The 144,179-nt window shown below is 37.9% G+C and overlaps 1 protein-coding gene across 1 annotated transcript; it reads left to right on the top strand.

The window, feature by feature from the left end:
- The first annotated feature begins 51,559 nt into the window (after positions 1–51,559).
- On the top strand, positions 51,560–123,503 carry LOC108710252 (solute carrier family 23 member 1). The gene is made up of 12 exons (XM_018251395.2): positions 51,560–51,668; positions 65,317–65,475; positions 69,315–69,472; positions 72,177–72,339; positions 75,796–75,977; positions 81,398–81,515; positions 82,872–83,028; positions 90,275–90,528; positions 91,630–91,794; positions 96,860–96,968; positions 120,489–120,584; positions 122,118–123,503. The coding sequence occupies exons 1-12, from the start codon at positions 51,597–51,599 to the stop codon at positions 122,288–122,290; spliced, it is 1,806 nt and encodes a 601-aa protein (XP_018106884.1). The 5' UTR covers positions 51,560–51,596; the 3' UTR covers positions 122,291–123,503.
- Positions 123,504–144,179: the final 20,676 nt, after the last annotated feature.

The raw sequence follows: 144,179 nt of genomic DNA, 5'->3' as shown, positions 1-144,179 counted from the left end.
CAACTATTTGAAAAAAAAGTTGAAAACAGTTGCTTAAATATCAGAAATTGTAAAATATAGTCTAGGCTTATATTATAATATCATTACATTGATTATCAGTGATCAACTGACAAAACATTCTTATGCATAATACAGCTATTCCAAAACTGTAAAGTTGACAGACCCCACCATGGGGTGCCAGAAGCAATGGATGGAGCCTAATTATAGAAATCAACCGAATTTACAGAACAAAATATATGCAGGACACTATAGCATATATTTTATGTATTGTTATGACATGACGGGCTATGCAACGATAATTGGGCATTGAAGGAAAAATGTCTGAAAACCTCTAAGGCATTTTATTATAAAATTCAAATATTATTTTTTCTTCAGGAGTATGATTCAATTATAGAATTCTTTATTACTTTTAGTCTACCAGAAAGTGTGTATGAGATCAATTTCATTGCTGTGATAATTAATAGTCAAATTGCTGTGAAACAATCTCTTAAGAGTATTTAAAGGCTGGCTAGAGTGAAATTACTAAGATATATTGTAAGCAGGAGAATTTATATCTTGTACCTGTTGTTATGCTGTATCTTGAGATCTTGATAATGGGTGAATCATTTTTCTTGTCTGAAACTGCAAACAACCTATTTATATAATTCCAATATATTTCAATACTCTAATTGGAAAGTGTTTTTATTTTATTATTCTGTGGTACATTGTTTAGTTTATAGTTAGTGCTGTATTCCTCCCTAGGCAATGGACCTCAGCCTACACCTTCAGCCCTAATTTGGCTCAAAAAGATCCCTGCTATCTGTCTACAATGTCCTCTAATGTACTTTCTAATATACTTTCATCACTTTTACCAGTTGAGTTGCACTCTATCCAACTTAAATGCTACTTAAAGACTGAGTCCCAAAACTGCACTACATACTGTTGAGGCCTTAGCAGGGATCTATAAGCAGGTCTGGACTGGAATTCAAAATAGGCCCTGTCATTCCAAGTACACAGAGGCCCAACCAGCCGCCACCAGCCCACTTAATAATCACTTTCCATGACATCTTACAGGAGCCCTTTTGGCATTTGCCAGAAACCACAGATTGTCAGTCTGGGCCTGTCTATAAAGATGCAAAGCTATGTTTTCATTACTTGAGGTAATGCCTTTTTTAAAGCAAGAGACTTTATTTGCTTTAGTAGCCACTGACTGCATAATTTACCACCACTCTTTGTAATCTATTCTTCAACCAGATCTATATTCAAGAACAAATTTTATGTTGCAGGCCAATATTTCTTAATCAGTATTCTTTTGTGTGGTGCTTTACTAAAATCTAAGTAGATCACATCCACTGCCACCCCAGTGTATTAGTTTCTGCTAAGCTATTACATTGTTCTTGTAATACCTAGGGGCCGATTCATCAAGGGTCGAATATCGAGGGTTAATTAACCCTCGATATTCAACTAGGAATTGAAATCCTTCGACTTCGAATATCGAAGTCGAAGGATTTAGCGCAAATTCTGCGATCGTACGATCGAAGGATTTAAATCCAACGATCGAAGGAATATCCTTCGATCAAAAAAACTTAGGAAAGCCTATGGGGACCTTCCCCATAGGCTAACATTGACTTCGGTAGCTTTTAGCTGCCGAACTAGGGGGTCGAATTTTTTTTTAAAGAGACAGTACTTCGACTATCGAATGGTCGAATAGTCGAACAATTTTTACTTCGAATCCTTCCATAGTCGTAGTCGAAGGTCGAAGTAGCCCATTCGATGGTCGAAGTAGCCCAAAAAAACTTCGAAATTCGAAGCTTTTTACCTTCGAATCCTTCACTCGAAGTTAATGAATCGGCCCCTTAGTGTGTGTAAAACCATACTGGCACAATCTCATAGTATTGTAATTTGTAATGTGTTCAAGTATCTTATTCCTTAATACCCCTTACGAAAGTTTTAGTACCATTAATGTCAAACTAACATATAGTTTTCAGGCAGAAAGCAGAATACTTTTTCGCGTAGGGGCATCACAATTAAGTGGTTTGGCAATTACAGAGCTAAGCTTTTTTAGTACCCTGGGGTGAATGCCATCTGGTCCTGGACCTTTATTTACCTTTACTTTTTTGTCAAACCATAATGATTTTGCTTTGCTATGTCTTTACGTGCCTATATGCAGTGGGAATATAAACCATAAAGAGTATTAGCAACACTGATAAAAATATCGGCATAGTTTAATTCACTGTATGCGTTGCTATAGGGAAAAAGTGAATTATACAAATGTGAACCTCTTAATCAGGATGTTAGTCAAGGCTGGTTTAAATCTGAGACCAACATATTCTAGATGTAAGCCCTCTTGGGTTTTAGACCTAATCCTTAAATCACTTCAAGCACACTACTTTAAGCCCCAAGAACAGGGGTCCCCAAACTTTTGTACCCATGAGCCACATTCTTATGTAAAAAAAGTTGGAGAGCAAAACAATCATGAAAATAGTTGGGTTAGTAGGGATGCGAAATAAGGGCTGTGATTGGCTTATTCTTGGCCTCTTTGTGGGCTGGCAGACAACAGGGGGTTCTGTTTGGCAGCACCTCTGTTTTTTGCAATCAAAACTTGCCTCCAAGCCAGGAATACAAAACTAGGCACCTGTTTTGATGCCACTAGATGCAACATCCAAGGGGTTGGTGAGCAACATATTGGGGATAACTGTCCTAGAAGTTGCTTCTTCATCCCAACAAGTGAAATGGACTTTTTAATTGCATAATGTAGTGGTGGAAATACCAGGAGTGTGGGTATGTGATTAACATTGGAGCCTGCAAGTCCTCCACCCAGAACCCGGCAATAATAATTCTGATATTGACAATATGTTCAACCTCTTTCATCTAAAGAACTACACTATCATGGTGAACCCCGTGTAATTGAAATAATAATTGATCTATCACTATTACCCAAAGGTTCATCTGACTTTAACTGTAGTTCTGAGGTAAAACCTACTGCCTTCTGAATCCTAGAAATTAAGATTGGAATAAATTTAAATTTCTGTCTGTTAAAATACCAACCAACAATCTACTGATTTCATTTGCTGGTGGTAGGAAAGGAAAGCTGCTTTAAACATGTCAGACCAAGCAACATCACCTATGAAAAGGCAGAGAAAGAAATCTCAATGGCCTTAAAGTCAAATGAAACATGAAACGGTCTCCTGGGCAGAAAAGCTGAGGTTCTATTGGATCAGATTTGCAGAACAGTTTCAAGGTCAGTGGTCAACCTTTAAGACAGTTGCAAAGCACTACAGACTCAATGCATATACAGTATATACCTGTGGAGGTATCTTTTGCCAGAGCTGAACTACGTTAAGCCCTCCCTTAATATCTTGCTTCATATAATCTCTGTGTGCTGCCCGTAGGAATGTGACGGAAAGCTTAAATGTATACTCAGGGTAAATTTATTTTCCCTCCATCCAAACTGCAGCACAACTGTTTCCCTCGCTTGCTCTTTATTAATACGTGTGTGAAAGCATGATTGTTCTTTTATTGCTTGTCAAGACACTAATGAGCAAGAGAGAAGCAAGGCAGATAATAGAGAGGGACTTCTTTTAATTAGCAAGGGTTATCTAACCTACTGGCAAGAAGAGCCACTCTCTACAGTCTGCTTTGGAGGCTAAGTAAAAAGGAATTATTATTATTATTATGATGATTATAAAAGAGCTTACAATCTGAATTATGTATAAGTATACATTCAGTCTTTTCACCAATCTTCTCTTCACACATTTTGTTTCGGGGTACAAACCCTATATTCTTTATGTCCCTTTTCAAGAGATGAGCGAAACTGTCAAGTTTCACTTTACCAAAAAATTTGGCAAAATTTCACTGAAATACATTGAAGTTCATATAAAGACAAAATTACATTTAAGGTTCTTTTAGCTGTGCAGTAGCATATACAGTACATAGCTCTACTTTTCCTATGCTACAACTGTTCTTAGAAAAAGTATTCAGTGTTGCCAATTTCTTCCAAACATGGTGCCTGGACTTGACAGGGCAATAGTGATGTGTGAATCTATCCCCCCAACTGGCGAAAATCTGCAAAACACATTGAAGTCAATGGGCGTCAAAATAATTTTGACGCGCAACAATTTTTGACGTGATCGGTTATTTTTTCCAAGTGCATTAAAGTCAATGGGCGTACGAATAATTTTGACGTGCAACAATTTATATGCGTGCGGAAATTTTGACGTGCGACAAATTTTTTTGTCACAGTCGTTTTTTTCACAGGCAAATTTTCGATGCAGTTTCGTGAAAACATTCCCAGGCGGAATCCATGCCTGGCAATTTATTCACCCATCACTACAGAGCTTCGATCCTAATGGCTATTGGGGGATGCATGGGGCAAATAATAATGACGTATGCATTTTTTTGGTGTTTTTTTTCCACCACAAAAGACTCCATTTTTTTTAACTTAGAACTCATGATGAAATTTTTGCGGAGGTTTGCAAAAATGTCTCCCACTGGCAAAATTGCAAATTTTACAGCAAAACTGTACCAGGTGAAAAAGTTTGCTCATCCCTATCATTAATAATAAGGCTTCCATCCATTCTGATGTAATAAAAGTACCTGGCAGGCGGCAGGGATACTCTCTCCACTGGCTGCTGTATTTTGCTGCTTCTGGGTTGCACAGCGTTCGGGTCGACTCTGCTTTACCCAGAGCGCCACGTGACGTCATCACGATAGGGCACGAAATTCTAAATATTTAAAGGGGCCTTGGGCTAGTATTCACTGCCCAACCTTAACTTAGCGGTGCTACATGTTTTGGTTTTGAGAAAATTATTTGTGTTGCAGTACGAAAAGAGCTGTTTATCAGATGTATAAAAAAGCATGTGAAAGCAAACGATCAGATTGTATAAAGCCCTACCAAGGACGTTCTGGAGAGGACAGCATCAACATGCCCACACCTGACTTTCTAACCTGCCCGAGAGATACTTTTTTATACTGGAGTTTGTAACGTTTTATGCAGAGGGCTTGCTATTTTTCAATTTATGTTGTGCTCATTGCTATTTTATCTTTTATATGAGGTCACTCATGGTGCCATTTTATATTCAGCAAATTTGAAAGTTAAGGCCAGGGACCAAGTACTGCAAACACAGCGGATTGCACCCATATATGGCATTTTGTACCCTGTCTTGCATTAAAAAAAAAACTAGTATATCTTTTTCATAGTTGGTTATTTTTAAATATTAATCAATGGTGACTACTACATAACATTAATATTTATGATGTTTTAATGGGTAGACTTACCAGCAACTTTTACTATGAAATCTGAAATATTAAGCATTTTTTGACAGTCTTTAACCTACTATTGTTTGTGTTTTGATCCTGAATGTATAAAACATGTATACTTGCATTCAAAAGATTGCATAGTCTTCAACATACACAATATAGACAGACAGAATACAACATAGTATAGAATATAGTTTTCAAAAACTTTTCCACTGTTATAACAATCATTTAAAAACAATGAAAGCATATACTGTAGGTTCATTATTGTCAATGTTATCGCCATTCTTTGTTTTGAGAAAATAAGTTGCATTATACAAGAAAAAAAAAGAAACCAGAAAAAAGGGAAAATTAAATAAAAAAACAAATAATAAAAATAAAGGTTACCTCCTCCAATAACTAAAGTGTTTGTGCCTGTGATTTTTTCCTTATAGTATTCAGTAGTATTCATTCATTCATAGTATTCATTACTAGGTATTAAATGGTAAGATTAGATATTAGTAAGATATTAGATATTAGTCTTAAATGTAACCAGAGGTTAAGGCAACTTTCAAATTTATCAAGGAGTAAGAATAGGTTAGGGAGACTCGTCAGGGGTTTAGGAAGAGTTAGATTCAGAAACATTGAAAGGCAACATAAGCAATATTTAAAGGAATTAAACCTGTTGTGTCAAACTTGGTTGAATAGGGCTAATCCTGAGGTTACTGTGGTAATACTGTGGTTTTCTGTGGCATGCAAGGTGCTATAATCATAGGCAGAATTTGACAGTTTCCAATTCCTATCTTCTACATAAAGTACATTCCTCAAAAACAACACTGAGTTTTTTTTGTGAGATACCTTCAAAACAAAACAAAAAAAGATTCAAAGCATCATTTCCACAAATTTTTTAAATTTTGCTGAAAAAAAAAAATCACGCATGCTATAAAAATCTGGAGCACCCTTCGCATGCCTCTGCGCTAAAAAGGACTAGATTCCAGTTCTGAAACACCTTTTCTTGTTGCCTAGTAACATCACGAAAGCTTGCAGATATATTCTACATCCTTAACTCTTCATGAGCAACACAATCAGTTACCTTGTTTACCGGTTTATTATTTAAATTAAGATAATGTACTGTAGCAGCATCTCTGTATATTAAAGGCACCGGTGAGTAACTCCATATTAATGTCTATATGTATAGACAATGTAGAGGGGTGCCCCCATGTGTGTACTTATTTGTTAAAGGAAAACTATACCTAGATTTGCAGATATTGCCCTTATACATCTTTTACCTTGAGAGCAAGACACCATTTTGTGATGTTCTGTGTGCCCCCTTTGCTTATCACCTTGAAATGATGGTCAGAAATGCAGCAACCAATGTTCTTGTAGTATAATAATTGCCTAGCTACTGAGTACACCCATGGGTGCAGGCGATTGCCACGAAAATGAACCAATGTTATTTCTCAACCTTTTTGTCATGCACAAAGTTGGGAGTCGTTTGGGAGACAAAAACTCGGATTTTGTGCCAGTTGCTGCTGGAGTGTGTTAGAGAGTGTACCAATAGCTGGCAAACTAATGGAGCCTTTTAAAACAAAATGGCAGGAATTATATGGTTAAGTGATTAAATGTACATGCAACTGATGTAAGATAATTTTAACGTTTTAAAGTAAAAAAAAAATAAACAAATACATGTCCTAAAAGAGACATATTTAAACAAGCACTAGATAATCCAGTTGGGTCTTGACTGCTGCCACATACTACCTTTCCATTGCTGAGGCAGCTGTTGGCCAGGATTTATGCAACAGAGCATATGGACATGTATTTATATAATATTATTATATTTATTCTTCAACCAGTCCCACAACCTGAACACATTTCTGCTTAAACACCAAAGCTATTTTAAGGCATATTCCATCACAGCATTCAGCTGGGGAAATAAAAGAAGCAATCTCATGATTTCTACTTTGATCTCAGGAAACAAGAACCAGATTTCCCATCTGTACAATCAGTCACTAGTTTTGACCTAGCAGTTCATCTTTATCATAATATGTGGCCTATGGATTTGATTATTTAGCACATAAGTGGTATCTGTGTACTGATTTCAAAAAACTGATGGAAACCTCAGTGACTACAAAAAATTCTTCAGCCAAGGTTTTCAAACCTGTCCAGTCCTGTGTGAATTTTGGTTTGGTTTACACCCTATCCCCACTTATGTCATTGGGACAATTCCTAACATTCTATAGGTATCGTTTATCCTAAGGAAAGTAGCTTCCACAACATAATTTGTGTACCATAGCATTTAAAAATGTTTCCAAATGTCATCATATTTTAATGCTTCCGTCAAAATAGTAACTGTTACAGTTTCTACATTTTCTCCATATAGAAATATATACAGGTATTGGATGCAGTATCCAGAAAGCTCAGATTAACGGAAAGACCATCTCCCATAGACTCCTATTTATCCAAATAATCCATATTTTTAAAATGTATTCCCTTTTCTCTGTAATAATAAAACAGTATCATGTACTTGATCCAAACTAAGATATAAGTAATCCTTATTGGAAGCAAAACCAAACTATTGGATTTATTAAATTTTTACATGATTTTCTAGTAGATTTAGAGTATGAAAATCCAAATTATGAAAAGATCCATTACCTGGAAAACCCCAGGTCCTGAGCATTCTGGATAACATGTCCCATATCTGTATATATATTAAAATATAGTGTATTCACCATAGCATGAATGTATATTATTTTACAAGAAAAAAAGCCAAAGGTAAAAGTCTTGTTTTCCAATTGACATTGGCTATGCAGTACTTATAATAATAGTCAGTTTGAATCCTCTACTTATATTGTTAAATAACTAAAGAACATTTCTTTTTTTTTCCAGGCTACATGTTCTAAAAATATTCCTGTGCAGGGCCATTATCTTTTGAATAAAACTACACCCACGTATTCCAAGGCAGCTATCTCATTTTGACTGGATGTAGGAAGGTATGAATCAGCCAGAGCAGAATAAAGCTAACATAATTTCCTGAGACTGTCTGTGCTTCTCAGTATTATGAGTCATTAGTGCCAACCTCTTGAAATCCTTTTTTTCCTGTTCACCTCCCTGCAATTCCATTATGCAGGAGACATTCAAGATATGCCAACAGCTATATGAAAACTAAAATCCTTGCTGTAATAGGAAATTGTTAATTCGCCATTCAGGGAATGCTTACATTCCTTTGCCTTTTTTACATCTGTTAAACTTTTTAGGATTCTCACTCCAAAACAGCTTATGATAAGATGTATAGCTTTTTTATTCAAAATCCAGGCGGACAGTTCAGTTTTTTTCAATGAATTTTAAAGTAACATATGTGCTCAAACAAATTTGCTTTTGGTTAAAACAACTACATTGTACAGATTTTACTGTAATGATCAAAAATCTAATAATAAAGGCTAAAAAGATGTGTGTTACCTTGTTTAAGCGACACATGGGACACACAGCAGTATTGGACATTTTACATGATGCATTTTTTCACTGCTAAAATCTACTTACATCTAGTAAAAGGGAAAGTTGTGCCCATACTGTAACATTTCTGCAGTTAAAAAAATCTCAGAGGGCAAAACCCACAAACCACTAGGTGCACCCAGGGCCTAAGAGACCTATTGCAACCAAAAATGTCAGAGGAATACATCATCATCCCTTAACAAAGAAATACAGCCTCCTTACTGTATGTTAGGTAAACACTGGCTTGTGTAGCGGCAATGTTTTCCTTGCTCCAGGAGACTACACAAACCAACCAACAGCTGTGTCTTATAGACTAATATGGTGTTAGAATAATGAAGTTTGTCTGCACAAACCAAAAATCTGGTCTCATCCCTAATGTCACTTGTATTGGGAATTAGTCGATCCAGAAATTAAACGGTCTGCACTCTTCTCCTCTAGATAAACGTTGGTTTTAGTCTAACCTTGCTATTTCAGGCACACTATCATCTTAAAAGACAAGCAAACCTCAATTCACTAGGACTTACAATATGTAAGGTATCCCCAGTAAATTGCTATGTTTTTCATGGGGCAAGGTGCTCCTGTTAGGGGCACAAAGTTTTTGGCACGTCCTACATTTATTTGAATGCCTACTGCTGGTATGAACTGCCTCCCTATGAACTGCCTCCCTGGACCCCGAAGTAGGGGTCTTTTTCATATTTTTTTTCTGCTAAAGAGGGATGCCTGGAAAAGCTATGTAAAATAGCAGCATGGCACTGCATATGTTTTATTCCCCAGGCTGGTATATTTTTCATTAGAAGGAACACTGATGCATATACAATACCTTTTTTTCGGGATACACTGGTACTTGCTGCCAAACCTGTAAATCAATATGAAATGTGTGCTAGCAGAAAAATCTGCAAATGAAGATGGTTAAAAGGTCAGTATCTATTATTATTATGCTTTTACAGGCATGCAGTACAGAAATAGAAACTCAGGGCCATGAGGGCAGTGAGGCTACATAAGATGGTTCCTATTGACTACACTTATCTGTAATGTGTTTAATGATCTTTAATACATGTATTCCTCTTAATCAGACAGTACTTGCAAATGAGGGTGTTTAAAGCTGTTCAGTATAGAATTCAATCTCATATCAAACTGAAAAAAACCTACTGAGAAATTAGAGAGCTGGAAAGGATAATTCCAGTTACTTTAGTTAAAATTCTTAGATACATTTGATTTATGCAGCCTTTTCAGGGAGAACTGCAGCAACCAAAATGCTATATTAACTACCAGCAGCCACTTCCTATTCATGTTAATGAAACAATGCTGCCTGCTATCATCCTGCTTTTGCATTAATTGCGTATTATACCAGAAAGCATAAGTTAATATTCCTTAACGATACTCACCTAATGAAAATGATATGTGTCAGCTGAATGTGTTGCCCAAAAACAGCGTAGCATCCATCTACATGTAAGGGATCCATTATCCAGAAATCCATTATGCAGAAAGCTCTAAATTATTGCTAAACCATCTCCCATAGATTAAAAATAACACATTTTTTTTAAAAATGATTTCCTTTTTCTCTGTAATATTAAAACAGTACCTTGTGCTTGATCCCAACTAAAATACAAGTAATCCTTATAGGAGGCAAAACTATCCTATTGGGTTTATTTAATATTTAAATGATAATTCAATTAAATGATTAAGTAAGAATGGAGATCCAAAATATAGAAATCAATATAAATCAATATTTATTCATACTTAGTGACAACTTTTTTGATATTCACTTGAAGTGCAATTTAGCTATCTGGGCACAAATGATGGGTTTAAAAATGACCAGTACGTGTCTTGTATTCATACACCCAGAAATTAAATCACCTCAATAATGAACTTTTATTCATTTCAAGCAAAGGACCTAAAGCTATCTTCAGCCACTCAGTTTGGAACCTGACAGTACTAATAGCTACAAATAATGTGATCTTAAAGCAATTTAAGGTGGATAAATATTAGGAGCCCTTTCCATTATTTAGTTGCAATTGTACAGTGGCTAGAAAAGGAATAGGCTACTTTTATTGCTTGAAAGGCAAATAGAAACAGTATACAATATATGTAGAAGGGTTTTCAGCCAAGTGGTTTAGAAAAAAACATTATTACACTTTAGTATATTTTTTTTTAGCTATGGAGGGTTGCCAAAACCTTTCATTTTTGCATTTTGTATTGTAGCAGATTTATTCTGTTCAGAAATTTAGCAGCTATGCTGCAGGCCAGGCTTCCATGTGGTTGTAGCACCCCCACACTGGTCCCTTTAAATCAGTGATCCCCAACCAGTAGCTCATGAGCAACATGTTGCTCTCCAACCCCTTGGATGTTGCTCCCAGTGGCCTCAAAGCAGGAGATTATTTTGGAATTCCTGGCTTGAAGGCAAGTTTTTGTTGAATAAAACCAGGTGTACTGCCAAACAGAGCCTCCTGTAGGCTGCCAGTCTACATAGGGGCTATAAAATAGCCAATCACAGCACTTATTTGGCACCACCAGGGACTGGTTTTCATGCTTGTGTTGCTCCCCAACTCTTTTTACATTTGAATTTGGCTCATAGGTAAAAAAAGGTTGGGGACCCCTGCTTTAAATGGTGACCCCATGCCTTTGGAAATGGGTGTTGGTCTGGACAGTCTCTCTCTCTTAAAAGATGGAAGCGGCGGAGGATTAATCTCATGGAACCAATGCTGTGGTCTAGATTATCTCTCTCCTTTGTAAACTAATGATGGGGGAGAACTAAGCACTATGTTTGAAACCAATGCCCAGGTTGTGAGACATTTATTTCAAGTAATGCTTTTATGCTGGGAGGCTTTAGCTTTTGAGTATTATGACCCTAGGTAAATAGTTAAGGCCTAGTGATGTGTGGGCCGGCCCGATACCCGTGTTGTCTTGCGGGTTCAGGGCCGACCTCGCACCTCCGGTTGCGGGTGGTCTGGGTTGAGCTCTTCTTCCTGCTCTCCCCACCCACCACCTTGCACTGCCGATCTGCCAGCTTCCGACTTCCTTTTTTATAGATGTGCGCCTTAATGCCCCTCCCCTTTTTGTGAAATCCTCGGTGGGCTGGCACGGGTCTTTAAAAAGAACCTGGAAGTCGCGGACAGGCGTGGGCTCATGGAGGCTGGGGTCGGGTAAAACCCAACCCACACATCACTATTAGGGACCGCCATATGGGTTTTACCTTGACGTGGTATGGTGGCTTATTAATCTTATGATCATAACTTTGTAACTAAAAAACCCTGGTCTTTGTAAATACATGTATCTTCATAGATTAATTATTGTGACAGGAGACTAGGGAATGTGCATTGATCAATCTCTCTATGTCTATAGTTAATTTGGCCAGCACTTCCATTGTACTTTTGTATATTTGTATTTAGCTATGGAGTGCTCCAACAACCTTTCCTCTTTGCATTGTTACACAATATACAGGACTTGACTGTATCAACTTAAACAGACAAAATGGTCATTTACAGGCTATATAAATGGTTTAAGAAATAGACAGATATTGAAGGAGAATACAAAACAATACATTTTTTAAAAAAAATAGGATACTAGGTTAGGTTGTACAAACAAACTAATAATAAACCATTTCAAATAAACTACAACAAATAACCTGTCAGCTGTTTAAGAATACCACTGGGCATGAAATTGTTATAACTTTGTAATGGAAAATGGAGAACTTACCCCATGGGACATCCAAGATGGCGACCTCCTGCTCCACCATGCGGTTCTTCCTGGTCGTAATATGACTGCGTCTGAAACGTGTCGCCCCAGGATTGGTCGCCGGCGACGGAATGGACGCCGGCGTCAGAATGTGCATCGGCGTCAGGACACCAACGTGAGGACGCCGGCGTCGGCGTCATGACGTCACCGCGTCAAGTTTTGGCTCCAACTTTGGACTATTTATTCCTAATTGCCCTTTTCATCCTTGCCCAATTATAGGTCTATCTTGTATAGTTCCTGGGTGTGATTTACTGCTTTTCTGATTATCCGTGTACCAACTTCTTGCCTGTTTTACGACTCTGATCCTTGCTGCCTGTATTTGACCATTTGCCTGTTTACGACTATTCTCTTGATAAATCCTTTTGTACCGCGAACTTGGTGTTACTGCCTCCTCCTTGGTCCACACTACAACAGAGCCTTCGGGCCCTGACAGTATAATTGGGTCATGGACCCCTCTGAGGAGCCTCAAGTTCCAACTGATGTCGGCAGAGCCGTTCGTGGATTGGCTTCCCGCATGCACTCCTATGAAGCCCAGCAAACCCACTTCGGCCAGGCACTTGAAGCAATCCTGGAGAAACTGTCTGCTTTATCTCCTGTGGCTCCAGTTCCTATGCCAGTTCCTGCAACTCCGCTCCAGGTTTCCGAGCCTCGCATCCCTGCACCTCCTCTTTACAGCGGTGATCCGGAATCATGCCGTGGTTTCATCAACCAGTATGAGATCCAATTCACCCTGCTTCCAGGTCAGTTTGTCTCGGAGCGAGCAAAAGTGGGCTATATTATCACCCGCCTGCAAGGGAAAGCTCTGGAGTGGGCTTCTCCTCTTTGGGAGAAGGAGGATCCGGTAATCGACGATGCCAGGGCCTTCATCCGGGACCTTCGCACAGTGTTCGATGCTCCTGGTCGGGCTACTTCTGCCTCGGCTAGTTTATTCCAGCTGCAGCAAGGGACTCGTTCAGTTCCCGAATATGCCATCGAGTTCCGAACTCTCGTGGCAGAAACTTCGTGGAATAATGATGGATACCATGCTGCCTTTTACAACGGTCTGGCGATGCGCATCAAGAACGATCTTGTATCTCGGGAGATTCCTCCTCGATGGGAGGACCTTGTTGCGTTGGCTGTGAAGGTTGACACCCGACAGAGGGAGTTCCAAGTCGAACTTGACAGGGAACGTGCTAGGAAGTTTTCCAGGTTCCAACCCACCCTGGCTCCACGCTTCCAAAGACCCCTACTCCCCAGTCCGGCTTCCAATCTTCTTCCTCCTCCTCCTGTGGCACCTGCTACTTCTTCTTTGCAATCTGAAGAACCAATGCAGATCGGACGGGCACGCCTTTCCGAACAGGAGAAGCTCCGGAGAAGGGCTGCTGGGTTATGCCTCTACTGTGGGGGAAAAGCCCACTTCGCCCAGGAATGCCCAGTGAAGCCGGGAAACTCCAAAACCTAGGTAAGCTTGGGGAGACTTACCTGGGTGGAATTTGTTCTCCTCCCCATTCTTCTGCTCAACGTTTTCTTCTTCCTGTTCAAATCCAGTTCGGCTCCAAGAAGATCTCTTCTCAGGCCTTCCTCGATTCTGGTGCTGCAGGCAACTTCATGGATCGTGCCTTTGCTGATAACCATGTCATTCCGCTTCAACCCTTGGCAACCCCTCTTCGAGTCCTGGCGATTGATGATCGTCCTCTTTCTTCTGCCATCATCTCGCAGTCTACTCAGGAACTTTCCTTCAAGGTGGGCACTATGCATTTGGAAAGACTGTCTTTTCTTCTTATTGATTGCCCTTCAACTCCTGTGGTCCTGGGACTGCCTTGGCTGTGTGTTCATAATCCGGTCATTGACTGGTCCTTCTCACAAATTTCCCGTTGGAGTCCATTTTGTGTACACAACTGTTTACCTGCTGTTCCTGTTGTCAAAGTTTCTTCAGTGTCTTCAAGTTCTTCTCTCCCTCCTGTGTACCAAGCCTTTTCCGATGTCTTTGATAAGAAGTCCGCTGAGACTCTCCCACCTCATCGTCCCTATGATTGTCCTATCGAACTTTTACCCGGCTCAATGCCTCCCCGAGGCCGCACTTATCCGCTTTCTCCCTCCGAAACTTCTGCTATGAAGTCCTATATCCAGGAGAATCTTCAAAGAGGTTTTATTCGTCCTTCTACCTCCCCTGCTGGAGCAGGGTTCTTCTTTGTTGAAAAGAAAGACGGCAGTTTGCGGCCCTGCATTGACTACAGGGGGTTAAATAAAATCACCGTAAAGAACAGATATCCTCTTCCTCTCATCTCTGAACTTTTCGATCAGCTCAAGGGGGCTAGTTTCTTTACTAAGTTGGATCTACGTAGGGCCTACAATCTCATTCGGATCCGTGAGGGAGATGAATGGAAGACCGCTTTCAATACTCGTGATGGCCATTACGAGTATCTCGTCATGCCATTCGGTCTTTGCAATGCTCCTGCGGTCTTCCAAGAATTAGTCAATGACATTTTTCGTGATCTCTTGGGACAGTGTGTGGTCGTGTATTTAGACGACATTCTTATTTTTTCCAAAAACCTTTTTGATCATCGTTGTCAAGTACGTGAAGTTCTTTCCAGGTTGAGGAAAAACAATCTCTTCGCCAAATTGGAAAAATGCACCTTCGAAGTTTCTTCCATTCCTTTTCTTTTACATCATTTCTCCTCAAGGTTTTAAGATGGATCCCGCCAAAGTTTCTGCAATTTTGGATTGGCCTCTTCCTACCAGCGTTAAGGCAGTCCAGAGGTTTATTGGCTTCGCCAACTATTATAGACAATTTATCAAAAACTTTTCTTCCAAGATCCATCCAATTCTTGCCCTGATCCGTAAAGGGAGTAAACCTCAACACTGGCCCCCTCTAGCTCTCGAAGCCTTCAAGACCCTCAAGGAAGCCTTTTCTTCTGCTCCTATTCTTCGACACCCTGAACCCCTACAACCCTTCTTCATTGAAGTCGATGCCTCCGATGTAGGAGCTGGAGCAGTTCTGTCTCAAAGATCTTCTTCTGACGGAAAACTCCACCCTTGTGCTTTTTTTTTTTCCAAAAAATTTTCTTCCCCTGAGCAGAACTACGATGTGGGCAATCGGGAGCTACTTGCCGTGAAGTTGGCCTTGGAAGAGTGGAGACATTTGCTTGAAGGTTCTTCTATTCCGGTGACAATCTTTACCGACCACAAGAACCTTGAGTTTATTCAATCCCTCAAGCGCCTCAATCCCCGGCAAGCCAGGTGGGCACTTTTCTTTTCTCGTTTTAATTTTATTATCACCTTTCGTCCTGGCTCCAGAAACAGGAAGGCTGACGCTCTGTCCAGAACCTTTGCTCCTGAAGATTCCTGTCCCGAAGATCCTGTACCCATTGTGCCCTCTACCAAGATTATTGCCGCCTTGTTTCCCTCCTGTGCCTCTCAGTTACTTTCTGCTCAGTCTTCGGCTCCTGTAGAGACCCCTCTTGGTGTTGCCTTTGTCCCTCCGGAATTTCGTCATGACATTTTATCCCAAGCTCACAGTTCCAAACAAGCTGGTCATCCAGGGATTAAGAAGACAACCGAGCTCTTGTCTCGTTTGGTCTGGTGGCCGACCCTAAGGAAAGATGTTAAAGACTTTGTTTTGTCCTGTTCCACTTGTGCTGTTTCCAAGTCCGGACATTCCCCCCCCAAGGGTTTACTCTTGCCACTTCCCATTCCATCTCGACCTTGGACTCACTTGGCGATGGATTTCATTGTCGATCTCCCTGTTTCGTCTGGTCACACTGTCATCTGGGTGGTGATCGACAGATTCAGCAAAATGGCTCACTTCACGCCTCTTCGGAAATTGCCTTCTGCTCCTGAACTCTCTGAACTTTTCATCAAACATATATTTCGTCTCCATGGTTTTCCTACCGAGATTGTGTCTGATCAGGACGCCAACGTGAGGACGCCGGTGTCGGCGTCATGACGTCACCGCATCAAGTTTTGGCGCCAACTTTGGACTATTTATTCCTAATTGCCCTTTTCATCCTTGCCCAATTATAGGTCTATCTTGTATAGTTCCTGGGTGTGATTTACTGCTTTTCTGATTATCCGTGTACCGACTTCTTGCCTGTTTTACGACTCTGATCCTTGCTGCCTGTATTTGACCATTTGCCTGTTTACGACTATTCTCTTGATAAATCCTTTTGTACCGCGAACTTGGTGTTACTGCCTCCTCCTTGGTCCACACTACAACAGAGCCTTCGGGCCCTGACAAACTTAAGCTATCAAATTCATTGATTATTCCAATAAAGTGCCTCTAAACATATAAGGACTCATTTATGACCTGAGCAAGAGTGTTGTGTCTATTCCCTGTATCAAAAGACTGCTTTCATTAAAGAACTAGAGGCAAGATGGGCTGCATGGCACCAAGCGCAATTATGCAGAAGTTCAACAAACTATACAAAGAAAGCTTTATGGCGTCTGAGGTCCCTTCTTTAGACTCTTGTGTTTGTGGGTCTCATTTTTGTTTTTCCATTCAGTGTCAGTACTTCCACCCCTTGACAAAATGTGTCAGTATGTTGCTACTTAAAAATTTAATTTTCTCACCGGCTAATAGACTCAGTGGCACATTTATTAAAGGTCAAATTTGGAATTCATGTGAGTTTTTTTAAACTATTGAATATACTCGAAATTCAAATGGGGGGTTATTTAATCTAATATCTTAAACTCACACAAATTTTACCGACTCGAAAACTCAAACCGAATCGAATTCGACTAAACTCGATTTGAGGTTTCTCTCTGAAAAAAATTCAGATGTCATGAAGGCTACTAACATGTCCAAATTGGTCCCTGGAACTCTCGCATTGATTTATACATGAACTCAGTAGATTTTAGGTGGCGAATAGCTAAATTCGAGTTTTTAAAGGGCCAGAGTGTGATAAATCTCGAAATTCGAATCGGAACTCAAATCTAGTTTGGATAATTCACAATTCGAAATTTGAGAGTTTTGACCATGAAAAAAATTCTAAAATTCAAATTTTCAATTTTACCCTTAATAAATCTGCCCCTCAGTGTTAAGGTACAACTCAACATAGTGTTATGTTTAGAAATACATTTCCCACTGAAGTGGCATTATGGATAGGTAAACAATATAATAAACATGTTACTATGCAGCAGAACCTGTGGAATCTGTGATTATACAATATCTGATGTAATAGTGTCTGGCACTTGATCTAAGATAACTTGAAAGATGACCTAAATTGCTGTTCACTACTGCATTATGAAGGCCTACAAAGTTTCAAGGCTTGAAATGAGGGTGACTCATGCCCTGGACAGAGAGCATTTAATGTGCCAAATCTGCATTATCATTATATAAGAAATTATACATGGCAATATGTTTAAAATTTAAGAAAATGTATGATTGTTTATCACTAAATGTTAATTTGATAACATTTAGTCAGCACTTTACAAAAGCTTAAAATCTCCCACAAATCCCTACGCATTAAGGGGATTATTTATCAAATGTCAAGTGTGTGAGGTTTTCTCTACCTCCAATAAATTCACTACTAGAATGGTTGCCTATTTATGAAAAAACCCAATTGTATAAAACTTGATTGAATGAAAAATGTAATTGCTATTGGGCTTATTTAATACTTAAGTAATCCCAAGCATTCTGGACAGTAGATCCCATACCTGTAGTATGCTCTTTGAGAATGCCATTGCAACTTTTATTTAGTACTGACGTTTATACATGTAAATCTGTAAATGGAACTATGTATTGTTTAGTTATAGAACATTTCAGAACTCTTAATATTAGGTAATATAAAAGTGATAATAAACCCTGATTGATGTGCTTATTTTGCATTCAAATAGGCATGGTAAATGAAGAGGAAAATACGATAGATTCCATAACTAATAAAGTCCTTGAAGCGAAAAAAAAACAGTGCTATGCATATGTTTCCATTTTGAATTGGGAGTGATGGCTACCATATGTTTCACTTTTGCCTTGCATTCACATGGTTTATTTAAAATGGCAGTTTCACTTAATTACTAACAGGTTAAATTTGACTTTGTCTTTCTAAATCGCATCCTTCTGTTATCCAGGGCATTCTGGTGGTAATTGATTATTTAGAGCAGTTGTTATTTTGGCACTAGCAGCTGCTTGAGCAGTCAATACCCATTTTAGTGGCAGATACAAACAACATGTTGACTGTATGAGCACCAGACAAGCACACACACCCAAAATTGTTTCACATCCCTTCAGCATCCGAGTTACTTTACATAGTTCCATCTACTGACACTGTCAGGAACTCCATAATCTAGAACCAGAGCTCTGCTGTGTTCTGGTCTGGGTGGCCCCAATTTCTTTCCTCTTAAGTCACTGGAAGCCTCATGCTTTTGGTGTTGTGGTCCAAATTTGTGATTTTTCCCTGTCCATATTTCCCAGCCAACACCACCTACAATGCAGCTGCAGACAATAACTCACTTAAGTCTGTCTTCTTCATGTAAAGGTGGCCATACACAGGTAGATTTAAGATGCTGATAGATGCCTTTAGACCAGTGGTCCCCAACCAGTAGCTCGTGAGCAACATGTTGCTCTCCAACCCCTTGGATGTTGCTCCCAGTGGCCTTAAAGCAGGTGCTTTTTTTTGAATTCCAGGCTTGGTGACCTGGAGGAGAAGTTTTGGCTGCATAAATACCAGGTGCACTGCCAAACAGAGCCTCAATGTAGGTTGATAATCCACATAGGGGCTACCAAATGGCCAATCACAGCCCTTATTTGGCACCCCAAGAACATTTTTCATGCTAGTGTTGCTCCCCAACTCCTTTTACTTCTGAATGTTGCTCACGGGTTCAAAAGGTTGGGGATCCCTGCTTTAGACCGATTCGGCAGCTTATCTGCCCATGTATGGGGCTTCAGATGGGTCTCCCCGATTGATATCTGGCCAAAAATTGGCCAGCAGGTTTGGATTTTCCTGCTATTGAGGACCACATCGGCTAGTTAATGCGGTCCTACAACTAGTGATGGGCGAATTTGCGCCGTTTTTCGTGCGAAATTCGCGAAACGGCGAAAAATTCGCGAAACGGCGCCAGCGTCTCGTTTTTGACGCCGGCGCCCGTTTTAGACGCCGGCGCCCGTTTTTTCGACGCCGGCGCCCGTTTTTTGGCGCCGGCGTCCGTTTTTTCGGAAATTTTTTTTTTGACGCCGGCGAATTTTTGCCGCGAATTTTCGCGGGCGTTTAGCGAATTTATTCGCTGGCGGCGAAACGCGCAAATTCGCCGCAAATTCGCGCCTGGCGAATAAATTTGCCCATCACTACCTACAACCCATCTGCACCCATTGCCATCACTATAATCAAAATTGTTTGGCCCTAATCAGAAATAACCCAGTATCACCATGTCGTTGGTGGGGATATCAGGGAAAGATCCACTAGTTTGGCGACCTCGCCAAACGAGCAGATCTTGTAGTGTATGGCCACCTAAAGACACTTTGCATGGTGTGATCCAAAGTAATCGCAGAAAAATGCAGAAGAAGACATTGCTAGATTGCTGCATAATGTAACTTAATGTGTGTTTACAAGCAGTGATACCAGTGTTAGTTAAGGGAAAGTTGTTTATAGGAGATTGGTCGCCCATGAGTAGCAGACATTTCCTGTGGGTCTCATGTGCCATTGTCCTTAGATTTGTCCAAAATAATTTATTTTCCAGATTGTGTGAATCCCTCGATCTGTTGTTTAACATTTCCAGCAGTGGATGCTGGATTATATTATGAGTGGTACCCTGCATAGTGCCCTCCCCCAAGTGTTGTACCCTAGGCCTACCCCTAGTTTCGGCCCTTCAAGAAAAGGCTGATTCAAGATGTGGCAGTGCATGGTCCCAAATGGAGCTTAACTGGACCAAGACAAAAAGGCACAATCAATAGATAATGGTGGATTTTGTTAGTATTGTTTGCTTAAAGAAGCTACACAAAGCTCACCCACTATCTTCCAAATGAGTGAAACACTTATTGTAGTTTCCTTTTATTTTTTACTTTTCCACAGTTTAGGGTTTATCCAGTGCCTCTTAGATGTAGGTGTTTAAGGCTAGGGGACCTACAGTATGATCCAAGAATTAATGTAGAATGTCATTTTAGTTTCTGTGACAGGTACTCTATATTTATCTCCTTGTCGCTTCTAGGGGGCAATTTTTGTTTCAATGATATTTGTCACTATACAGTTGGTTTAATTTGTTTAATACAGTACAACCTAACAATGTGAATATATTTAAATTCAAGAGGGCACATTTCTTTTGCTGAAGGCTATTTCTACAAAATTATATCTTAATACCTATTACAAAAATGACATTCTTCATTTTACTGGAGCCAATTAAAAACCTAATCGGTTAGCTTTAGCTGCCCATGAAACACTAGAAAGGGTGGCTTGTGATGATATCGTAACATAACTCAGTCATCCTTTTTATTGCGGAAACATTTGAATAAAGCTGACAGGAAAAGAACCAGAGACAACATTAGCAATGAAAGATAACTTCCTTAGCATTAAACTCAACCTTCATTTTAGCAGAACAAGGCCGGCAGTAACACTGTAAATTAATCTTATTTTCAGATTTGCTTCCTCTCCAGAATTTGCCAATGTATTTCTTCAGACAATAGTGCACCAAAAAGGAAGAAGAAGAAAAAAGCAATAATCAGATTGACTAAACTATGCATGCCGCATAGAATGTATAAATATACGCACATTTCTGAATGTTCTCCCAATATGCAGCACTGTCTGCCTTCATCAGCACTGTATCCAGAGTAAATGATTGATAGGGCATAATAGTAACCTCTTGAAAGCCCCCTTGCTTGTCAATTTTGGTCCCTTGTTCAGCACTTGCACCCAAGGATGAAGCCCCTTGACATGCTGAGGCCATAGTCCCATCGGTATCAACTGGACGTTTTATACATGTAGGGTTCACTTGCTCTGAGGTGGTAAAAATCCATTTTAAACTATGGAACATTATAGCACACCTTCCAGCATTCTGTTAAAATATTGCAAGTCCTCAAAATCTCGACCATAGGTTTTTCACATGATAAATCATAAAATAAAGTTTTCTCATCACTTTGAATCAGGTCCATAATATCCAATTTTCTATGAAAAGTGCAATAAAATGGCTTACAGTTTAACAAAAGTTCATTAGAATAACCTGGGTGTAATATAATACTGTTTAGAATATGACACAGTTCTCTCAAAAGGTAAATACTCAAACCACTTAAAAGAATCACTTTAAAATCCAAAGTACCCCCAGTTCCATAGAAAGCACCTGATAGCAAGCACTATAGGTATATCAGGTAGTTTTATTTTTCATGAGACGTGCCTTTAATAATTCGGGATGCACCAAATCTGGTTACTATGAGCTGGAGAGAGTGCAGAGACGTGCAACTAAATTGGTTAAGGGGATAGCTGTCTTAAATTATGAGGGTATATTGTCAAGGTAGGGGTTGTTTTCTCTGGAAAAAGACGCTTGTGTAAATATACACACATTTCTGAATGTTCTCCCAAAATGATTACTCTTTACAAGTACAATAGAGGACATTACAGAAAGATGGTGAGGGACCTTTTTTTCCCATAAAGAGAATCACCACACCCAAGGCCACCTTTTTTGTCTAGAGCAGTGATGTTCAACTTCTGTGGTACGGAGGACCGTAACTTTTCTGACCTACATGGTGGAGGGCCGATATTGGAAGCCAGTGTTGACCACCCCCTGTTTTTAAACCACACCCACTTTAAACCACACCGGTGTTACCACAAGACCATGTCCACATCAAAAAACCAAATGGTGCTCACTGCAGGGATATAACTCAACACTCATATGTGAAAAAAAGTTGTCATAATAAGACATAGTCTTAAATCCATATGCCCCATTCTCCCCTGTGGATAACGCAGCAACCCCCAGCACATGATTAAACACCTTAGGGCCCCCTAACAATAATTTTCAAATGCTAACAAACCCCCAAAGCAAATACCAGGCTTATGTTCCACAGGCAGAACAGGGCACACACAGGCAGATTATGACACACACAGGGAGCATAGGGCAGACAGAGTATGGCACACATGGAGTATAGGGCAGATAGAGTATGGCACACCTAAGGAGAATAGGGTAGGCAAAGTATGGCACACCCAGGGAGCATAGGGCAGGCAGAGTATGGCACACAGGGAGTATAGGGCAGACAGAGTTTGGCACACCTAAGGAGAATAGGGCAGGCATAATATGGCACACAGGGATTTTGTTCTTTTTTCAACCCAACTATGTAACTTAACCATGTAACTATGAATCCTGGATTTGGCCAAGATTCTGCCTTTTTCCGCAGAATGTGGATTTTGCCCAAGTGCCTGGCAGAACAATATCTGAATCCAAAAAAGCACAAATTCAAAAATTTCCTAACCACGAGCTGCACATGTGCGGTTCTTTTCCCCTTCCCCCTAATTTTTTTCAGCCGAATGCTAAAATAGTGGATTCAGTGCATTCCCATATTTTTAAACATTTTTTTCATTCAGGGAAGACAATCCTAGTAACCTGCTGACTGTATACATCCTCTAAGTATATCAGTTGAAGCATAGCTTCTATGAAGTATATTTAATGCCTAATCATTGTTTGTGGTTCACACTGTCAAATATTATACTGCACCCAGTACGTGTATGAAATCTCATATCCAAAAATGCCCCAACCCCAGATGAAAAATAGAGATAATACTAAAAGTATTAGCACCTATATTTTACTGAAACAGCTTATGGTTTGTGTGTAGAGAAGAGAGGAAACAGCCTGACATTGAACTATGAAGCCAACTCCTCCAGTCAAACAATAAAACTGAGCTTGGGCTTAGTACACACAAAAGGTGGGTGTTATGTACGTAAGGCTGGAAACTTAGGAGAGCTTACAAAGGTTTAAAATGTATTACAGGGATGTTCAAGTCTTATTTTCATTCTGAATCTTACATTGAGTTGGGATTAGTTCTCAAAACTGGACAGATGCTGAGATTTGAAGATTACTAAATCCAAACGATACTTTGTGATATGAATAAAATGGATAGCAGGTGTTCAATTCCATTCAAGCAATATACACAGGCCCATCACTGCTCTATGAGTCAGTGAATGATCATCTGTCTTCAGTTTGTAAAGGCAGGTAGATTAGTGCAGACAAGGCTCAGTCGATATGGTACAGGATTTAAAGTGCTTATTTACTTAAGGTAAGAAATTGCTATCTTAAATAGGTGCAAGTGGATGCCCTAAAGTTATTGTTTAACTACAACTCCCAGCATCACCTGCCAGCTTAATTGGAATGTATGTAATCAAATTGCTTGGCCTTTGTGCCAGATAACTTGATTGCTGCTGCTCAGAAAATGATAGTTGTAATGTTGTTCATCTATTCATGTGATGTTAAATGTTAATTTTAATATGCATTAGCAGCTTCGCACTGGGTGGCGTAATAAGAAAGGTTATGGGCACAGGAAGGGCAAGTAAAGAGGGAAGAGCGAACAGTGTGGAGACCACTAGCAACTGCACTTTTTAATAGACCTTTGTGTATCAAACTGCCAAATCTCCCTCTAACTTCAGTCTGTACACACATTACACATACTGATGATGCTGCGAAGGAGAGGATGGAAAGATATGCTGATCAGGGTGGCCGTCATGGAAAAATTATAACAATGAAGATTGGTGACTGGGAGAGGGAGACCTGGCAACGAGTTATCCTCACAATATCATCCTGAACCCTATCAAGTTATCCAAGTCAAGGCTCAACGCAATGGCCAAGTAACTAGAAATATATCCCACTTCAAGGCCACACTGGTGGAACAGACCAAGAGGCTTATGATGAAGAAATGAACCCCAGTTCAACTCCAAACACACCTGGGGATATGCTTTCCTACCTACAACAACTCAAGCACCAACTGTACAAGAGGATTCACAGCCTGGTATAGCTCAGCGCTATCCACTGAGAACAAATTGAAGACTGCCAGATCAACTCAAAGTGGCAAATTTACTAAAGGGCAAAGTGGCTAACGCTAGCGAAAATTCGCCAGCGTGACGTCATTTTGCCACCTACTTATGCCAGGCTAAGTTGTGCTCTGGCGAAGGGACCTAACTACACTAATTCACTAAGTTGCGGATTTTCCTGAACGTTACCTCTTGCGCCAGACTTTACTTCACCACCTCAGACCAGGCGAAGTGCAATAGAGTAGATAGGACTTGCTTCAAAAAAAAGTTGAATTTTTTTCTAAGTCCCAAAAAACGCTGGTGTCTTTTACTTTTTTAAGGTTGATAGATTGAAAAGATACATTTTTTTGGGGGTACCCGCCTCCCCCCCTACATTTCCTAACATATGGCACCTAAACTATACAGTGGCCACATGTATAGGGCAAAATAACAACTCTATTTTATTTTATGAAGCTTTCCCAGGCTTGTGTAGTGTAATGTATTTGCTGCTACATATACGTCCATTGTACTTTAACTTGGCGCCGTATGCAAATTAGTCATTGCTAGCGTAACTTCGAACCGGTGATCGTAACAACGCTAGCGCAACTTCGCAAACAATCGGTAACTTGTGCGCAACTTCGGATCGTCGTGAATTTTTGCATCCATGGCGAATCTACGCTTGGCGAAGTGCGGCGAAGTGTGGTGAAGTGCGGCAAAGCCAATGCTGGCGAAACTTCGGAGGTAAGTAAATTTGCCCCAAAGACTTTGTTTTTCAGTAAAGCTCTTGATACTGACTTTTCCAAAAACTGTCTGCCTCTGAGCACTTGTATCTAGTTTGTTGCAGTTCATTTAGCTGTTTTGTAAAGTGGGAGGGATGTAATATTGTTCCATTTATTCCTGAGATGTTAAATGTTCATTTTAATGTGCATTAGTAGCTTAGCACTGGGTGAAATAATAAGAAAGGTTATGGATACAGGAAGGGGAAGTGAAGGGGGAGGAGCAGAGTGTATGTAGAGAGTAGCCATGAATAAAGCTGACTTCTACTTTGCAGTCTGACATCTCTGTGTGCATAATTCCAGTTCCACAACACCCTGCACTGGGTTATAGCAATAGTCGTAAATATCCGAGAAATAAAGATTGTGTCTTCAAATAGGAAAGATGGGCAGGTAGGGGTGGAACTTTAGATGTCAGTCAAGAATGGTTGGACCACTCCCACTCATCTCTGCTCAGAACACAAGCTGCCTGTCAGTACTTGGCCAAGTTAAGCAGATTCCCATTCATGGTAGTTCCCCTTTCAGAAATGGTATAGAATTTTTAATTAATTTGTAGTGCTATAATAAATTGACACTGCTATATTCAATTTTAGCTACTTTACATGTGGTGTGGAACCACAAATGAGACCCTTTTTCACTCAGGTGTAGGTAAGCCCTCGCTGCGAGGTGGAGGCAGGGTGTAGTGTAACTGTAACCAGGTGCAATGCACAATAGATTGGGCGCCAGTGGTCTTATTTTGCTTAACCATAAACTGAGTTTATTGACTAAAACCAGAATTCACATGGAAATATGGAACATGGGATAAAACATAGATTAACCAATAGAACAATGTATACTTACAATACCACGTATAGACAGAATCCCTGAAGGCCAGGGAATACACAGCAGAGGGTTATGCAGCTTGTGAGGAAGTATTGCCCAGTTTTCAGGATCACCCTAAGCGGAACCCAAAAGACTACATACCTCCCTGGGTCTAACACTTAGTCCCTACTGTGGGGACAGTAATACCCGGGATCTTAATCCCTCTAATATCTTCGGAGCTTTGAGATACCTACATACCCCTATTTATCATGCCTAGAGTGACAAAAGGGTATAACTATCACTTTACTATACTCAGACTGGGTTCCACCACCCCTAACCTCCTAACCTGCTTACTGGTTCCACCACCACCACCCCTAACCTGCTTAACAGACGAAAGGTTCAGCAGCAATGGAACCTGACCACATGGTTTTCAAGCCCTTTATACTATGCTACAGTGCCATCTAGCGTCCACTGTGAGAACTACAAGGATTACATAAGCATAAGGTCCCCATCCGGACCCATTTAGGCATCTATATTACTAGGGATGTGCCTGCCAATAATGTGTGAGGGTGTCTAAATTTTCATATCCCTACATTTTGTATTTAGAAAGTTTATTATTTCAGTATGATGAAGCTTATATTAAATTTTCATTTTCACGATAGTTCCCCTTTATTAACGATAGCACAACATAACACAATGATGTGCTAGTGGTGCCTGTATTCTGGGGCTTCTGCATATAGCAATACATTTTCTAAGCAGAAATTAGTATTAAGAAATGTACTTAAAACACTCAAATGTATTAAAAAAAAAACCACTCAATACCACAGTATTGTGTTGATTATTAAAGGTGGCAAACTATATTGGATCTTTTACTTTTATGTGCAAATCTCTAATTTTATTTTACAAAAAAACACTAAAAACTTAAACTCTTATAAAACAAATGGTTTTTGAATTTCTGGAAATTGAAGAAAATACATTTTCAGAAATCCATTATTTCAGTAAAATGTCATTGAAAATGTAACCTTTTTATTCGCATAAAATACAATTACATTGCATTGATAGATTCTAAACAAAAGTTGTTTTCTGAAAACCCAGCAGGAACACACTCTCATTAACAGCTCCTTCAACATTTTATTGACTGCTCCCAACACTGGAAAGAGCACGTAATTAGAGGAATAATCGGTTTGATGAATCAGTATAGAAGCATTTGTTTTGCCTTTTTCAGGATTCACAAAAGGCTTATATGTTTTGGTGGGGTTATTTTTTAATTTATTTGACTAAGCACCAAAAAATCAAGGAAATATGGGTAGAGGATGCTAGCAAAATTCATATATTTGGAATTTTATAGTACAAGTTCATATTCTTTCTTTTAGCTCTACTATACAATCATGTTATAATATTATTATAGACTGATTATTGGGTGCTCTGTATATGCTAACCCTAGCCTAAAGATGACAGTCTATGGCATTGGTCCCCAACAAGTAGTAGTAGCAACATGTTGCTCACCAACCCCTTGAATGTTGCTCCCAGTGGCCTCAAAGCAGGTGCTTATTTGTGAATTCCTGGCATGGAGGCAAGTTTTGTTTGTTAAAAAACCATGTGTTCTGCCAAACAGAGCCTCCTGTTGGGTGCCAGTCCACATAGGGGCTACCAAATAGCCAATCACAGCCATTATACAACATCCCAATGGACTTTTTCGTGCTTTTATTGCTCTCCAAGTCTTTTTACATTTAAATGTGGCTCACGAGTAAAAAAGGTGGGGGACCCCTGGTCTATGGCTACACAGGAAAAAAAAGGCATTCCTCATTGCTGCAATGGAAAAGTAAACGTGAAAGAAGCAATCGAAGAAACTTTGGAACACAGGACCCGTAGACCTGCACAGATTAAACAGTAAACATTTTCCTTTAGGTTCTAAATTAGAGAAGCACATTACTGTCCTTGAATTTAAAGGGTAAGTAATGTTTTATCAAATCCCAGTGTCCAATTAGTTAACATCCTTATGGATTGTTTAATTCCCATCGTTTATGGAATTAATAGGAATGAAGTACAAGCCATCTATCTTATTTGACCAGTTTTAAAAAGGTTCACTGTGGATATTATTCCTGTAAAGGGAATGTAAGCACTATTTCTTCAATCATTCTTTATCCAAATTTTGCTGGACTACTACTACAGCATACACCAACATTTGTTCAATGATTTAAGCATGCCAGTCTAGCAACATCAGGATTATATACTTAAAACATTCAATGATGGTGTTAATTGGGTGCGGCGTAAGAAAAAAATGCACAATTTTGTGAATACTATGACTAGTTCTTTGCAATGGATGTTTTCAGGGATAGCGATATATACTATAAAATCACACATAAGGAGAAATACAAAGCTTTATAAATACGCTATTTAGTTTACACCTTTTTGTTGATAAAGGCATGGAGGCTTGTGGGCTCTGTACTACTCTATCCCACACACAACTAGCAGGTAGGGGCAGGGAGACCAGCTGTAGTTCACAGCTGAAAGGTACTGTATACTGCACTGGCTACATAATCAGCACCCAGCCTGACCCTAGGTAGATGCCTAGCCTTTAGCCCCAGGGTCGCTGTTTCTATGAAGCGAGTTGAGAAACTCACCTCAAACGGAAACTTTGGGCAACTTGGGAAAAGTTGCAGTAGGTCTCTACATTACTAAACAGAACAATGGAAGAAAAGCATCATCCCTCTGATATTTAGATCAGTTTACAGACTGTAATGTGTTTTGGGACATCAAAAAGAAATAGCACTGATGATGGCATTTTAAGAATCAAAGAGGAAACTTTCAACAAGTCAACAAGCAACGTAATTGAACATATAGCAATTTGAATAAAAAGTGTGTCTGCCCAAGATACGAGCAGGCTTTGACATTCTGTAAAACTTGCTCTACATGGGGAAAGAATAATTTTGAAAAAGTGTTACTGTCACAGACAAAAATTCAGCAGGATGATTTCACTGGCATATTCATCTGAATTCACGCTAATGACAGAGAAACTTGCATAACATTGCCTAAAGCAGCAAGAAAGGATCTCATCCTTCCAGCCTCATTGAATTTCTGTCTGTCACCTAAATATCATTGCCAGAAGAGAGTGACAAACTGCAGGGAGACTGCGCCAACATCTGCTTTACATTGTGGCATCATAATTACTTTGTCATTGTTCCTGTTTATATAATATATGGAAACCTAAGCATGTTTTTGTATTCAGTAGCAGCGTTTCCTAGCAACAGTCACTGCATGCTATATACATATATAGACATCAACTGACTTAGATCCACAGATTTTATCTCACGCTGTTAATGATAAGCAGACTGGCTTGATTTCAACTGTCATTCTGTCAAGCCTCTCATGTTTATCTTTTTCAACTTTTAAATAAGTATCTATAAACTAGGGCAGTGGTTTGCCTTTCGTTGACTCCATTCGTTGAATATATTTGTGTTCTAACACACCATTTGCACTTCCATAAAGTTTCCTAAGTGATTGTGTCTGCCCTGTCCCTTCTGCATGAATAGGGCCTTGAAACTGGTGGTAATTCCAGGGTGCTGGAAATGGTGTAATCTGTTCTCTGCAAGTGCACCCAATTTTCAAACACAAATGCATCAGACATAATTGCAGCAAGTGCAACTTTACAGGTCCCCCTGTGGGGGAACAAGGGATGAGGATCATGGGCCCTTAAAAGGAGTAGGCTGACAAAATAAATATGTGTTTAGTACCCATGCACCCTAAGCATATGCCTCTTCTAGCAACCCCAAGTTCCGACCCTGCAGGATGGTGTATTAAAACCTGCCAAATGTATTATTATAGTAATATAATACACAAAAGCCATGAATAAATTTATATATACCAACTCTGTAAACTGTTCCAAATGATACATTTAGTTGACACATTTCTAATCTTTGGCCCTGCTGAATCCCTGAGGATCATTAAAGGCAGCTGTTAGAATTGATACAATAGTTGCTAATATTCTACAGATGTTGCTGAGAAATACATGAACTCGTGTAGCAAATTGTAACAGCTCTGAATCTGCAAATGGATTACGGAGTTGCTAGACTGAAACACGAAACAGGAACAAAACTTCATTTTTGGAATAATGGTAAAAAATATAAAGTAACTGAAAAAAAAGTATTTATTTCTGGTGAACAATATGAAAACGATAGAACTGAAAACGTGTTTGAAAAGTGAACAACCCTTTAGCCAGATGCCTTGCAAAAATGTCCTCTCTGTAACCTCTCTAACAACCCCCTTGTAACTGGGACAGGTCTACTCGTCATTAATTAAATCATTAATAGCAGCACTTTAGTCAGTGATTTACCCATACTCAGTAAATATTTTTTGTCTGATATTTGCTAAATCAGCCCCACAAATGGGAAGTGTCAATTGTTCAAAAAACAACCCATAGGGCCCTCTGAACTTTATAAAGAGACTGGGTTTAACAGTTCAGGGAGAAGTTTAATGTAAATAGTATAATTTAATTTGAATTAATTGCTTCAAATGGAGTCTATTGGAGAGCACCTCCTTGTAATTTGGGGCTTTCTGAATAACAGGTTTACAGATAATGGATCACATAGCTGTAAATGTATACTATAATTGTTTGGTGAAAGGACCTTATACCATAGCATACTTCACATTTGTTTCTCATCTGATATACTAGGTCTGGCTACAGAGATTTTAAAACTTTTCTAAGACTTATTACTTATTTATTCAAATTTATTCAAATTTATGAAATTGTATTACTAATTAGCGATTTAATTAATTAGGAAACGATAATCTTTTATAAATGATGAACCTGTTTTACTTTCATAATTTACTTTTAAATGTTTGAATGTGCTTTGTGGAAACCATATCCATTTACCTAGAACAATTATATTAATTTATCTGCAACAAAGTATGATTTACAAATGATTCAGTCCTGACACACCTGTGTTCTCTTTCAGATGTGGAAAATAAAACCAAGAGCCCTACAAAAAAAATATGATATGCTGTTGTTGGTATAAGCTTTGTTGTTTTGTGAACACTTGTTGAAAATGTTATTTTTAAAATTATTTGAAAGGGGTTGAGTTACATTAGGCCTAGGTAAATGGATTATTTGCAACGGGTTGTAATATTCCTTCATAAAATATATAATATAACAATATAGAGGCTTATTTCTAATTGCTAATGCAATGATGGAAGTGCAAAACTGGGTGCCAATAACCATGTTTTTCACCAGAAATCAAGGGCACATGTACATTCACAAATGCAGTAAAGTAAAGAGCAATTGGCATGTTTTTTTGCCACAGCTTCATTGCGGTTACAAGGTAGCAATGCGCTTGGCTCAATTGTGATGAGAATATTGCAACTGCCTCGGATGCACCAACGTTATTTTACAAAGCAACTGAATTGCTCTTGCGGACGTGAATGAGCCCAAATATAGCAGGAATTTTCCAGCCATGAACCAAGTACACTGCTTCTACTTGTATAATAACAGTAATACATGTTGCTGATTGGTTGCTCTGCCTTTTCGTTGCTTGCACCTATAATCTGTCAGGTCCAGCTGCAGGCAATGCCCCACTAAAGAGGCCATTTCAGCCTTCCTCCTCTGCAACCTTGTGCTGAATCATTAAGATAAAAACTGCACACACACACTACATTTCCTGCATTTTATGTCCTAAAAACTGCTACCAGCAAGTTATCACTATTATTATATTTGAATAGATAGATAAAGCATTATAAATTTAAATGCCAGGAGTCTTCTGAATAGTTTGATATCCAATATACACAGGATTACCGAATAATGTGCCATGTAGAAAGCCCAAATAGAAACTGTGTATACAAATTTTGCAGGCAATAACAAATGACCAAACAATAGCACAAACAATGCTTTTTTATAAGAGCATATCTTTCCTATTAGTTTACATCTGTTGTAGCGATTTTATAAGTAATATTAGGCCATATTCACTGCTCAGTCAATGGGCACAGACTGATCTAATAGGAGGCATGACCCCCTAAGTTCTTCTTTAAGATTTTGCTTCAAGTGGCCGACAACTGGCTGGGGATGGGACTGAAATGAATGGGAAAACATTTCTTTTTTTTGTTTATGTACCCATGGGCTGCCTTCCCCATGAAGCTGCTGCCATAAAGTGGGTATCTATATAGAAAATACGACGTTCATGGTCACATAGTCTTATCTCTTTTGGGCAATGTCAGACAGAGCATTTTGCTATTTGTGCAAAGTTTTTTTCCTGAGTGGGCAACAAAAGACCAATTAAAAGTTATGTGATTAAAATGACTTGGAATGTAATTGCAAGGGTTTTTTTTTTTTTTAATTCAGAGGTATTAAAAAAAAACCCTAGCAGTTAAATTCCAAGTCATTTGAATAACAAAGCATTTATCTGTCTAGTTTTCATACCCTGGGGTGAAAGTACTTGAGCAGTGATCCCCAACCAGTGGCTTACAAGCAACTACCTCTCACCAACCCATTGGATGTTGCTCTCAGTGGCCTCAAAGCAGGCTCTTATTTTTAAATTCCTGGATTGGAGGAAAGTTTTTGGTTTGGTTTTGGTTAACCAGGTGTACTGATAAACAGAACCTCCAATTTGCTGCCAGTCTATACAGGGGCTGACAAACAGCCAATCATAGCACTTACTTGGCACTCTCAGAAACTTTTTCATCCTTGTGTTGCTCCCCAAATATTTTTACATAGAATGTGGTTCACAGGTTAAAACGGGTGAGGACCCTGTACTAGTGCATGCCTCTTAATGCTCACTTGCTCTTATGCCTGGGGAATGCAGTTTTTTGCACCAAGCTCCAGACCAAAAATCAGAGGCTCGGTACAGAAAGGAGTTTGAAGAGGCCATTGCATCCTTTTTTTTTTTTTTTTTTGCACTTCGCACACTGAGCTCAGCTTTGGAATTAACCCTTTTAGTTGCTTTAAAGATTCAGTGACTGCTGAACTATAGCTTCCAACATGCTGGAGCTGGAATAGAGCAACATAGTGCAACAACGCTGCATAGGCCTTTCCCCGAACCTCAAAGTGTTGCTTGGATATGAGAGTGTTTAGTATTAACTTTAAAGTTGAAGCATTCTTAGAAAAACTGAAGTGACCTTACCTTGTTCTTGAGTGAATTGTACAGTATGTCATGTATGTCTCATTCCCACATTCACCAACCTCTTTATATGAATCTGTTCTGCCAGTGAGACTCATTCAGTGATTTAGTCTGTGCACTGTGAATTTCATTTTTCCCCTATGAATTCACTGAGTGCGTGGGCAGAGAGCAGAGAGGTACCACACAGTGGGGGAGTCACAGGCGAGAATAAGAAAGAAACAGAGCAATCATACTGAACTTTTGTAACAGAAGAATGCCGATTGATTTGGATTCCGTTTTGATTCAATGTTTAATTAAACCTACTGCACACATTGCAGACAAATGGAAAAGAAGAAGAAAACACGTTGCTAGCTGCTGTTTGTGAAACAATGGGCATTTAAATAGAAATGCATTACAGGTACACATAAGAATGACTTCTAGCAGAACCTGTTTTAAAAAAATAATGAATAGATCCTCCTTTTTTCAACAAAGGTCTGCCTAATTTTTTCTGAACAAAATTTTCTTTAATGTTAAATGAAAGACTACAAGCCACAGGGCCAAACAAACCTATAGATTTTTACTATCATAAAGAGACCCTTTATATGAAAAAAAAATGCTGTAGTACTGTACTAAATCGAATATGGGCTCTTTGTTTAAATGTATTCCATTACAACCATCAATAACTTTCTCAGCACTGTGGACCTACTGTACTTAAATCAGAGTTATGGCAGTGATCTGTTACAGCATAAAGTAGCTTTATACACCCCTTTCTTTAACATGAGTTCAATGAACAATATGTGCTTAACATAATTAGAGACTGAGAAATTTATGTTTTTTGTTAAAGTTATTTCCCAGGACAAATAGTGGAACTGAAGCTGCTTTAGGTGTCCAGCTACAGGTACGGGATTTGTTATTCAAAAAGCTCCAAATTGCAGAAAGACCATCTCCCATAGACTCTATTATAAGCAAATAATTCTACAAAAAAATCCTATTGGATTTATTTAGGGACCCATTTATTAAACCTCAAATTTTTCTGGTCAAGTTTTTAGAGGGGAAAAATAACATTTTTAGAGGACAAAGTCGAGTTTTCCAAGCATCAGTCATACGATTCAGTGGCATAACTAGATTTTACTGGGCCCCACAGCAAATCATTCTTGGGGCCCCCAAAACGTTTAGAGGTTGACCTGTTTTGCCAATATTTATTGAAATTGTACATTAATGAGGGCCTCATTGAGCCCCCATACCTCCTGGGCCCCCCCTGCAACCACAGGGTCTGCTTCCGCTGTAGCTACTCCCCTGGTATGATTGCATTAACGCGCCAATTTGTTGCAACTTTTTTTCGCTTTGAGTTTTTCAAAAATAATTATTGATAAATGAGTTCAATTCATGAATGGGAGTTAGGTTGACTTTGTTTCAATAAATACTAAAAGCTCGAGTTTTAGTAAACAGCCCCCTTAATGTATGGAGATCCAAATTACAGAGAGTTCTCTTATGCGTAAAACACTAGGACCCGAGCATTCTGGATAACAGATACCTGTACATGGTTCTTGTGAGCTGTTGTGTGAAGAAGAAAAAGTAGTTAATTAATGTGAGAGGTCTAACCAAGGTCCAACTATGGGGATTTCCACCTACTGTTCATGATATGGAATTGCATATAAATGATAAAATCACAACTTATTATCCAATATATATCACTTCTAGTCAATAAACATATAACCCCTGAAACTCTCTGTTACATTAGATGATGACAACAGGGCAGAATTACAGCATAACTGCGAATATCTTTTAGATATTATTTGAATATAGAAGGGCACATACTAGTTGATTACAAGCCTGATTACATGCCTATGACGTATCTTGTATACAAAATGCGCCAGGATTTTGGATGTTTTTAAACTGTTAAAATAAAACTCATCTTTTATCCATCGAGTGGCTTCTGGAAGTGCTTCTCAAACTTTTGGATTCTGATTTCACCCTCAGCTACGGGTTCGGGACGATGCACCGGGCCACTCATTAAATTTGGTGAGTGTGCTTTTTACCCATTTGGGACACATGCTCGGTCGAAGTGTTTAGGAACCCTATAACGTGGTGCCTGGGGTATATCCACCCAGGCCAATCAAGAAAGAGGGTGAGCCATTTGCACTATATTTGGAAATCTAGGAGCTACTATATTGTTTATATTTAGATCACAGACTGATTTAGATAGCTCTCTAGAATATTTAAACACGAATGGTACTGTACACAAACTTATTTATATAACTAGCTGATAACAAGACAAACTCATCTCTTTAGTGATTCATAATACATGCTGTCAATGTCTTTTTGCGAAACTGAATCACAATCAGCCTGCACACCACCCACATATATTGGTATTCATGTAATCTGTTCTTTACATATACAGAAGTGTTTCTTTATCCTTATATAAATCACCTGATATACAGAATAGGGAAGTATAGTAATCACAGAGTAGCATGAAATGGCTGGGCACACATGGGCACATAACCTCTGTATGTGGAAAACTGTCGTTAGCCAAATGGACTTCATGTTTAATAATCTGGCCATACATGTTGAGATCTCCTTGTTTAGCAAGGTTGCCAAGCAAGAAGATCTCTGCTGATGCCTGCCTGATAGATGAGATATCAGTCAGACATGCCCTTCCATGGGTGCCATACCTGGCCGATAACCTGCCAACTCTGTTTGGAGGGACCATATATGTAGCTTTTTACTGCTCGTGTATGACCACCTTGAGTTTTAGTAGACAACACATGACAGCTTTAGTTATCTCACCACTATTTTTATTAGGCACAGATTTATTTAACTGAAATGAAAGACAAGGACTGTAGTACACTTGCTCACCATTAACCTGCCCTTGTTAAAATCCTTACTGTCCTTACGCAAGAAAAGGAAAGGTAATGTCCTTCCTCTGTCCTATTCTTGCAAAGGGGTGATATTTATTTTAATTACCTTCCATGTTATATTTATAATCCATTGATTGAAAGCTTAGAGTTGCATGTTAGGTAGCACCAGCAGACACAGGCTACAAGGGGGCCTGTACTTATCACCTGTTAGAATGCAGGTGGTAAGTACTAAGCAGCCTTGCACCCAGGACACCATGACCCCAGACAAAATGGCTTCAAGCTGCATTCCTTAATTCTTTTGCACTTCAGGGATCAGAGTAAACTGACCTCTCTAATGTTTTGTCAAAATGTAATTATAAAATAAAAAATGTGCACCTTTATAAACAGACCCCTTTAAAAACACAAACTCAGCAAAGGAAATTGTATTCCTTTTTAATGATTTTTTACACCACCATTATTAGTATGACCCAGTGTCAAGTTTTTTTTTTTTATTTGCAGATTCTGATATGCCATCTTGTGGACTTTTTGTAAACTGCAATTTATTCAAGCAGCTTTTTAAATTTCCCAGTCTGATGAAAGACTTGGGGGCAAATTCACTAACCTCCAGCCATGGCTTCGCCAGGCGTAGATTCGCTAGGACAACGCTAATACACTTAAATCTGAAGTTGCGTCCAGGGTGCAGAACCCTGGCGAAGTTGCGCTAGCGTTACTGCGCCAAGCAAAGCAAAGTTGCGCTATCATTGGCTAATTTACATATGCTAAGTTACGCCAGCGACCATTAGTAAATCGGTGAAGTTCCGAAATTACGTTGCGCTGATGAATTCTCGCCCACGTTAGTCACTTCGCCCTTTAGTAAATTTGCCCCTTGGAATGCTCCTTCATGGGGAACTAATAATGAGCCGCAGGAGAAACACCTAATCACTGAGGGCTTTTAAGAGGAGATTATTGGTCTCTAAACTCCTCTAACTACATCCCAACTTCCAACCTCATCCTTCCAAATGCACGCCATTGCTCGGCATCACATCATGCACCAATAATCTTCTTTTCTTCAGGGGAGGCCCCTAGACCACCCCTGTATAATATTGTCAAGGCTAGTAGAATTATGGGAAATTGTTAAGCTGGGAATAGTTATTTGATATAAAACTAACCTTTACTACTTCTTTAAGATGGATATGACCAGGCAGAAGATTGCTGAACCTCAATGATTACAAGGAGAGATACACAGAAAGTTTTCTTGGCACAATTCTTTAGAATAGTATCACACTCCCTTTGTGTGTTTACCTGCTTGCAACCTGGCAAACTTGGAACTCTCCACAGAAATTTGGGAGAGACCGGGAAACTTGCAGGCACCCTTCTGCTAATTGGCACTGAGGGATATTCCTCAGGGGTACCACTTTATATAGAAAGAGAAAAATGCAATGGGCATCTAATACAATCAAACACTTCTGCAATTCTCCACCAGTAATTGCTTGTAAATCAGACTGCATTCATACTGGGGTTATCATGTGATTACCAGTTCAAACACAATGAGATGATATATTATTCATACCCTTTAACTCACTAATGCATGCCTTTTCAGAAGGCTTTTTTAAAGAAAATAACGTTTAACTTTTAGAAGAACACGTACTCGGATTCCACATTGATAAATTGCTTAACGTATATTTCTAATATTCCTTCTTATTTATCTTAACTGCCACCGATAATCTCATTTTCTGAAAGAAATATATTTAGCTTTAAATTGCCTTGCAGCCTAGATACAGAATGTCTCAGAATAATGTTTCAGCCAAATGCACAAAGATATGGAGTGACAAAATCTTGATGTGTCACTTATACTTAGCAATGTGTAGGCGGCTGCCAGTTGCTGTTCATTGTCTTATTTCCCAAAGAAATGCTGTTTTAGTCTATTGTCATCTGCTTGATGGGATGATTATAAAGTAAGCTTGTGCTGCGTGACCAACCTACTAGGTTTTCCCTGTCAACTTAAAGTCTAGCTATTTTTAAAAAGGAAGCAGTTAAATATAAAACAGGGTTCTCAGTCCCCCTTCACCTCTTCAGTCCATTTTTGGATTTAATTTTGCTGTTTTCTTTTTAATTTTCATAAAGCTCATTAGAAACTGTACATTTATTTTTGCAACAACAAATATTAAATATGCTAATATTGTAAAAATCTAGATTTTTACAATCTATGTTGTGCTGTTTTTCATTCAGGCAGTTTTCCCTATAGTTTGGACACTTAAAGGTAGTCATCAGTGAGCCCTGGTTGATGGTTTCCCTTTCCTGGGTCAAAGCGATGTAATAGCAAATCAGTGGTTGCCCAGTGTTTAGTAAATAAAACGGAGAGCACATATGTGCTCAGGGCTTTTTCCCTAGTGGGTGGTGGGTACTGCCTTGGGCCTGGGCAGGTGCCAGGCCCTGTTAGGAAAAGCTCTGTTATAATAACTCCAGGAGTGAGAGACAGTCAGAATTTCAGCTACCAGAGCAGCTCAAGGCTCCAACAACATGGAGGATAGTGTGGTTAATACCCGGCGGTGATCAGACCATCAGTATAAGGACCCAAGTGGTTGAATTTCAGGTACACAGTAAGTGATATTTCTGGAGCAAGGAACCATAGTGGGACCAGACAACACTGGGGACTGGCACTAATGCAGGCACTACAACCTCCAGAAAGGACAGATCATGAGTGTTAATCCAATTGTGAATTGATATGCTGATTGATAAAGAAATACTGATGCTGTATCCATGAGCTACTCATTTATGAACGGAGTTCTGATTTTATTTGTCTAAACCACCAGTGGTCCAGAGACTATCCACAGGTTGTTTTGGGTCCCAAAATGCAGGCAGTAATCAGCATACATCTGTATTACACCCTTATTACACATCTACAGCACACCCACAAGTGGGCAACACAAAACTCACTTTGCACAATAGAATTTGTAAGCTACAGTAATGGACCAAATCATGTACCTCAAATGGGGCATAAAAAAGAGGGGAGTGCCGTAGAGTGACGGGAGTCCAGGGGAGTGGATCAAAAACCAGGTAACTCCCAGGAAATCTACTGGAGTTGACAAGCCCGTGCTCCCTAGGCACATTCTTCTTCTGCTTCCCCATGTTCACTAAATCAGCCCTGTGTGACTGGCAGCCTACAAGACAGATGCATTCTGCATCCTGCTAAACATGGTACCGTCCTTTCCAAACTCTTACCACTAAGTAGGAAGCACTTAATTGCCAAGGGTGTATTTGTATGCTGTAACAAACAAATTTTCTATTGCCAGACCCTAGGGCAAAGAATAAAAAAACACCCCACCCCACTGTTCCTTTGCCACCAAACTTTACAGTTGGTTTTACACTTACACACAGGAAGCAGTTCTTCTAGCACCCACCAAACCCAGACTAATCTGTTAGACTGCCAGATGTAAAGCATGATTCCTCTCTTCAGAGGACGCATTCCACACTCCAGATTCCCGTGGCATAAATCTTTACATCAAGTCCCACCAACGTGTAGCTCATGATGATAATATGCTTGTGAGCAACTGCTCAGCCATGATAAAAATATGTTTTCAATGATTAATGCTGGTGTTGCTTCAAGAAGCAGTTTGAAACTCAATGGTTAAAACTGAGGAGAAGTGGTTTTGGGAGGGTTGTCTAGGTACTTTTGACCATATAAAGTGGCCCCATACTTTTGTCCATAGAGTTTGGATACATTTAGACAGCACCAAAGATGATTGATTCCCAAACTAGATACACTTGTGATTTCAAATATTATATAATGTAGGATATTTACATATCCATCACTCATATACATGATTCTCATTGTATTCTGTATGCATTTGTATTCAGAATAGAGATGTCGCGAACTGTTCGCCGGCGAACTTGTTCGCGCGAACATCGGGTGTTCGCGCTCGCCGGAAGTTCGCGAACGTCGCGCGACGTTCGCCATTTTGGGTTCGCCATTGTTGGCGCTTTTTTTTGCCCTCTCACCCCAGACCAGCAGGTACATGGCAGCCAATCAGGAAGCTCTCCCCTGGACCACTCCCCTTCCCTATAAAAACCGAAGCCCTGCAGCATTTTTTCACTCTGCCTGTGTGTGCTGAAGAGATAGTGTAGGGAGAGAGCTGCTGCCTGTTAGTGATTTCAGGGACAGTTGAAAGTTTGCTGGCTAGTAATCGTTTTGATACTGCTCTGTTATTGGAGGGACAGAAGTCTGCAGGGGTTTGAGGGACATTTTAGCTTAGGTAGCTTTGCTGGCTAGTAATCTACCTTCTACTGCAGTGCTCTGTATGTAGCTGCAGTGGGCAGCTGTCCTGCTTCTGATCTCATCTGCTGACTGCTGCAATAACAGTAGTCCTTGTAAGGACTGCTTTTATTTATTTTTTGTTGTTTTACTACTACTACTACTACTACTATAAGAGCCCAGTGCTATTAGTCTAGCAGTGTTGGGGAGTGGGACTGGTGTGCTAATCTGCTGCTCCTAGTAGTTCAGCAGCACCAACTTTAATTTTTTTTTTTAATATTCATTTTTTTTTTATTTTACTTTTTTTTATTTTACTACCGCTGTAGTAGTGTATAAGTTGACCTTTTAGGCATTATTTGCCCTGTAGGCATTTTTTGCCCAGTGTGTTATTCAACCAACTGCCATCTAGCTGTGTGACCTTGTTCACATTCTGTCTAAATATCCATAATATTACCGTCTCCAGAAAAAACACCAAACAATGCCTACAAGGTCAACGTATGGCAGTTGTTTAAAGAGAACAGTAGATTACTAGCCAGCAAAGCTACCTAAGCTAAAATGTCCCTCAAATCCCTGCAGACTTCTGTCCCTCCAATACAGAGCAGTATCAAGCAGATTACTAGCCAGCAAACTTACTATCATCTGTCCCTGAAATCACTAACAGCTCTCCCCCTACACTATCTCTTCCAAGCACACACAGGCAGATTTTTCAGATACATTTTTGCCCTTGATCCCCCTCTGGCATGCCACTGTCCAGGTCGTTGCACCCTTTAAACAACTTTAAAATCATTTTTCTGGCCAGAAATGTCTTTTCTAGATGTTAAAGTTCGCCTTCCCATTGAAGTCTATGGGGTTCGCGAACCGTTCGCGAACCGCTCGCATTTTTGCGCAAGTTCGCGAATATGTTCGCGAACTTTTTTTCCGACGTTCGCTACATCCCTAATTCAGAATACAAGAATGCACCCTCTTGAAATACTCTTCTTATCCACAACCTTGTATCTATATTATGAATTCAACATCTTTACAACACCATCACATAGGCCATACAAAACAGCAACCTTCACTTTGTGTGTATAATGCTGTGGTTTAACTAATTCCTTTACATGTTGAGTGTTTTTTTTAGTCCAACTAAGTTGATTCATATACTATAATTATCTGGTTACTAGAATTTCTATAAAACTGTGAGCACTATTTAATATTTAGTATAAAAATCCCTGTACACTGAGAAAATGCTTTTTTTGAAGATATCGCTGCCTCACATATTAATTTGTATCTTCTATTTATTAATGATATGTTTTTCATACCATAAACCAGGTTTAGAATTATATGGCATGATCAGATTTTTCATGAAGCTCAAGAAACAATGAAGTAATTTATATAAAGTATGAGGGATCTGACTGGTGGAGGATTCTTGGATACAGTATAAAAATAGCTCCAATAATGGATGTCCAAATAGTTCTAATTTAAAGGAAGGCAGAAAGTACTTATAAAAGTTATGCCACCAGAATTTATTTTTCTTTGCTGGTCCCAGTGCTCTTCCCTATAAAAATCATGTCATCAGAATTTTTATTTGCTGGCCCCGATGCTCTTATGTACAGAAAGGACCCAATGGGGTAACTAATGCTGACACCAATGGGGGTTGACAAAACTAATTTTATGTCCAGATTGGATTAGATTGAATTGCACAGAACTACTCCAAAGGTGGTCCCAATCAAAACAACAGTTAAACAGCAGAAATCAAAATGTTCTTTGTGAAAGGTATGTAATAAATGTAACTAGGGCAGAGGTCTTCAAGTTTTGGGGTTATTAGCCCCCATTTGCAGTCCAACATTGGATCAAGTGCCCCCTTATGGCATAAAACCTTCAATTTTACGCTTACTGACCCTTGACTGGGCACCCCTTTTAAATGATTTCAGCCCCCTACAGTGTATAGAAGAACTACTGTATAATACAGTAAGAAATCAGACAAAATTGAGAATCTGTTCCAGTGTGTCTTTGAATCAAAGCCTGATTTGTGTTTGTAGTTTCATGTGCTTTTACAGTATATCATATTTTAAATCCATAGGAAGCAATATTTACTAAAAATATTATCATAGTATTATCATCTGGAAAAGCTCATTTAGTATAGTCTATAAATGGCCAACTATAAGGAAAAAATTGGACAACACTGTTTAGAGGAACACAGGGCTGGATTTAATGCTGGTGTGCCTCCTAGGCCATTCACACGCAATCCTTTTTTTTTTTTTTTATAGTTTTTGAATTATTTGCATTCTTCCAGCCTTCAAATGGGGTCACTAACGCCATCTTAAAAAACAAATGCTGTGTAAGGCTACAAATTTATTGTTATTGCTACTTTTTATTACTCCTCTTCCTATTTAGGCCTCTCTTTAATTCATATTCCAGTCTCTTTATCAATTCATTACATGGTTGTTAGGATAATAGGGACCCTAGCAACCAGATTGCTGAGATTGCAAATTGGAGAAATGCTGAATAAAAAGCCAAATAACTAAAAAAACACAAATAATAAAAAAAATCAGTTGCAATTTATCTTAGATTATTAGTCTCTTGCATCATAATAAGGACCGAAATGGAGTGCTACTTCCAGTATTACCTGTTTGGTATCAGGTGCCTCTAGGTGTATGGCCCCAAAAACTGCCAAGGGCCCAAAATCAGTAACCACGAACAAAACACCAATGTCACATCCGATGCTTGTGAAACCAGTTGTGGGATTATTTAATTAGCTCATAATAATGGCAACGTTTCGGCCTATACAAGACCCTTGGTCAAGCCTCTGGTTTATTTATTTATTATAAAGCCTGGCTTGACAAAGGGTCTTGTATAGGCCCGTAACGTTGCCATTATTATGAGCTAATTAAATAAACCCACAACTGGTTTCACAAGCATCGGATGTGCCATTGGTGTTTTGTTAGTGAATTCTGCATCATACTAAGGGGCAGATTCCCTAAAGGGCGAAGTGACTAACGCTAGCGAAAATTCTCTATCGTGTTGTCATTTCAGAACTTTGTCGATTCCCTAACGGGTGCAGGCGTCACTTCGCTAGCAAAGGAGATAGAAGCTAGCGTTGCTCTGGCGAACGGATGTAACTCCGCGGATTTTACTGAACGTTACCTCATTCGCCAGACTTGCCTTTGCCAGCTCAGACCAGGCGAAGTGCAATGGAGTGCATAGGACTTCCTCAATTTTTATTGCAAAATTTTTCTAAGTCCCAAAAGACGCTGGTGTCTTTTTTTTGGGTAACCATGTTCCCCCATACATTTTCTAACATATGGAACATAAACTATACACTGGGCTCATGTGTAGGGCATTATAACAACTCTATTTTATTTATTAAGGTTCCCTGGACTTGTGTAATGTAATGTATTTGCTGCAACATATACGTCCATGTAACTTTATCATTTCCCGCCATATGCAAATTAGGCAACGCCAGCGCAGTGAAGTAACGCTAGTGAAAATTCGCCAGCGTTCGGCGACCTGGACGCAACTTCGCACTTTAGGGAATTGGCATTGTCCTAGCGAATTTATACCTGTTGCGATGGCTGCAAAGCCGTTGCTGGCGAATTTTCACTGTTTGGGGAATTTGCCCTTAAAAGTGAATTTAAAGGTGAACAACCACTTTAATTTGACATACTACTGAAATAAGCTTTGATGAAAGCCAGGACATTCCTGGCAAGTGGGTAGCAAAAAGTTCCCATGGAATGTAATTTAAAAGTGTGGGAACTGCTACTTTTTTGCAGCCCACTGATGTCCTGAAAAATTCAGGATATTAGGTTATTTATGCACAGGAAGGTCTGTTCTTCTGGTGAGGCAAAAAGTATTCTGCCAATTACATATTTTACCAACTGCCAGGCAAAATATAATCTGTGCACACACACGCAGTAACATGTAATTGTCCTTACAATCAACTGTTTACCTGAAAGCAAATAAACAAAGACATGCACATCCACATAAATAGGGCACATTTTCAGCAAAAGCATTGCTTCTTGCCTTTGTCATCTCTGAAAGTGAGATAGATCCTACCTTGTCAAAGTGCTCTAAATGCTGTAACTTGAGATAATCGTATTCAATGTCAAATGATGATTCACAGTCACGGTTTGTCATGTACTGAAAGCTCCTAATAAAAGCCTTGTGTGCAAATGCATTACATGTTCATACAGTTGAAGGCTCATAGGTTAAATGAAACAGTGTTAAATACAACCCAATACAGAATATTCATGATGCATTTGTGCAGCAAAATGTTATAACATTTTAATACAATGACACTGTTATCAGGTACACTACACTGGCTGCATTGTTTATTGGCCAACCATCTATTATTCTTATGTAATGATTAATGACCCACATAAACTGGATGCATGAGTCATGTCTGAAATAGCAAGGCTATTATTTTGTTATTCCAAGCTTCTCTGTAGCTTCTCTATGTTTATAACGAATGGATCTTTACACAAGATCAAACGCCCACAACACTGAGCCATCAATGATCTGAGATAAAAATATCGCCAGAGACATTTATGAAAAGGATGTTCTAAAACTCACCTACAGCAATAAATAAAAGCCATTCTCTTCAGAACTGACTAGTTTTTTTTAACTCCTTCATGATATCTGACATTGGCACCCCATACTTAATATTCTTGTTCCTGGTATGGAACCATTTGATCAATGTGTTGGAAAATGTGACTATGGACCATAAAAGTAGGATGTACACAAACCCAAAAATATTTTTTTTTTATATCTTGGTTCCCAATTTTGGTTTGTTTATTGATTAGGTTACTATTAGTACCTACCATTGGCAGTTTTCTGGATTTGTTGGACCTTCCTTCATGACCTTATGGCCTGTTTCCTATTAGTACTTATAGATTCCTCTTCTTTGTGCTCGGGGGACTTGCAGTAACATATGTATCAAGGGGAACCACCTGACCCCATGGCCATAACTACAGAGGAAAAAAATGTTCATGTGGGGCCCAGTAATATCAAGTTATGCCACTGCCTGACCCTGTGCTTAAATCCTGACAGTTGCAAAACAGTCACCTAAGCAAAAAAAACACTGCAGCGACCAAAGACTTGCAATGTATTCTGTCACAGTTAATAGCACTTCTAGACCAGACATATACTGAAATACATTTTTCAAAAAAGCAAACAGATTTTTAATATTTAATCTTGAAATCTGACATGGGGCTAGACATTTTTAGTTTCCTAGGTGCCCCCAGTCATGTGACTTGTGCTCTCATAAACTTAAGTCACACTTTACTGCTGCACTGCAAGTTGGAGCGATATCATCCCCCTCACTTTCCTCCGAGCAGCCCATCAGCAGAACAATGGGAAGGTAACTAGATAACAGCTCCCTGACACAAGATAACAGCTCCCTGGTATATATGAGAATAGCACTCAGTAGTTAAAATCCAAGTCCCACTGCAGACTCCATCTGTTACATTGAGTTGGGGAAACAATAGCTTATCTGAAAGCAGTTCCATCCTAAAGTGCTGGCTCTTTCTGAAAGCACATGACCAGGCAAAATGACCTGAGATGGCTGCCTACACACCAATATTACAACCACATAAAAATTAACCTTTTTGGTTCAGGAATAAAATTTTATATGTAAACAATATATTGTAGGAATAAAAACTATACAAAATAAATCATGACAGAATCCCCTTGAGAAGAGAGGCTGATAAGATGCTTGGGAAGACTGATAATATTATGGCTGCAATGTGACTTCAGTAAGCCTCAAAAGACCAGGTATAAATAATAAATAAGGTAACTTTATCAACATTAATTCTGAATAAATTAAAAAAAAAAAAATTTGCCTCAGACATATACATTGGATAACAGTGACCTCTAATGTTGAAAAGTTTAATGACATGATTATTATTAGTTGAGCTTCAGGTTTGGCTGAAAAGATGTCAGAGAATACAAGTGACTTCTTTGACTCACTTGCATTTTCTGCCATCAGATGCTATTTTCCCATGAGCTTCTTTTAGCACAACTGTGTGTTTTTTTAAAAAAAATACATTTCTTGCCAGGTTTAAGTGGGAAAAAGTAATAGATGACAGAAGCAAGTGAAAAGATCAGAATAACCTACTGCTTGGCTTATAATAAATCAGTCCTGGGTTGTGTGTGTTATGTGATAAGAACTTAGATTGTTAGCTCCACTAGGACGGGGACTGGTGTGAACAATTAACAATCTCGGCAGAAGACAGTACATGTTGGCTCTATATAAATAATAATGAATAGGATCCATTTGACAATTTCTTTGCCCTTCCTTAAATTTCCACTGTTGCTAGCTGCTATAAATAACCCTGTTTAATTAATGTTGATATCCCATTTGGCTGCTCCCTGCAACTGTAGGTTGTTTTGTTCTGACCTTCTATAAATGTTTATGAATATTTCCCATACATTTTCCTACTATGTCTTCCCCCATTTCTCTCTTAACTCTGTCTGTACTTTAGTTCTGTTTGATTTACAAATGCTTGTCACAATTAGCAAACACACATTTATATTACTGTAACTGGCTTTGTTATTCATTAACATGCAAAAGAGCTGACATGGCCCAGGAGACTAATGAATAATCTCATACAGCTTTTTACAGTTTTACTCAATTAATTAAATATGTTTGTCCTCAGAATTATTCTATTTTGCTTGCTTGTCTTATATACAGGTATGGGACCCCTTATTCCGTGTCCTTTTATCCAGAAAGCTTTGAATTATGGGATGGCCCTCTCCCATAGAGCCCATTTTAAGAAGATAATATATATATCAAAAAGTAACTTCCTTTTTCGCTGAAACAATAACAGTATCTGGTACTTGATCCCAGCTAAGATAAAATTAATCCTTATCAGAGGCAAGATGATCTTTTTTTTGTAATTGTGCACTGGGCTAAATACTTCTATTCATATTCAACATAAAAAGAACCTACCGGGACAGAAGAGGAGAGGTGGTCTAAATGTCCCATGTGCCATAGTTGTTAGCCTGATTGGCATTAGACGCATATCTTGAAGTTGGTATCTTGCAGTTAACTGCATACAAATATATATTGGTTCTGGTGAAACAATTATCAGGTAATAATTGGTTTTAAATGGTTTAAAAATTAGTGGTGAGCACAACTTTCCCTTGTTTGTTATAGTTGTACAGGAGCAGTGACCAGCTCCATGTTGTAGCTCCCACCCTTCCCAGCTATAGTCAGGTGATCCCACTGGTGTCTAATAAAAGGGCAGCCAAGTTTGGGAGTTTTACTTTGAAAGCAGCAAGCAAGTTGCAGGTAAAACCTAGTCCCTTTGTAAAATGTATAATGAAGCAATAGAATTCTTAATGAATCAGATAAAATTGAGCATAGGACTGGCCAGATATGGGATGTCTTTGACGTAGTTGGCCAGCTTAAATATATTGCAATATAGGGACAAACAATCCCTGTTTTGTTTAAAGGGTAAGGCATTTTTCAGTAGCAGTATGCACAAAATGTCTCTGTCTTAAATATATTGATAATGGGTTGAGTGCAGAGGACTCTCGTATTTGTCTATATGTATTTTGTAGTTACAGCCTTCAATTTGGGCGCCATCTTTACATGTATAAATCTGGCACTTGTGTTGCACATTTTTCACTTCCTTAAGACGGCCCGAGTCAGTGTGCGAAAGACCTTGGAGTGCGGTTTTATATTTTTTGGTTTATATATATATATATATATATATATATATATATATATATATATATATATATATATATATATATATATATATATATATATACTGTGTCATGCCCCCAGTCCTCTCCACTGCTCTAGGGATGCACCAAATTTAGGACTTGGTTCGGGGTTTGGCCAAACTGAATCCTAATTTGCATATGCAAACTAGGGGCAGGAAGGGAAATCACATAACTTTTTGTCACAAAAAGTAAAAAATTTTTTTTTTTTCCCTTTTTCCCTTTCTGTCCCTAATTTGCATATGCAAATTAGGACTTGGATTCATTTCAGTTTCATGAAGGATTCGGTCGAATCCCAATAGTGGATTCTGTGCATCCCTTCTTGGAACCCCTTGAAACTATGGTCCTAGCTAGCCTCAGTGGCTTAACTAGGGGCCACGGGACCTGGTGCAAAAACTCTAGATCCTCTTCAGTCTTCAGTCTGCCCCCTACCCCAACCAGAACATGTGCAGCACACTCTTACCGTCGGGCCTCCTAGCAGTATTTTCTTTTTTTACACACTGTTAAAAATACATTGAGGGTAAATTTGTAGTACATTATACTGTACATTATATTAAAATGTGGAAGAAGCCTTTATTTTTGGAATACTTTTACACTGAACTTGCATGGCTGCTAACATGTTTTATTTTAGATTTCAGATGCAGTAGGAAGGTTCCTTGTTATGCCTCATTAGAGCGGAGATTGAAATGCTACAACAAGCATTTTGGACCTATGGCAAAGATGCCAACCTGAACAACTCCCATCAAAAGCAAAACATTTACAGCTTTCTTCAGCTAAGTACAAGTATATACTTAAAATATATTACCATTTTCAGCATTATGTGCGCAGAAGGAGCATTGTTTTACTCAATGCTATTCCAACTGAAGCCAATTAGAATACACAACATGGCGGCACACATGAAATACAAATATATCTATCCGTGTACAGATAAAAGGGAAATAAAGATTAGAATCATTTTCTTAAAATAGACTTTAGTAGATAGCCTTCAAATAATTTAGAGCTTTCTTGAAAAATGGGTTTCTGGATAACATATGCCATATCTGCATAAGATATTCTACCTATTTTGGTTCTTTTTCTAGAGCTCTTATACAATACCTTTACCTAGGAAGGATGCATCTTTCTGCCAGGACTAGCACTAGCAGTAGCTAAAATAACAACATGACACAACTCAAAATTACAATGTTAACGGTAGCAAAAAAAATATTCCCAAATAAACAACAAAACATTCCTTAAATACCTGCAAGCAAGACATTTCATCTGCTGCATGTCAGACCTACCAGACAAACAAATGTGATCTAAAACAGATTTATTGTATACTAAAAATCCATTAAAACATAAATTAGCAACAAAAAAAAAAACAGATTCATATATAAGGAGGTATCTCATTCTTCTGCCAATAACTCAAAATGAGTAATTTACAAAGACCCAGTGAAGAAGTGACATAACAGTAAGGGGCACAAGATTGCACCCCTTAGTGCTCATTCAGACAAAACTTCTTGCCTGGTTCCTGGGCGTGGCTGCACTCTGCACTGTTTTGCTTTTTTTTTTGCACTTTGCGTATTGCCTAACAGATTGGAAATCCATCCATGGTGGGCCTATCCCAAAATAACCACAATTTTGGTCTGAAGCAAACATTGCATCCACTTCCATTATAAGCTATACTGGACATTCATCTTACAGACTCACCTGCTCAATTGCTCTAAATCTTTTATTATCAGATTTTTGCCCCAAGATCCCTCAAAACTACATGTAGGAATTGATTGCTCGCTTCCCCCCAAATATTCATAATCTGAAAGCAAAGCTATCTTCTACTGATGACAATACAAATTTACTGTTGCTAGACTCAATGGCAACTTTCAAAAACCCAAATCTTAAGCATCTCTTGACTGGACATTTCTAAAACCAACCCTTTTATTTTAAACCAATTGAGGCTATCGCTCTCCTTTTTATATGACTGTTTCTGGTCATATAATCATACAAAGTTACTTTCAAAATTCCTTCCCTTCTCCTTTTCCTTCTGTTTTCCAATGCATTCCTCCCCTCACAAATAATCTTTATTTTCTTCTTTTCGGTATATAAATTGCTGTAAATTATATGTTCTCTGTATTTGTGCTTTAAAAACTCACTAAGTTGCTTCAACACTTTTTTATGCAGTCCCAGTTAAAGTAAAGACCTGTGTACATATATGTGGTGAGTCCTAAAGGCTAGGCTGATGCAAGGAGTGCTGTAATATTTCAGTTCTGTACTGCACAGTGGAGCAGGAGAGACCAGACAGCACAGGATAAGAGACAGAATTAGCTTTAGATCTTTAAGCAGTTTATTAAAGATTATGTAGACTCTAAAGAGTATTCTCATTATGAGTAACTATGAATTGCCAGGTGTATAACGAAACATTCCAAATAGATAATTCAAAAGAAAAAACAAATAACACATTAGTATCATGGGTTTGAATTTGTCTCTGGATGCATTTCTACTCCTGAGTTATTAGACTAACCCCCATATGTAATAAAAGGCACTAAGTTTGCCTAGGAGTTACCCATATCAACCAATAAGCTTTTAAACAGGTGACCAGTAAAAGCTTCCTGCTGATTGGTTGCTATAGGTAATTCGATTTGTAGCAAACGCTGCTCCGTTTATTACATTTGCCCATATGAGTTTTGCTTAACAATAGAATTTAACAACAGAGATAATATAACTAGGAATGTTTTGTACAAACTCCAAACAAGCACAGTCCACCATTTTTTGTGCCTTCCAGCTTTAAAAAATACTCTCAGTTTTGAAAAGACATCCTTTGACCTCTCCAGTAGTGATGGGGTGATCAGTGATCTGTCCCATTTCGTTTCACCGAAAAATTTGCAAAACGCATTGAAGTTAATGGGTGTCAATTTTTTTTTTTACGCTCGACAATTATTTATGAGCGTGACAATTTTTCTGACTCCAAGTGCATTAAAGTCAATGGCCATTTTTTCTAATGACAACTTTTTTGTCCAAAAGCATTAATGTCAATGGATGTTTTTCTTATGGCAACTTTTAGTCTTGGAGACTTTTTCCTCTGCAAATTTTTGCTGCAGTTTCACCGAAAATTTTATGGCGAAATTTCACTGCGAATCCATGGCTGGCGAAAAAATTTGCTTATCACAACACCCCAGTAATAACAGTGCTACCTACATTCTGCAGTGCTGTATTCATGAAAGACAGGAAGAAATAATCATGTAAATGTACTGCTTCCTACTTGTCCACTAACTTGCACTTCATTAGACGCACACGTTAACAGCGATGGATGTTGGTCACAATTGTGCCTTCTATTAACCAATTGCCATATGTCAGGCATAATTCTGCGCTGTGCACCTCCTGCTGGATTTTTTTTGTGTGGATTTAGTGGTCCTGCTCTTCGATACTGTGTTGACCCCTTATACATTTTTTGAACACTTTAGAAATATACTGTATTAATCAAAATAGGTAGAACAGTCAAAGACTACATGCAGTACCAATACATTATTATATATTTATCATTTGCTTATTGTGCAAATAGCTACTGCATTGTACAAATAATTCTTAATTCATTAATGATCTGGAGGAAAGTAAAAAAAATTAAAACTTTTTAAAGGTTTTTTTCCAGGTTACCTAAAAAAGAAAAAATGGTGCCTTTGTAGAGCTGGAAGGTAAATAATTAAGGTAAATGACCCCGTGGCAGAGTAAATTATTAAGTTACTTCACAAACCAAGTGAATATATAGCTGATATAATTTACTATTTTATGCTGTTTTGTATTTGTCCTGTCATTTGTGCTTTGAAGTGGTTGAAAGAGCAAAAATGTCTTACAACAGAAATAAGGATAAAAGGGACTCGTTGGATATGAATGACTTAAACTGTTCATCAAAAGAGGTAAATCACAAATAGATTGGCTTTTTCAGTATATATGCTGCATTTTGCTATAAAAGTAATATATAACAGGTCACTCTGGACATATTCCATTTGTGGTTCTTTGCAATTATTACTGTACATTCACCTCCCATGACTGTGCTCAACATTGGGTTCTACTGCAATTAAGCTTCTATATATTTAATATTCTTTTATTACACTTCGTATGATAGATTTAGCCTTCTGATGTTTTTTATTGTACATTTAATTTGTCATGTTTACTCCCCATGCCTGATATTATATGTTATTACAGTCACAGTGCCTCATTGTTCCTCAGTTTTTTTTGTTTTGTTTCATAGACTGCATATAAGGGTGGATGGTGGCATAATCCAGGTTCTGTTATAAGGTGAATTGTGCGCTATATGCAACATAAAGAGAACAGATATATAGATAAAAATGGCAGGGAAATGAATGCCAGAATTGGAAAAATATATATGAGATTTTGCATTTTCATTGAAGAGTTGATGTAAGGATTTTTAGAAACCAGTTTCCAACACTTCTAATTTCATAGATTTTACATAATATTGGATTATTACAATATTATGTTTCATATATAAGTGGTTTATAGTTAGTTACATTTTGCCTTTAAGTAAATTTAACATGATGAAATAGTTCCTTTGTGTAACAGCATAGTTAGTATAGGTGTCTGTGTACTGTGAACTGTCATATAGGAATGCACCAGAGACTCTTCCCTGCAAGCTCCCACTTTCTTGTCTAATATAAATATTGTTTTTCCAGGGTCATAAGCTTGGTTACAAGGTTCTTAACTCCATGCCCTTGCTTTATGTTCTGTTTGATAAAGCTGCTGTATGATGTTCATCAAAGGATAAAGGAGGGAGTGCAGGGAAAAGGCAAATCAATAGAATATAACCCAGGCATTATGCTTTTAAATGAATGTGTATTATAAGCAACATTTCTTTATTTTAAACATAATACTTTGGTACAAAGCAAGTTGTTTTCTGTACAGCCGAGTAATTTTACATTCTGTACCTCTTCTGTAGCCTACACCTAGCCTGGGACCTTGCTCCCACTTAGTTTTATGCAATCCCCTACTCCTCTAGGTAGAGCTTCACATGTGCAGGTCCCCAAGGTCGTGCTCATTTGCGCATTGCCGCAATGGAGGGGGGATCGACAAAGCTGGCCAGGTTGCCTAGGGTGCCCAGTCCCGGATTTCTGGAAAGGCCACCTAGGCCCAGCCTAGGGCATCAGGATTTTAGGGGGGCGGCATGCTGCCCAACCACACCCACATTGATTCAAAAACACTGGGATGCACTGGAGATACAATAATTTTTTAAATTTCCCATGCGCCAATCCCCATTGATGATTAAAATTTGCATGAATAAAGGGGGGGGGACAGGGGCGACGAACGGCAGTGGGCCTAAGGGCACCCACTATGTAAATCTGGCCCTGAGGGTGCCTGGCTGGCTTGGTCCGGCCCTGGGTATATCAGAAGGAGGGGGTATGATGCCTGGGGTAGCCTGGGGTAGGGGAGCAAGTTTTGCCCCATGGGCTTCTAGTTACACTACTGTGTACCAATTCATCTACATATTTCAATAGCAATAAAATTAATGAACTACACTCGTATTGATGAGAAATTCTACATGAAATTATCAGTCTTGTAGTGATCTCTCATTAAAGCAATGGAGATTCCTTACATAGTGTCAAATGTATTTCAGCAATGAGATTGTTAAAACGATGTTGCCCTGAATCCATTCCTGTACAACACTTTACACCATCAGTGTAAAGAGGTGAATTATAGTTTCTCTAGTTATGCAAAAGTGTAATTTACTATTTCGTCAGTAGATGACAGCAATCCCACAGTTTGGTCACAAACTGGGAATCCACTAGGCTCTGTAAGTGTAACCTATATCAATGAGTCGAGAGGGAGGAAGAATCTATTTGACCTGGCTAACATTCAAGGTGCACAACTCAGCTTGAAGAAGATGCTTCACTGATCCAGGTGACTGACATATTAGGACTAGACAGTGTGCTGCTATAACATGTGGGCAACTGTCACCCTGCCAAGGAGGTTAGTGGAAATAGTGGCTTTGTGCTTAAAGGAGAATTCAACCCTTAATCAAAAAACCCTACCCCTCAACCCTAGATAGACCACCCTCCCTGCTTTCCCTCAGCTTAGCTGCTACCCTGTGTTAATGCCTCTAACTCTTTACTTACCCCTCGGTGCAGATTCAGGGCATTGGAGTTCACGGACGCCATCTTCTTCTCTTTGGTAATCTTCAGAATGAGAGCATTTTATCAGCTCATGCACAGTTGGAGTAATCTTCTGTTTCACAACAACTGTGCATGCAAAAGTCACAGAAAAGTGAAGGAAGAAAACCCCAAAGATTACCGAATGGCTGGAAGATGGTGCCCGTGAACTACAATGCCCTGAAGTAAGTAAATAGTTAGGGGCATTTACCCGGGGTAGCAGCTAGGCTGGTGGGGAGCAGGGAGGGGGGTCTATGTAGGGTTGGGGGTAGTGTTTCTTTTCATTAAGGGTATAGTTCTCCTTTAAAGGAATTGTTCACCTTTCACTTTTAATATGATGTAGGGAGTGATAATCTGCAATTGGTTTTCATTATTTATTATTTGTGGTTGCTCTTCAATTTTCAATTCCAGCAATCGGTCCAAATTACTCTACTAAACAGGCATTGCTTTCAGTACGAGACTGCAATATGAATAGGAGAGGCCTGAATAGAAAGATGAGTAATCAAAAGTAGCACTAACAATAAATGTGTAGCTTTACGGAGCATTTGTTTTTTTTAGATGCGATCAGTGACCTCCATTTGAAAGCTGAAAAGAGTAAAGCAAATAATTAAAAAAAACTATAAGAAATAAATAATGAAGACCACTTGAAAAGCTGCTTAGCATTTGCCATTCAATATATTAAAAGTTAATTTAAAGGAAAAATGTTTCTAATATAGTTAGTTAGGCAAAAATGTAATGTATAAAGCATGGAGTGGCTGGATGTCTAATATAATAGTCAGAACACTACTTCCTGCTTTTCAGCTCTCTAACTCTGAGTTAGTCAGTGACTTAAGAGGGGCCACATGGAACATAATTCAGATAGTTTGCAATTGATCCTTTACATGCAGCTAAGATTCAAAAGCAAACAGTTATGACCCATGTGCCCCCCCCCTCAAGTCATTGATTGGTTACTTTCTAGTAACCAATCAGTGGAAACCAAAAGAGCTGAAAAGCAGGAAGTTGTGTTCTGGCTATTATGTTAGACATCCAGTCACTCCATATATTATAGTCACTCCAGCCTTTATACATTACATTTTTGGCTAACTAACTACTGTATATTAGAAACATTTTTATTTTGCACAGCCTATCTATTTACCCAGTTTTTATTTTTATACTGAACAATTCCTTTAAAGGTGACCCACCCCTTTAAGCTAGAGATTGGGCTTCAATAGAAATGGTTCAGTTAGTAGAGAGACATGTGCTGTGAAATTGTCACAACTAAATAGTCACAGTGACAAGAGCCACCAGGGCTGATATAATTCTATTTGCAATTAGTAGTGATGGGCAAATCTGTGCTGTTTTGCTTCGCTGGAAAATTTGTGAATTTCCAGTGAAATTCGCAAAACGGCAAAAAATTTGTGAAACGGCACCGGCGTCTAGTTTTTGACGCTGGCGTCTGTTTTCGATGCCGGCGTCCATTTTTTGGACACCGGCATCTAGTTTTTGACGCTGGCGTCTGTTTTTGATGCCGGCGTCCATTTTTTTGACACCGGCGAATTTTCACCAGCGAATTTTCACGAATTTATTCACCAGAGGCGAATCGAATAATTTCGCTCATCACTAGCAATTAGAAAATGTTCCTGATTGATGCTCTTTTGATTTTCTTCATATGCTATTGTCTGTTCTATTATTGTTAATAGTGAATTGTGAATTGTTCTCTTGAAGGTATAAAGTTTTATGTTAAGGCACAGGAACCAGAAGTACCCAGGACATTTTAGCAGTGAATAGGTGAGGGATAGTAGTTGCTGGAGAGGGAGAGTTAGACCAATTTGTAATAATAGAAGAACAGAATTGTTTAAATACATTGTACCTTCCTGTACATTACAAATAGTAATATGCTGGTTTTCAAAATCTACAAATGAGTCATTAACCAGTACTATTTCACTTTCATATGAATTTGGCCAACTGACCATCATAGTTACATAGATATGTTTGAGGTCAAGAAAGATTATGATACAATACAAAGGAACCTTTCATTGAACAGGCTGGAAGCCATACAATCCTTTGGATGACCATATTCATACCATAGGCCACCAGTTGGGCAGTTCTGAATTAAAAGAGAAAGAAAGCCTATTACAAAAGGGGCTGCCAATTTGGTAGGTGACAATAAGCCATGAATAAAATTGCTTTGTTCTAGAGGTTTTATCTAAGTGCCAAGCCAACCCAGTGATCACTTGCACCAGACTTGTACATAAGCAGAACTGGAAAGTAGGAAGCAAGTCCAGACTGGGATTCAAAATAGCCCCTGGCATTTCAAGTGCACAGAGGCCCAAACAGAACCCTATAGTTATGATAGATAGTGACTGCCGATGGCATCTTACAGCAGACCCTCTAGCATTTGCCAGAATCCAGACTGCTAGTCTGGGCATGGGAAAATGTAATATGTTGTGCATGTGCAAATCTAAGGGTGAGTTGCAGGAGAAAAAGAGTAGGAGAAATAGAGTAAGATAAATAGAGCCCAGGGCTGGTGGACATATTTTTTTAAGAGAATCAATGGCACAGGGAATACGCATTTTGATAATATAGACCACGGCAAGGGATTAAATGAATACAGAGTGCAGTAGGTGGCGCTGTATGACCACAACTTTGTTTTACATAAATACTTGAGATACCATTAGGAAAATCATATATTTAATTCCCGCACAGCTGGATAACCATTTACTTTGTTCCTAAATCAAAGGGAGTTAAAAGTGAGTATTTAAACATTAACATGATAGCTATTATATGGCCTGTCTGTATCAGGGATCTACTGAATGTTCTTTCCATATATGAACTGATTTCCGCTTTAAATATATTCTGACACCACAATTATTTAGTACAATGCTTCTCATATCACAGAAGTCTTTTGTATCCTTTTCAATAGAAGACAGTGGAAAAATTGTGGTACTGCAGTATATTCTCTGTTCCCAGTGTAGAGCACCAACCTACTGTCTTCCATCCTGTAATTTCCTAGTTTTAAAATACTGAAATACCTTGTGTGACAACTCCACCTAATTTAACAGAAACAATAAAAGCATCACTGCAAATCGAAATACTGTTGTACGGTATATATTTTAAGATCAATGTCCCTTCTCGCAAGGGACGTAACAATAACGGACAGTGAGATCCATGTTCGGAAAACAGGTCAGACCTTCCAAGAACAAAAAGATTTTCCTTATTTTAATAGACGTTATTATAAGACTATTATAGTATTATAAGACTTTCCCAGCCCAGTAACTTCAGATGATTCCGCCGTTCTCTAAAGCATTATAAAACCAGAATTCTAAGATATGATCTTGACTGCTATGCTTAGCATTGCTTTGTCATTTTCTGCTTAGTGCAGATAAAACATATTTGCAAATATCAAATGCTGTCCTTCATTTCTCTTTCCCTTATCTCCCGTACTGTCCCCTGTTTGTTCTGTTAAAAAAGTTATGTGCTGAATAAGCAAATGGATACCATTTTCAGGACATGCTGTGCCTTAATAGCAGTGGCAATGAAGTATCAGTCTTTTCACAAACATTTACAGCACTGAAAATATTTAACACCATAAGGGACATATTTGTAATGTCAGTATTTAATTCTAAACCAAAACATAAAATGTTCCCAATATTAATTTTAAAAAAAAACTATGTGTGGCAGATCTTCTTCAGACATTATGGCAAAAGCTTGTGTTACAAAGCACTATTGTACTATCACACACACGCACACACGCAGACATGCACACACGCACACACATGTGTTTATTGCTTAACCGTAAGAATCAAATATCCAAGGAAATCTCAATTAGCTGGGTTGACCGCAAGCATGCAGTTAGATGCACACTTGGGCCACTGTATGTTCTTTAATGTTCTTTGGAGCTTTTAAGCACTTTTGTAAACTGTAAGTTTATTTAAATATATTGTACAGGTCTGGGATCCGTTATTTGAAAACCTGTTATCCAGAAAGTTCCAAATTACAAAATGGCCATCTCCCATAGACTCCATTTTATCAAAATACTCCAAATTATTAAAAATGATTTCCTTTTTCTCTGTAATAATAAAACAGTACCTGGTGCTTGATCCAAACTAAGATTTAATCAATCCTTATTGGAAGCAAAACCAGCCTATTGGGTTTATTTATTGTTAAAATAACTTTCTAGTAGACTTAAGGTATGAAGATCAAAATTAAAGGGATCCTGTCATCGGAAACATGTTTTTTTCAAAAAGCATCAGTTAATAGTGCTACTCCAGCAGAATTCTGCACTGAAATCCATTTCTCAAAAGAGCAAACAGATTTTTTTATATTCAATTTTGAAATCTGACATGAGGCTAGATATTTTGTCAATTTCCCAGCTGCCCCTGGTCATGTGACGTGTGCCTGCACTTTAGGAGAGAAATGGTTTCTGACAGGCTGCTGTTTTTCCTTCTCAATGTAACTGAATGTGTCTCAGTGGGACATGGGTTTTTACTATTGAGTGTTGTTCTTAGATCTACCAGGCAGCTGTTATCTTGTGTTAGGGAGCTGCTATCTGGTTACCTTCCCATTGTTCTTTTGTTTGGCTGCTGGGGGGGAAAGGGAGGGGGGGTGATATCACTCCAACTTGCAGTACAGCAGTAAAGCGTGATTGAAGTTTATCAGAGCACAGGTCACATGACTTGGGGCAGCTGGGAAATTGACAAAATGTCTAGCCCCATGTTAGATTTCAAAATTGAATATCAAAAAATCTGTTTGCTCTTTTGAGAAATGGATTCCAGTGCAGAATTCTGCTGGAGCAGCACTATTAACTGATTCATTTTGAAAAAAAATTTTTTTCCCATGACAGTATCACTTTAAGGAAAGATCCATTATCCAGAAAACCACAGGTCCTGCGCATTCTGGATAACAGGTCCCACACCTGTACAAGTTGGAAAGGATAAATACTGTATGGCAGGTATATATCCCCATTCTTTAGGTTTTGCTCCATCCCTTTAAGAGACATGTGGATGTAACTTGCTGTTCACTGGGGAAAGATCCTCTGAAAGACCAGATTATTTACTCCCTGCATTGGGGACACTGTTTTTTCTTGAAGTAAGCTATTTTATATTTTGTCGACTTGTGTTGCTGAATTCAAGCCTAATTTCGTTTGCTATTTTACTGCTGCTGGCAAACTTCACAATATATATTATACACATATATATATTAGGGATGCACCGATCCCCTATCTTGGATTTGGCCAAACCCCCGAATCCTTCGCAAAAGATTCGGCCGAACAGCGAACCGAATCCAAATCCTAATTTGCATATGCAAATTAGGGGTGGGAAGGGGAAAACTTTTTTAATTTCTTGTTTTGTGACAAAAAGTCATGCAATTTCCCTCCCCGCCCCAATTTGCATATGCAAATTAAGATTAGGTTCGGCCAGGCAGAAGGATTCGGCTGAATCTGAATCCTGCTGAAAAAGGCAGAATCCTGGCGGAATTCCGAACCGAATCCTAGATTCGGTACATCCCTAAAATATATATCTAACTATATCTATCTATCTATCTATCTATCTATCTATCTATCTATCTATATATATATATATATATATATATATATATATATATATATATACTGTCGGTTCAGTGGACGCACTCCTTCCGGATCTGTTTCAATCGATGTTGGTGCGTTGGTCAAAGTGTAATACAATTCAGTAAGCAGGACCCGCACTCGTTCAAATTCAGTGAAATAAAAGTGTCTTTATTCACAGGTTCATTTTCCAACGTTTCGGTCCTCACTGGGACCTTTTTCTTCATCCTTGAAAAAGGTCCCAGTGAGGACCGAAACGTTGGAAAATGAACCTGTGAATAAAGACACTTTTATTTCACTGAATTTGAACGAGTGCGGGTCCTGCTTACTGAATTATATATATATATATATATATATATATATATATATAAATATAGGTTTGTGCCTGCAGTCTTACTGCTACCATCTCTCAAGTTGGTATGGAATGGGTAAAATCTGCATAAAATCAGTTTGTCTCTCCCAGCCATCACCACACAATATATATTTTTGTAGACTGTCAATACATTTACACTATACAAAAGTGCTTAAAAGGCCCAAAGAACATTGAATAGTGTACAGTGTCCCAAGTGTGCATTACTGTGCCTATACATCACATGAAGGAACAGTGCATCAGTATTAATATAATTACACTACTTCTAATCTAATAAAAGGCGTAAAGTTTTCCAAAGTGCAGTAAGCCACAGCAAAAAGAGGTTTGCTTTTAAACAGGTGACTAGTAAATGCTATCTACTGATTGGTTACTATTGGTTACCAGTAGCACCATAAAAACCCTGAAATTTGCTGACATGGGTATTAATGTGGTCACAAAATGATAGTTAAGTTACTCACAAATAATATGGCAGTACAATGTATTACAATAACACAAACAAATATGCTAGCTAGGGACCTTAGATTGTAAACTCCACTGGGGCAGGGAATGAAATTCTCTGAAGTCCTACAAAATATACTAGTGCTCTATAAAGACGATAAGGGTTAATATCCTCCAACATAATCCCTCTTCTGCCATGGACATGCTTTTATTTTCTTGGAAATGAGAAACATTCTAGGTATTATCAAATAGTCTGTATGCACCACCTGAAATCTGACTGCTATCTTTCTGCTCCCCCACAGGGAAGGGAGACAAGGTCATTAAATCCCACAAATCTTTTACAACCTGTACAAAGGCAAGCTGGAGTAGCCTCCCTATGTGAGCTGATGATTTGTTTATAGCAGTAAGCAGAGGAGCAGCCAGCTCAAGTGTATGATTTGTGCTCTGCCATTAATTTGCTTTGCTTTGATGCCGATATGTGCAGAATCCCAGAGGTGGGAGAGGATTCATGTAGAAATAGAGCAGAAATTCAGGAGCAGTAAAATACAATGCTTTCCTTAGACAGTAGCAGTTGTCGCTTAGGCATCTACTATCCCAATACCTGGTACGCCAAAGCAAAATTCAGTCTGGTCTCCTTTTACCTCTATACTTCAGGCCTATTATTCACATGTAGTTGAGAGCTCTCGACTCCCTAGACACTGAACTTGAAGCAGTGTTTATGATGGTCAGATATTTTAAAAGTCCAATTGACCCTGAATAGAATCTAAAAAAAGTAAACCTTTTTTATTACGCAGGGGCCCATTTACTTAGCACGAATGAAGGAATAGAGGAAAAAAAACTTCGAATTTCAAATGTTTTTTTGGCTACTTCGACCATCGAATGGGCTACTTCGAACTTCGACTATGACTTCGACTTCGAAACGAGCGATTCGAACTAAAAATCGTTCGACTATTCGACCATTCGATAGTCGAAGTACTGTCTCTTTAAAAAAAACTTAGACCCCCTAGTTCGCCACCTAAAACCTACCGAAGTCAATGTTAGCCTATGGGGAAGGTCCCCATAGGCTTTGCTATCTTTTTTTGGTCAAAGAAAAATCGTTCGATCGATGGGTTAAAATCCTTCGAATCGAACGATTCGAAGGATTTAATCATTCGATCGAACGAATTGCGGTAAATCCTTCCACTTCAATTCGGATATTTCACCTTAAGTAAATTTGCCCCTTAATATCTGCCAGTTTCCACTTTGCCTTATCATTTCATGTGCCCCTAGGCATGTACCTAACTTGCCTAGTGATAAATCTGGCCCAGAATTAAATTGCACAAAAAAGTTGCCACATTAAAAGACGCATTGTCTTTAATGTGACTTTTCACCATTTCTGGAATTTTCCACTGAATATTTTTCAGCAAAGCCTAACAGGACAGATCCGCTCATCACTAGTCTAGATCAGGAGTGCCCATACTTTATTTATGCGGGGTCTACATTTGGCGATGTTGTCCCATTATGATCTACATCCATAATATCACTGTTAGCATTCTGTTCCATAGAAAGTATTACTTAAATGTTATATTGAGTTTTGAGAAGATACATTTTGCTATATTTAACAGCTATTTCTTATGTAGCCTTAACAATATCTGAATGTAAAGAATGAATCAGAAGGGTAATTTAGTGAAGCTGTTTGTTTACAGTGTCTTGAGATCTACTAAACACCAGCTAAAGGTCTACTGGTAGATCCCGATCTATCTTTTGGACGCCTCTGGTCTAGAGTGTTTCTTCATGGCAATAAATAGCTTCTTACTAATATACTGCCTTGGAACTTTAAGGGGCCGATTCACTAACTTCGAGTGAAGGATTCGAAGTAAAAAAACTTCGAATTTCGAAGTGTTTTTTGGGCTACTACAACCTTCGACTACGACTTCGAATCGAACTATTCGAACTAAAAATCATTCGACCATTCGATAGTCGAAAAAAATTCGACCCCCTAGTTCGCCATCTAAAAGCTACCGAACTCAATGTTAGCCTATGGGGAAGGTCCCCATAGGCTTGGCTAACTTTTTTTGATCGAAGGATATTCCTTCAATCGTTGGATTAAAATCCTTCGAATCGTTTGATTCAAAGGATTTTATCGTTCGATCGAAGGAATAATCCTTTGATCGTTCGATCGCACTATTTGCGCTAAAATCCTTTGACTTCGATATTCGAAGTTGAAGGATTTTAATTCCCAGTTGAATATTGAGGGTTAATTAACCCTCGATATTCCACCCTTTGTGAATCGGCCCCTATGTAAAGATTCACTTTTTTTCAAATTACTGGAGTGCTGCTGCTTTTGTTGATCTGGGAATGGTTCATAAACCCTGTCTTTACTGAATATGGTATTTTTTAGGTTTACTCCTATAAGACTCATATAGATTCATGGCTTTGCAGTGCTGACAGTCTCACACTCTACTCATTAGCTTAAGCCTCATGTTACCATTTTTAAAATCTATGTTCTGGTTTGGTGCTCTGTATATCTGTTAATATCTGCCTGGAGTAGGTGTAACTTTCAGGGCTTCCTTTAAAATACTATGGCTATACACACAACTGGCTTGTTCCATGAGCTAATCAGCATCTGACACTATGAACTAATCAGCATCTGAAATAATGCAATTCACAGCCTTACTGAGGCAAACAAAATGCTAATGCAATTTTACAAGTGTGAATGTAAATGAAGAATTGTACACTTGTTGCAGAATACACTTCTTAGTGGGGGCATGTGAATATTTAGGGATATTCAGAGCTTGCACTTCATATATTTATGCTTTTTCAATGAGCCTTAAAGTACAAATAGCCATACAGATTGCACATTTTTATTCAGATTTTTATAAATTCTAGACATATGCCACTTAGCAGCATATATTATAATGTTAAATTTAGAGAAATACGGGCATATACAGCAACGCTCAAGTTTACTAGGAACTAGATGTGCCCGGGTGCAGTCCAGGTCCAGATGGCTATTCAAGAAAAGAAGTGAATACTTGGACTATATTTCATTGTCATTACACCATATTTCAAAGTATAAAGGTGGAAATCTGTTTTTCTGTAGAAATGCTTATAAAAGCATCCTCCTTAACCACCAGTGAGTAACATGTGCAAATACAGAAATGTTTCATATTACAACGGCCACCTTTGCATGCATTCTTGAACTTTTTTTTATCCTTTTTTATGGTAATAAATGTGAAGATCCTATCTTCCTGTCAACTGTCACAGTTCTAAGAATGTGACAGTAATTAGGGAAATATGTATACTAGACAAGTTTGTTGCTTCAATGTGTTCAGTAGAACATGCTGTTCTGAAATCTAAGCAATGTCTCCTATGTCATTGATTATGTTATATAATTCTGCAAAGTTGAACCAGGAAACTTTGAAATGAAATTTAACCACTACACTGTACACCTTTAATGTTTTAATTTGATCTGCCCATATGTTTTTGGAGTGTGGGTGGAGGACCCTGGAGGAAACCCAAGCAGGTATAGGAAAGAACATACAGACTCCTTGACATGCCTTGGATGGAAGTGCCAGCCACTGAACCACCATGCTGGTTTAGCTGAAGCTGCATACATGCCTTAAGAATGTTGTGTATTGCTTCATTCTGTAAACTAGCAAGAGTGTTTTTTTTAATGTCATTGTGACATGCCAGCTTACAAAAGTACAACAGTACTAGGGCTATTAGTACTTTTAATACTCCTATCTACAATCATGTTAAAAGTAAATTTTATGTAAACTGCCCTTTTAAGACTATGGAAACCTAGGACATTTCGATGGCTGCTGTGCTGAGCCAGAATATTGTGACAGTCAAAACACCTCTAGCTGCCAGTCACTACTTCCAAAAAAGAACTAAAGAGCTTTGCCTTTGGCTGACAGGATGGTGAATTAAATGTATTAAAATGGCTCTTTCAGTATCTTTTTGTAGTTAAAGGGATACTGCATTTCAAACGCATCAGTTAATAGTGCTGCTCCAGCAGAATTCTGCACTGAAATCCATTTTTCAAAAGAGCAAACAGAATTTTTTATATTCAATTTTGAAATCTGACATGGGGCTAGACATATTGTCAGTTTCCCAGCTGCCCCAGTCATGTGACTTGTGCTCTGATAAACTTCAGTCACTCTTTACTGCTGTACTGCAAATTGGAGTGATATCACCCCCCTCCCTCCCCCCACCCAGCAGCCAAACAACAGAACAATGGGAAGGTAACCAGATAACAGCTCCCTAACACAAGATAACAGCTGCCTGGTAGATCTAAGAACAACACTCAATAGTAAAAGCCAAGTTCCACTGAGACTGATTCAGTTACATTAAGTAGGAGAAACAACAGCCTGCCAGAAAGTAGTTCCATTCTAAAGTGCAGGCACAAGTCACATGACTGGGGGCAGCTGGGAAACTGACAATATGTCTAGCCCCATGTCAGATTTAAAAATTGAATATAAAAGAATCTGTTTGCTCTTTAGAGAATTGGATTTCATTGCCGAATTCTGGTGGAGTAGCACTATTAACTGATGCATTTTGAAAAAAAACATGTTTTCCCATGACAGTATCCCTTTAAATTACTAAATTTGGCAAACTGGGTTCAAATTGAAGTATTTGTTTGAAAAGCTACAAGAAGCTCAATCATAATGTGGCTCTGGTGTGTTGCAAGTTGTGCCTTCCGGTATGAACTAAAATAGCAATTTGTATAAAACATAATTTGCTTCAATTTAGTCCCCCTCCCCCACAGTGTCCCATCTGATGCTCTGGGCTTAGGGCAAATGCTCTCTCTGCCCCTGTATCTATTACAGGACCTGTAACAAAGTGAAAATATTTACCTTAACTTGAATTATATGTAGGTCTGCATGCACTAACAATTATTTCCTTTTCATGGATGGAAATTATACATGTTTGGTACATTACAATAGACAATAATATATAGACAAGTGTTAGTGTGCTTGAGTGTTTCTGTGTGAGCTTTTACTGCATGGTACACTATAATATGGTTTCTTAAAATAGATTTTATAAACTAAAGGTTTTCAATTTATCTACAGACAAAAGAACAGAATGAAACAGAAGTGGAAGCCGCTACTGAATTTGGAGAGGTTTTATTGGTGAATGAAAAAGACAAGAAGAACTGTAAAGGCATCACACTAATTTATAGTATCAACGACAGGCCGCCATGGTATTTGTGCATACTTTTAGCATTCCAGGTTGGTTTTATTATTAGGTAATCAAATCAAAATAAAAAAAAGTATATAAAAAATGTGAATAAATACGTCTGAATGCTCTTATTTATATTACTAGTCTATAAGAAGTAAATAGGAAAGCCCTGGAGCTATAAGTGTAGGGACTGCATGACAAGGAATCTCAATGACCAGCAGCCAAATTACACTGGTTTATGTTTAAAGATTGGCAGAATCAGATGTAGCTGTGACTGTGTGTGGGTGAGAAGGAATGAGTTAAGGCAGGGGAAAGCTGCGCTGGGGGCGGAGAAAGACAGGGATGTGATGTCAGGGGAAGAAGCAGTTCACTTCCTTATCTTTTGAGCAGGTAGAAACATTCCATACCTCCCAACTGTCCCTTTTTCGGAGGGACAGTCCCTCTTTTGACAGCTCAACCCGCAGTCCCTCATTTGTACTGGAAAGTCCCTCTTTTCTTTTCTCTGCACTGAACAGCCAGAAAAAGAAACAAAGTTTCTCACTTAATTGGCTTTTAGCAGAGAGCCCAGAACAGCTAACAGGAGCAAATAAGATACTTTGTAACAATTTTGAGACAAAAAAACACAGTTTAGATAAGGAGAAATTTTTTCAAACTTTCATAACCTGCCAAATTTTGTAAAACGAACATGGTAATTAGGGGGTGTGGCCACAGAAAAGGGTGTGGTCAAAAAAATTGCTGCGCTACGTGCGGGAAAAAATTTTTTGTCCCTCTTTTTACTTCCAAAATGTTGGGAGGTATGACATTCCACCCTTCCTCCTCCTTTGTTTTGCATATTTTGCTAAAATGTCAAATTATTTCTTAATTACTGAATGTGGATGTTTTCCTGAATTCACTATTATATTATGGTTTCTGTACCTTTAAACAGTATAAACATGAGAGTCAGCTTTGTATTCATTCACTATTGTTAAAAAAGAGGAAGCTTTGCTTTGTCACTGAACTTGTCGGACATTGTTTTACTGATAGACAGAAACCTGTAAGTGGAAGTTAGTAGTAAACATACAAGTGTGGCTGTAACTGTGCATACCAGTTTGTTCATCATTGTTCATATGAGTTAGCTATTTGTTTACCCCTTTAAGATCAAACAGAGCTTCTGGCAGAATTTTTTTATAACTGTAATGTAAAAGTTTGCAGCCCATGAATGTATTGGCAGTTTTATTAGGGATATGGCAAACACAAGAGCAACCAGCTGCTTTCCATTATAGGGGCAAATTCACTAAGCGCCGAAGCGCCGAACGCTAGCGTTAATTCGCTAGCGTTTGGCATTTTCGTTACTGCGCAAATTTACTAACGAACGCTGGTGTAGTTTCGCTAGTGTTACTTCGCACCCTTACGCCAGGCGAATTTTCGCTAGCGACGTAACTACGCAAATTCACTAACTTGCGCAGTGTACTGAACGCTACCTTTTACGCTAGACTTCCTTCGCCACCTCAGACCTGGCGAAGCGCAATAGAGTAGATAGGGATTGTTTCAAAAAAAGTCACATTTTTTTCTAAGTCCCAAAAAACGCTGGCGTGTTTTCTACATGATGGGTGATAGGCTGAAAAAGATCGAAAAATTTTTTGGGGCTCCCCTCCTTCCCCCCTACATTTCCTGACTCATGGCAACTTACCTAGACAGTGGGCACATGTGTAGGGCAAAATAAAATTTTTATTTGCTGATTTGAAGGTTTTCTAGGCATTTGTAGTGCTGATACGTATTCCTCCATTGAAATTTGAATTTCGCGCCGTATGCAAATTAGCCTTCGCTAGCGTAACTGCGCTTTACATAGCGAATCAACGCTAGCGCAACTTCGCAACCTTACGCTACCCCTGTGCGCAACTTCGGATTTTAGTGAATTTGCGGAGCGCTGGCGAAACTACGCCTGGCGAAGTGCGGCGAAGTGCGGCGAAGTTGCGCCTGGCGCAACTTCGCATCTTAGTGAACTTGCCCCATAGTGTTTGGGTATGCTTTTGGTCCATGTGCTGCCAGTTGATCCAGGAGCTCTGAAGCTGTATATGACATAACTTAAATTTTTTTCTGCATTTTATATCATAGTACCTTGTTCCATCATTAAAGCCCACTTGTGCAGAGGTATTGCCTGTCAGGAATGTAAACTCTTGCACTTGAAACTTGAGTTGATTAGTTTCATCCTCTAAAATTAGCTATACATTACTTAAATATATTTACCTTTACCACATTCTACAGTATTTATCCTGATGTTTCTCAAAAAGGTTCAGGTATAGGATCTGTTATCTGGAAATCCATTATCCAGAAAGCTCCAAATTACAAAAAGGCTGTCTCCCATAGGCTCAATTTTATCCAACTAATCCAAATTTTTAAAAATGATTTCCTTTTTCTCTGTAATGAAAAAACAGTACCTTTATACTTGATCAAATTAAGACATAATGAATCCTTATTGGAAGCAAAACCACCCTATTCGGTTTAATGTTTACATGATTTTCAAGTAGACTTAAGGTATGAAGATCCAAATTACAGAAAGATCCGTTATCCGTGAAACCCCAGGTCCCGAGTACCTGTATTCTGGATAACAGGTCCCATACCTGTATATCTATTAGACTTAATTTGCTAAAGCTAGTGCATGTTTTCTCAGGCAGAGTGAATGTCCCATCTGAGAAAACAGTGACCTATGATGTGTTTTCAAGTTCAGATATATAGTGAATAAAGTATCCCCTTTTGTAAATTATAAGAATATTAAAAGTTACGGAGGAGTTTCATTACTATATAATAACAGGGGTCCCCGGCCGACGAATTTGACGCTGCGCGTACGAATTTGACACTGCGCATCCGAATTTGGCGCCGCCGTGTTCATATTGAACGCCGGTGAGCCCGAATTGGACCCCGGCACACCCGATTTGGATGCCGTTGACCAGAATTGGACGCCGACCCCTCCCTCCCGACATTTCACACAAAATGTAGATTATAATGCATAATGTACCCCCTACTGAAATTTATAAAGATATTAGAAGTCACCTTGGAGTTATGTGACCATATAAAAGCACAAGGCCGAAGGTAGGGGGTACATTATCCACTATATATATAGTATCTTGACAGGGAACACGTTGATGGAAATCCGCCGCAGAAACTATTTATTGGGGCATCCATGTGCTAGTTGTCAATTCTGAAGTTTTTAAAATCAACTTCCCTGGCATCATGATTATTAACTATTTCTTATTAACCCTGGTTTTACCTAGCTTTTGTCTAATGATTCTAATGATTAAACATATTATAAACCTGCATGCAGAATGAATTATAAAAATCCCACTTTTGCCTATTTCTCAACTTTATAAGAAGCTGGTAATTCAACGAGCAAATAGCATAGTGGGAGACATTGTTCATTCATCTCATATATTTTCTCTATTACCATCTGTAGAAGGTTCCATAGTATTAGGTCCACATACTATAAAAGTTTTTTCCTCAAGCAATCAGGATTGAAATGTGGGTTGAAATAGATATATGATATGTGGATTATAAATAAATGAGTATTGATTATAAATGAAGTAAAAATTGGTAAATAGGAATGGGAAGACTCACTGGTGCTTGGTTTTATAAATTTTGAACCCCCTCGGATGGATTGAAATTAAATAAGGAGAAGAATCATACTGTCCTATTAGGCCGTTCTTAAAAACAAAAATAAAAAGGGAAAACAAACATGTGAAACTTTCGGAAGTATTAATATTATGTATTATGTTATTATGTAAAATTCTCTTATTTTATTGAGGAACAAGTCTTGGTGGAACAAAATTTGAATACACTGTAATGAGTTTATAGTCTGTACTGACAATGATGTATACTTGTATCCTTGTTGTTTTACATTCACTTTATTTTTCAGCATTATATTTTGGCCTTTGGAGGTATAATAGCAATTCCATTAATCCTAGCTGAACCTTTGTGTGTAAAACATGACAATTATGTGAAAAGCCAGTTGATATGCACCATATTCTTTGTATCTGGGATTTGCACCCTTCTTCAAACAACCATAGGCACAAGGTAAGCAAACATGGAACAGCTTTAAGAAATGTATATTACATATAACATTTAAATATTTCCCAACAGAAATGGTGAATAGTCACATCCAAGTTTTTTTTCACACCACAATGCTGTGCTGTGGAAGCTGTCTTCCAATCGGGAATTGCTTACATATCTGGTGATCAGGTAAAATGCCTGAAAACAAGTTGCTTTGCATAAATGCACATTTCAACAAAACCTGAAAACAAAACCTCATTCATATTATGTGGAACCTAAAAATGGAACTGTACAAAAATGGGCTGCTTAGGACCAGATGGAACTCTAGTGCCCATCTCTATCCACCACATTAAGTAGACACAGAGATATTAATTGGAAACGAAAAGGCCACCGATTCGTTAAAGATAAAACAATGTTACACAATGTGCCAACTGCTGCCATGAAGCTAGCTGGCACAAGAACACTGTGTGATGCCAACATTTGTAAGACACTGGAAGAAACCAAAGCTTTAGGCTTCTGGAGCCCCAGTGACTGTAACTGACACAATCATCCAAATATGGGCAGAGCCTTCGAAATGTGATTTTGAATGTCCATAATCAATATCTAGCAGTGTGATATTCAGGTGGACACAGTCTCTTCTCCATAAAAGTTATCCTTGTCTTGCTTTGTAGGTGCCCGTCCTAATTCTCTGAATTAATTCTGAGACAACTGTATTACATTTTTTTTAAAAACTGTTCAAATGTCCTAGGACCGTGATTCCTCCTCTAGACCTGCCTCTTTACTACCTTTGATGTTGCTGCTCTATGTTCACTGGTAGTTTTTTCTTTGGCAGTATTAAACTCCTCTTTTGCCGGGGTTTATGAGACCCCCTTTTCACCTGGTATGTTAATATAGAATATTTAGTTATGTTTCCATTAAAAATATCTACCAAACATTAATTATTTTCTTAACAGGTTGAAATAATATGTGATATTTGTAAGCATGCCAGCAATAGCAAGAGAGGAATGGCTCACATTTAATAGTCAGTTCAGATACTTAGCCACTTTACTTACATATTTCAGGGGGAAGGGTATACTGTAAATATTGTAACAAGTGTCTAAATTCATCATTGAGTATATTGTTCCTGTCTTGATATTGGGGGATTGAACAGTTATACCCTGCCTAGTATACAGGGTAAACTGGCATCATTGGATTTTGTTCATTGACAAAAGGAGAGAAAAATTCCTTTTAAATTTCTTACAAGCTCGTCAGCATACCTCTCCTCTCCATCCAGAGTTCTCCTATAAGATTGATTGTACTGTGGGAACAGTCAGCTTATATCAACCCACCCCTCTGGCTTATAGTTTGTTTACTGTAGTCTGTATTGCAGTGAACTCTTGACCAATTAAGGAATATTCCATGGAGAACATTTCAGGAGGATCAAGCAGAGACAGTACTGAATGTTTAGGATTTTATTTCTATACTCACAGTTCAAACACTGAGCCAACAACTTCCCATAAACCATGCATAACACCCAAAAGACACTTTGTCTTGGGTTAAATTTATCATTTATTTTGAAATTCTTTATAAATAGGGAAAAAGAGAATACAGAGGCAAAGCAAGACATACTGTGTGTGTATATATATATAGCATTTCTAGAAAGGTGTGGAAAATATATGCTATGCCAAAAAGAGTTTTAAAAGGGATGCAAAAGTAAATGCCATATTTATAAAGCTCAGCCATAGTGTTTATGAGTGAATTACTTGCAGATGTAAAAATAATCCAATATAAAGAGCTAATTGTGCTATTTATAAACGTGTGCACTGTTTTACACCATTATTTTCACATTTAGATTTGTAGGAAGAGCACAAAGGCCCTGGCCTAGGGTGCTACGATTTTAGATGCAGGAGATTGACAATCTTTTAAAGTCCCTAGTTCTAGACTTGACAAATGAGTGCCTGCAGATGCTGCGGGGGACCCGTGCTGTCTGGCCTATGGGCATCTGCTTTATAAATCCAGGCCTGATTAATTTACACCAGTAAATATTGTGTAACACTTTGAAGCCAATGAGAAATTCAGACAGCAAAGAAATTCTGGTATTAAAATTTGTTTAAATAGCTGTGCAAAAATTAGTAGCACCTGGTGCTAGTTGGTACTTCCCAAGTGTCTTTTTTTCAAGCTCTCTTTTTACATGAGAAATGATGATAAAATCATTATACAGCTTTATAAATACATAATATTTTACACAATATACCATGGAATCAGTTATGTTTTGTGCATTTCAACACTGCTTTTGTTACTCATCTTATTAAATATTCCCCTAGGAGCTCTCTGAAGTATTAGCATCTGTCTGTGGTCCTGAAGACTACCTAGAAGAGAGATCTAAAATATAACAAATGTATTGAAAGGCATCAATTGTCAATACTAGTGATGGGTGAATAAATTTGCCAGATATGAATTTGTGGCAAAATTCAATTAATTTGTGAAATTGTTGCATAAAAATTCTTGCAAGCCCATTGACTTCAATGCGTTTTGTGAAATTTTTGGAGTATCGGAAATTTCTCTGTAAATTTGCAAAAGGCACAGATTCGCCCATCACTAGTCAATACACTTTAGAAATCCACTAGTGCATTTTGTTTATTGTACTTTAAAGAAATATATCCCCTTTTTATAATAATATTCATATTTGATCCAATTTAATCACTTATATTATATGCTTCAATTTTCTTTATTATCATTCTTTTCACAGATTGCCAATTCTTCAAGGGGGTACCTTCAGCCTCATTACTCCAACATTAGCTATATTATCTTTGCCAAAGTGGCAATGTCCAAATAATGATGAACTTATATATAATGGAACTGCAAACTATTCTGAAAAGGACCCCGATATCTGGAAATTGCGCATGAGAGAAGTAATATTTTCAAGGCTACTACAATCACCATGTACTGAATTCCCCAAATATACTTTGAGGAATTCATACTACTTCATTTTCTCCTGATATATTTGCAAGAAGGCTGTATTTTATTGAAATTCTTTGTATTCCCTGATGCTCACAAACTAATTTATCCAGTAAGAAAAAAAAATGTTTTGTGATTTTAAGGACATATAGTCAGCTCTGCCTACATGGGTTTTAAAGGGATACTATGCTTCAAATAATCTTTCTGTTGTGGCAGAAAACAATGTGCATTGTTTAGTACAGCAGAGAAAAATAAGGAGTGAACATCCCGTTTACTCATATGACTGTATCTCAGTCCTTTCCTCTCAAATACTAGAAATTGTTGTAAGAGCATATTCTGTCATATTACAGATTCTATCCAAACCCATTGATTAAACGAAACTGAAAAGCATAAGCTTGGCACTATATGAATGGACTTATTATCCTACTTTAACACTGCAAGAATGCAGATGAAAATGTGGCAGAGCTTCACCATGGCTGTATCCATCCTCCAGAGAAGAGAGAGTGTTTAAGCTCAGCACTTGCTGATGAACGCTAACATCTGCTGCTAGCATTGGATCAGTTCTAGAGATTGCTCAGATTGAGTGGCCAGGCAGAATATTTTAATACACAATTCTGAACTAGCTGTCACCTCAGAGTATCCCTGGGCCCACCCCACCTTAGTCGTGAACCTCCCCTTGGCCATCCTCCCAGTGCGCCACGTACCTCTATTTGCAGCCACGATCAGGGGTGGGGGAGAATCGGCAAAATCCAGGATCAGAACAGGGAGCAGGCCTGGGTTGCGGTATAAATAGTAAATGGGATTATTAAACATAGTTGTTGAAATTGAAATGCACAGTATGTCAAGGAACTAATAAAGCTTTTTGAAGCTTAAATCATTTGGAAAAAGTAAAAAAATATTTGAATATAATGAATGCACAACAATATTTCCTGCTGCTTATACGAACCAAATAGAAAATAGTGAAAACACCTTTCCTGTTTTAACAACAGTCTTGACCTTGACATAACTTTTAACAGCCTGTTTGTACTACATGTAATTGCTGTTTGATTATTTTCACTTACAGTCAAGCCAGAATTTAAAGAGCAGGACAAGTTCAGTACATGTTCAAATAATTTGATCTCATTAACATTTCCTTTATACAGTTAATTTCTCTTTCCTGTGTTTCTGGACCAGGAAAATGAGTAATCCTGGACTTTTCATTGCCGGCATTTCATTGTAGCCACCCTTTTCCTGTATTCGTCAGTAAACCTGCACAAATACTTCCTGATAACTTCCTCTAATTACTACACAATTTGTTGTCACTAATTTTCTAATGCACATTTATATGGCATAAACTGTAATATAGCAATGTCACAGTTAACATTACAGTATAAGTTGTACATGGTTCCTGAGTGCAGCCACACAACTTATTCGTTTGACTTGTACAGCATAAATTACAGACTGTCTCCTGAACAGAACAAATACATTCTAACTGATGTAGACATCAATATTATTTCTGACCATTATTTCTTTCACCTCTGCCCCGTTAGCAGACAGACAGCTCAGCCTTGGGTTTCTCATTCCTCAGTGTCTGTAGGAAAAGCTGCCACTTATGGGAATCAAGAATACTAATGGAGATTTAGGTTATATCTGGTTTAAGTAATAATAATACCATTATAATTCTCAGATGATTTAAACATATAAGCATCATTTAATGTTAGTAGACAATGAAACCATTAAATCCCTGACTCTGCGGTTGTTATTCAAATGGCAACTTGAAATGTTCTTTAGTGTTCCATCAAATAGTGGATGAGTGGGATTGCATCTGACCAACAGTTATGGTATCAGTATTTTTTGGCATGCTTATGCTGATGTGCAATAGACCTTTTGTTTCTCTGAACAGAGATGGTGGAGGTAAAACATTTCAAAGAAAAGGTACACTAAATTGGGGCTATCCAGTGGAGTCCCTGCTTTAGCAGTGGTTGACAGGAGGTATGAACCCTAAACCAGTATTTAGGTCCAGTGCCACATGAAGCACAGGACCTAAATGCACCCATCTAATTTTGCAACTGTGCATGCCTACATGTGTCCCCTCACCCCTAGCCCTGCCACCAGATTTGGAAGCAATTTAATTCAATATACAGGTATCCAAGGCCCACCCCCCTGACCTGCCACCCTAGGCAAAGGCCCTCTGGTGCCTTTATATAAATACAGCCCTGTCCTACATTTCTTCTCCTGTGTGAATCACAGAACTGCTTATACTAGATGCCCCTCACACTCCTAGGAATAAGCTAGTCTGACACTATCTAGTCCTCACCTGCGGAATTTCTCTCCCCAAATGCCACTCATATGCACTACATTAGAAACAACATTCTCACTGAATTCTTCTGTTTCAGGTACACTTGAACAATTCACTACTAAATAGGGTGAGACCTGGGCCTTGTATCACTTCTCTTATATACATTAAGGCAGTAATCCCCAACCAGTTGTGGTAAGCAACATGTTGTTCACCAACCCACTGGAAGTTGCTTCAAGTGACCACAAATCATTTGCTTATTTTTGAATTCCTGGCTTGAAGGCAAGTTTTGGTTGCATAAAAAACATGTGTACTGCCAAGCAGAGCTTCCTGTAGGCTGCCAGTCCACATAGAGGCTACCGATAGACAACCACAGTCCATATTTGGTACCCCCAGGAACTTTTCATATGCTTATGTTTCGATCCACACTTTTCCACATTTGAATAAATAAAAAAAGCTGGGGACCCCTGCATTAAGGAGTAACAAGTAAGAAACCCAATCCAGAGACCATTAGGGGCTTCCAAGACAGACCTAATCACTAGGTGAAGTCCCACAGTAGTGGAAGATTAACCCAGATATTCCAACAGATGTGTATAACTAGAATAATTTCCCTTAATCGATTAGGTTTTATGCAACCCATGACATTCAAAATTTTGTCATATGACTCTTAATACGTCTTGAGTTCCTGAGTTTTAAAAAAGGACAGCAAGTTCCAAGAAGATACTGTATATATCTTGCATGGTTTGCACAGATATAATTCATGAAATTATATCCAGCATTTTGAATTATAAAATATCCTATTCTGTGTGCCAATACGTCATTGACTTTTTTATCTTCAAATGCATTTAGCCTTGTGTCCTGCATTAACTTTAATCATACATATTAAATAAACTGGGGAATAACAAATTAAATTATATTGACACAAATTGGATGCCATTTCCTCTCCAAATACCTTCAGAATATAATAGTTTAATTTGCATAATTAGTAATATAATAATCATAATTAGTAACTCAGTATAGGTAGACATTATTTTCTTTAACATAACCAGAATAACACAAGCAGAATACTTTTTGGTAAAGGTAAAAAAAAAAAGCATTGTTCAAATTTATTTACAGATTTTTTTTTTTTTTTAAGATTCAAGGTGCAGTGATAGTGGCTTCAACACTGCAAGTCCTGCTGGGATTCACTGGATTAATTGGATTTCTGTTGCGGTTTATTGGACCTCTAGCTATAACACCAACCATAACACTTATAGGACTTTCATTATTTGGGGAAGCAGGAAAGAAATGTGGTGCCCATTGGGGAATAGCTGCACTGTAAGTTGGCAAAATATTAATATTTTGTATACATCTACTGGAATCCACTAAAAATAATATTAGGGGAAAAATTGCTTACAAACCTTCTCTCTCCCTACCAGTGCATTCTGATAAGTTATTGTACTTTTTAAAATTATAGGGCTTAACTACAAAGGTCTAGGTTTAAGTGCTAGAGCACGAGAGTACTGTTTTTAGTTGACCTAGCTCAGTGCAAACTGTGCTCTGTGAATTGTGCCTGACAGAACATCCAGTGCACTTGAGCTTGTATAGCATATGAGCAAAAATATCACAAACTACATTTATGAGTTTTTTTGTCCCATTAAAACAAGGGGGCCATCAAGATGTATAAATCACCAGATAAAAGACACAAAGCCTAAGGTCACATTTATGTAATAATATGGAATATGTCACATACAATATTACAGATAACAGTAAAACCTACCCCAGCAACACAGTTTAGTAAAATAGCAATGATATTTAAAATAACTCAATTCCATGATGCCACGATGCTGTTCATAAATGAATGGATCCAAGACAGATAATAAAGCATGTAGGGTCAACCCCAATAATATATTAAACTTAAATTAATTTAAAACTGTATAAGTATGCATGACTTACTTATTATGTGTGTACCTTAAGAAACAAGAAAATCAAAGTATTGTGCTAACAATGTTTAAAAATATAAATATGCACTTACTTTTACATGGTTGAATAAAAGGCATTTAAGTTCAACCCTTCCACATGCTTCTCAGCTCATATGTTCAGATACTATCAGGTCCTGGAACTTTACCTTCATGTTCTAGTTGTTTCTCCATAGCAAACCAGTTATCAATACTCAAAAATAATTTGCTACTTCCATTCTATATTGTAGCCAGTCTGATAGCTTTCTGCATGCATTATTAGACTCTTTGTACTTAATAAACATTTCAGAAGTCCCAGCTAACTTGAATTTGAGGGGAATGAGGTGCTAATGGAAAGGTGACCTACTAGCACTGACTGTGCCATTGACTAACCCGGGTTCTGAACAGTTTAAACGGACAGGATATTTTTTGAGAGCACTTTATTTTTTCTTTTTATTATTACTAGTGATGGGTGAATTTGGGGCGTTTCACTTCGCCAAAAAATTTGTGAATTTCCCGCGAAATTTAAAAAACGGCAAAAAATTCGTGAAACAGTGCAGCGGGGTCCTTTTTTTTGACGCAGACAAATTTTCACAGCGGTTTCGCGAATCACGGGAATTTGCCTTGAATTCTCACCTGGCGAATAATTTCACCCATCACTAATCATTACTAATTTATAGAGTAATCTCAAAGGAGACTATGTTATAATCACTGTTGCCTAAATGCCCATCAACACTAAAGCTGAACATAATTTGGCATTTGGTATCCAAAAAAACATCCTTAGGTTCTCGAACTACATGTTGGTCTGATATTTACATTATTCATTGGACAGTTAGAATTACTGTTTGACAGATCTGTTTGTAACTGTGGGATCTCCTTAGCTTGTACACTGTGTGGCCCCCTCACTCCTCCCCTGTGTCCCCATTGTAATTGTCAAATAGTTTTGTATACTAGCTTTTCCCTTTGCCCAATTTAAACACTCCTCCAGCCTCTTAGCCATCTCCTAGCACAGTGACTTACATTGAGGTGTAATCCATTTTGTCTATAGAGTATTTATGCAAAAGAAAAAAATCAGCCGAGTGTTCTAGCAACCCAAACCATTATTTCCTACACCAAGACTTTAGCCAAGCATTTAATTTCCTAAGATCTTGCTGTCTGATAAGGATACATATGGCACAAGTAGAATTTTGGAAAACCTATCCTCAGATCCCAGAGCCCTCCATTTTGCCATTAATGTTCTCAGTAGCATCACTGCATATCAAGACAGCTGAATCATGCCCATCCTAGTGATGATTGGTCTATGTGGCTTCCAGTCATCAGGTTCTTCAGTCTTCTTTAAATGTCTACGAGTTCTTCTCAATACCTTTCTTATTCACCTGCTATATGTATTCAGCGATTGAACCCAAACATCTGGCAGACTTTTTGTAGTACTGTGGCTTTGATTTTTGACTCAATTTGTGTTTGGATTTGATGTTAACAACAAATACCCTGGAGTGGTGGCATTGTGTTCAAGTTCCCATTTCTTACTAAATTGTCAGAATATACTGTATCTGAAGTAAACTTAGCTACATGATCAGAAAATAATATATTTGGAATGCCGTGCCTTAAAAAGTAGGCTTTTAGCTTATTTATTACAGTTTTGACTCTGGTGTCTTGAGGTAGTCTACTTTCCAGAAATTAGAATACAAATTGAGATTTAATTAACTATTTATTAAGAAACTCCACATGTCCCTCCATGTCTGCTTTTCCTGAATTGCGCTATTTTCTAGATCCACTTTTAAGCCACTTGATGTAAAAGTTGGCCTATTTATGGCACTTTCGTCATTGTAAGCTTAAATCTTTCCAGGTAGAATGTAAAGCCTTTTTGTTGACATCTTTCTAGGAACTGAATCCGTTTCAGAATCGTAATCCTGGGTGGCATCACTTACTGAAAATACGTGGGCTTTTGATAAATCTGGCAGAATATCTTTTATTGTAGCCATTGAGTAATGAATGCTTTTCAGGGTGTTGTTAAGTGGTTTAGGATCTATGCATATCCTTACATTACCTGATGGTTTCTTTACTATGACAAAGCTACTTATGCATTTGGTGCTCTACTGAGCTGGTTCTATAATGTGTCTGATGTGTAAATATTGTATTTCTTCATTTAGTGGTTGCATCATAGCTACAGGCATTCTTGTGGGTTGTCTGTCTGGTTTGGTCTTTGGCAGTATTGGCTGATCTTACAAATGGCCTTCTACATCTCAGCATTAATGAAAATGCCCATGTGAGAGAACGATTGCTTTTATGTTCTTTGTGACCTCTTCCTTATTATAAACACCAAGTTTGTACTGTCGTACTCCCTACGAGAAATAAATCTGCCACAAAGTGTGTATCTAATGAGCATACTCTAACATTTATCATGTTGCACATTCACAGTATCTGTCTCACAGCAGTCTTACTAAGCCACTTATTATCATGTCTGGAGGGACAAAGGACTCAGTGTTATCTTCATGTGACCTGATATGCATTCATCACACTGGGTCCATCTACCCTTCTCACCATATATTTTCCTGTAAAGTCTAACTCTGTATTCCTTTGTTTTTTAGTTTCTTTTATCTATAGACATCTCAGCTTTGCACTGGCATATATTATCAACCTTTCACACTTACTGACACTTTTGAATGGAAATGTTTATATTTTGTGGGATTTATGTACTTAAACAGTGTCGGACTGGGACTCCAGGGGCCCACCCAAAAACCTTAGACCAGGAGCCCACCAAAAAGCCTTAGACCAGGGGCCCACACTCAGTACTATTTTCTTCCTCTCCTCGCTTAACCTCTGTTCTTCTCGACTCTTTTCTTTATATACTACAATCTATTATTTCATTTATTTAGCCTCTTTTTTCCTCATAGAAATAGGGAATGGCCATGAAATAGGCCAAATGTTTATCATCATTAGGGCCCACTGACACCTGGGCCCATCGAGAGTTTTCTTGGTATCCTGGTGGGCCAGTCTGACACTGTACTTAAAACAATAGACCCTCCCTTTTTAACATTAGTTTAATGAAAATATCAGGGAAATCCTTTGAGCACTTCTGCATTTTACATTCATTTTCTACCTCTAGTGGTTTTTGAAATATTAGCCATTTTTAAAAAGCTGCTCCTCCATGCTGTTTAACTCAGCTGCTCTCTTTGAAGGTCAGAATTTCAGTGACCCTCACTGTCTGTCCATTCTCTATGCTCTACTGTCAGTTAAAGGAGAACTAAACCCCCCAAACTAATAAAAACCCCTACCCTCCATAGTCCCCCCTCCCTGTTCCCCCCGCACAGGGGTTAATAACTGTAAATGCCCCTAAGTCTGTGCAAAGTCAGCACAGCGGAGCTCACAGGTGCCATCTTCACCTCTTCGGGAATCTTCTGCAATTTCCGTGGCTGTTGACGCATGTGCAGTTCTTCAGGACTGGAAAATTGTTACAACTGCACATGCGCCAATATGCCACTTACTTACTGAAGACTCCCAAAGTGGTGAAGATGTAGCCTGGGAGCTCCACTGCGCCAACTCGGCATCGAGGGGTAATTAAAGACTTAGGGGCATTTACAGGAATTAACACCTGTGCGGGCCAGGGGAACAGGGAGGGGGGCTATGGAGGGTAGGGGGATTCATTAGTTTGGGGGTTTAGTGTTCCTTTAAAGGAGTAGGTCACCTTCCAGTTAACTTCAAACATGTGTTTTTTTAATCATTTAGCTTTTTATTTGGCAGCTGTCCAGTATGGACTCCTCCAGACCAAAAAGCAGTTTAAAGGACAAGGAAAGTCTAAAATAGAATAAGGCTAGAAATGCTGTATTTTGTATACTAAACATAAACAAGAACTTACTGCACCACAAGCCTAATCAAACAAATGATTTATGCTTTCAAAGTTGGCCACAGGGGGCTGTCATCTTGTAACTTTGTTAAACATCTTTGCCTGACCCTGACCCTGCACATGCTCAGTGTGGTCTGGGCTGCTTAGGGATCATCATAAACAAAGCTGCTTGAGTTCTGCATGGCTGGTAAGTAAGGCGGGGGCTCCCTCTGTTGTTCATAAATATGATTGTTTCCCTGCTCAGCAGTTAGGAACCGTCTGATAATTCCTATCCACAGCAGTAAATGAAGGGAGAATTTCACTGCATACAGTCAGGTTTCTTAAAAAAACGGTGCACATTTTTTAATTGAAGTATATTGGAGATAGGTTTCTTTTTCATTAAAGAAAGTAAAAATGGGATTTTATTGTTTTGCCTTTCCTTGTCCATTAATGAGTTGTTTATGGAAGCCAATGTCCTGCTTGTTCAAAATCTGACTGAAAATCAGGCAGATATCCATTGAGCAGGTTTAAGAAACCCTCATTCAGTGGTCTCTGTAAGCTTGCAGTAAAATATGATCATTAATGAGATGAGATCAGCCCAGTATGTAGATGGCTAAATACGCTTTCATTTGGCAACATGATCAAATGAACATATCTCAGCATATATATGCCCAGTGTAGCATCTAATTATCAATCCAATTAGGTTTATACAGTATACTACAAATTAGAAATAAAAGCAAAGACAAAACTGGTTATTACAAGCAGCTGCATGTGTGCAGTTTAGCACCAGTGTTAGTTAGAAGAGCTATACTGTGAGCCCACCTGAAGCTGCAGCTGAACTGTATATATAACTGTCAGAAAAAGAAAGCAGAAATCTCAGAAGCAGCACATCTGTCTCTTCAGATTCAAATCATAGGGGTGTGGACTTTATCACCTTCCAAGGTATCATAGTCATTATTATTTTCTTCTCTTTGCAGAACCATTGCATTGATTGTGATCTTCTCACAGTATCTTGTAAACATACAGTGTCCAATAATACGCTACAGCAAAGGGAAATGGCATTTCGGCAAATATCCCATTTTCAAACTGTTTCCGGTAAGCAAGAAAATAAAAAACACCCTTTAAAGCTAGCCATGCATATATGGAATATGGCAGATGATTGTCCCTTCTGTGTATGAATTCTGGTCACCTGCGGACTCATGTATGGGGCGCAAGGCTGAATGGTTGCATCAGTTCAAGTTGGCTTATATTTGTGGTCAAAAAGGGCACAGATCTGCATACTCATTTATTAGGTCAAGCAAGCAGGAGATTTGTGAGGGAGAAAAGAAAGTAAATAATTGTTCAAGGTGAAAGAAATGGAAATACAGGTATGGGACCTGTTATCCAGAATGCTTTGGACCTGGGATTTTCCAGATAACAGATCTTTCTGTAATTTGGATCTTCATACCTTAATCTACTAGAAAATCATGTAAACATTAAATTAACCCAATAGGCTGGTTTTGCCTCCAAGAAGGATTCATTTTATCTTAGCTTGGTTCAAGTACAAGGTTCTGTTTTATCACAGAGAAAAAGGGAATAATTTTTTACAAATTTTAATTAATTGGAAATAATGAAGTCTATGTGAATGGGAGACAGACTTCCTGTAATTCAGAGGTTTTTGGATAAAGGGTTTCCAAATAACAGACTAATACATGTAATTGTTTTGTATATAAATCACATGTGTGTTTAGACTACAGGTACTGTGTATCTAATCACTGCAGTTTTAAGGTACTGTGTCATCTGTCTTTTAGGAACATGTCTAATCAGGGCCGGATTTACATAGTAGGCCCGCTGCCTTTCTTCACCCCTGTCCCCTCCCCTTCATTTGTGCACATGCACAAATTTTCATCATCAGGTCGGGAGCACTGGGGATTGGTGAATGGGAAATTAAAAGAAATATTGTATCTCCTGATCAGCCCTAGAGCTTCTAGAGCCTAAAACCCTGCCGCCCTTGGCCCGGCCTTGGTGGTCTTTTCACAAATCCAGGCCTGTATCTATACATCCAATAAATGTTACTTGAATTAAACAAGAAATGTCACTTAGAGCTTTGCCAGGTGATTACAGTAGTGGATCATTATCTCCCAACCCGAAGGTTGGTTGACACCTCTGAAATAGTTCCAGAACAGTGTAAATCTCTTATGTTCTGTGAAAGCCACAATTAACTATATACAGTGTAATGTAATAATGTAATCCATTGTCTGCAAATCTTCTGGTTATATTCAGAGCTGAATTATGTGCATAATAAGCCAAATTGTATATAGTGCCCTGGATAGCTGCCCCTGGTTGGACAACTATATTATACAGCTCTGATAATATTGCTATTGAGGGTTCTCCACTTTCTGATTTTTGGTGAGTACAATGACTTGGTTTCCAGTGAAATTAAATATTAAATCTCTTCTCTTTTACACCAAGGTATTGCTGGGAATGGGCCTTTCTTGGCTGATCTGTTACCTTTTGACATACTTCAATGTATTTCCAAGTAACCAGACAAGTTATGGGTATGCTGCTCGAACTGATATTGACATTGATGCAGTAAACAACGCTCCTTGGTTTCACGTACCATATCCAGGTAAGTTGTCAAAAAGTGATATTTAGTAATTGTCTTTTTATGTTAAAAATGCATTGCTGCTGCCATTTCCAAGATTAACCAATTGCAATAGCAAAATGCAAAAAGGGGGGGGGGTGGTCGAATGGTTCATTCTTTCATAATATAAATATTTTCTGCTACATGAAAGGTTCTTTATTTTTAGTAATGAGTGACCATGTGTCTATGCTCTATAAAGATTGATTTTTTCAGGTGTCCTCTGGGTAACAGTTCACTTAAAGTTATCAGCAATTGAACGTATGATAAATAACCTTGTCATAGCTTGTTGTAACACTGAGCTGTGTAGTAACTTGCCCAATTGGCTCCACTGGACTGTAAGGGTAGTGAGTCTAGGAAGGAAGGAAGAAAATCATGTCTTGGATAGTTTTAATCCTTGAAGGGGTTTGCGGGGCATCTCTTCCTTGGATACCCAAATAATGTTTTTTGTCTTGCTGCTAATGTTCTGCATGATAAATAATGTAATGACTGCATTTTGTTGTTTTCAAATCTAAGATTAGAGAGGTGAATCAGATCATGAGATTTGAGCAATTGACCTCATCGCTCCAAAAAGCACCCCAGACAAATTCATCAAAACCTGGGTCGGATGGTCACAATATGTGTAAACTAAAGATTGTAAAACGATTGTGATCTGTAAGATACATTTGTAAAATTGAACACCCAGTACTGCTCATGTAACATGAATGTATCGCATTATATCAATGCATGTTACTTGCTCTCTCTCTGAACAGTTGAACACATGGATATGCCGTAAACCCTTCATTCATTCCTCAAAAAATTCAAGATCAGGATTTATAGCATAAAAGACGTGCTTTAAATGCCTAACCCTAATAATTAGATACAATTTATAGGAGAAGCAAAAGTTGAAAAACCCCCATCCTACATAGACCCCCCTCCCTCCTCCCCCCCAGCCTAAGTGTTACCCCAGGAAAATTCCCCTAACGTTTTACTTACCGCTGAATCTGCTTTGCAAAATTAGTCCATAAGAAATAAGAGAATGACCCAAAAAAAGCTCCAGTTATCAATCATGTATTCTAGGTTTGAAACTGAAACACATCTATTTGTAGTTTTTGTTGGTTAGCTTTTATTTCGTCTTTTACTTGGTGTTGTTATGCTTCCCATATAACTTTTTATTATTGTTATTTTTATTATTGCATTGGTTTCTTTATTTTAGAGGGATCTTGAGTGCAATCAAACCACTCATGCTTACAGGTAAATATTTATGCTGACGTCCCACTAAACAGAACAGTTTTAAAACCACAGTCCCAATGTTAATGTTGAGTAGAACCAGGTAAACCAGAAAGCCCAGAGGAGATTAAACAATAATAATCATTGTTTTCACACTGCATATTCATCATGATATATGTTTCACTATGCTATCATAATGTTTTTATTATTATCATTATTTTAAGGGGGATTATAGTCAGTGTTGGACTGGCCCAGCAGGACACCGGGAAAAAACCGGGTGGGCCCCGACCCTTATGGGCCGGGCCAGACCCCCTCCCCCGATATTGGTATTGTCTAAAAAAAATAATTTTTTCAGCCCCCGCAGCGCATTCGGCGCATGCGCACCAAGTGGTGCCGTTTGCGCATGCTGGATATGCATGGTGCTGGATGTGCATGGTGCTGGATGCGCATGCGCGCCAAGTAGCTCACGCGTCGCAGTAGGGGAGCGGAGGTCGTATCAGAAGAGCATAAATTCCACGAAAACTTTAAATCTGGGAAAGAGAAAATGCAGGTTACCTGACTGAGACCACAACAAAAACCGTGTCAGTTTAGAGAAAACATAAAAATCAGGGGGACTAAATATCAGGGATTTACTCTATTATTAACATGTATTTATAAAGCGCCAACATATGCAATAAATTGGTGTATACTTTGAACATACAGATTTACATACAAAAACAACCAATAACTTATACAAGAGGTAAAAAAAATTGCTGCCCAAAAGAGCTTACAATTACAAACTAAAAATTATACATAGCTTTAAAAATAGTTTCTATATAAATTTCTGGTGCTAATAATTTGGATTGGATACATTATTAAAGGTGAATACTGTTAACATATTTGCATATCCTGTTCCTTTCTGAGTATAACAGACTCACATAGGGTAGGTTTTCCTATATCTCTTGGCAAATGTATCAAAGGTCCAATTTGTCTGCAGCCCATTTACAATTTCAAACAACTGATGGATTTGTGCATTAAACCCCCAATCAGTTCCTGATTTTTATTTTTTTCTGATTTCAGAAAGGGGAGTGACTGGGAAATGTTAAATACTGTTTATGTTAAATGCAACTATATATTATATATTTATCCCTATTGCTCTGATAGGATCAAGAGACTTAGGGGCAAATTCACTAACCTCCGGAAATTCGCCAGCTTCACTCACATCGTCAGACTTCGCCAGGCGAAAATTCGTCAGGAGAACACAAATTCACTAAAATGCCAAACGATGGCGAAGCTTCGCTATCGTTAATTTGGCAAGCAAAGCGAATTTGTGCTAGCATTGGCTAATTTGCATAAGGCAGGAAGTTACATTTCAATGGACGTATATGTTGCAGCAAATACATTACACTACACAAACCCAGGGAACCTTAATAAAAGAAAATAGAGTTGTTATAATGACCTTCACATGTGCCCAGTGTATAGTTTATGAAAAAAAAAAAAAAAATACGATCTTTTGCAGCCTATCACCCTGAAAAAGGGAGAACTCACCAGTGTTTTTTGGGACTTCAAAAACTTTCTAATTTTTTTGGAGGAACTCCTATCTACTAGAGTGCGAAGTAGCGATAGAGCCTATCTCCTTCGCTAGCAAATTTACGCCAGCGCCCGTTAGTAAATAGGCGAAGTTCCAAAATGACATCACGCTGGCAAATTTTCACCAGCATTAGTCACTTCGCCCTTTAGTAAATTTGCCCCTTAGCCAAAGGTTGTTGTGTTTTCTTTTATCAAACTGCTATATTTGCTAATAGCGGTTTCCCCAATTCTATCAAATGAATCACCGCATTCAGTTAATACGCAGGAGACACTGTGATACACGACAGCATAATAAAACAATAAAAACACACTGTTCAATATTCAAAATGGCAATGGATAAAAGTTTTAATCACCGCAACATTTACATGGCCCTGTTTCACTTATGCAATAGTAAACTTTTAATAAAGCACACCTTGACCTATATGAATTTCCAATTAAACTTGTTTTGAAAATCCCATTATTATTATAACATTTGGTATTTGCAAGTGTGTCCCTAGTGCAACCAAAGACCTTATTATACCTACCCTCTAGGGGTATGTTTAGGCAATTTGAAAACCTGAGTACACAACACCTAGACTGATGATGCACTGCCTCTCACTAAACAGCTTTATTTTTCATACACACCCTTTTCTGTGCAACAGCAGAATAATAATTATATAAATAAAATACACAATTTAAATGTGTTGTGTCCAATGAACTAGGCAAACATTAAAAACCACAAAGAATTTAATCATTCTTATCCACCACCACCACCTTTGGTACCCACTGTTTTTGTAATGAGCCACTATTTTTATGGCATTCTGTACACCATGTTCTATTTGTCAAATCCAGCTTTCTAAAACTCTTTGTAAAAGAAGAAAATTAAAGACAACTGTGAACCCCTTGAAGGCCAGTTACCTCTTTTTCAAATGGCAGTCAAGAAGCTATATTGCTGTGGGGTAGGCTGCAAAGTTATTTTTAATCTCTTCACCAGAAAAGTCTGTACAGACACACAAAATTCTTGCAGATAACCAATCATAGTTCTGTGCATTCAATTATTATAGCATGTGTACAAAAATTAATAAATACACACTACATACAAGAAAGGATATACAACATTGGTGGCTAGTGATGAACATGATTTTTTCACCAGACATGGATTTTTGGCGTAATTCTGCATTTTGCCATCTGCAAATTCTTGTCCTCCCTGTATATACTGTATTTACATTGTAATATTGTACATATTGTACTAGTATTCTGTGTATCCTAGTACTATTATATAATTATAAGTTATGCATAGGTACATGAGAGTGAGGCCACTACTATATACAAAAATGCCAAGGCTTACTTCTGTTTTAGAGTAAAGTAACAAACAAGAGAATGACATCACATGGTGCGGAATGGGACATACTGTTCTTCTATAGTACATCGTATTCTGTCATTAATCTTAGTGCATTGAGAAGAAAGTGGTTTGTTACATTCTGCATATATTTGCTTTGAATTTCAAGGTAAAAGATTTCAGCTGGCAAAACGTATCAAGGCCAGCTTTAATTCTTAGAAACCCACTTCTCATTTTCTCTATTGGTTAAGCGGTCTGCTTTCATGCTTCCGTTTACTTGCATAACTGACATTAAAGAATCTCAGATGAAATATGAAGGATAAGACAAATTGAATTAAAGATAATATATTGATTTTGCCGTGTCCAAGGATTCCTGGAAAACATTGTTTGAACTATTTCAAAAGAAATGATTGAATAAAGCAACAATTTCTCAAAAGCGATATACATATATAGTTCAGACCACGTGAATGGTGTTTTTTGATGTACAAAAAGGAGGTGTAGTGAATACATATATATTTGTGAGAAACATCTGTATCACTTGACTTATAACTGGGATAACACATGAAAATACTGAGAAAAAATGAATTTCTTGTAGTATAAAAGAAAACACTCATTATAGGCCCTTAAATGCCTTTCCTCAAAAAAAAAAACTAAATTTGAATGTAGGTATTTAATAAAGGTATGGAAGCAATTATCCAGAATACTTGAGGCCTGTTTTTTTTCTGGATTACAGATTTTTCTGTAGTTTGGATCGCCATCCAGATCATTCAAAACTACTTTTAACATTAAATAAAACCAATAAGATTGTTTTCCCTCTATTTAGGATTCATTACTGTATATCTTAGAAGAGATCAAGTACAAGGTACTGTTTTATTATTACAGAAATCATTTTTAAAATCTGAGTTATTTTATTAAAATTAAGTCTATGGGAGACTGGCTTCCCATAATTTGAAGTTTTTTAAGATAAGGAGTTTCCATATAACGGATGCCATACTTTGAAATTGATTAGCTCTCTAGGGGCATATTTATTCATTTTCACAGTTGAGGGTTTTACTGTTAATGAAATAAGTGAAATGTATATTTCTACTGAGCAGTGAGTGTCAGTATTTTAAATTTCTTTAGATCTTTGGTACACTTCTTAGTGGACTGTTTTTTGTTCAATAGAAGAGACTTATGGTGGGCTGTGGAAGGAGAGAGAGTTTTAAATTTAAATTTAGAGTGAGATGTCTTATTTGTCTAATTACTAATTCTCTTCCTCTCCCCTGAGGCAAATTGGTGACAGCTTCAGATGGGTTTTTCACCTTCCTCTGAATCAGCTAGAAGTTATATAGGATTTACTTTGACCAAAGTTTGAACTTGATGGATAGGTCTTGCGAAGTTGCCATATCTAGCAATGTGTATAGGTTCCATTCTGGTATCTTTTACTAAATAAAAGATACTTTATTTTCAGGTTTGTATTTTTCATTGAGGGGAAAGAGGAGGACTAAAGCATTATTATTTTGGCATTTCATAGACTAACTACTATTGATTATTTATTTTTTACCCCTGTCCTATGGCCCCCAATAAGCCTTGGATGATAAGAAAACTTCTTGTGGTGAAGAAGAATATATTCATTTTACATTAATGTATTTTAATACATGCATATAGAGGAAAATATATTTAATATGTACTTTTGCGCTTTCCAGTTTTCTTTTACTCTTCTTTTATGTTTGGTTTGTTGGCTTAATTTACTGCTAACTGAATTTCTAAATTGTGTTTTTGCTAAAAACTTGGCACAAATTTCTATAAATGACCTAAAATCGTGATATGTTGCCTAGATCAGCCTTCCTAATCTTTAAGTTTTTAGTTAAATTAAAATAACCAATATTGCACACACTGTGAAGGAAATTAAATCAAGTCAGTTGCTTAACTCCAGTTACATTTTTACACATCTCTTGTGGGCAATGTTATAATGGAATAAAACGAATGACGAACTGAGGATACTGTTCACATGGCTCACATGGCTGTTTTAACAAGGCTATAAAATGAAAGCAAAGTCATGTTAAAAGCAGACAATTTTTAGATACCAATGGTATTTATATTTGTCTAACCGAAAACTACAGAATGTTTTATGAAAGTATCTACAGGGAAATTCGCTATAACATCTGCAATAAACCTGTGGAATGTGAATCTGTTTAACACAGTTTCAGAGAGAACAATATAAACGGATACATAAATGTTTCTTTAAAAAGAACATTTGTTTACATTTGTTTGTACAAATTACACACCTTGTGATTCTTCCCTGAGCAATGACAAACAATAAATGCTATTTAGCCATATACCGTGACAAAACTTTTATAGAGATTTCTGTTGTGTATGTGCTAAGTCTGTAAAGTAATGTTAGTGACTACACTGTCATATTGAGGGAAATATATGAATTTAACTCTTCTTTGCACTGTCTTAGTTTAGGCAGTTTAAATGAGGTTTTAGCCACCTGACTGAGATATTAATAAAGAGCATAGGCCAAAAGCTGTGGTGTAAGTATACCCTAGAGCAGGGGCACCCATCCTTTTTTTTCTCATCATAGATTTTTATTAAGTAATTATGTCAAATAAGGAGTGGGTACAGAAAAAAGTGGGGTGGAAGGGAAGGGGGAATACGCAACATCAACAGCAAGAGTGTAACATAAATTAGAAATTTGAAATCAAATACAGGTACAAGGATATGTAGCAGTACGCGTAATAGCCATCAGCCTATATAAATACTTTTCCAGAGTGGCAGATATGTTCCCACAAGAATTATAAGCAACTGGCTATAGCTAAGGCATCCATTATATTATATCTCAGGTATTTTCATATATACATTGCTCACAAGCTAATGGTTGGCGATCACTGCCCTAGAGTCTACTATTTCCTAACCAGTTGTGCTAAATTCACCACATCACAGCTGGTTATTTGAGTTTGATCTTCCATTTACAATTTAATAAATATGTGGAGGTAGACCTTGTGCAGACCTTGATTACTTGTTGCATCATATAGTGATATGTGATAATATTATTTTTTTTTCTTTCCTTAAAGCATTGTATTATTACAGTTATATATTGAAGCACAACCTTACAGAGCTTGAATTACGTAGTAATGAATTTATTGATTCTTGCAGGTCAGTGGGGTTGGCCCACAGTGAGCTTGTCCTCAGTACTTGGAATGTTAGCTGGTGTTTTGTCCTCTACAATAGAATCAGTTGGCGATTACTACACTTGTTCAAGGTTAGCTGGAGCCCCATTGCCTCCAACTCATGCAATAAACCGTGGAATCGGAATAGAAGGAATTGGATGTATACTGGCTGGCCTTTGGGGAACAGGAAACGGGACAACTTCTTATAGTCAGAATATTGCGGCTTTGGGAATTACAAAGGTATATTTTTAGAATTACACAAACAGCTCTTGCTATATATATATATATATATATAATATAGTACAAACACCTGCACTCTGTCCTCTTTTTTCTCCAAGCCGGGTGCTCGGTCAAAGTCTTTATATATGCATAGAATGGACCAGCACACCGTTTTCTTCAATCAAACGTGTTTATTCAATACACACTGTGCATCCAACGTTTCGGCCCGCATCCGGGCCTTTATCAAGGATCCTTGATAAAGGCCCGGATGCGGGCCGAAACGTTGGATGCACAGTGTGTATTGAATAAACACGTTTGATTGAAGAAAACGGTGTGCTGGTCCATTCTATGCATATATATATATATATATATATATATATATATATATATATATATATATATAGTATTCTATTTTTAGTTTTAAAAGGCATATATGCATACATACTGTACATTCCTTTATAGATTTATATACATGTTACAAAAATAAATTCTTCAACAGAGGCCTATTTTTAGTAGACTTCAGTTTGTTATAAGAGCAAATGTATATATAAATAAATATATATAAATATAAATAAAATGACTCTTGCAGGCATTGAGGTATGAAGTATCTGGTCACCCAATTATGCTCCTTCAGTGTCAAATAAGAGGTTAAATAAGGGTACTTGCACTGTGATATTTAGAGACTCAAATTAATACCAAAAACTAGACCTTTTTTTTAATACTGCATGTATGGGATTTGAATTATAAGCAATTAGAGAGAATGGACTTTAAAAATAATAGGGTTTTAAGAAAACTGGTAATGGTGGGAGGGTCATGTGTTTTAGTGCAACACGGAGAAGGCCCCTGAAACAAATGGTGGCTAATGATCTATGAGCCCATTGGTGTCCGCAAGCAAATCATGCATTTTAAAAACTACTTTTAGAGGTGTGTATCTCGATTCCATCACTCACATGTATAATTTTTACTTGTAAATCAGTAACATCAGCAAAATAAAACCTTTAAACCTTGTCTCTATAGAGGAATCCCATTCTCTAATAATAGTACTTGTGTTATTGTTTAAATTTGCCCAGTACATAGTTATTTTGTTGCTATTAAACAGATTTATCTTTTTACCTTTTTTAGGTGGGGAGTCGCTTAGTCATGCAAACTGCTGGAATCCTTTTACTCATTTTAGGGGTCTTTGGGAAATTTGGAGCAATTTTCATCACCATTCCAGAACCTGTAATAGGAGGAATGTTTATGGTCATGTTTGGTATGATTGCAGCAGTAGGCATTTCAAATCTACAGGTACTTGATTCTTTTTTAAATCTTTATATTTTGAATGCATCATTTTTTAAGAGTTACTCAATCCAGTGGTATTCCGAAATGTGTAAGAAAATGTATTTATATTTTTATATATTCTCTTCTTAAAGCAAATATTTTAGTAGTAGTAGAAAGCTAAATATTTGAAAAGGGTATATTATTGGTGGCATAATGAATGGTAATAATTTGGAAGAAACAAGTGAAAAATAAGAATTACATTTGTATTATAATCATTTTAGAGCTGTAACAGCTCAAATGATGGTCATCTGATGGATAGGGATGTAGCGAACCGCCGAGTATGTGTTCGCGAACGCCGTTCGCGAACACCGGCAAAAAATGCGAACAGTTCGCGAACTGTTCGCGAACTTCGAACATCCGAAAATCGTTCGATCCGAACGATCGAAGGATTTTAATCGTTCGATCGAAGGATTTTCGTTCGAATCGAACGAAAATCGTTCGATTTTAGCGACCGAATGGTCGAACGATTTTGACGCGAACGCCTATTGGCGAACGTCGCGCGACGTTCGCGAACTTGCGGCGGACGCGAACAGTCGAAGTTCGCGCGAACTAGTTCGCCGGCGAACAGTTCGCTACATCCCTACTGATGGAGTGCCCACCAAACAGACAATCATCATTTTATTTTAATGAACAATGTGCTTCTTCATGACACATTTTGTGCCGCCAGACAATATTCTAATGCCATATGGGTTTTACCAATAATGGGGCCATGTTTCATATATTTTGTATGAACAAAAGGATAAAAGCAAAAAGAATGAGATTCATATTTAAACAGAAAACATCTACATTATATTTAAAAGTTATTTTAGATGTTTTGGATGCCCAAATAAGAAGTGAGATACCAATGGAGAAAAAAATAATCATTATTTAAAAAAACCTTATTCAGACCCCCATGATTATTTTATTGTCGATGGAATGGTTAACTTAAAAAAGGTTATGAATAAAATCTCATGGTACTTATCTCTGAGCACGTTTGCAGTTTACAGTTATATTCTTTTAGTGGTTTCTCAGATATTTGCATTTCCAGCCTTATAGATTGTTAGAATGAAATCAAGGAAGTTTTAGAGAGAAGAAGTGGTTCAGCAATAGAAAGATTCTTTCAAAAAAGAGAAGAAAACTAGATCCTCTGGGGAAAAAAGGAAGCAAGTGGTCGAACCTGAGATAATAGCTGATGCATTTCCAAATTTTACTATGAAAGAAAGTCATGTTTTATCTCTTGGTTTGCAATTTTGCAGTGCAGCATAGCAGTATCTCCCAAAGTTGGGTAACAAAACACTGTGGTTTCTATAAATCATCTACCTTAAAAAGGGGCAATGTCACACACCAGCAGGCCCATGATTTACTTTATGCCATATTTAGTGGAATAGAGGGACATACTGTAGTTTAAGGTTGGGGTTATTGCTGGCATCCAGTCGCCAGTCCTTTATCATACCAGGGCAGAATCCCTTAGCCTGGGAAGACCATTGACCTGCAATCTCTTTTAATAACTACCAATAAAATATAATTTCCCTCAGTATTCTCCTATGACTTCACTCACTTAATAACAGGTGGGAAGGGTTCTTAAAATGAATGTAATTAGATAACAACCCCCTAGTTGCCAGTGTGTTTAGTGATCAGAGGTTCAATCCTCACTCCATCTGCCTTGGACTGACATGGGTAAAGTTAATAGAAGACTGTAACTCATATAAAATGAGTCACATGCCGAGCAAAGGATTGTGTAAACATAGCTGATCTGCCTGCTGTTAAGCTATGAGATGCCAGTGAGAAGTTGAATAAGAGATGTTCTTGAGCTGTTGTACTGGAAATATAAGACTCATTCAGTAGTAGTTATATGTGTGGAGTTCCATTTACTGTTTTATTTTACAAAACAGCACAAACTACTTGTGCAAATCTCTCTTTCAAATTCATGGAATACCTCCAAACACATTTCTACCTGCTGGAGGCTCATACTAAGGCCAGTAGTGCTAGAAGTATCCTGGCTCTGATTTATTTCAGAAGTTTTACTTTGGCTGTAGTGAACAATAAGAAAAGACAGGCTATCAACTTCAACTCCAATGGGACATGAAGATTTCCTGGTCTTCCATACTATCTACAGGGATTCTCCAATTACCTTTTAAGATCTTTCTACTGAGCTGTGGGTATTAGCGGGTAGCATCATACTTTAATAAGTATCCAACAAAGTGATAACTGATATATGCAAAAATCCAATGAAACTAATTGCACTGCAGTGTCTGTTTCATTAACAGATTTTGCCTTGCTAAGTAATAAAATCAGATATATGGGATTTTTATCTGGAAGTATCTGGACTGTCCACATCACCCATCAGATTATAATGTATAATGTAAAAGTCAACTATGTTGACTGTAAACATTAAGACAGAAACCAGGCAGGACATCTGTCATTGTTCCAAAATGCTTATTGAGGTGACATATTCTATAATTTAGTATTTCACTAAACTCTAACAAAAGATTGCATTAAAACCTGAACAAAAACAAAGCCTTTGGTGATTATTTGATTGCAAATAAATAAAATCATTGGAATCAAGTAACTCCATCAAAAAGAATGACTTTTATTGTTTTGATAATGGTTTATGTTGTGCAGAACTTAATGTAAAATAATTAGCTGGACATTGTATTCTGCATGATTTCAAACACAATACACAAAGGGCTTTGCAGTAGAAACACAGCAACATATAGAGGATGCCTGTTTCTAAGAGAAATTCAATTAACTGGAAAGAAGAGCCACAAATCTAAGAACTAATATCATAAATAGATTTTGTATCCTTTACTGAACATTCAGCATGAAACAATAACCTGGTATAAAAGAGCCATCAAAGAAATTACTTTAAAACATTATTATGGGCTGCACTGTATCTAATAACAGTAAGCAGGGGAAGAATTTGATTCTTAGAGATCATGACTTCACAATATTTAATATTGTATTATTTATATTATTATTATTGCTGTATTATTATGATTATTGTTGCTGTTGTTATTATTATTATTATTATTTTGAATCTGGTCATTCCACTTTAATTGCAATAATAGTATGGATCTGCTCATTGGTGAACCTTCCCAAAGTGGCATAGCCTTTGTTGCAAAAAAGACTTAGTCGATAACAGGGATGGTGTCTAATGCATCCTAATGGATGAAGTTTGGGGCTCTTTCTACATATAGTTGGGCATCAGTAATTACAAAACATCTTGCAATGTTTAATTTGACAAGTAAGTTAATTTTCTCTGTACTCCTATACCCGTTGTAATAACATGTGGATAACTGACTTATTGAATTATTAGAATGCTGTTTGTTTTCTGTTGGTGATAGTTCAGGACTGTGGGCATCTCCTAGACTGGCTGCTTTTGTTGCAGATGTGCTGGTTAAACCACCCTTTTCTCTCTTGAGAAACAGCTGAACAGAAAGTTTTTATCTTTTTCACAGTGCTCTTACATAGTAACATAGTAAGTTAGGTTGAAAAAAGACACACGTCCATCAAGTTCAACCTTTTTACTTTTTTTGTAAGCCTTGTTAGCCGTAGAACAGTAATGTCTCATGATATCCCTTTACTTGCTGTCAACAATATAGGATGGAATTAACTAGTATTGATCTAAAGTCGTCATGCTTTGCTCACAGATTATACATAAATATATTCCATATGCTCCTCTTCTGCAATGCTGATAAGGATACCCTGATCTTATTCAATATAGTTATCACTTTTCTTTTAAATGCCACTTAGATACTGAAGCAACCCCAGTGTATGTGTATGTGTGACAAAGTGGATTTTAAAGGACAAAATTTTTAAAAAAAACACACACAGGATACAAATCTATTAGATTCCGTGTTGTGAACTTAGTCACTAATGTTTCACTCCTGTCTGGTCTACCTCAAACTGTCCTGGTATATTACTACTTCTGTATCACCTTTCCTGCTGTGCCTGACATTCCTTGCAACTAGTGATGGGCGAATTTGCGCCGTTTCGCTTTGCCGAAAAATACGCGAATTTCGCGCGAAATGGCGAAAAATTCGTGAAACGGCGCCGGTGTCTCGTTTTTGATGCCGGCGCCCGTTTTTGACGACGGCGTCCGTTTTTTCGACGCCGGCGCCCGTTTTTGACGCCGGCGCCCGTTTTTTCGGAAAAAAATTTTGACGCCGGCGAATTTTTTCCGCGAATTTTCGCGGGCGTTTCGAGAATTTATTCGCTGGCGGCGAATCGCGCAAATTCGCTGCGAATTCGCGCCTGGCGAATAAATTCGCCCATCACTACTTGCAACAGCTCAGACTGGGTGTATAACTTAAAAGATGTACCCTTCTGTACCAAGCCAAGGGTGCTCCAAGAAATACCAGAAATGCCTGCAGCAAAGATGGCACTGCCATACTCTGAAAAAGTACCAGGGCCAGTTTGAGTTCTTAGCAACTTTAACCACTTGGGGTTCCTAATTAATTGTAAGGAACCTGGTGGTTTTTTTTACTTCTTGTGCCTTTAGTGATACAGATATGGGACCTGTTATTCAAAATTCTTGATACCTATTTTTTTTCTGGAATAGGGGTCTTTTTGTAATTTGGATCTCTCCATCTTGTCTACTAAAAAATCATTTCAACATTAAACCCAATAGGATTGTTTTACTTTTTATTTAAGGAGTAATTAATTAGTTGGGCTTAATTATAATGTACTGTTTTATTATTATTAAAAAAAGTGATAATTAAAAAATAAAATTGATTAAAATGGAGTCTATGTGAGATTGCTTTCCTGTAATTCAGAGCATTCTGGATACAAGATCTCATACCTGTAAAAGTGTAAAAGTAAAAGTGCTGAAAGGAGGTCATTATCTACTAGCACAGTTGAATAAACAAAACATGTTTGTTCTTGTTGAAAGAATATTGTACTGTAGGTGTATACTGTCCTGTAATTAGCCATAAAGAGATATTGCTGAATCGTATCTTATCTTATTTTATAGCATCTCACGTGTTTGCAAAAACATACAGAAAAAGTTCAAGTGCATGTATCTGCAATGTTAATATTTGTGTATCTGTTTCAGTATGTGGACTTAAATTCATCAAGAAACCTATTTATCCTAGGATTTTCAATGTTTAGCGGCCTTGTTATCCCAACATGGTTGGCAAAAAATCCAGGATTTATCAACACAGGTATGTTGATTGAATAAAAGCTTTCTGTTCAAGAATTGTCAACTGATATAGAGAGAGAGAAAATATATTGGACAAAAACAGTGGGTCAATGAAGATAATATGCAGTTATTATAGTTTATATTAATATCTATTGTATAATGGATTCTTTTTTACTCTAATACTGTATGCATTAAACGTACTACAGTGCAGCATCCCTATCTAACTGTAGATTTCAACAGCCAAGAAAATATCTAAATTTGTGGTTTAATGAGAAACTGTAGATGGAACCAGGTTGATATGTGAGTTAAATGCAAAATTGCTTAAAGGAACAGTTCAGTGTAAAAATAAAAACTGGGTAAATAGATAGGCTGTGCAAAATAAAAAATGTTTCTAATATAGTTAGTTAGGCAAAAATGTAATCTATAAAGGCTGGAGTGACTGGATGTCTCACAGAACAGAACAGAGCCCAACTTCTTGCTTTTCAGCTCTCTAACACTGACGGGTCAAATTCAGCCAACCCTAAGTAGCACCTGGTAATAAATCAGTGGAAACCAAGAGAGCTGCAAAGCAGGAAGTAGTGTTCTGGCTATTATGTTACACATCCAGTCACTCTAGCCTTTATACATTACATTTTTGGCTAACTATATTGGAAACATCAACCCAGTTATTATTTTTATACTGAACAATTCATTTAAGATCAACTCATTTATAAGGAACAGCCATTACTATATGATACCTTCATGTGCTTTTCTTCAGGTTTATTACTGGAAAGTTCCAGAAAAGCTCCCAAAATGAAACTGCTGCTTAACATTTATCCCCTGCACCTTCAAATCTATTTGGGAAAAAAAAGATGCCTTAGTAATTAATACACTATCGTTACCTATTGCATTGTTCATGTTTGGCATAGGTGTCTGTGCTGCAAGTGATCAATATCTGGGATAAATTTTATCATCTAGCCCTCACAGACTCCAACTTTATTATCTCTCTCTACAGCAGAAGTCATTTGGAATTGAGTAGACACATGACTCCTTAGGTGCTACATCGATGGGGCTGGGGCACCAGAGGTTATAACTAGGCATAGGTAAAAAAGTGCTACTACACAGTTGCATCTTTTAAGTTCAAACAGGTGTACAGTAGTTCACCTTAAAGGTAACTTTTAGCCTTTAAATTGGTCTTCATTTATTTTATAGTTTTTCAATGTTTGCCCTCCTTTTCTGCCAGTTTTTAAATGGTGGTTACTGACCCCTATAGCCAAAAAAAACACTATTGCTCTTTGAGGCTACAATTTTATTGTTATTGCTACTTGTATTGATTTTCTTATAATTCAGCCCACCTACTATTCATATTCCAGTCTTTTTTTCAAGCTACTGCAAGGTGCAATAGACTTTGATGAGTTGCAGTTAGGGTTGGACTGGGCTGGCAGGGCACTGAGAGAAAACCTGGTAGGCCTGGGCTCTCATGGGCTCTGCCTTTCTCCCTCCCTGATGGTCATGGTTTGCAGGCCCCAAAACCATGCTGTTGGCACCTCTGTTGGCCGAGATCTGTGGGCCCACCCCTCTCTGCTGACTGAGAGGAACGGACCCAGGACGAGAGAGCTGGCTGAGAGCTGTGGGCCCACAGTTAAAAAGGAGGTAAGCATCAGAGCACTTTGTGGGGGGATGGGCGTCAGGAGTTCATGAGGATGGTGAGGGTGGTGGGCACTTATAGTGTTGGCCCCACTGGTTATGCATTTACCGCAATGTGAAATGTCATGGCTATTTTGTTACCGCGGCTGAAATAATTCTGAAAAAAATATCCTTATACTTGTGCTTGCATAGGGAAGTTTAAACAACTGCATAAGCATCTGTTTAATTGCTCACAAAGCAAAACTTCAAGGTTTACACCTATCTTTAGGACAGAGCACTTAGCAGAGTTTGACATAAGACAGCTTAGTAAGACAAAGGAAACATCTTCACAATAGAATTAAAATGTGCAATTGTAAAATTATTTTAAAAAAGGGAAACATTGGGTGAAAGTGTGGCTTTATATGTATCAAACAAACATAAAACAACTAACCAAATGAAAACACCACAGTATGGTGTCTTGAGCACAGCACAATATGCACTTACAGACTGGAGAAAATGAATTGAGTCGGTGAGCATTAATGTTCCCAAAACTCTGTATGCATGCATGTTCAAAGCCTAAGAGAAACAGATGCAGTAACATTCTCTGTTGCCAGGGTGAAATTATTATTGCACAACGTCAGCAAGGGAATGTGAGAAACAGTTCTGCTTGGATCATGCCCCAAACACAGAATACTGTTTGACTGGACCTGTATTACCTAGCCTTGGAAGCTTCCCTTGAATAATTACCTACATGGCATAAATGATCCTTTTAGTAATATTTATGAAACACTGTTTATAAATAGATAAATTCTTTGCTTTGGCTTTGTCTCAATCCACTATCAATCCATTTAGCAGCAATGAAGCTACGTTTCTTTTGTATTCAGTTTTTTTTCTTCTATAAACACACTGAATCAAACAAATCAGCTTTGCCAACCAGTGTTATTGAATTGTTGGGGGAACACCTTGTTGTGGAAAAGACATTTAACAGGACTGCTTCTTTCCAATTTTACCAGTGTGAGATATGCTGGTTTACTTTCCAGCCATGCTTTATTTTTATATGTATTTATTACTCACACGCGACTGGTCCGCATCTATCCTCGTGGTGGCCCTCAGTCAGCCAGACTCCGCACCTGGCAAATTGGCAACATCCAAGAAAGTGAGATAGACTGGAGCCAACAACCACGGGATATTAGAGTAAAAGAAGAAAGTCTTTATTTCCAAGCATCTTTAAAAACACAGACAGGCATTCTCCTGAGGCTGTACAACTAAACCATGACGTGTCTAGTCACCTGACGCGTTTCGTGCCTCTCTTTGGCACTTCATCAGAGGTGGAGTCTGTTCCTAGCTCTCTGTCTTATATAGTGAGTACAATTAAAACAATACACCCATTAAAATTAGCATATTACACTCATGGTTTGTTTTCAGGCTACATTTTTTCTATTTCCTCTATATATCTATATGGGAACATTTAGTTACAATTTATATAATAATCGGAATCTCAATAAATACAAATTATTCCAGTAATTTTGAATTTACTTAGGTTTAAAGGAAACATGAAACCTCCCAATCACTATTCAATCCTTGTGGGAGGCGTGTTTTTAATGTGAAAATCCAATATACCTCCCTTTGATCTATTTTTTTCTGCAGATCTCCTCCTCTCACCCCTAGTTTAACCAGTTCTATACCTTGAAATTTTATTAGGTTGAAATTACCATTATGATTTAACATGATATGTTTACTTATAGCTGATACTCTCCTATGGTTATAACCAATGTGGTCCAAGTTATTCAGATTAATAGGTGTGAGATGTTCTCGTACCCGTTCTTTTAAAGATCTGCATGTGCGGCCCACATATTGTATGCCACATTCACACGTTGCTAAGTAAATTACACATTTAGAGTCACAATTAATGTAACTACGTATAGGGTAATTTTTTCCAGTTACAGTGCTGTTAAAGCTTTCTTTTATCATTATATGTTTACAAACCTTACATTTGTTTTTACCACATTTATAGCACCCATTTTTGTTTAACCATAGATTACTTTTTTTTCCCGTTCTTTTGTGTGAGTATAGGCTGGGGGAGACATCACTTGCAATTGTTCTATTACGTTTAAATACATATCTAATATTGTTCAGAACTGATTGGTCCAATAGTGGGTCCATTCTGAGGACCTCCAATCTTCTATTAATTATTTTCTTAATCTGATTTGCTTGACTACTAAAGGGAGTGATGAACAATGTTGATTTTTCGTTAAAGTGTCTTTGCGAATTATTTGTTTTTTTAGCTCGCTTGCTATTAGATTTTTTATTTGAGGTTCTACTTAGGAGATCATGTCTGGAGGTGGCCACTGCTCTCTCATAAGCCTCTTTGATATCTCTCGTATCGTATTCCCTCTCCAGCAGTCTATCCCAAAGTGCCATGGCTTGGTCCTGAAAGGCATCCCAAGTAGTGCAAATACGTCTTAGACGCAAGAATTGCCCCACTGGTATGCCCCTCAGGACCGATTTGGGATGACAGCTGTCGGCTCTTAAAATGGTATTTCTCATAATGGGTTTCATATATACATCACATTCTATTTTGTCATTAATGGTACCCTTCAGAGAAATATCCAAAAATTCAATTTTGTTTTTTTGCCAATTATGTGTAAAGTGTAAATTATGATTATTGGTATTACAGTATTCCACAAAAGTGATTGCTTCCTGTTCAGTACCCTCCCAAATTATAATCAAATCGTCTATATAACGTTGGTAACTTTTTATACAGTGTCTGAAGGGGTTAATGTGTCCATAGATGTTGCACCGTTCCCACCAACCCATTACTAGGTTAGCATATGTGGGGGCAAATTTTGCCCCCATTGCGGTGCCCCGTCTCTGGAGGTAAAAAACCCCATCAAACATAAAGTAGTTATGTGTTAGGAGGTATTCAATACTGAGCAGGATAAACCGTTGTGTATCTGTGTCGTAGATATTTGAATATAATAGCCAAAATTCAATGGCCTTCATTCCTGTTTCATGCTGTATACTGGTATATAAAGAAGTGACATCTAGTGTCAACCAACTATACTCCGGTGACCAGTCAATTTTTTCCACTATATTCAAGTAATGGCCAGTGTCTCTTACATATGATGGCAACAGTTTAACTATGGGTTGTAACATGTTGTCAACAATACGAGAGAGATTCTCATTTAAGCCGTCAATACCGGAAATTATAGGCCTCCCTTTAACATGTTCAATCCCTTTATGAACTTTTGGTAAAGCATGAAAGATAGGTATTTTAGAGTTGTTGGATATTATTTCATCATGTTGGTCTTTGGTAAAGACCTTCATGTCCACTCCAAAGTCAAATATTGTTTCTAAAATAGCTTTATAGTCATTAGTTGGGTCACTGGGTAACGGCTCATATGTCTCACAGTCATCCAATTGCCTAGAGCATTCCGCAAAATATTGTAGTCTATCCAATACCACCACTGATCCGCCTTTATCCGAATTTTTTATTATAATTTCTTTATTTTGGGACAGCTCTTTTAATGCTTTTTTTTCCCCTTGGCTAATATTGGAATTAGCTTTATATTTTTTTTGTACATAATTAGTTTTGTATGATAGTTTTTCTAAATCCTGTTCAACTAATTTTTGGAATAATTCAATATACTGCCCTCTATGTTGGATTGGGTAGAAGGATGAGGACCGGGCTTTGTCAATTTTCGTTGGGGTCACTTCTGTAAAACCATTTCTATCTAGACATGCATCTACAACATTACATACATCAATAAAGTTAGAGCCATCATATGTCATATTGTCACTTTCATCATGTGAATTGGAGTTTCCTTCTGAAATAGAATGTGAGGTATCGTTACAAAGAATTTGATCTACATTATGTGTCTGTTTGTGAAAGAAGCGTTTCAAAGTGAGTTTTCGTGTAAATCGATTCAAATCCAATACTGTGTCAAAAAGAGAAAAATTATAATCAGGTGAAAAATTTAGGCCCTTGTTCAAAAGGCTAATTTGTGATGGTGTTAAAGTGCTAGAAGACAAGTTTATGACATTATTAGGCTTAGACATTTCCATACTTATCTCTGATCCCCTCTGTCCCCCATCCCCAGTCCTGGATCCCCACTGTCCAGAAATCTCTTGCGCTTGGCGTTTAAAAAGACCCTGGATTCATCTCTCATCGGATATTCGGCGTCCTCATCGCTGGTATAGGCTGTGTCTGAGAATGACACTCTACTGGATCCAGTATCTGAATATGTGTTACGTGATCCTGATTTCTTCTTTTTAAAAGTATAGTTCTTCTTTTTCATTGCAGGTCGTGGTAGCTGAGGTGGTCGCATCCTGTGCCAAGTATAAACATTGTCATTATCAAAATCAATTTTATCTCTGTTGTACTTTTGTTGTTTGATCTGCATGATTTCATCCTCATTGTTGTTCAATTTTGCCTTTAATTTTTTATCTCTATATGTGAAATCACTATTTCTTGGTAGATTATTCATCTCTGCTTGTAATAAATTAATTTCAGTCTTTAATTCTGCATGTTTCACTTTTTCCTTATTAGCAATCAGTGTCATCAAGGTTATAGAACAAGTGGTCAATGCTTCATTCCAGGCTGTTATAAATTCATGATCTTTAGGATCAACTCTAAAAGCAGGGTATTTATTTATTCTCAGCCCCCTAGGGATACGTTTCTCTTTAGTATACCTCTCCATTGTAGTGTAGTCCCACCAAGTTCTTTGTTCAGCCAGCATCAACTTTTCCAGCTGATAGAAGATTGCGGACATAGATTTGGATTCCGAATTATAGAAATTTGTAGCACCTGCGGTAAATAAAAGATCCGCTTTGTTTCCCCTTGTATCATTTAGAAATTCAATATCATGCATACAAAAAGCCTGTGTGTTAGCAGTCTCTGATGCCTGTTCGTGTGCTTGGTCCGCCATTGTAAGCGTTGAACCGTAAATTTTGGTGCGTCTAATGGCTGAAAAAATCAAGTCAAATATAACTCACTCCCCCGGTATTTTGCAATATATTAAGCAATGTCCAGCTTACCCTTCTTCGCGGTGTTGTTTTAAAACCAGTTCCCAGGTATCATGGCCGTTGTGTAGCGGTCCCTTAGAAAGACGCAGCAGTTGTTGTAAGGCAGCCTCTCGCCACGGACAGGCGCGTATCCCTCCGCGTGTGTGTAACCACGTGATGTCCGACCGCTTCAAACACACTGTTCCTCTTAACCTGGGAGCTGGCGACGTAGAGACGCTGTCGTCTCCCTCACTCAGCAAGGGTTTGCGGGCATGGAAATTGCGGAGACACTCCCAGTGGCTGTAGTTGTCTCTGTATTGCTCGGGGTCAATAAAGTTGTTAATGACAATGCAGTTCACCAATACTTTCCGCTTACACTTCCGGATCTTCGTGTAACATTAATATAACAAAGTTAACGGACTTTCAAAAACAGGTCCGATGATATGCAGGACTTAAGTCACATGTATAGCGGAGTAAAAACAACTTTATATGTATTTATTACTCACACGCGACTGGTCCGCATCTATCCTCGTGGTGGCCCTCAGTCAGCCAGACTCCGCACCTGGCAAATTGGCAACATCCAAGAAAGTGAGATAGACTGGAGCCAACAACCACGGGATATTAGAGTAAAAGAAGAAAGTCTTTATTTCCAAGCATCTTTAAAAACACAGACAGGCATTCTCCTGAGGCTGTACAACTAAACCATGACGTGTCTAGTCACCTGACGCGTTTCGTGCCTCTCTTTGGCACTTCATCAGAGGTGGAGTCTGTTCCTAGCTCTCTGTCTTATATAGTGAGTACAATTAAAACAATACACCCATTAAAATTAGCATATTACACTCATGGTTTGTTTTCAGGCTACATTTTTTCTATTTCCTCTATATATCTATATGGGAACATTTAGTTACAATTTATATAATAATCGGAATCTCAATAAATACAAATTATTCCAGTAATTTTGAATTTACTTAGGTTTAAAGGAAACATGAAACCTCCCAATCACTATTCAATCCTTGTGGGAGGCGTGTTTTTAATGTGAAAATCCAATATACCTCCCTTTGATCTATTTTTTTCTGCAGATCTCCTCCTCTCACCCCTAGTTTAACCAGTTCTATACCTTGAAATTTTATTAGGTTGAAATTACCATTATGATTTAACATGATATGTTTACTTATAGCTGATACTCTCCTATGGTTATAACCAATGTGGTCCAAGTTATTCAGATTAATAGGTGTGAGATGTTCTCGTACCCGTTCTTTTAAAGATCTGCATGTGCGGCCCACATATTGTATGCCACATTCACACGTTGCTAAGTAAATTACACATTTAGAGTCACAATTAATGTAACTACGTATAGGGTAATTTTTTCCAGTTACAGTGCTGTTAAAGCTTTCTTTTATCATTATATGTTTACAAACCTTACATTTGTTTTTACCACATTTATAGCACCCATTTTTGTTTAACCATAGATTACTTTTTTTTCCCGTTCTTTTGTGTGAGTATAGGCTGTAATACCAATAATCATAATTTACACTTTACACATAATTGGCAAAAAAACAAAATTGAATTTTTGGATATTTCTCTGAAGGGTACCATTAATGACAAAATAGAATGTGATGTATATATGAAACCCATTATGAGAAATACCATTTTAAGAGCCGACAGCTGTCATCCCAAATCGGTCCTGAGGGGCATACCAGTGGGGCAATTCTTGCGTCTAAGACGTATTTGCACTACTTGGGATGCCTTTCAGGACCAAGCCATGGCACTTTGGGATAGACTGCTGGAGAGGGAATACGATACGAGAGATATCAAAGAGGCTTATGAGAGAGCAGTGGCCACCTCCAGACATGATCTCCTAAGTAGAACCTCAAATAAAAAATCTAATAGCAAGCGAGCTAAAAAAACAAATAATTCGCAAAGACACTTTAACGAAAAATCAACATTGTTCATCACTCCCTTTAGTAGTCAAGCAAATCAGATTAAGAAAATAATTAATAGAAGATTGGAGGTCCTCAGAATGGACCCACTATTGGACCAATCAGTTCTGAACAATATTAGATATGTATTTAAACGTAATAGAACAATTGCAAGTGATGTCTCCCCCAGCCTATACTCACACAAAAGAACGGGAAAAAAAAGTAATCTATGGTTAAACAAAAATGGGTGCTATAAATGTGGTAAAAACAAATGTAAGGTTTGTAAACATATAATGATAAAAGAAAGCTTTAACAGCACTGTAACTGGAAAAAATTACCCTATACGTAGTTACATTAATTGTGACTCTAAATGTGTAATTTACTTAGCAACGTGTGAATGTGGCATACAATATGTGGGCCGCACATGCAGATCTTTAAAAGAACGGGTACGAGAACATCTCACACCTATTAATCTGAATAACTTGGACCACATTGGTTATAACCATAGGAGAGTATCAGCTATAAGTAAACATATCATGTTAAATCATAATGGTAATTTCAACCTAATAAAATTTCAAGGTATAGAACTGGTTAAACTAGGGGTGAGAGGAGGAGATCTGCAGAAAAAAATAGATCAAAGGGAGGTATATTGGATTTTCACATTAAAAACACGCCTCCCACAAGGATTGAATAGTGATTGGGAGGTTTCATGTTTCCTTTAAACCTAAGTAAATTCAAAATTACTGGAATAATTTGTATTTATTGAGATTCCGATTATTATATAAATTGTAACTAAATGTTCCCATATAGATATATAGAGGAAATAGAAAAAATGTAGCCTGAAAACAAACCATGAGTGTAATATGCTAATTTTAATGGGTGTATTGTTTTAATTGTACTCACTATATAAGACAGAGAGCTAGGAACAGACTCCACCTCTGATGAAGTGCCAAAGAGAGGCACGAAACGCGTCAGGTGACTAGACACGTCATGGTTTAGTTGTACAGCCTCAGGAGAATGCCTGTCTGTGTTTTTAAAGATGCTTGGAAATAAAGACTTTCTTCTTTTACTCTAATATCCCGTGGTTGTTGGCTCCAGTCTATCTCACTTTCTTGGATGTTGCCAATTTGCCAGGTGCGGAGTCTGGCTGACTGAGGGCCACCACGAGGATAGATGCGGACCAGTCGCGTGTGAGTAATAAATACATATAAAGTTGTTTTTACTCCGCTATACATGTGACTTAAGTCCTGCATATCATCGGACCTGTTTTGAAAGTCCGTTAACTTTGTTATATTAATGTTACACGAAGATCCGGAAGTGTAAGCGGAAAGTATTGGTGAACTGCATTGTCATTAACAACTTTATTGACCCCGAGCAATACAGAGACAACTACAGCCACTGGGAGTGTCTCCGCAATTTCCATGCCCGCAAACCCTTGCTGAGTGAGGGAGACGACAGCGTCTCTACGTCGCCAGCTCCCAGGTTAAGAGGAACAGTGTGTTTGAAGCGGTCGGACATCACGTGGTTACACACACGCGGAGGGATACGCGCCTGTCCGTGGCGAGAGGCTGCCTTACAACAACTGCTGCGTCTTTCTAAGGGACCGCTACACAACGGCCATGATACCTGGGAACTGGTTTTAAAACAACACCGCGAAGAAGGGTAAGCTGGACATTGCTTAATATATTGCAAAATACCGGGGGAGTGAGTTATATTTGACTTGATTTTTTCAGCCATTAGACGCACCAAAATTTACGGTTCAACGCTTACAATGGCGGACCAAGCACACGAACAGGCATCAGAGACTGCTAACACACAGGCTTTTTGTATGCATGATATTGAATTTCTAAATGATACAAGGGGAAACAAAGCGGATCTTTTATTTACCGCAGGTGCTACAAATTTCTATAATTCGGAATCCAAATCTATGTCCGCAATCTTCTATCAGCTGGAAAAGTTGATGCTGGCTGAACAAAGAACTTGGTGGGACTACACTACAATGGAGAGGTATACTAAAGAGAAACGTATCCCTAGGGGGCTGAGAATAAATAAATACCCTGCTTTTAGAGTTGATCCTAAAGATCATGAATTTATAACAGCCTGGAATGAAGCATTGACCACTTGTTCTATAACCTTGATGACACTGATTGCTAATAAGGAAAAGTGAAACATGCAGAATTAAAGACTGAAATTAATTTATTACAAGCAGAGATGAATAATCTACCAAGAAATAGTGATTTCACATATAGAGATAAAAAATTAAAGGCAAAATTGAACAACAATGAGGATGAAATCATGCAGATCAAACAACAAAAGTACAACAGAGATAAAATTGATTTTGATAATGACAATGTTTATACTTGGCACAGGATGCGACCACCTCAGCTACCACGACCTGCAATGAAAAAGAAGAACTATACTTTTAAAAAGAAGAAATCAGGATCACGTAACACATATTCAGATACTGGATCCAGTAGAGTGTCATTCTCAGACACAGCCTATACCAGCGATGAGGACGCCGAATATCCGATGAGAGATGAATCCAGGGTCTTTTTAAACGCCAAGCGCAAGAGATTTCTGGACAGTGGGGATCCAGGACTGGGGATGGGGGACAGAGGGGATCAGAGATAAGTATGGAAATGTCTAAGCCTAATAATGTCATAAACTTGTCTTCTAGCACTTTAACACCATCACAAATTAGCCTTTTGAACAAGGGCCTAAATTTTTCACCTGATTATAATTTTTCTCTTTTTGACACAGTATTGGATTTGAATCGATTTACACGAAAACTCACTTTGAAACGCTTCTTTCACAAACAGACACATAATGTAGATCAAATTCTTTGTAACGATACCTCACATTCTATTTCAGAAGGAAACTCCAATTCACATGATGAAAGTGACAATATGACATATGATGGCTCTAACTTTATTGATGTATGTAATGTTGTAGATGCATGTCTAGATAGAAATGGTTTTACAGAAGTGACCCCAACGAAAATTGACAAAGCCCGGTCCTCATCCTTCTACCCAATCCAACATAGAGGGCAGTATATTGAATTATTCCAAAAATTAGTTGAACAGGATTTAGAAAAACTATCATACAAAACTAATTATGTACAAAAAAAATATAAAGCTAATTCCAATATTAGCCAAGGGGAAAAAAAAGCATTAAAAGAGCTGTCCCAAAATAAAGAAATTATAATAAAAAATTCGGATAAAGGCGGATCAGTGGTGGTATTGGATAGACTACAATATTTTGCGGAATGCTCTAGGCAATTGGATGACTGTGAGACATATGAGCCGTTACCCAGTGACCCAACTAATGACTATAAAGCTATTTTAGAAACAATATTTGACTTTGGAGTGGACATGAAGGTCTTTACCAAAGACCAACATGATGAAATAATATCCAACAACTCTAAAATACCTATCTTTCATGCTTTACCAAAAGTTCATAAAGGGATTGAACATGTTTAAAGGGAGGCCTATAATTTCCGGTATTGACGGCTTAAATGAGAATCTCTCTCGTATTGTTGACAACATGTTACAACCCATAGTTAAACTGTTGCCATCATATGTAAGAGACACTGGCCATTACTTGAATATAGTGGAAAAAATTGACTGGTCACCGGAGTATAGTTGGTTGACACTAGATGTCACTTCTTTATATACCAGTATACAGCATGAAACAGGAATGAAGGCCATTGAATTTTGGCTATTATATTCAAATATCTACGACACAGATACACAACGGTTTATCCTGCTCAGTATTGAATACCTCCTAACACATAACTACTTTATGTTTGATGGGGTTTTTTACCTCCAGAGACGGGGCACCGCAATGGGGGCAAAATTTGCCCCCACATATGCTAACCTAGTAATGGGTTGGTGGGAACGGTGCAACATCTATGGACACATTAACCCCTTCAGACACTGTATAAAAAGTTACCAACGTTATATAGACGATTTGATTATAATTTGGGAGGGTACTGAACAGGAAGCAATCACTTTTGTGGAATACTGTAATACCAATAATCATAATTTACACTTTACACATAATTGGCAAAAAAACAAAATTGAATTTTTGGATATTTCTCTGAAGGGTACCATTAATGACAAAATAGAATGTGATGTATATATGAAACCCATTATGAGAAATACCATTTTAAGAGCCGACAGCTGTCATCCCAAATCGGTCCTGAGGGGCATACCAGTGGGGCAATTCTTGCGTCTAAGACGTATTTGCACTACTTGGGATGCCTTTCAGGACCAAGCCATGGCACTTTGGGATAGACTGCTGGAGAGGGAATACGATACGAGAGATATCAAAGAGGCTTATGAGAGAGCAGTGGCCACCTCCAGACATGATCTCCTAAGTAGAACCTCAAATAAAAAATCTAATAGCAAGCGAGCTAAAAAAACAAATAATTCGCAAAGACACTTTAACGAAAAATCAACATTGTTCATCACTCCCTTTAGTAGTCAAGCAAATCAGATTAAGAAAATAATTAATAGAAGATTGGAGGTCCTCAGAATGGACCCACTATTGGACCAATCAGTTCTGAACAATATTAGATATGTATTTAAACGTAATAGAACAATTGCAAGTGATGTCTCCCCCAGCCTATACTCACACAAAAGAACGGGAAAAAAAAGTAATCTATGGTTAAACAAAAATGGGTGCTATAAATGTGGTAAAAACAAATGTAAGGTTTGTAAACATATAATGATAAAAGAAAGCTTTAACAGCACTGTAACTGGAAAAAATTACCCTATACGTAGTTACATTAATTGTGACTCTAAATGTGTAATTTACTTAGCAACGTGTGAATGTGGCATACAATATGTGGGCCGCACATGCAGATCTTTAAAAGAACGGGTACGAGAACATCTCACACCTATTAATCTGAATAACTTGGACCACATTGGTTATAACCATAGGAGAGTATCAGCTATAAGTAAACATATCATGTTAAATCATAATGGTAATTTCAACCTAATAAAATTTCAAGGTATAGAACTGGTTAAACTAGGGGTGAGAGGAGGAGATCTGCAGAAAAAAATAGATCAAAGGGAGGTATATTGGATTTTCACATTAAAAACACGCCTCCCACAAGGATTGAATAGTGATTGGGAGGTTTCATGTTTCCTTTAAACCTAAGTAAATTCAAAATTACTGGAATAATTTGTATTTATTGAGATTCCGATTATTATATAAATTGTAACTAAATGTTCCCATATAGATATATAGAGGAAATAGAAAAAATGTAGCCTGAAAACAAACCATGAGTGTAATATGCTAATTTTAATGGGTGTATTGTTTTAATTGTACTCACTATATAAGACAGAGAGCTAGGAACAGACTCCACCTCTGATGAAGTGCCAAAGAGAGGCACGAAACGCGTCAGGTGACTAGACACGTCATGGTTTAGTTGTACAGCCTCAGGAGAATGCCTGTCTGTGTTTTTAAAGATGCTTGGAAATAAAGACTTTCTTCTTTTACTCTAATATCCCGTGGTTGTTGGCTCCAGTCTATCTCACTTTCTTGGATGCTTTATTTTTAGCTTTGTTTTGGTTGCATAGCAAATTTATTTAAGGGAGATTGAATTATTGCATCTTCTGCAGCATATTTATGGGCTAATGTTTTTATTTTTGTTATTAAAAAACAAGTACAGTTTTAATAATCATTCGGTGCCCCAGTCAATTAACCGGTCTTTGGGGTGTGAGAGGGAACCCACACAGACATGGAAAGAACATGAAAACTTATTGCAGATAACACCCTGTCTGGAATAAAACTCAAACCCTCACTACTACAAGACAGCTGTGGTATCCACTGTGCCACCGTGGCCATCATTGGTTGTGCTCCTGCAACTGAGAATTAAACTACTCTTGTCTTTGCTAAGGCTTTAAATAGAACATGATATGTAGCAGTTGCTTCTATAATGTCACTTACATAAATGCAAAAATTGGCTCACTATAGACTCCATCTCCTTACCCTGGTCTTGAGTGGATGGCGGGTGAATAACCAGAGAAATGTAGAGGATCTCCCTCAGTTTTAGAGTATATGTTGGAAGGAGAATGGGCCAATAGGAGCAACTCATTGTATCATATTCTTTCCTGGCATGTATAAAAATAACCCCAGCTATTATCTTCTTATTATATTGCTTTCAGTTAGTGGGGTAACTACAATGTACTGGGCCCCCCAGCAAACAAAAAAACTTTGAAGGAGCTCAATGCAACCCCTACTTGCTTCCCTGCCTATCCATGTCCCACCCATCCACCTGCAGCTATTCCTCGCTCCCAGCCTGCTTGTTCTTGTGTAGGATAGTGGATTTCAATGGAGCATAGAGGAAACAGACCCTGCAGTCCAGGACCCCCTGTCCCCCCCCCCCAAGACAACGGGATCTGCTTCTTCTGTAGTTATATAACTGCTTTCAGCTGTATTGAGGGAAAGAAAAACACAGAGACAATGATAACAATGTGATTCCCTAGTCAAATCATGGGTCTGTCACTATTTGTCTGTAATCAACTTTTAGATCTTAATTCCTACAATAAACAATTGCAATGTAGGGGTTCATTAAGAAAGTAGGTACAAGGGGTTCAGTCACAAAGATCTTTACAAATATGTAATTTTTTTTTAATAAAAAAATGATAAATGTGCCTCTAAGAGTCATACCTTCCAGGTAGTAAATGGCGTCGCCAAAAAAAATGCACGCAATGAGAATAATTTTCCCTCTGCACAACTAACTATATTTTGTGGCCACTGTGCGACTCAACGGACAACCCAAAAAAAGATTGTGGGGCTTATTTATAAACACTGAGCAAATTTGCACCTGGGCAGTAACACATGGCAACCAATCAGATCATAACTTTCACTTTTCATCCTGCAACTGCCTGAAATAAAGCTAATCACTGAATGGTTGCTATGGCTTACTGCCCTGGTGCAAATTTGCTCATTGTTTATAAATAAGCCCCACAATATTTTTTTGGGTTGTCCGTTGAGTCGCAAGGTGGCCACAAAATATAGTTAGTTGCGCAGAGGGAAAATTATTCTCATTGCGTGCATTTTTTTTGGCAACGCCATTTACTACCTGGAAGGTATGACTCTTAGAGGCACATTTATCATTTTTTTTATCAAAAAATATTACATATTTGTCAAGATCTTTGTGACTGAACCCCTTGTACCTACTTTCTTAATGAACCACTACATTGCAATTGTTTAATGTAGGAATTATCAGAAAGTCTAACCCTGGACCTAGATATCACAATAGAAACACAATGGATGCAGCTTCTGTGGGCATATGATGCAGTTCAACTGAAGTCACAGTGGTGCCAATCATTATTGTTATTAACAAAAGAAGTACAAATTAACTCAGATCCACTGGCAGAGATAGATCAGACATTTCCTGAATTTTCTACTGACATTGCATGAAGGGGGTGTTCTGATATGTCAAAACTTAGAAGGGTGCTTGTCTGGGAAACATCTTACATTCTCAGTTTGTACAGTTATTTCTGATGTACGCATGCACTATAATAATTCTAAATGACATTCCCAATTATCCAGAGACTAGAGTATGTGAAACAAATGTAAGGTTATATGTATTGATCTTTACTAAAAGCATAATGAAATTGTGATTCATATTCTAACAAAACTTTTAGAACAAAAATGTAATTCTAGAACTAAATAACAGCACAACTGTGCAGCAGGACTTATAAGACTGGTGCTTGCCAAAGAATTCTTAAATAACAGCTCTTTGTTGTTTATGTGAGTACTTCTAGAGCCATGTATCTGTGCTGGGGAACTCCTGACTTTCACAACGTGAAGGAATGTATGCTTTCCTAACCTTCACTAGCAATGATCTTTTATCTGTGTGCAGTAATTAGCCACTTAACTGTCTTTTTTTTGTGCAAGTTTTTGAGACCACAAATCAAATTTAAAAGGGAAAATTCTGATTGTATATTTTTTTCTATATTTTCCTTAGCCAAAATCATAGCTACGTGGAGAAAGATAAATGCAACTTACACCCTTAATATTTTGCATTTCTGCAGATAATCTGATACTAACACAGACTGAATCATTAGTTAGCATTTTTGTAGTGAGCCAAGAAGATTGTGATCTAAATGCATGAAAAATCTGTCTATAAATGGTCAGCAGTTTTTTTAATAGAAAGGTACAACATTATTTCTTTCTTAAAGTTGTCCACAGGAGCTCCTCATATTCCGACTATTAAATGCCATGTTAGTGACACTGCACATGCTCAGGGGCTGTGAGCAGATGCTGAGAAACTATAGGCCCTATTTATGATTCTCAGCTTTTTGGTGGCAAACTTTTTTTTTTAAAAAAGCCTGCCCGGGGAAACGAAAGTTGCCGAGATAGTATTGCGAGTTAGGAAACTCATGTCAATAATGATTGTGTAAGCATCAAGGCTTGAGTAATCATAAATAGGGTCCTTAGCTTAGGGAACAATGGAGTTTAAGTAAGTGTTATGACCTTGATTTATTTCCATGTGGTGAAATTAGTATAAAAAGATTGAGTACTGATATGTAGCAGGAAATCAGCTTGCCAAGTGCCCTGACTGTGCTTTTAAATTGGAAATATGCTTCCTAGTAACATAATGTAGTTGCTGTAAAAATCTCATGTCTGTACTTTCATAATTCTGTTTATGATTGTATGTTTATCCAGAAGAAGGAAAAGATTCAAAGCTGTCCAAATCAAAGGAGGAAAAACACTTCTTTCTAGCTTCAAACCAGCATCTATTCAAGGGAATACCCTTGAGTTCTGGTTTGCTAAAAGTGCATCCAGAAGCTATGTTTTCCAAAAGCTATTCCCTAACTTTACTACATTCTGTGTAACAACCACTTTCTACCACTTAATTCATAGGGAAAACCCTGTATGGTTTATTGAGTTACTTAAATATTCATGAAGGCCTCCTCAGCAACAGGTCTGTAGTCCTGCACAGACTCTCTCATCTCTCATCAACATTTGAAAAATGCAATGAGGGGCAAAAAGTTATGCCACACAGCAATTTCTTTTACAGTGGCCATTTTATGGCCATCCCCCCCAAATACCATGTCCATTTTACAAAATTTGGCAGGTTATGGAACATTTGACCACATTTCTGGAGTTTTAGGGACATATTTTTTATGTGTTTTTACAGATTTGTTAATGAAGGTGAAATTGCCCTTTAAGCTGCAAGTATCAAGATCCCCTAGAGACCTGCTTATCTTATTAGTTATTTTTCTGGCGTCAGTGCAGGAGATCAAAGGGAAATGAGGGACATTTCAGTTAGAAACTGGGACTGCAGGCTGAGCTGTCAAAATCTGGACTGTTCTTCAGAAAATGGGACACTTGGGAGGTATGTCTTATGTTTACTACAGACAGGGCCACTATCACAAATCAGTGGGCCCCTATTACTTACTTGACAGTGCCTACCCTTCTGGGGGCCTGGACTATTAGCCCACTACCTGGCCATGATGATCAGTCCATTCATCTAAGTATAATAGAGGCCCAGTGTTACAAAATGCCCACTTAAATAGGCAACAACTGTGAACAACTTACACTGTTATGTCAGAATATACTCAAACTCTACTCACTTTGTCAATATACAACTCTGTTTTGCCAGTCAAACTGGACTGTTGCATCTGTTAGGTGCCCCAGTGGGACTGTCCCCTGACAGGGCTCTTACCTCAGCCTCGGTCACAGGAGTCCTAAGTCTTGTTCTAAAAAAAGAAAAAGAATGCAATGTCTCCACTCAGGATAAACTATACTGCAACAATTCTGCATGTGAATTTATAGTACAATAATAGCTACAACTCATCAAGCATAGTTGTTATTTGCAGAGAGCATGCCATGTTTAAAATTCATTCTCAGATTCTCAGGTCATGGTATATCTATAAAAAAAAGTCAAATCAACTGGACTTGCTGTGTTTTTTCCTTGAAGACATTTCACCAGTCATCCATCAGTGTGCTGGTGGGGATCATGTCTGCTCTGTGATGTCGAGTTTAGATGACCTACCGTTAGTGATCTAGTAAATGGTGGGAGTCAAACAGCAGGTACTGGTCTGTGTGGGTAGGTTTCCTGTAGACCCTTTCCACCCTCTCTGACCAGAGGTGTCATCTTGCACATCTTCTTGTGTAAACTTGACGTTGTGGTCCACTGTGTTGATGTGTTCAGGGTTCAGTTGGATGACTAGTGAAACGTATTCGAGGAAAAAACACAGCAAATCCAGTTGATTTGACTTATTTCTATAGAAAATGTATACATATTGCCTGCATAGGACATACAGTATAAGACTTGTTTTATATTTGACCTGCTAGGGAACCCTCATCTACAGTACATGTAAATTCCTTTAGAATCTTGAAAATAACTTGCTTGGGTTTTCCTAGCACCGATAAGGGCATGCTTTGATCTTCAAAGCCCTGTAAACGGCAACCTTTTCTTATGCACCCTGTAAAGACCCTGTAAAGACAACACAGCTTTTTTAGACATTAGCACTTGTACACCTGCCTGTACATCTGATTGAAATCTCTCTGTTTATACCTGCAACTCTCTCCCTTTCTCCAGACTTCCTTCCTGAAATTGTCACAGTGAGACATCTTTTCTTGAAATTATAAAATAATTCAATATACTTGAGAGTTGTATACATTACCAGGCCCGTATTTGTGGAAAGGCCACCTAGGCCCGGGCCTAGGGTGGCAGGATTTTAGGGGATGGCATGCTGTCCAACCACACCCACATTGATTCAAAAACACTGGGGATGTGTTGGAGATACAATAATTTTTTACATTTCCCATGCGCCAATCCCCATTGCTCCAGTCCAGATGATGAAAATTTGCACGTATAAAGGGGAGGGGACAGGGGCGACGGATGGCAGTGGGCCTAGGTAAATCCGGCCCTGTACATTACTCTGATTACAGTCACATCACAATGACATTTGTAGACTTATGTGAACAATAGCTCAAAGAATGCCTAATAAAATATTAAGACAATTAAACTTTTCTTAGCATGCACATAGTAATATAGTAAGTTGAACAAAGGACACCTGTCCACCGAATTCAGCCTTTTTTGTTTTTTGATCAACAGCAAATTGATCTAGAGAAAGGCAAAACTACTCTTTAAATTTGCCTCAAACTGAGCAAAAATTCCTTTCTGACTTCAAGTTGGCAATTGGGCCAGTAACTAGATTAACTTGTAGTTGTATTAAGAGCTATTTTCAATAATTCTGTATTCTCTCACTTGCTAAAAAGCAATCTTCTTGATGCCAATGTATCAGCTAGTACAACTTTACAGCTCTCACTGTAAAAACCCCTTTCTGAATAGTTAGATGGAACCTCCTTTCTTCTAATAGGAAATTTAAAGGTTTCAGGTACTTTCAACATGGGATATGGCAAGATCAAAAAAGTCTGGCAGATATAGGGATTGAAGTAGTAAACATTTTGATATATAATCATAAGTTTGAAAAATCCTTCATATAAGAGAGGGTTAAAAAATCATATATCAGTATGTAATTTATATAAATAGGAAAAATCCCTAAGTATATCGTTTGGGTTCTAAAACAAACATGAGATGAGCATTAGGAGTCTGTGCATTGCTAAATCACTAGACATTACTGGAATCAAGCTCAGGAAGTTTTAACGTCTGTTAAAAAAATAGCGAAGGATAAAAAATTTATTCAGGAAACCCGTAAGGGCAGGCCATTCAAAATCCAGACTGCCATTCAACATCTTCTTTTACTAATAAATAATTTAGGATCAGAACTGAACAAACCCCGGAATTTTTAGCTTTCCAAGGGCAGAATTTCAGCTTCAAGACTCATGGGGATTGAACATGTACCTTTCAAGACTGCAAAACCTGATCATAATACTGTGCTTACAAATAAGGCAGATGGATTTTAAAACTAAGAGCACTTTATTTCCGTGGGCTCAATGACAAACATAATTTATTATGCTTTCTGGACAATTTATGAGGGGTTTATTGCTTTCTGCGCCTTCATACATATTAAAAATTTGATGAGTCTGACATGAGGCATGTTAGCTTAATTAAGATAGTGAAGATTCAGGTGTCCCAGGCTTTATAGAAAAAAAAGAAATAATAAGGTTTCTTAATAATACATTATTATATTAAGCCCCACAGCCCCTCTTCTTCCCTCTGCCAGCATGTACCTTTGCATCCTTATGCGCACAGCTTCAGGCAGCCCCAGAGAATGGGTTTTTGAGTTTTTTCCCGGTGTCCCGCCAGCTCCAGTTTTTGTTTGCATGCTTTTTGAGAAATTTTGCTTCATATTCTATTTTTTAATTTTCCTTTCTGCATTTATATCTTCTTAATCTCTGTGCCTTTTCTTTATTTTAATGGTATGATCTAAAAGTTGCCATTCACAGTGTTTATTGTTCAGAAGTTCTTAGAGTAATGAATATAATCTGTGTTTATCATAGCGATATTTAGAATGATGCAAAAAATGTGTTTCATGTTGCCAGTTTATTGATAATAGGTCAAAACAGGCACTGTGAGATATCACAATCTTTCATCGCACACTACCAAACATTGCAGATCATTTCAATCCCATTTACTTCTCCTGTCCCTGACACTTCTCCTCCTTCTGGCAGCAGTGTATCACTCCAAATCCAGTCTCTGCTCCTGCATGCACCCTATCTCCAGATTATGCTCTACTTCAAGATGTCACTCTGCACACCTCCCAAAAGGCTGTAACAGACAACTCAGACAACCTTATTTATTGTCCAATCATTCCAGTTTACAACAAACTACTTGCTGAGCACAACCTTATTATATCCAGGGGCTTCCTGTTTCTAGGCATCCCCAAAACATGGTTAACCCCACTGACACAGCTGCCCCCATGGCCCTTTCCTTGGGGGGCCTTCAGCTCAACCACACCCCAGAACCAGCAAAAGATATGGGGTAGTGTTCATTCCAAGCCATCGATCAAATACCTTCCCTCACCTTTAATTTTTTTGAAGCCCACACAAGTAAGATCTACTATCCTCTTGCTTTACATGTTGCAAACATCTTCTTCCCAATCCAAGATTCTAGACGATTTCTCAGTCTTCTACAACCTTTGCTTTCCTCTGTATCTTCATTTACTTACCCTGAACTTGCTGTATCTTTTTTCAATGACACAATCACCAATGTGCTGGACAGCTTTGCTTCCCTCTCCACATGTTGTACCAACAGACAATGCTGTTGGAGAAAAAACAACTCCAACACTAGCTAACATTACAAAAATCTCATCTCACCTTGATCCTATTCCTTCTCATCTCAATCCTCCTCTTTCACCTATATTCACTCCGACTCTGAATTCCCTCTTTAATATCTCACTTTCTCCCTCTACAGGCACATACCCACACTCATTCAAACATGCTGTCATTAAACCTCTACTTAAAAAAACCTTCTCTAGATCCTACACTCCCCTCTAATTTGTGAGAGACATTCACCCTGGTGGTCTAGTGGGCCGTTGGGGACGCCCACCCCGCCATTGGCGGGGACGCCCGCCACGCTGCTCCCCATCCTCTTCTGTGACGGTTCCTTAGTGCGCACGCGGCACGCATCTCCTGTATTTATAGGCGCATTGGCGCTTGCATAATGATGTCAGCGTGCAATGGCGCCAAATTCAAAACTATTTAAAGAGGATTTGGTGTCCTATTCATTGCCCGTTATAGATTAATCTCCTGTGAGTTCCTAGGTGCTATCTTGTATCTTGCTTGTATCTGATTCCTGTTGTGACCCCTGCCTGCCTGATTAATCTGTCTTCTGTGATCCTGACTCCTGCCTGGTAATCGACTATTCTAAAATCTGTATTCCGACCCGTGCCTGTCTGACTCTTCTTGATTGATACCCTGGTTTTGACCCTTGCCTGTCTAACTCTGATTGTATTCTGCCTGCATCAACTCGGCATGGTTTTGACTACACTTTCTGCCTGCTCCTTGAACTGTGACCTCCTGCCCAAAGACTTTGCTGACTATTGTGCCCCTTTAGCTTGGCTCCTCTCTTTATAAGACCTGGTGGCATCCAATTAGCCGAGGGCTCCTCCCGAGGTGAAAGGTGGCTGTTAAAGGCAGAAACAAGAGTCGAGACCAGGGAGCCTAGCATTGGTTCTGGATTTTGGGTGCTGATCGTGAGATAATTATTGGCCAATCTCTCTCCTTCCTTTTCCCTCAAAACTACTAGAACAGCATGTACACAATGAGCTCCTCACACTATCTAACTTCAAACTCTCTACTGGACTAGCTACAATCTGGCGTTTGTCCCCATCACCCCACAGAAACAGTCCTTACTGAAAGGAAAATTCAACCTGTTCGTAAAAAAAACCCGTACATGGGTAAACAGTACACATTTTTTAATTAAAGTATATTGGAGATAGATTTCTTTTTCATTGAAGAAAGTAAAAATTGGATTTTATTTTTTCGCCTTTATATCCCTTTTAAGCAATGGAGATCTGTTTCTCTGTAGTTGCCTCCAGTAGTCACTGGATTCATTGCCTTCTGTAGGTTTGAAAATAGGCTCCTTAAAGATATTCAAGAATCTAACATAAAAAAATACTGCAAAAAGAAGTTATGGACAATGTAACTTATATAATTGTTTGCCTAGAGGAAGAAAACTGCAAGTACATGTAGTAAGGTTTTCTTTTGAATCCATATTCAGCAAGATTTGATTTTCAAGCTACTGGAATCAGTCCATCTGAGCAGGTTCACAACTGGTATTTTAAATGAGGTAAATAAGGTTGTTCTCAATCTGGCTGTCCACAACTTTTTTGTCATCTCCAACTGATAGTTGTTTAATGTGTATAGCTAACCAAAATACAGCAAACACATTGGGCCCGGGGCATATATGTAGCAGGAACAAATCCGTAAATATTCTGAAAGACACACAGAGAAGAAACACTGTATTTATCCCAGCATATGTGATCCTCAGTAATAAATACAATTATTTGATTTGAAATGTGTGGGAAGTTATTCAGTTAAACTTGCGTACAAATAAAATATTTTTGTTATATTTTCAGGAGTAGAAGAACTTGATCAAGCACTTACTGTACTGCTGACAACTAATATGTTTGTTGGAGGATTCTTTGGATGTCTACTGGATAACACAATACCAGGTACTACATTGTAAAAACAAATCTTAGCCTTCACTAGTGATGGGCAAATTTGTCCCGTTTTGCCGGAAAATATGAAACGGCAAAAAAGTTGCAAAATGTGAATTTTGATGCCCGTTTTTTTACATCCATGTCAATTTTGACGCCGGCATTAACGTCAATGGGTGTCTGAATAATGTTGACGTGCGACGGTTTTGACACGATCGATTTTTCTGACGAGCATCCAACATTTTTTTATGCCGCTGAATTTGTGCGGCAGTTTTGCAAATGTATTCACCATCAGCGAAACGCATAAATTCACCACGAATTTGCACCTGTCAAATTTATTCGCCCATCACTAGCTTTCACATGTACATTGAGTACTTCAACCTCCAAGGGGTACAGTACCCAGTTTTTTAAACATATTTTGCAACATTTGTTATCTCATATTTCTCCCTACATAAACTTTTAAGGTCTAAGAAAACCCATGTTCTCATTTTTTAACTTTGGACCCCTCTGGTAAAACCTATATTTTGGTAGCAGGTATGGGGGAACAGAAATGGGCTAAATATTTAGCCTTCCTCATCATATTCAAGTTGTTAGCCATCAATAATAGTTTAAAATGGGTATCATCTCTTCCTGGCAGTTCAAGTCCTCTAAAACACATCTGCCATGCTGACATTAATTCTCAAGATGAGTGGAGCCCTTACCCCCAAACTCCTAATTTGATTTTAAAAGGAAATGATCTCATTAAAAGATTAAACCATACATTTTCTGCTTACTTGTATGGCTAAATGTTGATGTAAAGGCCTTTGCAAACATCCAAAAACCCATTGTGCATTTTTTTAGAGCCAGTAAAATGTAAAAGCCCTAAAGTGTTATTGTAAAGACCGACCAATCAGGTGTCTTGTTTTTAAACCAGCTCCTCTGTATGTGAAATGTGCCTGTCCAACAGGGTTGCAAATCTAGCCATTAGATAATGGGGATAGGTATGTACATTTGCATTTACATATCGCTACTTGTATATGCAACACTGTACATCAGAAGTTTGGATATTATCTTTCAGTTATAATCTATGGACCTACTGGTAAAAAAAAGTTAAAGTATATTTTATGCATCTAATGTTTACCAATAGAGATGGGTGAATAAATTTGCGAAACTGCCGCGAAAATTTACCAGCGAAAATCACCGGCGTCAAAAAAAATTTACACCAGTGTCCGTTTTTTTGGATGACAGCACATTGTTGCCAGCATCCAAAAAACGAGACGCTGGCGCCATTTCATGATTTTTTCGCCGTTTTTTCGGCAAAGCGAAAAGCCCAAAATTCGTACATCGATATTTACCAATAACTTTATTTAAAACATCAAAGTCTTAGTACAAGGAGCATCAACTGATTCTAACTTCAACAATTTTGAAAGTAAAAACCATGTTCAAGTAGTTCTAAGCTTATTATGTCTCTCTCTAAAGTCCGTTTATGTTTTGGCTAGCAACCAGCAGCATCTAATAAATCAGTTCTTCATCCAAAAAGGATGACCTTATTTTCTTATTTCCGCTCAGGTTCAGATGAAGAAAGAGGAACTTCAGCTTGGCATAAACAAATGCACCCAGAGAAAACTAATGGTAGCACTGAGCAATCTTGTTATGATCTGCCTTTTGTCACAAAATACCTTAGAAGGCTTTCATGGAGCCGTTACATTCCATTCTTACCAGCATTTCATATGAAGAATTAACTGCCCTATTCCACAAGAGTTGGTTTCCTGCATTCCCAGGCATCTAATTATAAAGTCATTCAAATAAATGGATTAACTTTAGAACCGTAGTTTTACATTGAAATATATTAACTTGTATCCCTGGAAAATGTTGAAATAGCTTCCAGGGTCTCTAAGAATGTTAAGGTGAACAATGAAGGAAATTGCAAATTATTAGTGACATTGTATTTATAGAACCAATGCAAATATCATTATAACCCAGTCATCAACCCTCTCATTTTCCAAATGTTTCGATACATATTTTCCTATCTATGTCATAAATTTGGCAGGACCAACTACAGTTATCCCAGAGCAGCTTCATTGTATATCCTGGGGGGGGGATTATTTATTTCTTTAGCTGTGTAATAAGTAATTCTATCTATATCTGGCCAAAAACACTTGTCAGTTACAACCCCTTCAATATTGTACATAGACAGTGGAGAAGATTTCATCAGAATCTATTTCATTACCGATTACATTTTCCCATTTTAACCCCAGCCCATCCTTCAGCAGCACATGACATCACAGACAATGCCACTGGGATCAATATCTGAACCCAAACAAAAGGCTTACACGGGGCTTCTTAGAAGCCGTTCTTGTCTGTGACCTACATGTATCTTTTTCTTTTACATGCAGACTATTAAATAGCTTTCCATGAGTGATAACACTTCCCAGTCGATTGCCTGTATGCCTTAAGTGCACCTACCAAATTAATGTGTTTATTTAACTTCCATGGTCCAAATTAAAATCTTCATAAATGACTGATTCCATTGCATTGGAAAGTAAGATGGTGTCAGGGGAAGCAATTTATCATTGCATTTCTCACATTCCTGTTAGGAAGTATTGTACAGTGCTTAGACACAGGACACATTTATGTTATTTGACTTCTCTTAGTCTACATAGCTATATAACATTTTCAAACTTCTAGCCATGTAGAAACTTATCTATAAACAAACAGAACACAGACAGAAATGCATTGCACCTGCATACATTTTCTTAGGCATACAAAATAAATATCAATGTTGTCATGCTATGAATTGTGCATTTGCTTTTATATTTAAAGTCCTTAGGGAAAATACTTGTTCTAACTCTTGAACCTGAGGCCTTTTTTGGTAATACTTCAAGTGTCAAATGAAAACATATCTCTGTTGAACAGTGTCAATTCTGCTAATAAAAGCAAAATAATTGCAAATGAGTAAGGTAATACGCTGTTCTTTGTTTCATGGTTCAGTCCACTTTATAGCAATTGATACGGAGCACAAATGAGTGCACAACAAAGCATGGTTTGTCTGAACTCATTCTTTTCTGCAGTTCAGTTCCTATGGATATGGAGGTCAATGCTGAACAATTACACATATGATTCAACATTGGACTGTTACACATTGATGACGGCTAAGTAATTTCAGTTTTTTGCTCTATTTAAAAACTGACTTTTGTAGACAATGGTATATAAGACAAGAGGTCTTATATACCAAACCAAGCTGGCTCCACTGTTGGTGCCTGTGGCTGTATGAAAAAGATAGACCTGCATTCCCCCCTTGAATACAGTGCAACCTGCAGTGCAATGCTTTATTTATGAGGGGCAAGCTGGAGATGGCCATCATCCACTTCCTAGGCCACCATCCCCTACTCTTGTACTTGTATCCTTTGTCATGTTAGAAGGCCCCCCCTGGTTTCTCAATCCCTCTGCCTCTCTGGAAATTAGAAGTAAAATGGTAGTGTGACACTTCCTTAGAAAGATCTCCAGGCCAGGTGATTTTTCAGAAATGGGGCACTAACCTGGGGATTTAGTTCACTGGCAGTGCCTAACACTCTGGCACCACCCAGGGAATTAATTTCTTTCTTGTATTTTTGCAGCAGATTTTAATATCTGTAATGCTGGCTCTCAAACTGCCAGTGCTACAGATGTTATGTTTTTGGTTTCTTCTTGGTCTGGAAAAATGTGGCATGGCAAGATCAAAAACGACTGGTGGTGAAGGGGTTAAGTCTTAGGTGCCTATTTACTAATCTAATCAGATTTCTCTAAAAAAAAGTCTAAGGGGGTTATTTAGCAAAGGTCGAGTTTTCTTTGTTTTCTGTGAAAAAGTTTTCAAGGTGATTTTTTTTGGTCAAAAATCGATTTTAAGGTTAAACAAAAAAAAACTCTTTTCGAGATTAATATACCCTGACCTGGAAATAGCTCAAATCCAAAATACTCCAGCTAAAACCTGTTGAGGTCATGTAGAATTCAATGGCAGAGGTCCCTTGAACCATTTGAAGATCAAGTTTTTTTCTGTTGGTTTCGCTCGAAAATCCGATCAATTCGAGCGATTGGAGTTTTTTTTTTCAACAAAAACTCAATCAATTTGAGTTTCCAGGTTGAGTTTTTTCCATTTAAGTTTTTTCATAAATTAGAAACCCTTCGAGTTCATTCAAGGTTTAAAAAAGCTCATATCAATCTAAAATTCGACCTTTGATAAATGAACCCCTAAAAGTTTGAGATTTTTAGTGTGTGAAAACCATGAAAAACACTAATAATAGTAATACAAAACTTCAATTAAAAGCAGTCGAGATCCCAAAGAAGTCACTGAGCTGTGCGGTTGTTTTTAACATTCAGACTTTTGCATATTTCAAATGTAATACTTAGACGAACTATCTCTGTGAAACAATGTAAATTCTGCTAATAAAAGCAAAATAATTAGTGATGGACGAATCTGTCCTGAATCTGTTCGCGAAAATTTGAGAAACACATTGAAGTCAATGGGCCTCAAAATGAATTTGACGAGAGCGAAAAATTTTATTTGCTCGACTATTTTATCCAAATGCATTCAAGTCAACGGGCGTCCAAATAATTTGGACGCACGGCAATTTTTATGCTGGTGCCAATTTTGACGCAGCGGATTTTTTCTCCGGCGAAACGTGGAAATTCGCTCACGAATCCATGCCTGCCAAATTTATTCGCCCATCACTAAAAATAATTTCAAATGAGTTAGGAAATATCCCAAATGAGGGTATGCTGTTCATTTATTTCATGGTTCATTGCTATGTGCTCCACCTTACAGCAATTTATGTGGAGCACAAATGAGTGCACAAAAAACTCTAAAAATAATATAAAAATTCTCCAAGTAAAAGCGATCGAGGTCCCATAGAAGTCTGTGGAAGCTGTGCTGATCCTATAACCGTTCAGACTTTTAGAGGTCTTTGTATTTTTTCGCTTATAATTGTCCAAAGTATAACGTTTTAAGAGGTTTTAGAAACATTTGTATTCTTTTCTGATCATTCAGCGTTTTTTTCCGTATGGACTTTTTATATTGGGATATTTCAAGAAATCTGTGTAACTGGGAATACACTTGAGTGTCAGTGTCATGTAATAATAAGGCTAGGGTGAGGCGGGGCAGAAATTAGCCTGCTGAAATCTGCAGGCTGATTTCAGGCATCGACCGCTAGACAAATCTTCTTGTATGCAGATCTCGGCTCAAACTGCAAAGTCACTTAAATGCAATCAGTTCAGCCCTGTAATATGCATTTACTTAATTGTCAAGCAATATAGTAACCTTATGTTACAAATGGCCACATGCTATTGCTACTGGGGGAAAGATCCTGCTTTTGACATTATGTTCTTAATCTTTGAGTTGGACCTCTGGAAACCCTGATAACCATAAATCTTACTCTTGACCTCCTTCCCCATGTACCTAAAGGGTAGTAAAAGATTGAACTGGCATTGTTGTAAGGACTACGTACCTCATGATTTGCAGCAGAGTGGGCAAGGGTTTTAAAAGGACACAACCAAAATACCCTTAATTAACACAACCAATTAGGAAGTGTCACAGCTGAGGCTAATGCGTTAATTAAGCAAATAACATCTCATCATGCCTTGAGGCAACTGTACAAAAATGCCAAAAAGTTTTAAAAAGAGTCTAGTAACAACTATGGATGTAAAATCCTTACTCCTTATCTGTGGTATTCTATCCATGGTTAAACATGCAGAACAACCTACAATGTAATGATTATTATTGTAGGGTATTACTTGGTGTGATAGGAATCCATCCACTGCTGCCATCGATCTGTAGTCCCACAATATTTGCAAAACAGCTTTATAGAAATCCACCATTCAACTGCTGGAAATGGCAATTGGTATATGATTCTGAAAGTAACAACAAGCAACAACAAAAAGAGGGAAGATGAGCTATCGTATCATGATCATGAAAATAAAAATATGGTCTGTTTAGTTTGACTATATTGATTCATTCAGAACAATGGGTTGTCCAATTTATTCTATTTTTAATGTATTTTTAAAGTATTGATTCTTTCAGGACAATGGTTTAAAGCAGACATCTTCTGTTACTGTCCAGCTTTTAATAATCTATAAACGGTGCTGTGAAAAGTAGATAACTTGAAAATTCAGGCTCAGCCTTGGAAAATCCAGCTAGAAGGGCTGCACAGTTTGCAAATGAATTTTGCTCTGCTACAAGCATTTATTATATGTTTCCCTAAATGTTCAAGTGATCTGGTAACCCTAGTCAAAAGGTGCCTGAGCTGTAATTTGGCTGAAGCTAAATAAACCTACACTGGCTATTCATTTGACTGAAACCTTTTGAAGAAGTTATGTATTATTACATAATATAATAGGTGTATTAAAGCATTTAGGAAACACAGGAAACAGATGAAAATAATATAAAGAAGTTTTTGAGCTTCTGGGGTGGGGTAGAATATGACAGCTACAGTATTTTATACCAGATGTGCTTTAAGAGCAGTGTGGTATTTTAGAGAAGTCTGTTTATTCCAGTTTCCTTTTACCATCTACAAATGTGCAGAGCATATTTCATAGTACAGTAGAAAAGTCTGGAAGAAGTTAGACAAAGTGTGACTGAGAGGAAGAAATGTGTTATGAATCACCGGCATCCTTTCTATCATTTACATAAGTAAAAGGGTGAGGGGGCATTATCTATAGTACAGAGTTCTTTTAAAAGTGTTGATTTACAGTTTGTGTGATTTCCAGTGTATTTTCTGCATTCCTGAATAATTAAACATGTCTACCACACCTGTACTGCATGTTGGTTTTTGTCCAATTTGTTTGTTAGAGTACAATATTATGTACTATATATTGCCTGGGGGTTACAGTACAGATATGGTATCTATTATCTGGAAACTCGTTATCCAGATAAATCCATATTACAGAAAGGCCATCTTCCAAGACTCCATTTTTAACAAATAATTCACGTTTTTAAAAATGATTTCCCTTTTCTCTGTAAAAATAAAACAGTGCCTTGTACTTGATCCCAACTAAGATATAACGATTCCTTATTGAAAGTAAAACAGTTCTATTGGTTGTAATTAGTGATGATCGAATCTGTCCCGATTCGCTTTGAAATTCACGAAACAAAAAGGAAAAAATTTGCGAAACGCATTAAAGTCAATGGGCATCAACATTTTTTTTTTACATGTGCAACAATTTTTCTTGCTCAAGATGCAGTAAAGTCAATGGGCGTTTTTTCTAATGGAGACTTTTTTGTCCAAATACATTAAAGTCAATTGGCTTATTTTCTTATGGTGACTTTTTGTTGTGGCAAATTTTTCCGAAAAAATTTGCAGATGGCGAAATGCTGAATGTGAATATACTTCAACAATATGTAGAATAACATACAGACACAATTATTAACGTAACAAAGGGACCTATTTGTTATTCTAAATATTGTTGAAGTATATCCATGTGTCATGTGTTGTGAAGGTTGTTATAGTCTATACATGTGTTCATATATTAGAGGGTTACAAAAATGTGTGGTTGATGAGTGATGATTTCACAACTTCTGCAACAAAGCAACTCTGGGCTCAAGGGTAGTATGGCCAATAGTTGAAGTAGGTCATTGCAATGCCAAAGTCATTAGTAGATATTCCATAAAAATGTAAGGTGTTTGTGCATTAAGCACAATAGTTATTTTCATTTCATATTACCTCTGTTTTATATTAATAGCAAACCCAGCATTCTGGATGATGCCATTAAAGTTTTATGTCAAAGATCCTGTAAGACTTGGGACTTGTTTTTAATTTGGCACTAGGCCCCAGGTAAGAACCTCTTCTACCTAACTCTTGGCCCTGCACTTTAGCATCTGCCATTGGTGAGTGTGAGTTGCTCTGGGGGGAAGGGGGGTGATTTAGGGTTACGAATGCCTAGTGGGAATTCCCAGGGGATGTGGTAGGGTGGTGGATGGGGGGGGGGGGACAGGACAGGCTTATGATGGCTTGCCTTGGGCACCCTCAACTCACAATAAATATAAATCAAAGTTCACTTTAAAATTGTACTTTTTTACTTTTTTATTTTGTTTAATAAAGCATCCTTTTACAGTTACAAGTTATGTAGCACTGGGTTTGGATTCTGACCTGAATGCCACAGTATTGACAAATACTTTCTGTTTTTAAGGGCATTCTCATAGAAGTCCTCCCTCTCTCCAAAGACATACAGACAGGTTAATTGTCGCTAATATATGTCTGTGTGAAAAGAATAAAGTTAAAGAATAAAAGATAAAGAATGTTGTAGCATTGCATTGTTTTTATTTATGCTTTGTTCTCCATTACCAGCTTATTATATTCCCTTACTATTATTATCCTTTTTTTCTATAGTGTTGACATAGACTGTAAGCTCCACTGAGTTAGGGACTGATGTGAATGATGTATAATCTCTGTAATGTGCTTCCAATATTGCCCCCCTGCAGTTCTGGATCCTTTACAGAGAAAATGTAAAATTTTTTATACACATCAAGCGCAATATGTTTAAATTATTTGTGCAGATGTTTTCCAGTATATGGCAGATTAGTACTCATCTTGTGGGCTATAAATCATGTATATTATATGTATTTATTGCCTGACCAGGGCAGCATCAACGCAGATGATCATATCCTCCTTAATCTATCCTCAACCACCTGGTTCCCTCTTACCCCAACCCCCCCCCCCCTTAATTAAAGAATGACATGGATGGATAAATAAACCATCATTTATTAACATATTGATTTATAAAATAGGTTAAAACATGCAAAACTAATACTGATAACCAGCAACACAGGAATTATTGCCAGTACCTCCCACCATGCCTGCCACCTGGTGGAGCTGCGCACAGGTGGGCAAATGACTGCAAGTTAAGCCTCACAAGAGGGGCAATACTCAAGGAAGTTGTAATTGAACTTCATTAAGCAGGGAAATACCAGCCCCTTCCAACACCAAGGATTCCCCACACCATCTACCGTTGTGAATAGTAGAACAACCTGCCAGAAACACTTACCAAACTTAACATGAACAGGGTACATGGTTTGTGATTCAGCTCCCACTTTGCACACCTGAAAGAGACCGAAATTGTAGCATACCCAGCTATTAACCCCTTTGTTAAGGTACACCCCTTATAAACCTTACTTAAACATTCTTCTACATTTTTGTTAGCTTCGTCAAGGCTACTCTCCCTTAAGTTGGCATCTGGGTAGCTCCAATCATCTTATATAGAACCAATGCAATTCTCATCATAGAATCAATGTGATTCCAAAATTAGCCCAGACCCTAATCAGGTGTTTCAAATGCTTTTAGGGGAACTATAAATTAAATGTATTTATATTTTTTAATTTATTTTTGTAGTCTATGGCAGGGAAATGCAGGGCCGTAAGAGATACCTAACAGCTGTATTGACAATTACTTTATTAATTATGCAAGGCCATCACCTATCAAACAAGAAGAGTACATCTATTGGTCTGCCTTTATTGAGCCCAATATCCAAATTTGTTGAAGAGCTTTATTGCATACATTTCACCCATATTTTGACTTTTTCAGCCTTAAAATATGTCCCAAGTAGGAGCTGAAACGTTGAAATGTTTAAGTAAGACTGGGAAAAGTGTTTAATTAATTAGTAAATAAATTTTATATTGGTCTACCATTATACAAAGCTTATTGTTACTATAAAGCATTAAAATCATTGGCTAATCCAAATGCATATCTTAAGTTTAAAAGAATAAAAAAACAAGCAATAAATATATTTACTTTCAGACAGAAGTCTTTGGTTAGAGTGATACATTTCTGCACAATTTGTTCAGCTAACTCTAGTTGGCTACAACACGGTAAGACATTTTCAGGATGATATAAGAAATTATATAAACATGTTACATCTGCAATATATGTTATCAAGAGTTAGAGTAAAATAGTAAAAAAGATGAAGGAATGGCTAAAAACATTGGTGGCACTTGAGGAAGTAACCTTGAGTTAAACACCTCGCATCACAATAACACAATATTTAAAGCAAATAACTAGTCATCAACATTTGTCTTAAAAAAGTTTAGACAGGAAATATTACAGTTTTGATGGTGACACTTTAAAATATTTATTTTAGAAATCTGTATAAGAAGGTCTTTATAGCCTCAAAGTATAATAGAAGAATGTTGGCATATTTATATTGTTTTACAAAAATGTTCTTGTTATTATTGGTCACAATCCTTAATTTGCTGTATGGACAACAACTATAGTTTGGGAGGTTTGAGTGCTTATTGACTCAACACCCCCCCCCCCACAACACCATACATCATATGGAGTTTATCCAGACATGTAGGCAGGAATTGGTTTTCATATTATTAGAATTTTGCAAAGTCAGAAAGGGTCACTTACAACCACAAGCGCAATTGTACTCCCAGAAATTTCCACACAATCAGTTGCAAATTAAACCCCATTCAATACAGGTACAGGTATGGGACCTGTCATCCAGAATGCTCAGGACCTTGGGTTTTCCAGATAAGAGGTCCTTCTGTAATTTGGATCTCCATGACTTTAGTCTACTACAATATAATTTTAATAATAATTAAATAATATTTTCAACCCATTAGTATTTCTTCTCTCCAATAAGGAATAATTATATCTTAGTTCTTAGAATTATTTAATGAAAATTCTATGGGAGATGGCCTTCACGTAAATCTGAACTTTCTGGATAATCGGTTTCTGGAAAATGGATCCCCTACATGTACTCACATCAAGATGTACATGTGTATGTACCTCTATATAATTGTGTTCAGTCCTTATTGCCTCCCATTCTGAATAGAGTGCAGTTGCATCTTTTGACACTTTTGATTATGTTTTGAGCTATACCATCTGATTATACACGGGTTTCCCAGTAGTGGATCCTAGGCAAATGTTTAAGGCTATATTTTGCTTTTTATAAGCCATGCCCAAGAAGGCCAGCAGAAACCTCCCTGTTTAATGTGGCTCCAACAATCTACCATCTCATTGACCAGTAAAGTGGATTGAACTGTGTTTGTGTGAAGGTGAAGCATTTATAGCATTTAAAAACTGTCTACATATTCATACGGATACTTGTAATTCACATATTAGGCATGGGAATTTTGTTAACATACTGCTTTGATTGTAAATCCAAAAAATCCAAAAAAACATGTCCTCTTCTAGCAATCATAAGTATAGTGTTTATCTTGAATGTTTAGTCTTCTGTTTGAGCCTTCATACTTCACAGTGCAATGTTGTGATTATTGTGATAAAACCTACCTATCATGTTGCTACTTATGGGAAAATTGTAGCTTTCTACTTGTTTTAGTAAAGTATCTTTCAGCAATAGCAGGACCATGATTTAAACTTTGAATTCCTTTTGCAAAATGTGTTGAAGATGAAGACAGCTTTTTATGGACAGGAGTAATAATGTTAATAGTGACTCAACTATTGAAGGTTCAAACCACCCAAAGCCATCGGACATTGGAATGAAGTACATGAGACTGGCAGAATTTAATGGGTGAATTTAATTAGTTTACTTATGGGAAGGGGAAAAATAACTACTTACATTTTAAAACATACAACAGGTAATGCAGTGAAAAATGCCCACCAAGAGATGTTGCTTCCAGAATTTAACCAAACACTACTGATACATTTTTCCATTGTATTTTACATATAGCTTGGTAAATATATTTAGTTTAGTATTTCTAGGCATCATGTTATGTTCTACATTGCCTAGGTAATTTTGTATATTTTCATTTTGCACTTTCTGGTGTTTTATTTTGGATCCCACAACCTTTAACATAGCTTTAATTCTGACATGTCATGACTCATTTGGTAATTCCCCCTGGAGTAACAATTTACACATTATTGATTTATGAGCATAGAGACATTCTTTATTTCCAAACCACTTAAAATAACTTTCATAAAAACACTATAAATAAGGTCTTTGCAATGTTGGTGGTTATTGGAGATGGGGAGGATTGGGTAAAACCTCATGAAACTTCCTTGGAAAAGGTTATCCTTTTAGGTGATACATGGAAATTGGACTAATGCACTAAATGACACTTCAATGTTGTAATAAGTAGGGTATGCCTAAATATTGGAGGGACAAAATAGTGAATCTGCACATTGTGATAATATGTCACAATGTGAATGAGTGATGGAAAACAAAGCTATAATAGTATGCATTTTACTTACAAGCACATTACATATATAGTTTAAGCTTTTGTACAAACAGTAAGTATATTTTTGTGAACATATGGTGCCTTCATATAGCACTGAGAGCAAAAAGTAGACATTGAAATATGTTGAATACATCACTTACTGATTTGTAACAGGAAGGACTTGTAAAGACCATTAAGGTTTTTGTTCAAACAGCCAGTTTAAATTATATGAAGGTATAATTCCTTTCTATCCTGTAGAAAGCAAACATCTGACTTTGAAATGTGTTGAGTATAAGGCATCCTAATCTGTAACAGTGAGGCAGCTGTTGCCTAGTACTTTGATCAAAACAACAGTCCTTTAAGTATAACACATCTTAATTCAATTTACATAACTGGACATTGATAGAATATATCATATTAACTCTAAATAAAAAACAAGGTCACATTAATGGCCATGCACAACAAATAATAGCCAAGTTGGCCTGCACTCCTTATACTTTACTCACCAGGTGCAATTCAGATAGGAAATGTCCACATCATTTTCCTAAATAGCCCAAATGAAAAATTACAAAAATATACGGACGCACTCCGGATTTAATGTAAAAAAAAAGGTATCATGTCTATTAGTCAATATTCCAACATCACAATGGATAAATGAATTATTTGTGATAGGAAGTTTTTTTATGGCGTTAATCTGGGGCCTGCACTAGGGGGGGACCCTTGAGGGAACAGTGAGCATGTGTATTATAAATGTTTGCTTTTACACTTATGGTATATGTTTGTCCTGAGGAAGATGTCCCTGTGTGTAACATTGAAACATTGACTAATAAACATAGGATTCTTTTTTTAAAATGAAATCCTGAATGTGTCCGTATATTTTTGTAATTTTTCAATTGGGCATGCACAACTAAAATACTTACAACATGCTCTCTCACACACACATATAAATATATACTGTTGTTACTCTTAAGAAAATGATAAACAATCTTTGAAAATACTTGTAAATTAATATAGTCTCTACAAGCAAAGAAACGGCTTGCCTTTAGTTAGCACATGAAAAATGTAAGTCGTATTAAAGGGAGCATAGGGCAGGCAGAGTATGGCATACACAGGGAGCATAGGGCAGGCAGAGTATGGCACACAGGGAGCATAGGGCAAGCAGAGTATGGCACATACAGGGAGCATAGGGCAGGCAGAGTATGGCACACACAGGGAGCATAGGGCAGGCAGAATACAGCAGGAGACGGGAAACCTATTAGGACCACTCTAAAATGAACAGTTCATACTGTGCTACATACAGTGACACAGTGCTGTTGCCCCTGCAGCAGTTTGTATGAAGTGTGAACAGATGAACAATGTGGGCACTTTCAGTCTGGATTTGAGATGCGAACAGTACAGGGCTTTAGGTGTGTGAACAATAGAGGTGTTACAGTTGTAAATAATGCAGGGGGATTACTGGTATGAACAGCAGGAGTTTACAGTCTGAATTTGAGGTATAAACAATGCAGTGGCTAATTAACGAACGGCTAATTCCGAAAAGTTTTTCTATTGGCCTTCATTTTTCCTTTTCTATAGTTTTCAAATTATTTGCCTTCTTCTTCTGACACTTTCCAGCTTTCAAATGGGGTTCACTGACTCCATCTAAAAGCAAATGCTCTGTAAGGTTACAAATGTATTGTTATAGTTACTTTTTATCGCTCATCTTTCTAGTCAGCCCCTTTCCTATTCATATACTAGTCGCTTATTCAAAGCAATGCATGGTTGCTAGAGTAAGTTGGACTCTAGCAACCAGATTCCTGAAACTGCAAACTGGAGAGCTGCTGAATAAAAAGCTAAATACCTCAAAAATCACAAATAATAAAAAAAATGAAAACCAAATGCAAATTGTCTCAGAATATCACTCTCTATATCATACTAAAAGTTAATATAAAAGTGAACAACCCTTTTAATCTCAGTACTGATACATTTTGAAGCTTACACAATGTAAGCAGTCACAGCAGGTAGACTTTCATGAGGGGGGCCATACAAGGTGGGGGGTCGTAGGCCACCAGCTGGACAGCACTGATCTAAGTTTTGAAGCCATTTCAGTAGCACTTGTACTCACAGAGTAATCTATGCTGGTGTTTAACATCACCCCTTCTGTTGTAGCACTGGCATGGTTATGGTAACCTTCAACTTGGTGATAAGTAGGGAATCTCATCACTATAACAAAGAATTAACTGAAAGGCTTGGGTTGCTAAAAAATGTTCAGAAGTGGCTAGGACAATTCTTAAAATATAATGGCAGTATATAAGCTAAATCAGGCTACACATGGGTGGTCCAAAAACAGACTGGTAACATTGACACCTTTTAAGGAAATTACATATTGGCACAGCTGTTTAAAGTTTGGTTTATTACTGTTTTGGTAACAAACCAGTAATTAAAGATTAAAGAACATTTTTCCTCTAAGACCTACTTGAGAACACGTTGAAACTGGTAAAGAAAGCTAGTAAACAATGCCAGATAATGATATATATATATGTATATATTGACTTTTTAGAACTCTTAATTTATTATTACACCTTTCCATTAAACTGATAAGTCCCAATCAACTTGTACAATATAGCCAATGTCCTGCAAGCTACTGTTCTAACCAGAGCAGCTTATGTTCTTGCATGGATGGGAAACAGATTATCATGTTTAGTTTAAGAGGAGCTCTTAAGAAAAGCAATATACCTGTCATCAACAATTATTTTTTTGGTGCCTTTACACTGTCATAGAGCACTGGCCTTTCAACCTTTAAGATCTTTTAGGATGGTCATCTATCCATTAACAGGTTATCATCAAGCACATCTAGCCCAGCCTTGTGATTGAACTACTTAAGATGTGTAGACGAATAATGAGTGCACCAATAAAGACAGATAGGCGACTAGCATTCTTAATATTGTATTTTTTTGGCAACAAAATTTTTGTCAAAACATAGCTGTACATGAACATAAGGTCAACGGTAGATTCTATAAACAATCTCCCAGAACAGGTTATATAGGGAATTCATATACTCTACTGTAAAATATAAAGGACTTATAATACAATCAGTGAGTCATGTGACAGCAAAATCAGCAGTTACTGCAGTTTTTACAGATAACAACACAATAGTAATTTCTAAATATTTTACAGCCAATTGAGCATTGCCATTAATACAAACAAATAGCTAGAAAAGTTTCACTAGTATAGCAGACAATGTTTATTTTTATGATTTCAGCCATGGAGGGATCTATTTGCATATGTTGGATATATGTTGTATCCCCAGCACTGGCTGTACAAGCATATACTAGCACAAGAGCAGCAGATACTGGGCAAGGATACATATGAAGCCTAGTTAGTGGCAAGCCATAGTAAAGAGAGAAACCCTAAATATGTTAGCTGCCTGAGAATGGATTCATTTTTTACATCTAGTCAAGTATGGCTTACTATTTAACCAGACTACCTATTCATACAGCTTTAATATAAACTTTGCCTTTTTTAATTGTTACCCAAGTCTGTATCTCTTTTTGTAAAGACTTTTCCTTCTGTAACAAGGGTTCAAACTTCTTAACGTTGTTTCAGAGGCTTACAGCGCTTTCTGTCTAGACTTCTGGTGGATTAATTTATTAGACAGCTGAGTGATGTTAACCAGAGCCTGTGCTAGCAGCCACACATATATATATACGCCACAGTTATACTGGCATCCAGATGTGTAAAAACACTAAATCAAATGCAATACTGTCGTCCATATGGTAAAGTTATTGATATTTAAAAAGGGATGACATATATATTACTGTTTATTCCATGCTCTCATTATCCATATAAGTAAGTAAAAAATAGCATCATGGAAATTAATGTGATAATAAAAAAATACTAAAATAATATACTAAAAATAAATATGAATATAAACTTAAATTTTGTTAAGAATTTTTGGTAAAATGTCTTTACCTTAAAAAATGCTTATGGCATGTTTCAATTGGAGTGCCTGTTTGTCAGTCAACCTCCCTGTAATTTATTACCTCCCACCCCAGGCTTTTTAAATAATAGACAAGCCTGGGGTTACTTCTGAGCAGAACACAACCCACCACCAGCCCTGGGGAGGCAGATGTACAGTACATTTCTGAAAATTTCTGTACTACATATGCATCAGTTAAGTCAGCACATGGGATATCTGGGAGTCTGGAAAAATTTGGGGGTGGTTTGTTGTGCAGAAAAGTACCCCTGTTCAGAGCATTTTTAAGGAATATGATTGGTGCTCCCATTAGCAATTACAGTCACTGGGGGATGCCTAACAAGTTGGAAATGTCTCCTTTAATGTTAGCATAATCACCTACACTAACAGTGGAATCTAACATATATTAGTTACTGCATAAACAAATATTGCATACATAATATGCATAATATGGTACTTAAGGTGATAAGTAATTTGGAAGTATCGTTTTTTCAGAAAGTATCAATTTACCATACAATGAAACCATGAAGCTCAATCTCTGGGAATGTTGGAGGAAGGGTTTTGCAGAGCTATAATTCCCAGGTGAAATCAATAAATGGGCGCCAGTGGTTCTTAAAAACAACAACCTCTTAACATGGCAGGAATGTAACACAGATGATACAGTACAGTTGTCCAGCACATACTCTCAAATATAACCTTTAGAACTGTTTCTCCATCAGGGGGCCAGAGACCAGTCTGAGAATAGTTAACTTGAAAATATTCAACCCCCAAGCTTCAGGCTCTCCAAGTGGAAGGCTTTGTCAGCCAAGTATGAAATGTACAAGGCCATAGAGTGCGGGGGTGGTATATTTTGAATTATGTTATAATAAAGACTTTTTTCACTTTTTGAATTTTTGGAGTATGGAATGAACTGCTATTTTTCTATTGCGGTACCCACATAATATATTCAGCAGTTTTTTAGAATAACTGAACATTTAGAACAGAAGCAAACATATCGTATGATGCTACTGTTATTTGTTATTGGTTTGAATTCGTCATAGTAAATATAAAATCTGTAAGTGCTGAAATGGGTGTGGAATAGGTGATATTTTTTCTCTTCCACTCTGATGTCTCTGAAATAAACCCAAAAATGAATATGGTTAAAAATACCATATTTTATATACTAGGGACGCACCGAATTCAGGATTCGGTTGAGGATTCGGCCAGGATTCTGCCTTTTTCAGTAGGATTCGGATTCGCCCGAATCCTTCTGCCTGGCCGAACCGAATCCTAATTTGCATACGCAAATTAGGGGCGGGGAGGGAAATCGCATGACTTTTTGTCACAAAACAAGGAAGTAAAAAATGTTTTCCCCTTCCCACCCCTAATTTGCAAATTAGGGTTCGGATTCGGTTCAGTATTCAGCCGAATCTTTCACAAAGGATTCGGGGGTTCGACCGAATCCAAAATAGTGGATTCGGTGCTTCCCTATTATATACTGAACTTATTGCACCATCTTAAAGTTTAAGCTTGTCAATAGCAGCAATGATCCAGGACTTCAAACATGTCACAGGGGGTCTCCATCATGGAAAGTGTCTGCGAGCAGTTGTTGAGAAGCTAAGCTTAGGGGTCGTCACAAATTATCAAGCAGAAAATGTGGTTGGCCTGTAATATAAGCTGATGCTACAGGACTGATTATTAAATGCTGATGCTAATTGCACTGGTTTCTGTGCTGTCATGTGGTAATTATTGAATTGTATTAATATATATTGTGACATTTATATTCTCTGTGTACTGTATACTGTATACTGTATATACTGTACATTTTCGGGGAACGACTGCAGGTGCAGCATTTACTTTATACTGACACGTTACTATGATTTTTGAAGGAACGTGTCAGTATTGCTTTGGTTAAGCTTTAGTTCTCCTTTAAGCTGTCAGATCCGAGTTGGCTCATAGAACCTCTTGTCTTTATCTTTTAATATTACAGAGATTGATTTGAGGTTATTTATATTACAGTTCTAGGACAAGTGCTATTATTAAATTGATGCAGAACATGTGTTCTGTGACTTGGAACAACTTCAGATCATAATGCGTGTATAATGTGCAACGATGCAGGAGGGGAGGCCACTTATTTTTGTCCAATAACACTAAAAAAAAATGTATTTGAAGTTGTGTGTCACATAATAAACACTAACTTGTTTAGTCTCAGGGTCATTGCTTTTTGTATTCATTAATTTTGCCAAATGGTCCTAAAAATTGAATGTAAATGACCTTATAGCTAAAGAAAAACATGCAGAAGTTTAAAAACGGCAAAGTTAAATTTGCATGCAAATGCACATAGAACATTTATAATTATTTATTTATTGTATGGTTACTTATTTACTTTACTGTTCTATTATTGGTACTTTTAGTTAGGGAACTAACTGGTGTCTTATTGGCTACACAAAGCAGTACTAAGTGTTGTTCTATTACAACCCCTTGGTGATTAAAATGTATCAGTTTCCAAAGCTGGTGAAAAAGCGGTCCTGAAACTCTCATTCGTTTAACCTTTAAAAAAATTTAAACACATTTAAATGGCAGTAAAGTTTGAACAAAACAACTCAGCCCTATCAATTTAATCAGTCAAAAGATCTCTGTAACACTCTTTTTTTTTTTTGGTAATGCATCTCAGGGCAATACAACTCATTTAAGTTCTGGAACTTTACGAAATTCAACATGAGTTGTGTTATAACTGGTTTGATCACTCTCTTTGATTTACAGTGTTTTGCTTAAAAATATTCATTCCACGCAAGCTTGAAATCAAACAACTTTGTTTTTTTTATGCTGGCAGAAATATTTTTGTATGCTCATTTTTTCGAGTTGGGATCATATCCTGAGCCTCAGTTACAACTCTGTACAGATAAGTGGATTTAATTAATGGTAGTGATCAGATCCCCATGTTCCAACCATTATGAGAAGGAAGGTGGGAAGTGGGCCTATCAAATAAATTTGCATGGTATGTGTCCCCACCTTAGAACCTTTTAAAAAGGACTTACTTTTCATAATGTACCTAGGTAATGGGAAGTAAAAAGGGTTATCCTTGGGAGCCCCTTTTGTTTCACTCCTGGGGGCAAATTTACTAAAGAGCAAATCGTGGGTTTCTTACCGAAAATTCGCCAAAGAAACAAATTCGTAGGGACAGCGCCATTTTACTAAAAGGTGAGTAACACAATTCACTAGTGAAAAATTTCAGCGCTAGAGAAGTTTCGCAACATTTCGCCAGGTGAATTTCCACTAGGAGAATGATTTTTAATCTGCAAATTTATCAAAGTGTGAAAGTTTGTATTCGTAACCCTTTTTGCCAAAGTCTATGTCACAAGGTTCTGCCTGGTGAATTGATAAGATGAAGCTACATCCTCAACATTATTATATCAGTGACATCATATCCTGTACTCCGAAAAACATTGGGGGCACATTTACTAAGCTCGAGTGAAGGATTCGAAGTAATAAAACGTCGAATTTCGAAGTTTTTTTTTGGGTACTTCGACCATCGAATAGGCTACTTTGACCTCGACTACGACTTCGAATCGAACGATTCAAACTAAAAATCATTCGACTATTCGACCATTCAATAGTCAAAGTACTGTCTCTTTAAAAAAAACTTTGACTTCCTACTTCGCCACTTTAAACCTACCGAGCTTCAATGTTAGCCTATGGGGACCTTCCCCATAAGTTTGCTAAGTTTTTTCTGATCTAAGGAAAATCCGTCGGTCGATGGATTAAAATCCTTCGGATCGTTCGATTTGAAGGATTTAATCGTTCGATCAAACGATCTTTCCTTCGATCGTTCGATTGAAGTATTTGCGGTAAATCCTTCGACTTCGATATTCGAAGTCGAAGGATTTTACTTCGATGGTCGAATATCGAGGGTTAATTAACCCTCGATATTCGACCCTTAGTAAATGTGCCCCTTGGTGTTTTTTTTCATATTCAAAGAGGTGGTTAATATTTAAGTAAACTTTTAGGACGGCTTATTCTAAGCAACTTTTCAGTTAGTCTTCGTTATTTATTTTGTATAATTTTTGAATTATTTACCTTCTTCATCTGATTCTTACCCACTTTCAAATGGTGGTCACTGACCCCCATATAAAAACAAATGATCTGTAAAGCTACACATTTAGGGGCAGATGTATGAAGGGTCGAATATCGAGGGTTAATTAACCCTCGATATTCGACTAGGAACTAAAATCCTTCGACTTCGAATATCGAAGTCGAAGGATTTAGTGCAAATGCTGCGATCGTACGATCGAAGGATTATTCCTTCGATCGAACGATTAAATCCTTCGAATCGAACGATTCGAAGGATTTTAATACAACGATCGAAGGAATATCCTTCGATCAAAAAACTTAGGCAAGCCTATGGGGACCTTCCCCATAGGCTAACATTGACTTCGGTAGCTTTTAGCTGCCGAAGTAGGGGGTCGAAGTTTTTTTTAAAGAGGCAGTACTTCGACTATCGAATGGTCGAATAGTCAAATGATTTTTAGTACGAATCCTTCGATTCGAAGTCGTAGTCGTAGTCGAAGGTCGAAGTAGCCCATTCGATGGTCGAAGTAGCCCAAAAAACACTTCGAAATTCGAAGTTTTTTTACTTCGAATCCTTCACTCGAGCTTCATGAATCGGCCCCTTATTGTTAATGCTACTTTTAATTAATCATCTTTTTATTCAGGACCTTTGAGTAACAATTGCAAATTGTCTTAGAATATCACTCTCTACATCATACGTGAAGTTCATTATAAAGGTGAACAACCCCTTTAATGTGGGATCATGTTTACAAGTTGTAACTGTTAACCATATGTTATTTACACTTTTTTTGGTAATTTATGTTTAATACAGGGGCCAGTTAATCTCAGAACTGATACACCCCTTGTGTGGCCCACCACATGAAAGTGTGCCTGCTGGGACTGCTTACCTTGTGTAAGATTTAAAAGGTATCAATTCTGAGATTAACTGGCCCCTGCATTTGTATACCTCAAATTGTGACAGTAAACTCCTGCATTGTTCACACCTGTAATCCCCTTGCATTGTTCACACGCCTAAAGCTCAGACTGAAAGTGCCCACATTGTTCACTTTTTCACAGCTCATACAAACTGCTGGAGTGGCACTGTATGTAGCACAGTATGAACTGTTCATCTTAGAGTGGTCCTGAGTGGTTTCCCTGTCTACTGCTGTATTATGCTCCCTGTTTGTGCTATACTCTGCCCGCCATATTCTCCCTGTGTGTGCCATACTCTGCCTGCGCTATTCTACCTGTGTGTGTCATACTCTGCCTGCCCTATGCTCCCTGTGTGTGCCATAGTCTACCTGCCCTATTCTCCCTGTGTGTGCCATACTCTGCTTGCCCTATTCTACCTGTGTGTGCCATACTCTGCCTGCCCTATGTTCCATGTGTGTGCCATACTCTTTCTGCCCTATTATCATTGTGTGTGCCATACTCTGCCTGCCCTATGCTCCCTGTGTGTGACATGCTTTGCCTGCCCTATGCTCAGTGTGTGTCATACTCTGCCTGTCCTACTCTACCTGAAGGATGTGAGCCTGGCAGGGGGTTGTTCTGGGGGTTTGTTAGCATTTGTAATTTGTTGTTAGGGGCCCCTAAGGTGTTTAATTGTGTGCTGGGGAGAGGGGTGCTTTGTTATCCTCAGGTGCATATGCATTTAAAGCTATGTTTTAATAGGACTTACATTTTTCACACATGAGTTGTCACGAACGGCAGCCTAAATCCAGAACCCAAGCTAAACTCCCTGGTCTCGGCTCTCACTTCTGCTATAACCGTCACCTTTCACCTTGGGAGGCGCCGTCGGCAAATTGGATGTCACCAGGCTTATTTGAGAGAGGAGCAAAGCTAACGGTTCTGGACGAGCAAAGGGACACGATCGTCTCACCAGGATACTGGATGGAAGACGCCAGATAACACAGCGTGAAACAGGCAGGCCGGCGAGCACAAGCAAAGTAGAATCATCAGACAGGCCGGAATCGGGATTGGAGAGCGAAGAATAGTCTCTGGACAGGCGAATGGTCAGGATTGGAGAGATCAGAGTAGACACAGGCAGGCAAGGGTTAAAACACAGAATATCAATCAGGATTTAGTAGAATAAGCACCCAGGAAACAAACTAAATTGAACCTAATAACGGGCAGTGATTTTCCATGAAAGGCCCCTTTAAATAGTTTGAATTTCGCAACGTTGCGCGATGACGTCATCACACCGGCACAAACGTAAAAACGTTTGCACTTACAAATTATCGCTGGCAAAAGTATGAAAGACAAAATTGCAAATTTTAATGAATTCATCTCAAAATAACATATGACGTAGTTGCACGAAGTTTCCTGAAGCGAAAATTCACATGTAAGTAAATAAGTCCCCTGTTGAGTTAGCTGGTTTACTTAGTTGATTGTTACTTCAAGGGATGCCAGAACCTATCTACTTCTAGAATTCTAATGGCTATGGGAGCTATATCCCATCTTAAATACCATTGGCCAGAAGAACTAGGGGACAAATGGGGAATAATGAGTATCATGGTGATACCAGGAAAGGATGGGTGTTCAGAATAACTTCCACATTGTACATTATGGAAATGCATTACCTTTTTTCCATTCTATGGTATAGTAAACATGAAAAGAGGGTGAGGTAACTTGGTAAATAAGATCTGTTATTTAAATACAAACATGAGTTGCTATAACAGTTCCAGTTCACAGTGGGTGACTGCATTCTTTCTCTGCTACCACCCGTTCTGCTCATCATTGTTTGGCATTTACTCATAAGAGGAACGCTTTGAACAGAGGGCCTTGGAAGCACACTCATCGAGTTTGATGCATAATGCCTGTTTTTTATCATTTTTTTTTTACTGAAGGCATTCTAATATATGAATGTGTGTGAGAAAATGCTGGGTTAATTCAGTAAAGCTGTCTGGTTGAGGTGGAGTCAGTTTGCTGCTCTAGTGTAAGAAGGGATCTTAAATGTACAACTGTGCTGTGTACAGAATAGGAATATTTGCAAAGACGTTAAAAATTTTTCCTGCAATAGTAATGTAGGAATGTACAGCATCATTGGCTAATACCAACCTAAAGTACTGATTTTTGTTGAGACTTGCATAAACTGTATCCAGAATCATTTGTGACATTAAGGGGCACATTTACTTAGTTCGAGTGAAGGAATAGAATAAAAAAAACTTCGAATTTCGAATGTTTTTTGGCTACTTCGACCATCAAATTGGCTACTTCGACCTTCGACTACGACTTTGATTCGAACTAAAAATCGTTCGACTATTCGATCATTTGATAGTCAAAGTACTGTCTCTTTAAAAAAAAACTTCGACCCCCTACTTCGCCATCTAAAACCTACCGAACCTCAATGTTAGCCTATGGGGAAGGTCCCCATAGGCTTTTGTAAGCTTTTTTTGGTCGAAGAAAAATCTTTCGATTGATGGATTAAAATCCTTCGAATCGAACGATTCGAAGGATTTAATCATTCGATCAAACGATTTTTCATTCGATCGTTTGATCAAACGAA

This window comes from Xenopus laevis, chromosome 3L (assembly GCF_017654675.1).
Source record: "Xenopus laevis strain J_2021 chromosome 3L, Xenopus_laevis_v10.1, whole genome shotgun sequence".
NCBI classification, from domain to species: Eukaryota; Metazoa; Chordata; class Amphibia; order Anura; family Pipidae; genus Xenopus; species Xenopus laevis.
Note: the sequence above shows the minus strand (reverse complement) of the source record. Positions and strands in the feature narration are given on the sequence as shown.

Bases quoted from the DNA above. Each gene is read 5' to 3' on its own strand.
- LOC108710252 (XM_018251395.2), top strand. From the start codon at position 51,597: ATGTCTTACAACAGAAATAAGGATAAAAGGGACTCGTTGGATATGAAT. The intron at 83,029-90,274 runs GTAAGTTGTCAA...TGATTCTTGCAG, and splicing joins GTTTCACGTACCATATCCAG to GTCAGTGGGGTTGGCCCACA. The intron at 120,585-122,117 runs GTACTACATTGT...ATTTCCGCTCAG, and splicing joins ACTGGATAACACAATACCAG to GTTCAGATGAAGAAAGAGGA.